The sequence below is a fragment of the Tasmannia lanceolata genome, unplaced genomic scaffold (assembly GCF_043159265.1).
Source record: "Tasmannia lanceolata isolate RefF3 unplaced genomic scaffold, GAP_Taslan_0.1 ptg000048l, whole genome shotgun sequence".
Taxonomy (NCBI): Eukaryota; Viridiplantae; Streptophyta; class Magnoliopsida; order Canellales; family Winteraceae; genus Tasmannia; species Tasmannia lanceolata.
Window position 1 is genome coordinate 2,191,124 of NW_027518725.1, and position 142,473 is coordinate 2,333,596.

The 142,473-nt window shown below is 40.0% G+C and overlaps 10 protein-coding genes and 1 non-coding gene across 14 annotated transcripts; 5 read left to right on the forward strand and 6 right to left on the reverse strand.

Moving 5' to 3' along the window:
* Positions 1–1,789: 1,789 nt before the first annotated feature.
* Positions 1,790–4,223, reverse strand: LOC143864167 (Pentatricopeptide repeat (PPR-like) superfamily protein). Its single transcript, XM_077375039.1, has one exon. The coding sequence runs from the start codon at positions 4,105–4,107 to the stop codon at positions 2,296–2,298; it is 1,812 nt and encodes a 603-aa protein (XP_077231154.1). The 5' UTR covers positions 4,108–4,223; the 3' UTR covers positions 1,790–2,295.
* Positions 4,224–20,103: 15,880 nt separating this feature from the next.
* LOC143864218 (uncharacterized) lies at positions 20,104–23,792 on the forward strand. The gene is made up of 3 exons (XM_077375110.1): positions 20,104–20,938; positions 21,223–22,017; positions 22,452–23,792. Exons 1-3 carry the CDS (start codon positions 20,393–20,395, stop codon positions 23,076–23,078), a joined length of 1,968 nt encoding a protein of 655 aa, XP_077231225.1. The 5' UTR covers positions 20,104–20,392; the 3' UTR covers positions 23,079–23,792.
* A 13,277-nt stretch (positions 23,793–37,069) lies between these two features.
* Positions 37,070–41,634, forward strand: FNR1 (ferredoxin-NADP[+]-oxidoreductase 1). Its single transcript, XM_077375030.1, has 9 exons — positions 37,070–37,256; positions 37,725–37,959; positions 39,001–39,134; positions 39,451–39,529; positions 39,759–39,850; positions 40,048–40,125; positions 40,470–40,532; positions 40,649–40,883; positions 41,323–41,634. Exons 1-9 carry the CDS (start codon positions 37,152–37,154, stop codon positions 41,388–41,390), a joined length of 1,089 nt encoding a protein of 362 aa, XP_077231145.1. The 5' UTR covers positions 37,070–37,151; the 3' UTR covers positions 41,391–41,634.
* Positions 41,635–46,008: 4,374 nt separating this feature from the next.
* Positions 46,009–52,642, reverse strand: LOC143864394 (auxin transporter-like protein 3). Its single transcript, XM_077375323.1, has 8 exons — positions 52,412–52,642; positions 52,088–52,273; positions 51,444–51,556; positions 51,157–51,340; positions 49,954–50,051; positions 48,328–48,535; positions 47,508–47,765; positions 46,009–46,501 (listed from the first exon to the last, which is right to left on the reverse strand). The coding sequence occupies exons 1-8, from the start codon at positions 52,565–52,567 to the stop codon at positions 46,220–46,222; spliced, it is 1,485 nt and encodes a 494-aa protein (XP_077231438.1). The 5' UTR covers positions 52,568–52,642; the 3' UTR covers positions 46,009–46,219.
* A 4,080-nt stretch (positions 52,643–56,722) lies between these two features.
* On the reverse strand, positions 56,723–56,795 carry TRNAF-GAA (transfer RNA phenylalanine (anticodon GAA)). Its single transcript has one exon. It is a non-coding gene; the product is annotated as a tRNA-Phe (tRNA).
* Positions 56,796–59,522: 2,727 nt separating this feature from the next.
* On the reverse strand, positions 59,523–68,697 carry SHD (Chaperone protein htpG family protein). 2 transcript variants are annotated; one of them, XM_077375351.1, is made up of 15 exons: positions 68,540–68,697; positions 67,455–67,581; positions 67,143–67,296; positions 66,964–67,044; positions 66,680–66,791; positions 66,420–66,546; positions 66,171–66,309; positions 62,653–62,770; positions 62,321–62,508; positions 61,971–62,186; positions 61,681–61,846; positions 61,413–61,554; positions 61,140–61,290; positions 60,494–60,898; positions 59,523–60,079 (listed from the first exon to the last, which is right to left on the reverse strand). In XM_077375351.1, exons 1-15 carry the CDS (start codon positions 68,604–68,606, stop codon positions 59,825–59,827), a joined length of 2,448 nt encoding a protein of 815 aa, XP_077231466.1. In that variant the 5' UTR covers positions 68,607–68,697; the 3' UTR covers positions 59,523–59,824. The 2 variants fall into 2 exon arrangements, with proteins under 2 accessions (XP_077231466.1, XP_077231465.1); XM_077375350.1 differs by having other exon boundaries at positions 61,413–61,557.
* A 5,270-nt stretch (positions 68,698–73,967) lies between these two features.
* Positions 73,968–81,129, forward strand: RMR1 (receptor homology region transmembrane domain ring H2 motif protein 1). The gene is made up of 4 exons (XM_077375230.1): positions 73,968–74,196; positions 74,703–74,933; positions 79,846–80,247; positions 80,597–81,129. Exons 1-4 carry the CDS (start codon positions 74,043–74,045, stop codon positions 80,725–80,727), a joined length of 918 nt encoding a protein of 305 aa, XP_077231345.1. The 5' UTR covers positions 73,968–74,042; the 3' UTR covers positions 80,728–81,129.
* A 2,791-nt stretch (positions 81,130–83,920) lies between these two features.
* Positions 83,921–89,665, reverse strand: LOC143864232 (uncharacterized). The gene is made up of 3 exons (XM_077375128.1): positions 89,483–89,665; positions 85,954–86,152; positions 83,921–84,408 (listed from the first exon to the last, which is right to left on the reverse strand). The coding sequence occupies exons 2-3, from the start codon at positions 86,142–86,144 to the stop codon at positions 83,937–83,939; spliced, it is 663 nt and encodes a 220-aa protein (XP_077231243.1). The 5' UTR covers positions 86,145–86,152; positions 89,483–89,665; the 3' UTR covers positions 83,921–83,936.
* Positions 89,666–96,842: 7,177 nt separating this feature from the next.
* Positions 96,843–109,432, forward strand: LOC143864294 (26S proteasome non-ATPase regulatory subunit 4 homolog). Of its 2 annotated transcripts, none has more exons than XM_077375208.1 (11): positions 96,843–96,971; positions 97,138–97,251; positions 98,052–98,157; positions 100,456–100,570; positions 100,647–100,856; positions 101,587–101,896; positions 104,282–104,417; positions 106,015–106,118; positions 106,344–106,412; positions 108,120–108,205; positions 109,149–109,432. In XM_077375208.1, the coding sequence occupies exons 1-10, from the start codon at positions 96,960–96,962 to the stop codon at positions 108,162–108,164; spliced, it is 1,221 nt and encodes a 406-aa protein (XP_077231323.1). In that variant the 5' UTR covers positions 96,843–96,959; the 3' UTR covers positions 108,165–108,205; positions 109,149–109,432. The 2 variants fall into 2 exon arrangements, with proteins under 2 accessions (XP_077231323.1, XP_077231324.1); XM_077375209.1 differs by having other exon boundaries at positions 109,154–109,432.
* Positions 109,433–116,453: 7,021 nt separating this feature from the next.
* Positions 116,454–118,299, forward strand: LOC143864230 (actin-depolymerizing factor 5-like). Its single transcript, XM_077375126.1, has 3 exons — positions 116,454–116,578; positions 117,055–117,314; positions 117,768–118,299. Exons 1-3 carry the CDS (start codon positions 116,558–116,560, stop codon positions 117,916–117,918), a joined length of 432 nt encoding a protein of 143 aa, XP_077231241.1. The 5' UTR covers positions 116,454–116,557; the 3' UTR covers positions 117,919–118,299.
* A 1,436-nt stretch (positions 118,300–119,735) lies between these two features.
* On the reverse strand, positions 119,736–129,053 carry LOC143864280 (uncharacterized). Of its 2 annotated transcripts, none has more exons than XM_077375195.1 (2): positions 128,913–129,053; positions 119,736–123,205 (listed from the first exon to the last, which is right to left on the reverse strand). In XM_077375195.1, the coding sequence occupies exon 2, from the start codon at positions 123,067–123,069 to the stop codon at positions 120,091–120,093; it is 2,979 nt and encodes a 992-aa protein (XP_077231310.1). In that variant the 5' UTR covers positions 123,070–123,205; positions 128,913–129,053; the 3' UTR covers positions 119,736–120,090. The 2 variants fall into 2 exon arrangements, with proteins under 2 accessions (XP_077231310.1, XP_077231309.1); XM_077375194.1 differs by having other exon boundaries at positions 128,865–129,044.
* Positions 129,054–142,473: the final 13,420 nt, after the last annotated feature.

A 142,473-nucleotide genomic window follows, 5' to 3' on the forward strand; every position in this document is an offset into this window, starting at 1 on the left:
CCCACATAGAATAATGGAAATTGTATGTAAAGTACCCATAAAAAAAAAACCTGGTAAAGACACGAGCAAGACAGCACATCAACCCATGAATAAGAAGAAGAATTTAAAAGAAAAATGAACTTTATGAAGTAGATAGAAAACTTCTAACATTCTCCTCACAAAGACAAGAAGAAAACTCTATCTACAAAGCAAGAGCTTTACGGCTTTACCACAGACTTTAACACTACTCACCATGACAACAAGAACTCTCCTCACAAAGACAAGAAGAAAACTCTCTCTACAAAGCAAGAGCTTTACCACCCACACAAATCCCTTTACACATCTCATCATAACTATTATAAAATATACCAACTAACAGACAAAATCAACCACCCATATACCCATCAAAACTCTTTCTTAACCTCTACCATAACAGCAACGGCTTCAATTTCATTCATTTTTTTTCTTCTTTGAATAGTAATTTCATTCGTGTTTTTTTGAATGGTTTCATTCATTAACCCCACCACCATAAAGCACCAAAAGTCGCACCTTTCTCCACACTATCAATGCTAATCTCCTCTTTTGCCGCCCCACAAATTGTCATCAACAAGTGGTCTCGTGATCACTCTAGTCCAACACATTGCGGTCTCGTGCAACCCAACAAAAAACAAAGACCGCGGTAATCATATCTGGTGGCAAAAACTCATCGGAACTGGGCAAGCTCTAGCTGCATTGGTTTACATGGGGTGGCAATTTCTTGCGTTGAACAGCCCATCAACAAAATGAGTTACTGATGTAGGATAGGGAAGAGAAATAAAATAAAGGGCCACTTATTGGCCTATTATCTGCATCAGTTACCTACAAAAAGCCCAACTTCATATTGATTTAGAGAAGGAAGAAAACTAATGAGACAGGGTGTTAAATAATGTTGTTTTAGCACCTCTGTTGTTATCATGTTGCGAAATAATGCCCCCAAGCGTTTTTTCATGTACTCACAAACATTGCACTATTTTTTGGGTTGGTACAAGGAACTACAGAAGGATACACGCATATCTGTTGCTTACTAATGGAATAGATGAGACAATCTAGACAGTAATAAAGATGGATCTGTGCTCAAAACGAAACTGAAATGAACCACTAAACAAGATTTCAGACTACTTGGATGTATTTGCACTGCGACTGAGGTGTGTGGCTCAATACGTCCATGACCCAGTTTGTGATATTACTTTTAGCAAATTTAAATTTGTGGCTTGGGAATAACTGGCCACATGTCAAGCATGTTGCCTACATTCATCAAGTATCAAGTTTCTTCAGTATGAAAATGCTAATATCATACCTTTGATATGGTACCAAAAGAATTCACTGAGGTCCGGTATACATAGGCAATCTGATAGTCATGCGTGTGTGTTTTGAGTAATAAGATTCTCTGTCAGTCCCATAGTTTCATAACTCCTCCACATCATTGTGGACTCCTCCGAGTCGACTCCTTTTTACCTTGGCCGTGTTCTTCTCTGAGTCCGTGTTTTGCCCCGCATCAACCAAGCACTTGATAGCGTCGACCAATTACTTGACCGCGTGGTGCCGAATCAACTAGGATTTGTTTTAGCCGCGTTTTGACCCACATTCGAGTAGGCCCAAAAAAGAAAGTGTAACTAAGCCACAGGAAACTACAAAATTAAATGATTGGAAGTTGGAACTCATCCACGATTGAATTTCTAAATAATGAATGCTACTTCCCAAATGCAGGAGCACAGAAAGGCAGGTTGATTTGTGTAAAATAGAAATTAGAAGCATACAAGGCAGACTGATAGAATGAATCATTCTTACCTGCTTTATTGAACAATTAGACAAAACAATGAAAAATCTCCCAAATTCCCGTTGTACATTTAAGGAACTCTAGCAAGAACTGCCTGCAAAGAAGTAGCTAGGGTCTGTTGTCTTAAAGTGTATCTATACTAAAATATGCAGGAAACCCAGAGGCATGCATATATAATTCAAAATACTTACAACAGATCCTCAAGTTGTAACATGTTAATGAGTATTTGTAGATTCTGAACTCACATTGAAAATCTGATCAGTGTCACTTGTTTGGCACGAGCAAATGCTGGTCTCCAATTACAAAGTTATTCGGTCTCCTCAAAATGTTAGGTCTGAAAATGCTACCCAATTGAGCCTTTTAGATACAAGCACCCCAAATTGTGGAGTTGTGGTAATTATCTTCCTTGAAACAATAAAACCAAGATAGGTTCCACTTGTGTAGTCTTTAGGTAAAATTGACAATACGTGCACGCAGCAAGCTTCCCCCAATTTTATAATTCATACAATGTTGGCATCATTTTCCATTTGAGCCATGAATTGCTGCAAGGCAGCATATATTTCATCCTTTGAAGGGTGAACTTGATCTGATACACTGAATACATGCACTTTACTCTTTACTTCAACCCAACTGATGGCTGGTTCTTTTCTCACTTGTCTCTTATTCATCATGTGTCTCACCTTCGCAACATCATCCCACCTCCCATCTGCAGCATATATATTTGAAAGCACCACATAGGCCGAAGGAGATTGGGGCTCCAATTCAATAAGCCGCTCAGCCGCTTTTGTTCCCAACTCTAGATTACCATGAATTCTACATGCTCCAAGCAACGCATACCAAACTCTACCATCGGGTTCACAAGGCATCTTTTCCAGCAAATCAATCACCTCATTAAAACGTCCCGATCGGCCTAGAAGGTCAACTAAGCACGCATAGTGCTCTTGTCCGGGAACAACACCATGATTCCAAGACATGGAATCAAAAATCCCAACTCCTTCATTCACAAGACCTGAATGACTACACGCAGTGAAAATGACAACAAAAGTAATGTCATTTGGATTTACCCCTACTCTTACCATTTCCTCAAACAACTGTATAGCCTCCACCCCACGACCGTGCTGCGCCAAGGCTGCAATCATTGTATTCCATGATACAACATCTTGATTCTTACCCAAACAATCAAAAACCCGCCGAGACGCTTCCAAACTCCCACATTTCGAATACATGTCTATAAGAGTGCTAACAACTATTGTATTTGGATTGAAACGAGTCCTAATCAAATGTGCATGGATTTGTTTACCATGCTTAAGTGAAGCAATGCTAGTGCAAGCAAATAGACAACTACTAAAGGTGAATTGATCTGGTTTAACACCCTCCTTCACCATCTTTGTAAATAGCTCAAGTGCTCTCGGCCCCTGACCTTTCCAAGCATAACCTCCAATCAAGGCAGTCCAAGACACAGCATTCTTCAAAGGCATCTCATCGAACAACCTATGCGCAATTTCTATATCACCACATTTAGCATACCCCGAAACCAAGGTGGTCCAAGATAGCACATCTTTCATAGGCATTTCATCAAACAACTTGTGAGCATTATCAATCCAACCACATTTCGCATAAGCATCAACAAGGGAGCTAGATAGAATCAAATTCGACATAAACCCAACAACCAAAACCTGCCCATGGACCTGCCTAGAAAGACCCAACTCTTTCAACCTCACACACGCCGTCAAAATCCCCGCAAAACTAAACTCATTATACCCAATACCCAACCGACGAAACCGCCTATACAACCCCACAGCCTCCTCACAAAAACCACTCTGCGCCAATCCAATGACCATCGTATTCCAACTCACAACATCCCTCTCAGGCATTCTATCAAACACTCTCCGCGCATAATTAATCATCCCACTCTTAGCATAACCAGCCAAAATTGCATTCCAAGAAAACACATTTCTCACAGGCATTTTATCAAACACCTTCTGGGCTTCCTTATAATCACCACATTTGAAGTACATACTAATAAGTTGGTTTGACAAGAATGTTTTTGGGTGTTTTAGGCCCGTAAGTTTCAAATGGAGGTGGACCCATTTTCCATAGTACAAAGATCTATGGGACCCACATTGTTCTAATAAAAAAGCGAGTGTGTTAGAGTCTAAACGGATCCCACGTTGGGCGAGAAGTTGTAAGGAATTGATGGCTTCTTTGAGTTTGCCCTGAGAGCAGAGATCGAAGATTGATTGAACAAGACAAAGGCGATTGGTTTTTTTGGGGTGGGTTGGGGTGAGATTTTGGGAAGAAAGCTTGGGCATTTCGGGAATAAGAAAATGTGAGGGGTCTTCATCTATGCTCTTATCCGATTCCGGCGAGTTTCTACGAGGGGAATTTCATCATCTCAACGAGGATGAAACTGGGTGCGGACAACCAGAATCGGTAGCACGCTAACAGCCTATTTTACATGGGCTACTTATATTGGCACTACCATGTTTTGATAATTGCACAAATTAAGCTTGTCTTTTTCATATTTCAATCGGCTTCTAAATTTGGAATAAGGATTTAAATGTCGGTTTCAGGTTTTAAAATTTTTCAAAACGAAATACTTTCAAAAAAATTTCCACCGAAATTTCAGTAATTTTCGTGGAAATTTTCATGAAAATTTCATTGATTTCGGTGGAAATCATAAGATTCTGTAGAAATTTTGTAAACAGGGATTTAAAAAAACCAAAATTTCAATGAAATAGCGAAATTTTGTAATTTCGGGATTACATGTTTATGATTTCCACCAAAAGGGATAAAAAAACAAGATTTCGATGAAATTACGGCCCGTTTGGATACCTCGTGCATTTGTATTTTGATTTTGGATTTGAGTTTTGGATACAAAACACATCAATCATCTTCATGATCATGTTTTAAGAGAGAGAGAGGAAAGGAGGGAGGGATGTCTCGCTGCTGCCGTAGTAACGTCGAGGAGCAGCGATGATGAAGTTAGTTGCCACAAATATTGATTTCCAGATAATGTCTCGCAGAAAAGATTTGAAAATCGAAATTTTTTGCACTGTCGTTGCTGATTTGGAAATCTAAGGATTTGATCCAATTCAAAATATAAACTAAATCCAAATCTAAATCTTGTTGGTATCCTCCAAACAGGCCCGAAATTTGAAATTTTGTAATTTCAGGATTACATGTGAATTTCATGTGTGTCCCGGCCGAAATCCAAAATTTTGGCCGTTTTGGCCGAAATTTAAAACCAATAATGTTACCTATAGGGAGATATTTTTTCACCCGTGCAGGATTTTGCGCCCCCATTTTAAAGTGAATTGTGGTAGAGTTTAACGATTTTTTATGTGAAATCAAGTTAAAAAGGGGGCACCTAATCCTACAGGGGGGGTGAAAAAATCATCTCCCTAACCTTTAATTGGCTTATGAGAGCTTTGATAGCTATTTAAATAATAAAAGACAAGGTGGGTTAGTGCAATTGTCAAACATGGTAATGCCAGTTGCTAACATCATTAGCCTCATTTGAAATTTTAGCCCTAAAAGGGATATTTTGGTCGTTAACCTTAAATTACACAGTGTCTCGTTTCGAAAGTATTTTTCTTTTGGCAAGCTTGTAATGCGAACCATCACTTTGCTTTATACCTGTTGAGGGTAAAAATCAGACCCTAATGCTGTACCTACATATGGTACGCCGGTTCAGATGAGACCACCCGGCTAAATCAAAAGACAAATGACTCCTCCGATGGACAGCCCACGGAGGAAAGACCCACATTCCTCCCCAAGTGGAAGCCTTCCAAGGTACATGACTTTACCTCCCAAAAAGACCGCATAATGTCTTGTCACTATCCAGCTCTACCACACCGTATCTCCCTCTCCCAAGTAAACACATTTCAGGTGTGTGTATCCGCCCTAACATACAGTGTTCTCTTGCCTATCGTCCATTCAATGCCACTTTCCTGTTACCTCGGTCTGACTTGAGTGTCGAAGGATTCTCCAGAGTTCCGACTTCGAGTGGTCTTAATCTTTTGTTTGTGAGCACAGGTCACAGGTCACCAACCGTCCTGCCGTCGGAATCAGATAGAAGGCGGGGCCAACACATCAGACTGTTCGCACTCACCCACAGATCTAACCATCATCAATACTTTTTAATCACTTGTCAAAAGCCATTACAATTCTCAAAAAGCTATCAACAACCATTAAATACATGTAAAACAAGCTGGTTCGTCCCCACAATCAAAACATGATTCGCACAGATATCACTGCCCTTCTATTATTATGGCATAATTTTATTTAAAAAAAACTCCAACCCATCCCCTTACATTTTGGTAGAATAACATAGGGGATTGATATATGCGCCCCTTTGTTTTTACTTGGGACAACCCCCTAGTGTATTTAATCTTTTTTTTTTGGTAGTTAAGTTGGGATTGACCCACCCGACCTACCTCAAGGTTGAAGGCCAAAAGCATTTACCGTTGAGCTAGAGGCTTGATCCGATCCTAGTGTACTTAACTATTTATGATTATGACCGATCTTTTACACTATAGGGGGCTGTCCCAAGTGAAAAAAGGGGTGTATATATCATTTCCCATACAAATGTATAATAAATTTGCCTAATGCAAAACATGTGGATGCCATTAAAAAATCATAATAAAAAATAACAAATCCTAACCAAAAAAGATTAGTGTTCACCTCCTCTCCGTCGTGAGAAATCAGCCCACTCACTTTACACCTGAGATTAAAAAAACCAATTTTCAGTTAGACTAATCTAAGAGGGATGAAATGGGGGTTATCAAGTCTCTAAGAGGGGGTTATCAACCCCCTAAATGGGGTTATCAAACTCTCAAAACGGGGTTATCGACCCTCTGTAACAATTTTTCAAAAGTGTGTCCCCCGTTGGCAATTCTTGTATTTTGACGTCCCCCCCCATTGGCAATTTTTTCCTTTTTTATATAAAATAGGCAAACACCGTATGGTACACCTTTCTTAGAAGAGCTCATTTACCGATTCATATAATGCATTTTGGGAGTTGGTAGGAAAATGGGAACCCGTTTTGCTAAAAAAAGACTGATTCATAGTTTTACAATACATGGTGATAGGGTCCGGACTCAGCACTGAGGGAATCCGGACTCAGCAATTTGGACTCAGCAATCCGGACTCGGCACTGAGGGATCCGAACTCAGCATCCAATTAGCTTCTGGCACGTGGCCCTCACAAGGACCGTTGGAAGGCCAACACCTGTCTCCCCTAGGTGTGGCACCTGGACCAATCAGGGACCTCCACCTGCCCTCCTTAGGCATGAGACCTGGTCCATACAGGGGCCACCACCTGTCTCACCACTACCACCTGTCTTAGACAGGTGGCTCAGAATCACTATAAATAGCCTTCACTTGTTCTAAGGTGAGGGTCCTGAAAATCTGAGAACCAAAACTCAAAAGCTTTTGCTCTGACATTGCTCTACACTCCTGCTCATACTGACTTGAGTGTCGAAGCACCCGTCCGGAGTATCACTCCGGGTTGGTCCTCTGACCCTTTTCTTTCTTGTCTGTACTTTGTGCAGCGCAGGACTCAACCAGCTATTCAGCCGTGGCTCGTTAGCCTGGACCACCCAGTCCTACCATAACCTGTTACCGATTTTAGGCCTAACAGATTTGGCGCCATCCGTGGGACCCCGCAACAAAAAGCTGTTCGAAAATCTCACCCAGATAAAAATGGTAGGACAGACCGGCAAGCGAGCACCTCCGACTTCTCGGGCTACCCGGGCTACGGCCCCCCGTGAAGGACGAAGTGAGCGTCTGGCCTCACAAGTGGAGGTCGGGGCGGCCGTGGAGCGGACTTCGCCCCACTCGGACCGTTCAGACCCCACCCCGACCCCGAGGGAGATGAGGGCCCTTTTTCAGGAAATGACCGCTGTAGTTGCGCAGTTCAGGAATGCGGCTCCCGCACTCCAGCAACACCCCGTCGAGGTTTCTCGACCTGTTCAGAGGGGAGAAAGCTCCCGCAGAGAACGCGCGTCTCCACCCCGCGACCAAACTCGTCACTCCACTCGAAGAAACAACCACTCGCGGGACAGGAGCGTGCGTCCTGAGCCTCGTCGACAGCATCACCGGTCACGATCTCCCTCCGTGCAGAAGCGGGGCAGCAAGAGAGACCCTATGCACGGAGAGGGATCGCGGCACCGGCGAAGGAGTCCCCTCAGTCAGTCCGGATCCGCAAGGAGCCCATCAGCCGTAAGAAGTAGACCTGCCCGTCTGGCCGAACAGAGGGATGATCCGATGTTGCTAAGAATCCAGAAGATCGATAACAGAATCGAGGAGCTGGCTAGAGATCATGGCCGCCCTGCTTCAAGGATCTTTAGTAGCAATCCCCCTTTCACAGATCGGGTACTCGGTGCGGCAGTCCCCTTGGGCTTCAAGATCCCGCAGATCCCGCAGTATGATGGGACCACCGACCCCGTGGATCATCTGCAGACCTTCAGGACCACGATGCTTCTCCACGGGGCGTCGGACGGGTTCCTTTGCAGGGCACTCCCCACCACATTAACCGGAGCCGCAAGAGATTGGTACTCACGGCTCAAGCCCAAGTCCGTTGACAATTTCGACGACTTCGGGGACGACTTGGCCCGGCATTTCATGAGCAGCAGAAGGCCTCGAAAGACGACGGCTTCACTGATGGCCCTGAGGCAGGAAGACGGTGAGGCCTTAAAAGCGTTCGTTGGCCGGTTCAACAGGGAGGCCCTTCAGGTACCCAACCTGGATCCCTCCGCGGCAACGAATGCTCTTCTGGCCGGAGCCCGGTCCACCGACTTCCGAAGAGCAGTCGCCCGGCGAAATCCGCAGTCCTTGGCAGATCTGATGACCGGGGCGGAAGAATACATCTCCGTCGAGGAGACTCTCGCTGCCCTGGATTCCGTCAGCAAGAGAAGACCAGAGGAGAAGAACCCCGCCAAGCAGCGTAGGGATGACAGACCTCAGAGGAAGGAGAGCAGTCCGTCCCGGAAGGAAAGGAGCTCCCCCCGGCCTCGAAAGGAGAGTAGCCCCCCGACGAGGGAGCGCTACACGCCCCTCACCGCGTCTAGGGCTCAAATTTTGGCAGCCATCCGGAAAGAAGACTTCATCCGGTGGCCGAAGAAGCAGACGTCGGAGGCAGGCACCCAAGACATGTCCAGGTATTGCCGGTTCCATAAGAGCCACGGCCACGACACCAACGCCTGCATTCATCTCAAGGAGGAAATCGAGCAGCTGATAAGCAGAGGGTACCTCGGGAGGTACTTAAAAAATAACGACAATAGAAGGGAGCGCCAGGACAACCCGAGACCCAGAGACAGAAGTCCTCGAGACGCCCAACCCCTGGGCGACCGCATCCAGGCTCCAGCCCCGGCCGTTCTCCCTCCTCAGGTACCTCAACCTCAACTCCAACCTCATGGTGTCATTGGTACCATTTCAGGAGGGCCGACCGCGGGAGGGACCTCTTCATCGGCCCGCAGAACCTATGCCCGGCAGGTCAACGCCGTCCATGCCTGCAGCAAGAGGGCCGAGCCAGAAAATGAGATATCCTTTTCGGAGGCAGATCTGGACGGTCTGATCCTCCCGCACGATGATGCCCTGGTCGTCACAATGCTAGTGGCGAACTGGGAAATGAAGAAGATCTTGGTCGACAACGGGAGCTCCGCCGACATCCTCTACTACCACGCCTTCGAACAGATGATGATCGGAGCTGACCGTCTGAAGCCGGCCAACTCAGATCTGTTCGGATTCTCGGGAGAAGTTGTCAAGGTCGAAGGGCAGATTGAGCTTCCAGTTCTGATCGGGGAGCCGCCCTGCCAGTCCTTTGCAATGGTGACCTTCCTGGTGGTTAAGGCCAAGTCGGCCTATAACGCCATTCTAGGACGCCCCGGCCAGAACCTCCTCCGAGCGATTCCCTCCGCTTATCACCAGAAGATGAAGTTCATTACGCCAGGAGGCGTAGGTGAAGTCAGAGGGGATCAGCCCCAATCAAGACAATGCTATGCGGCAGCACTGAGAGGGAAGAATGCGTCTGAGTCTCTTCCAATCGAGCTGTACGATCTGAGAGACGAAGCGCAGATCACAGTCAACCAGCCCGCAGAGGACCTCATCTCCATTCAATTGAACATCGATGATGAGCAGAGGGTTGTCCAGATCGGCTCTGCCCTGCCAGAGGCCGCGCAGCAGGATCTCGCTCAATTCCTCAGGGCCAATGCAGATGTCTTTGCCTGGACTCCTTCAGACATGCCCGGCATTGACCCGTCGATTAGCACCCACGAGCTCGGTGTCGATCAGACCTGCAAGCCCGTGAAGCAGAAGCGTAGACACTTTGCACCGGAGAGACGGAGAGCCATCAGAGAAGAGGTGGAGAGGCTTTTGAAGGCCGATTTCATTCGTGAGATCCAGTATCCGGACTGGCTCGCGAATGTGGTAATGGTAAAAAAGTCCAACGGGAAGTGGAGGACCTGTATAGACTTCACAGACCTGAACAAGGCCTGCCCAAAAGACAGCTACCCACTTCCAAAAATAGACCAGCTCATTGACGCTACAGCAGGTCACGAGCTGCTCAGTTTCATGGATGCTTTCTCGGGATACAATCAAATCAGAATGTACGAGTCTGACATCCCGAAGACATCATTCGTTACCGACCAGGGGACGTATTGCTATCGGGTGATGCCTTTCGGACTGAAGAATGCGGGAGCCACTTACCAGCGTCTCGTCAACAAGCTGTTCAGAAATCAGATTGGCCGGAACATGGAGGTCTACGTTGATGATATGCTAGTGAAGAGCAGAAGTGCTTCCAACCACGTCTCCGACCTCGAAGAGGCCTTCCAAGTCTTGAGGGAACACAACATGAAGCTTAATCCGACCAAATGTACATTTGGCGTCGGAGCGGGCAAGTTCCTGGGCTTCATGGTAAGCCAGAGAGGAATAGAGGCGAACCCGGAGAAGATCAAGGCGGTAATGGAGCTGACTCCTCCGAGCACTATCAGAGAAGTACAGCGGCTGACCGGGCTGGTGGCAGCTCTGGGGCGGTTTATCTCAAAATCCGCCGAGAGATGCCTCCCTTTCTTCAATGCGATCAGAGGTATAAAAACCGCGCCCTGGACTCCGGAATGTCAAGCAGCGTTCGAGGAGCTGAAGCAGTATTTGTCCTCCCCACCCTTGTTGTCCACGCCGGAGCCAGGAGAAGAGCTGATTCTGTACCTCTCAGCGGGACCCTTGGCGGTTGCAGCAGTACTGATCAAAGAAGAATCTAATCAGCAAAAGCCGATCTACTATGTTAGTAAGGTCCTCCATGATGCTGAGACCAGATATCAGAGAGTAGAGAAGCTCGTGTGCGCCCTCATTACGGCGGCCCGGAAGCTAAGGCCGTACTTCCAGGCGCACACAATCAAAGTCCTAACAGGACAGCCTCTCAGACAGATCCTCCACCGGCCAGACACTTCGGGCCGGCTTGTCAAGTGGGCCGTGGAGCTCAGTGAGTTTGATATCAAGTTCCTACCCAGGCCGGCGATCAAAGCTCAGATCCTCGCTGACTTCATAGCCGAGTGCACAGTTCCGGACCCAGACCCCGGGCTAGTAGCAGTTCCATCTCCAGAAGCAGAGCTGGCCGTGCCAGATCCCCGGGTCGTTTCCAGAGCATCACCGCCCCCCGGGCCTGAGACCGTCATCTCGCACCCAGTTTTTGATGAAGAGCCGCTTTGGGAAGTTTACGTGGACGGGTCATCGAACAAGACAGGGTGTGGTGCAGGGCTAGTTCTCACTGGACCAGAGGACTTCGTCCTGAACTATACCTTGAGGTTCGGTTTCCGTGCGTCCAATAATGAAGCAGAATACGAAGCGCTCATCGCCGGGATGAATCTTGCTGTGCAGACCCGTGCTCAGAGGCTAAAGGCGTACTGCGATTCGCAGCTCGTCGTCTGTCAGATCCAGGGAGTGTATGAAGCCCGTGAAGAGCGAATGATCAAGTACCTGGGGAGGGTTCGCAGTCTTGCCGTTCATTTCAAGAGCTTTGAGGTCGTCAGAATCCCCCGAGCAGAGAATGTAAAGGCAGATGTGCTATCAAAGCTCGCAGCCTCAGGTTACACCGCCCTCAGGGAAATTCGCATGGAGTTCCTGAAGAGGTCCAGTATCGACGCCCAGTCCGTCGTGGTGATGCAGATTGACGATGAACCGTGCTGGATGGATGAGATAATCAGGTATCTGCGCAGCGGAGAGCTCCCGGGAGAGAGAAAGGAAGCCCGTAAGGTCATGCAGAGGGCAGCGAGGTTTTCACTGGATGGCGAGACTCTATACAAGAGGTCGTATACCCTCCCGTATCTGAAGTGTCTTCGCCCCAGTGATGCCTTGTTAGCCCTGCAGGAAACCCATGAAGGAATCTGTGGAGAGCACCTCGGGGGCAAGGCCCTGGCCATTAAAATCCTCCTGAGAGGTCTGTACTGGCCTACGCTGAGGAAGGACGCGCTGAGCCTTGTGAAAAAGTGTGAGAAGTGCCAGAAGTTCTCTCCAGCCGTCCACCAGCCACCCGTTCCGATGGCCCCGATCATCAGTCCTCTTCCCTTCGCAGTATGGGGGATGGATATTCTGGGCCCCTTTCCGCCGGCCTCAGGAGGCCGTGAGTTCGTCGTTGTTGCCATTGATTATTTCACCAAGTGGGTGGAAGCAGAGCCTCTGGCCAAGATCACAGAGCAGAATGTACAGAACTTCTTCTGGAAATCGGTGGTGTGCAGGTTCGGGATCCCCCGGGTCCTCATAACGGACAATGGCAAGCAGTTCGACTCGAGGAATTTCCGAAAGTTTTGTTCTGACCTGCACATAGAGCAAAGATTCACATCTGTGGCACATCCTCAGACGAATGGGCAAACAGAGGTGACGAACAGGACCCTCTTGCAGGGGATAAAGAAGAGACTGGATGGCAAGGCCGGGCGTTGGGCAGACGAACTGTATCATGTGCTCTGGGCGTATCGGACTACTCCGCGTACGGCCACAGGCGAGTCGCCTTTTAATCTCTCCTTCGGAACAGAAGCAGTGATCCCGGTTGACATCGGCGTCCCCTCCCCAAGGATCGTCCATTTCAGTGAGCAGCTCAACGGGGACGGACTCCGTGCCAACCTTGACTTGCTTGAAGAAGTCCGTGAGGAATCTCAGATCAGGTCGGCGGCCTATAAGCAGAAAGTATCCAGATATCATGACGTCAAGATCCGACCAAGAGAATTCCGCGCTGGCCACCTAGTCCTGAGGAAAGCCTCCGTTTCCCAGCCAAGAAGCGTGGGCAAGCTCTCTCCGACCTGGGAAGGACCATACCGAGTCAAGGAAGTCATCCGCCCAGGAAGCTATCGGTTAGAGTCCCTCGACGAACAGATGCTGCCACATGCTTGGAATTCTAGAAATCTTCGGATCTACTATCAGTAATTTTGTTTGCCTTCATAGGCTTGTAAAGAACTGCTGTAATCATCCACATTCTGCAATGAATAAAATAAGTTTCCCAAATAATTGTCTCTCTTTGAGTAACTCATTTAGCCATCAGTATATAGCAGCAGTGGTGCACTCCGGCTCATCCTAGTGGCTTGGAGATCAGTTCCAGCCAGGACGCCCGCAGTGGAAACCACCTTCAAATATTTCCTAAGTGTTTGAGCACCAAGCTTCCAGCTCGGCTCTCGCAGACTTAGGACGAGCAGCAGTGGTGCACTCCGGCTCATCCTAGCGGCTTGGAGATCAGTTCCAGCCAGGACGCCCGCAGTGGAAACCACCTTCAAATATTTCCTAAGTGTTTGAGCACCAAGCTTCCAGCTCGGCTCTCGCAGACTTAGGACGAGCAGCAGTGGTGCACTCCGGCTCATCCTAGTGGCTTGGAGATCAGTTCCAGCCAGGACGCCCGCAGTGGAAACCACCTTCAAATATTTCCTAAGTGTTTGAGCACCAAGCTTCCAGCTCGGCTCTCGCAGACTTAGGACGAGCAGCAGTGGTGCACTCCGGCTCATCCTAGTGGATTGGAGATCAGTTCCAGCCAGGACGCCCGCAGTGGAAACCACCTTCAAATATTTCCTAAGTGTTTGAGCACCAAGCTTCCAGCTCGGCTCTCGCAGACTTAGGACGAGCAGCAGTGGTGCACTCCGGCTCATCCTAGTGGCTTGGAGATCAGTTCCAGCCAGGACGCCCGCAGTGGAAACCACCTTCAAATATTTCCTAAGTGTTTGAGCACCAAGCTTCCAGCTCGGCTCTCGAAGACTTAGGACGAGCAGCAGTGGTGCACTCCGGCTCATCCTAGTGGCTTGGAGATCAGTTCCAGCCAGGACGCCCGCAGTGGAAACCACCTTCAAATATTTCCTAAGTGTTTGAGTACCAAGCTTCCAGCTCGGCTCTCGCAGACTTAGGACGAGCAGCAGTGGTGCACTCCGGCTCGTCCTAGTGGCTTGGAGATCAGTTCCAGCCAGGATGCCCGTGGTGGAAACCAACTTCAAATATTCCCAGCACGGTTCTCGATGAAGCACAGAAATAATACGCGTACAAAAAAATAAGGATGCTGTACAGACAGTTTAACAAAAAATGTATTTGTATTCAGTATTCATATTTACATTACAAAATTGCTCTCTTCGCCGAGCTGGCTTACAAAGAATAGGCGTTACCAACTGTGCAAACAAAAAAGAAAGAAGGCTGCTGCTCAGGCCTCCTCGTCGGCCACCACCTCGGTGACGACCCCTTCGGGAGTGAGGGCTGCGAGCTCGCCACCCTCCGCCGAGGAGACGGCGGCCACAGTCACCCCCGCATCCACCTCAATAGGCCGGGAGGAGTCCGGTTCGTCTTCCTCCTCATCTTCCTCGTCCTCTGGAGGTGCATACGGGACGGTTAGCGCGTCCAAGGAGATGCCGGGGTGAATCCTCTTCACCTGCTCGGAGCAGAGAAGGAAACCCGCCCTGTAGGCCTGGAGGCCTAAGTCGAAGTGCTGGGCATCCTTCCTCTCCTCAGTTTCCTTCACGGCCGCCTCCACGGCCGCCTTTTCCTTCCTTCCGGCCCTCTCAGCCGCACTCAGGAGATCCTGCACGGCCTGGTTTTTGACCCTCTGCAGCTCGTCCTGTAAGCTGTTGAGCTCGGCCTCTTTGATCTGGACGGCTTCATTCAGCTCGCCGTTCTCCTTCTGGACCTGGGCCTTTTCGGACTCGATCCTTGTGATCGTCTCAGAGAAGAGATATCGCTTCTTGGCCATATCCCTTGAGTACACCTGGAGTTGATAGAGGGCGGAGCTGATTGCCGCTTCACAGGTCTCCGGCACCTCTTTTTCGACCGCTAGCCGGTCGCGGGCGAGGACACCCTTGTACATCAACTCTGCGGCCACCCGGGTATCCCCCAGGCCGGTGTCCATTTTCTGCACGGCCCAGTTCGGGCGGAAGACGTTGTCGCCTCCAACCGTTGCCGTAGCCGGCATACCCAGTACTGCCCCGCCGTGCTTTGACCCCGTCGCCGCTCCGGACTTGGAGCTCTGACCCGTGGTGTCTGCCCGGCTAGATAGGGCAAGCTTATGCGTCGCCCGGCTGCTTTTAAGAGGCTTAGCCAGCGCGACCATCGGCGGGGTCGACTCCGGCACCTTCCTCTTCTTGCCCTTTGGTTGGGGCTGCTCCTGCGCTGGAGACGCGCCCGAAGACTGCTTGATTCTGTCCAAAAGGGACATCTGCTTCACCATTTCTGCAAAAGAGAACGGAGCGCAGTCAGCAATATGAAAGTTAAAAAATACTTCAGAAAAATAAATGCTATCCTATAGTGTCTACGTACGTGCCGGCGTCGCACGGCTGACCCCGAGTGCGACCAGCTCGGCCTCCTCTTCGAACTCTGAGCAGTGAACTGGACCTCGCTTGAGCTCTTCTTTGATCAGAGCGAAGGTCATATGGTCATAGTCTTCGAGAGCTGGTTTTTTACTAAGGCGGCGAGTGTCTGGCGTTCTCCATTGTAATGAGAACGGCCACTGCGAGCCCGGCGCGGTGTCCTTTACATAGAAGAACCTGTTCTTCCATGTGTGAATGGAAGAAGGTATCCCAGTGATCATTTTCATTTCGGGCCTCTGGCTAATATAGATCCAGCCGCCGTCCTTATGCCTCTTCAGGTGCGCACACATCCTGAAGACGGGCACGGTGGGGTTCCTACGGAGCCGGACTTCAAGAAGGTACAAGAAGCCGATCAGTGTCCTCCAAGAGTTCGGGACGACCTGTGTAACTGCCAGCCCGTAGTAATTCAGTGCATCCGCAAAGAAGGGGTGGAAGGGGAGCCTAAGCCCGGCCCGGAAGGCCTCCTCATACACGCAGAGGTCTGCGCTATCGTTGCTGGCCCGATCCCCTTCGACAGCCGCCCTCAGAATGTACCGGCTAGGAATACAGTATTTGTCCCTGACGATCTGAAGCCTGTTCGGCCACAGATGGTTCACCTCGTATAGGGCCCCGATGTTATACTGCGGGTTGGCTTCCATCTGTGCCTCCGCTATCACCTCGACTGGCATGCGCGACGATTGAGGGACTGCCGCTTCGACGTCCTCATCATCGTCGCTGGTTTCTACCCGGTCCGGTCCGTCCCCACAGGCCGGGATTGTGTCTAAGTCCACACTCATTTCCTCACCGCTCTCCTCGTCTATTATGATCACTAGCTCTTCGCCCTCAACACCGGCCTCCACTATAGGTGAGGCCGGAACCGCTCTCTCTGATGCCTCGGACCCCGATGCGGTACTGGTCGAACCGGACTCCCTTGAACTGGAGTCCGTCTCCGAACTAGTGCTAGACATAAAAAGCAAAAAAAGAAAGAAAGGCTAAAAGCTAAAAAAGATTACCGAACTGGAGTGTTGGACGAGGACCTCCGGGCTCACTGATCCGAAGCGGGCAGAAAACTTGAGCAGCCGAACAGAAGAGGAGGAGAGTAAAAGATGAAAAGTAAGAAATGAAGAGTAAACTCCTGTATTTATAGAGAAGCTGGGAAGAGCGGGAAAAATCCCGCCCATTTCCGCCAGCCGGAGTGCGCCACGTCGCCTTCCGCATTAAATGCGCCGCTCGCATTAAATGCGCCGCTCGCATTAAATGCGCCGCCTGCATTAAATACAAGGCACAGGTCCCAAAGCGCCAGAAGACAAAAGACCTGTCCGGCTGTCCGGACAGGAAATGGGACATTCGAAAGACAAAGACCTGTCCGGCTCTCCGGACAGGATATGGGGCATTCGAAAGACAAAGACCTGTCCGGCTGTCCGGACTGGATATGGCGCGTTCGCTAGACGACAAAAGCGCTAGACGACAAAAGACCTGTCCGGCTGTCCGGACTGGATATGGCGCGTTCGCTAGACGACAAAAGCGCTAGACGACAAAAGACCTGTCCGGCTGTCCGGACTGGATATGGCGCGTTCGCTAGACGACAAAAGCGCTAGACGACAAAGACCTGTCCGGCTGTCCGGACTGGATATGGCGCGTTCGCTAGACGACAAAAGCGCTAGACGACAAAAGACCTGTCCGGCTGTCCGGATTGGATATGGCGCGTTCGCTAGACGACAAAAGCGCTAGACGACAAAAGCCTGTCCGGCTGTCCGGACTGGATATGGCGCGTTCGCTAGACGACAAAAGCGCTAGACGACAAAAGACCTGTCCGGCTGTCCGGACTGGATATGGCGCGTTCGCTAGACGACAAAAGCGCTAGACGACAAAGACCTGTCCGGCTGTCCGGACTGGATATGGCGCGTTCGCTAGACGACAAAAGCGCTAGACGACAAAAGCCTGTCCGGCTGTCCGGACTGGATATGGCGCGTTCGCTAGACGACAAAAGCGCTAGACGACAAAAGACCTGTCCGGCTGTCCGGACTGGATATGGCGCGTTCGCTAGACGACAAAAGCGCTAGACGACAAAAGACCTGTCCGGCTGTCCGGACTGGATATGGCGCGTTCGCTAGACGACAAAAGCGCTAGACGACAAAAGACCTGTCCGGCTGTCCGGACAGGATGATTCAAGACGACAAAAGACCTGTCCGGCTGTCCGGACAGGATGATTCAAGACGACAAAAGACCTGTCCGGCTGTCCGGACAGGATGATTCGAGAGGACAAAGACCTGTCCGGCTGTCCGGACAGGATAATTCAAAAGACAAGAGACCTGTCCGGTTGTCCGGACAGGATATGGCGCGTTCGCTAGGCGACAAAAGCGCTAGGCGACAAAAGACCTGTCCGGCTGTCCGGACAGGATGATTCCAGAGGATAAAAGACCTGTCCGGCTGTCCGGACAGGATAATTCAAAAGACAAGAGACCTGTCCGGCTGTCCGGACAGAATATGGCGCGTTCGCTAGACGACAAAAGCGCTAGACGACAAAAAGTTTCACCAGCAAAGACCTGCCCGGCTGGCCGTTCACAGCCTTAGCCGAGCAGGACCCCATGACTTCCTGAACCAAGGACGTTCAGGACCCCTGGCCGCCCAGGCCCCTGGTCAAAAATTCAGCCATGCTGGATAGTCAAATGCCTTCTGCCCGGCCGTACCCCTTCAGGCTAAACGCCAAGGCCAGGCCAGGGCGCCAGGAATCTCCTGTCCAGCCACTGTTTCTCTTAGCTGAGTCTGAGCCCGGCCTCAGCTGCCTGGAGGTTTTAAGGCTGGCCCAACGCTGTCTTTACCTTCTCTTTGCTTCTTCTAGCCACTTTCGTGGCTTGAAGAACCAGGGGGCAACTGATAGGGTCCGGACTCAGCACTGAGGGAATCCGGACTCAGCAATTTGGACTCAGCAATCCGGACTCGGCACTGAGGGATCCGAACTCAGCATCCAATTAGCTTCTGGCACGTGGCCCTCACAAGGACCGTTGGAAGGCCAACACCTGTCTCCCCTAGGTGTGGCACCTGGACCAATCAGGGACCTCCACCTGCCCTCCTTAGGCATGAGACCTGGTCCATACAGGGGCCACCACCTGTCTCACCACTACCACCTGTCTTAGACAGGTGGCTCAGAATCACTATAAATAGCCTTCACTTGTTCTAAGGTGAGGGTCCTGAAAATCTGAGAACCAAAACTCAAAAGCTTTTGCTCTGACATTGCTCTACACTCCTGCTCATACTGACTTGAGTGTCGAAGCACCCGTCCGGAGTATCACTCCGGGTTGGTCCTCTGACCCTTTTCTTTCTTGTCTGTACTTTGTGCAGCGCAGGACTCAACCAGCTATTCAGCCGTGGCTCGTTAGCCTGGACCACCCAGTCCTACCATAACCTGTTACCGATTTTAGGCCTAACACATGGGGAAGATGTTAAGAAGGAGAACCTTGTTTGGTTGGGGTGAAATATGGCTTTCATCGAAAATGACAAAAATAGCCTTAGTTTAAGGATAAATTTTCAAGGTAATACCTACAATTATCCTTTTTATTTTCAGAATGGATCTCCATTTTGAAAGTATTTTCCTAAATTTTTTTAAGATAGAGATTTTATATGGTGCTGAACTTGAAGTCAGGGGAGCACCAAATTTTTTAAGATGCTGTTGTTGGATCAAATATCAAAGGAGTAGCACTGGACTTCATGCTCGGGCACCTTATAAAATTTCTTTATGACAAACCCATAGTTGTGCGAGCACTAAGTTTCTATCGGAGGGAGTAAAGTGACTTCCCCCCTTTCGTTTCTTTTTGAATAGTGAGGATTTATTGAGCATAGTTTTAAAACTCCCTTGGGTTATTGTGGATTCTCCGGAGTCGACTTTCCTTTCTCTTGGCTGTTTTCCGTGTTTTGCCCTACACAGAGTTACTAAAAACTCTTTTGGCTCTCATGAGTTATGACTGCGTCAACCGAGTACTCAGCTATTCCAATCACGTTATTAACAAAATAAAAAAGCCTCTAATTAGCTGGTACAGGGCTACACCTAAGCAAAAGCTAAGTCAATTCAATCTTATCTATTCTTTCATGAAGCTATTTATTTGATCGCAGGCATTTTTGGAACACTTCTAACAGAGCAAGGAATAGTCGATTTTTTTTTTTTGGTAGGTAAGCTGGGGTTAGGCAGGACCCCGACCAGATATATTAAACAACTTCTAACAGAGCAAGGAATAGTCGATTTTGAAAGTCAAGTCAAGTCAAAATTTACATGAAAATGCTTTGCAGTCTACGCATGTAGAAATGATTTGACAATCCTAACCTTTGAATTGGCCACATATTTTTAACGTGGGATTTGCATTTTGTCAAATAGTTGAGTTCTCAACTGAGTCAACTCGTCAAACTGAGTCATAGAAGATTCTGCATGAATTTTTAATTTTTTTTTCTATGTTTTATCAGAACAAGTCGTGGAATAAGAGAGAAGAAAAGAAAACGCGTTTGACCTTGTAAAACACGTCGACTCTACAGAGAGAAATAAATTTTTTAAGCCTACTAAAAGCCACCTTCCCCAAGTTCCCCTTCCCGTAATCTCAGGACATAGAAACAAACAACAGGATCCATAAGAAAAATTACAGAGAGAAATTATAGAAAGGATTTCATCAAACACACCCACAATAAATTTTTCATTCTCCCAGTGTTCTTCCTCTTTTTCAGATCTAAAACATTCTTTCTTCTCTATCTCTCCTCGGGTTTTTACTTATGTGATGGCTTTTTAGTGTGTATTTGTGCTTATTCTAGTACTCATGGCGGACATTGTAAAACAGATATTAGCAAAGCCGATCCATATAGCAGATCAAGTAACAAAATTAGCGGATGAAGCCCAATCCTTCAAGCAAGAATGCGCGGAGCTCAAATCAAAAACCGAAAAACTTGGAACTCTCCTACGTCAAGCCGCCCGGGCTTCGTCCGGGCTCTACGAACGCCCGGCCCGGAGGATCATCGATGACACCGAACAAGTACTTGATAAAGCCTTAGCTCTCATCACAAAATGCCGAACCCATGGCCTCATGAAGCGCGTTTTTACTATAATTCCCGCCGCCTCCTTCAAAAAAATGTCTTACCAGTTGGAAAATTCTATTGGGGACTTCTCTTGGCTCCTCCGAGTCTCCGCCACCGGAGACGAACGAGAGGACGGGTGCCTCGGCCTCCCCCCAATTGCATCTAATGAACCCATCCTCGGCCTAATTTGGGAACAGATCGCGACCCTTCACACGGGAAATTTCGAGGAAAAATCAGATGCCGCGGCTTCTCTTGTTTCATATGCTGGCGATAATGATCGGTACGGGAAGGTAATGTAATATAACCTCTTCTTGTGTTTAGTTTATTGAATCATATGCTTATGATTTGATCACGCAATCTTATGTGATGGTTTTTTAGTGTGTATTTGTGTTTGATTTCTTGAATAGTATGCTTATGATATGATTACGCGAAGGGAATGTAATATCCTTTTCTTGTGTTTAATTTCTTGAATAGTATGTATGCTTATGATTTGATCACGCGAAGGTAATGTAATCTCTTCTTGTGCTTAATTTTTTGAATAGTATGCTTATGATTCACAATCTTGGTTTAACAGGTGATTATTGAAGAAGGAGGTGTGGGGCCTCTTCTTAGATTGGTTAAGGAAGGCAATTTGGAAGGACAGGAGAACGCCGCGCGAGCGATCGGGCTTTTGGGTCATGATCCAGAGAGCGTGGAACCGATGATTCTCGCCGGGGTCTGCTCGGTTTTTGCAAATATTCTCAAAGATGGGCCCATGAAGGTACAATCTGTTGTTGCTTGGGCTATTTCTGAACTCGCGGGGAATCACCCCAAATGCCAAGATCATTTTGCTCAGAACAATATAATTCGCCTTCTTGTGAGCCATCTCGCTTTCGAGACAATCCAAGAACATAGCAAATACGCGGTGAGTGGTAACAAAGCCTTGTCTGTTGATTCAGTTGTTCTTGCCAAGATCAACAATACCAAAACAAACAACTATCATAAGGAAGAAGAGAAGCAATTTCAGAGCAATTTCCTTCATCCAATTGACAATCACACACAAACCCAAATATATTCTGTCATCAAAACCACTATGGAGATGAAAGCCCAATCTGAAAAAAACAAACTGCCCATCAAAACTGGTAACAACTATAGCGGCGCCCACACTAACACAACCCATAATCACAAGCTACAACAAAAGACAAATTCCCAATCCGGCGCCGGAAAGGGAAGGGAATTCGAAGATCCGGCAACCAAGGCGACAATGAAGGCCATGGCGGCGAAAGCCCTTCAAAAGCTTGCGAAAGGGAATTCCTCCATATGCCGGAGCATCACCGAATCCAGAGCTCTACTCTGCTTCGCCGTCCTCCTTGAGAAAGGCGACCACGAGGTAATGTGAAACAACCCATTACTCCAAAAGCTTAAGTTGTTAAGAGTTGGTGCTATTTAGTCATTTATACTTCAACACTCTCCTTCCTCGTGCAGTCCCTCTTTTTTTGGGTTGGCCATACACGTGGCACATGTGACCCTCTTTTTAAGTTGGCCTTAAAGGAGTTATTGGGTTTTGAACCCTGGACCTGCCGTGAGGCACTAGCTTTGATACCATGTGAAACAACTAATTCCTTCAAAAGCTTAGGCGCAGTTCATTTAAGATTATGACAACTGATTGTGAGTGCTAGACCGATTGTTGGAATGGACTCAAATTTAAACGTAATTTTGAGTCCAATAATATGTTTGAGACTCACAATCGGTTGGCATAATCTTAAACGAACAAAGTTTTGAGCTGTTATAGTTGGTGTTATTTAATCATGCATAATTCAACAGGTACGGTACTATTCGGCCATGGCGTTAATGGAAATCGCCGGAGTTGCCGAGAAAGACCCTGAATTGAGACGGTCGGCATTCAAGCCCAATTCCCCAGCGGCCAAAGCTGTTGTGGATCAGTTATTGAAGATCATCGAGAACTCCGAATCCAATCTTCTCATCCCCTGCATCAAGGCAATTGGGTGCTTAGCTAGGACGTTCCGTGCCACAGAGACAAGAATCATCAGTCCTCTAGTTCGATTACTTGAGGAAAAAGATAGTGAAATTTCAGGGGAAATCTCTAGAGAGGCGGCAATTGCTCTTACAAAGTTTGCCTGTACAGATAATTATCTTCATGGTGATCATTCAAAGGCAATCATAAACGCGGGAGGTGTGAAACACCTAGTCCAACTCGTATATTTCAGCGAACAGATTACTCAGATTGCTTCATTGATTCTCCTTTGCTTCATTGCTTTACATGTACCTGACAGTGAAGCACTAGCTTATGCTGAAGTCCTTACAGTATTTCAGTGGGCTTGGAAGCAGGGATTCATGGTACAAGATCCCGACGTTGATGCATTGTTACCAGAAGCGAAAAGTAGGTTGGAGCTGTATCAATCCAGAGGTTCAAGGGGATTCCATAAATGAGTTGGAATTTTTTTTTTCTTAGTTCAAAATTCGAAATCCTTTCCTCAATTTTTCTTATTGGACTGTACATACCATAGTTTCAAAACTCCCCCACATCATCATAGAGTCTCCTGAGTCGAGTCCCTTTTACGTTGGTCACGTTCTTGTTTTAGCCCGCATTTTGCCCTACAGAGTCAATCAAAACTCTTGGGAGTCTCCCGAGTTATGACAGCATCAACCGAGTACTGAGTCATGTCAGCCTAGTGCTTGTTTGTGTCAAGTCGAGTAGGAATTGCTTGTGACACGTTCTGACTAGCATCCATGTTTTGAAACATTGGTACATAGAGTTACTGTTTGATTTTGATTGCTTACAGCGTAAGAGAGTGAAAGAGAGACCCCACCACCCATATACCTGTCTATGTATTGTCCTTTCTTTGTTTCTTCATTTTCTTTTTCCTTCGTTGAATGTGTTTCTCTCTTGTCTGTTGCTTTTTCCATTGTTTTTGTTGTGTTAGGTTAGATTAGATGGGTGCTCTGTTTAATTCAAGTGTATAAATACCATTCTTTTCTCTTTGGAGTGTCATTTCACCTGTTTGTTTTGTTGGAAAGTCGCAATCTGTGTTTTCTTTTTTGCTTTTGGAAAAAAATGATATGGGTTCTAAATGGTAGACATAAATCTTCATGTAAAAGGGTTTTGTTCAAAAGATGATGAGAACTTTGGGATGAATTTCTACAGGCAGAGAGTGTAGCCATGGGTCCAAAACCCATGGTCTTGGATGTTCATGTTCCCAAGCTTCAAAGTAATAAAAAAATGTGTGTGGGGAAAGGATGGAAGCCCCTGGAACTCACTAGGTGGGGCCAGGGATATGTGTCCCTGCCCAAATATCACATTGATCGGATGGCCAGGATTATCCTATCAATTGATAGGATGGTTGAATCGTTGCCTAATCGGTGTATAGCCTAACAAATGAGTTGTTCAAATCATGGTACAAGCACCATGTGCATGTACCAAAGCAAATCCTAGTGGACTCCTAATCATAATCAGGAATCAAAGGAGTTTTGATTGACTTTGTAGGGCAAAATGCAGATTCGGACTAGAACAACGTTACCAAGGTCTAAAAGGGAGTCAAAACCGGCGAGTCAACTCTGACACTTGGTTTTTTTTTGAAACTATGGGTCAGTATTTGATGGTCCAAAGTGCTAAATCGTAGATTCATAATCAGATTCATCTCCACCATGTACATGCATATGAGTTTGGCCATTGATCTGGAGCAGCCACCTAGTTAGGGGTGTCAATAGATCCCATTCAGATGGGATCTACCTATGTCCGGGTTATAGTCCATTTCAAATCAGACAGTACATCGGAGTGTCCTAGCTCTTACCTTTACTGTACGTAGTTAGAATTTTGTCAATTCAATTCTTTGTCTTGACTGTAACCAATCTAAACTTCTAAATAAGTAAAATAATACTTGCAAAGGAAAAATGATTTTGATTAAGGACTTTATACGATGAAAAGATAACAAATACTTTTCATGTACAATATGTAGGTTATTTTTGTACATTAGCATCCTCCAATCAGATCTATGACACCCCAACAGATTCTGTAGCTCTCTGTCTTGGGTCTGATCTAGCATGATATGTATCTGAATCGTGTCCGACGACTTAGATGTTGTGACTAAATCCTGTCCAATTAAGTTAAAAACCTTCGAATCCATAGAACTGACTGGGACCATTTACATCCCTACACGTAGTGGGCCCTACTGATTGGGTCCATTGACACCCTACACACAGATTCTCTGGTGAAGAAGGCATAGTTGTAATGTTGTTGTTAAAAGGTGTTCCAAGAGTTTTTCAGCCACAATTACTGAGAAAACAAAAAGTTATATTCTTACTGAATGACAAAAACAAGGCAAGCACTTTCATTGACGTGGTCTGATTGCATACAGACATCAACCATCTGTTGTTGCCATTGAATTCAAAGGGCAGATAAAAGAAAAACTCCACTAGGTGGGGGAAAGATTCGTCTATATATCTTACTATAGAAAATCACCACAAAAGCATTAAGAATATGTTTCTTGCTTATTTTATGCCATTCTGCTACGTGGGTGCAAGCTCAAAAGTGAAGATGAGAATAATAATAAATCGATGTAAGTAGAATGGGAAGAAATTTAAGGAATCTTTTGAAAAAAATGAGGTTTCTTTAATGAAATGGACCACCCCAGTTGGTAACTCACCCAATCTCCATGGTGCAGATGGTCTGATTATGGTGGTTGAAACTTGAAACTGTTCATCCAACTAGCCCTTCTTGGATATGCAGTACTGCAAAATTGTGCTGACCCAAACAATTTGTCAAAAGAAAATAACAAATGGTTCAGATTCAAAGCTGATAGGATCATCTAGATGGTGCAAAATTTTGCATTACAGGCCATGGATGACAGTTCACGATCGGAGTAGGGAGGCTACACGAGGGGAGGAGATTGGATCATTGTACCATTTCATATTTTAATTTGCTCAGATATATGATAAATGTAAAATAAATGGAAAATCTTAGGCAATGTTGAACGATTTATTGACCGTGTTAATCGAGTCAGGTGGAGTCAAAACCAGAATAATTCGATGATATGTGTAATTGGTGCTTCATAAGGCCAATAGTGGTTTGAAGTGTTAATAGAGAGGTGGAGATGCCAATAAGGTGGTTGCCATACATTATGGAGATTTTAGGTTTTTAAGTTTTGTTTCCACATGATTTAAGGAACAGTCTTCTCTTAGTTCAATAACGATTAGTAGGTTGGGATTTTTTATTGGTTTTTCTAATTAGACTAGGGTAGGTTTCTTAGCTTCAAGTGGTGTGGGATGGAATCCCACACCACTTGTGGGATGGACCTTTAAGTGGCCATGTGACCACCACTTGTAGTATTTAAAACTAAAACAAAACAGTTACAAGGAAAGAGAAAAGGAAGAACAAGAGGGAAAGAAAAAAAAAATACAAGGATTGTTTGCTTTTGTTTTTGTTCTTGGGACTCAAAACCTAGGGGCATGAAGCATTCTTCTTGAAAAAATTTACCATTATTTTGAATCCTCTTGATGCATGGAGATAGTGTGAGAATTTGGTTTCTCCAACTTGAAGACCATAATGTAATTTGTGATGAGAAATTGGAATTTGTTGTTCCTATGAAGGCAACTCTTGTATTCCTCAAATTTCTTGTATTCCTCAAGTTTTGGGCAAATACTGTAGAGAGACTTTGTATTACCCATTTTAATTAGTGGAGATTTCCGTCGGATTCTTCCTTCCTCTTCATTGGAGGGTTTTCCATGTATATCTTTGTGTTCCTATGTGTGATTTCTCTCTTGGTGTTTGAATAATTTGTTAGGAAATAATCCTAACGGTGGATGTGGCTTTTGCAAGATCGACGGTCAAGATCATTTGGTTAGTTAATTACTTTTGTGAAAAGTCATTAATGAAAAGACTTTATGTGAAAAGGTATAAACGTAAAGAGACGTTTGGGGAAAGGGATCGGCGCGATGAGGAGTCGCATCTCTTCCCACAAACGCTTATAAAAAGTACTCTTGGGTCCTATTTGCACACAACGAATTTGTTTCCAAACTTTGAGAATCCACGCTTGAAGAGAAAGGAAACCGGTCCCCATCACCGACTATTGTGTAGCAAAGAGAAACCTTAAGAGAAAGAAAAATAAGATTCATGGCTTCCGGTATGTCTTTTTCTCATTTCAATTTATTCCATATTGTTACATGTGATTTTCTCAATGTTGAATCGCTAAGATCCGTTGCCGGTGTTCATATTGTATCGAACACTAACATGTGGTATCAGAGCCACGGTTCCAGCGAGAAAATGGCGAGAAAATCGCATTAAAAGTAATTGAAATAGGGTTTGTGAAAACTTGTATTTTGAGTGCCGCTATCAATTTTGGAGTCGGATCGATGATTAAATGGCACTGAAACGTTGCTTGTGTTCCCATGAATCCAACGCAACAAACGGTTCGTCGATCCGATCTCTGGATTGCGTTTGGCGGCGATTTAAAGATGAAAATTTTAACTTTTGGGGAAGTTTTGGACCTTGCCGGAAAACAGTGTGCCGCCGGCGACCGGCTTGTCCGACCGGAGATTTTCCGGCGTGGTTGCGAAGTTCGTCGAGAGACGAGTCCAACGGCATATTGTGAGCCTCAATCGGACTTCAAACGAAGCCGCAATAATAAATCGAACTTTGAGTGTTTTTTCGGATTTTGCTGGAATTTTCACTATTTTAATGAAGAAGACGATGAATAGTGTTGGGCTTGGCGGGCCGTACCGGGCCGCGCGGGCCCATCAAGGATCCGCGACGGGCTTTTCAATTAAAAAGGGCCCAGTAGACCCTCTAAGCCCACCAGACCGCATGGCCCAACCTGACCTGAACCGGCCCATAGGCCTAAACGGCCCAAATCTGTGTTTGACTCGGTTTGGCCCATTTTTGTGAGATTTTTGGCCAGATTATAGTGGTTCTGGAGGTTTTGCACCATTTTGAATCCATTTTTTGGGTCAGTTTTGGCATTTGACATCTGTATCATATAGGTATAGTGTAAATTAAAAAACTTTTGATTTTTCAAGTTGGTTTTTGAGTCAAATATTTTAGGGTTTTAGCCCAAGTAAAACTGGTTCCGAACGTTTTGCAACCCTTTGAAACCATTTTTGCTATCCATTTTGCCATTTGAGCACTGTATAATACACTTATAGTGTATTTTTAACACTTTTGACTTTATAAATTTGGTTTTGAGTCAAAAGTTTTGGAGTTTTGGGCTCGGATTAGATTGGTTCCTAAGGTTACAGACCGTTCTGGACCTATTTTTGAGGTCATTTTTGGTATTTAAGCACTGTATGATATAGTTACAGTGTAAAATCAAGACTTTTGGTTTTGTAAGTTTGATTTTAAGTCAAATATTTTGGGGTTTTGGACTTGGGTTAGACCATTCCTATGGTTTTAGACCATTATGAACCCGTTTCCAAGGTCTGTTTTGGTGTTCGGAGTCTGGATTTTAAAATTCCAGTGTAATTTTATAACTTTTAGGTTTTTTAAAGTGGGCCTTGAGTTTAATTTTGATTTCAAACTCTTGAAGAATTAACTAAATGCCATGGAGACCCAGTTATGTAAAGTTTTGATGTTGTTTAATGATTAAAACTCAGTCAATGAACACTTTTGGTTTCTAATTCTTAACTTAAGCACCCCTATATGTTGTTTATATGCTTTATGTTTTGCATATAACTTAAGGGTTAAAATGATTAGTTGAAATCATATATGGGACTAAACTTTTAACTTGAATGCACATTAGTTCATGCCAGATATGCTTAAAACCCAAGCTTATGGTTATAATAAACTGATAGTGTGTATTTTCAAATCCTAAAATATTGAACTATGTTTGATCATGGAACTTGAAAGTTGGTTTTGTATACACAAGTTTATTACGTTGTTCATTATTTTTAGTTGAAATTGAACTATATCTTGTTATGATTGGTCACTAAATGAATGAACAAAGAAGTGCGATTCCAACTGGGAAACGAAATTGCTTAAGGTTACGTGGTTAATTTTGAGAACAGTGTCGCATACAATGACACATTTATGGACTATGAACCACTTTCAATTGCGACTATTTGTCCAAGAGCAACACTTAGCCCAACGGATGACTGTTGTTTTGCACAAATAGGCGGTGTGAGAGGGCTAGGCCTGGGTAACCTGGTTTGGGGTTATACTTCTGCCCAACGGTGATGTGCGCCTCAAGTATAGGGTTATCAGGCCCTAGTTGGTCTCATGGGAGAGCCAATTGTGTGCTGTGGCACGGCCCAACGGACGGCCCACGATGACACGCCTGGTGTTTCGCCAGAATCACAGTATTGTGATTTCCTGAATTGAAAATCGTTTGTGTGTTGTGGCACGGCCCAACGGACGACCCACAATGACACGTCTGATGTTTCGTCGGGGTCACATTTTTGTGTTTTTTTTTGTGATTCTGGGCAATCTAACTAATTTTCTCTTAAGATAGATTGATTGAGTATTGTATGTGAGAACCAATTGTGTGCCGTGGCACGGCCCAACGGACGACCACGGTGATACACCAGTGTCTCTTCATAATCATGGTATTGTGTTTTCTAAACTAGAAACCAATTCTGCATCATGGCACTGTCCAATGGACGACCCACGATGGCACATATGGTATCTAATTAGAAGCACACTTATGTATCATCATGATTTTATACATTTTAGTCATTCTTTTCAGTTGGATTGATTAAAATCGTGGATTGAGTTAATTAAACTCCATTTCTGGACTGAATAGGTGTTATAAGAAGTGAGCATGTTTGGAACTGCAAGTCTGTGTCTGTGACATTGAAGTTGTTGGTATCTTAGTGTCTTTTCTAGATACCGATTATGTTGAGTACTTTAGTGGGTCAGAAACCTTAGCAAGTGATGGAATAGATCTGCATAATTCAAGACTACAAAAGGCTAGACTATGTATCATTGAATGACAGGCTCACTAAACCCACATCTAAAGATGCTTATGAATAGTGGGAGTTCAATGTTAGTATCACTCTAGTAGTAATGGTAGACCTCCATTTTTATGCAATTCGAGATATTTTTAAGGCTCGAAAATGCAAAGGAGTTCTTGAATGTATTTAGTGAATATTTTAGAGGATCATTGGAAGCACTTGTAAATACCCTTATGATGTGTTTTGATAACCTTAAAGTATATTCACCAAAGTTGTAGTTTTGAGCACACTTTGAAAGGCTTTAGATTCAGAACCTTGGTTGTGCTCACTTTCGACACACCTCTTGGTTATTTTAAATGGCAGCATTAGAGTCATGAAGATATAGATTAGTCTTAGCATTATCAATTAAAGAGAGTGAACTTTGTATCAAGTGCCATTATCTTGAATAATAAATGACACATACTTAAAGTATGGATCCCTTAAGTTCGATATGGCCTGGAATTAATACCATATCTTTGTATATTATGATTTCTATTTCGTAAGTACTCCGGAAAAAGATTTGTACATTTAGAATTCTATGTGAGGTCTTGGTGCGAGTTAGGTGCTTAGTAGAGAAGAGTATACCATTATATCGGGAAATAGAATAAAGGTGGCTGTTGAATCCATTATTACTCGCCACTCTTTTCTGAAATTTTGGTTTCATATGAACTAGAAATCTTATTCTAGAAAAACTTGATTCCTTTGGCTATGAATCAAGGTTTGGAAGTATAATGGATTCTCTCTAGTTTTCCATTTCCCATTTAGTGATTTTGGTTCTCTTTAGGGCAATCCTTATTGACTTGGATTGCACTTCTCTCAAGGTCAGACTTGGCCTACCTTGCATTAGAATAAGATAATCAGTATTGTTAGAAATAAATGAAATCAAGTGAACAAGAATTTATCCAATCAGTAGGTTAAGTTTTTTAACCACATATCTGAGGATAGTTGGGTAAAAGAAGAATTCTAGATTCACTTGATTTTACCGATTTAAACAATGATACGGGGTACATTGAAGGAGAAATATACAAAGATTAATCGGTTTAGGGTGTTACCAAGAGTATTGATCTACTAAAGGTCATTCACAATGACATCTTGGATCTTTGGACTCTGACAGTTGGTGGCGGAAGGTGTTACCCTTTTGGTTAAATTTTCTAGCCATATTTAAATATGTCTCTCTAATCAGAAGTAGAGGCCCTATCTTTGTTTGTGATCTATAAGGTAAGAGTCGAGAATTAACTTGACATAAACGATCAAAACAATAAGGGTCATTTATGCAACTCTCTGTTGCCTAAGATTGTGGGTTAAAACTCTTAAAACACCCATGTATTTTGTGATCCAAGTAAGGCAGTGCCTAAGACCCTTTAAGATTTATAGGTCATAAGGAAGCTGAAATTGGGAAACATGCAACTTTGGGTTGTTTACATGAGGCAAAAGTTTATAACCCACGAATATAGTGATTAAGCTCTATGACCATAAGTTGCAATTTCATAGATTATCTTAAAGTATTTAAGGGTTTTAGGTTTTGTTGATTGACCCATAGTACGTATATTGTCGGGATTAAATGTGCCAAGACTTCTAAAGGATGGTGACCTTAGTGGGAGTGTAGTGTCTTTAGTAAAATTACCTTTAAGGAGAACCAGATTGTAGTACCGGTACTGGTGATCCAAGATAAGGTGGTACCAATGCTCATTGGAACATTAAAAGACACATATAAGTTAACAACCCACATTATAGATGTTTTGGTGGTGACAACTATCGAACAATCCTTGAGGCTAAGGAAAGAGGCACATAGTCTGTAGACTTAGAGATTCTGCTTAAGGTTTAGAGCAGACTTCTCGACAATTGTACATAAAGTCTCATCAAGTATTCTCTATGTTAAGTTTTAAGGAATTGTCACAGGATAATGGATATATCTTAAGGTCGGAGGAGTAATATTATTTTCCTCGTGTTATGTGTTGATAGTATACTACTTGCTAGTAGTACTTAGCCATGTTCAATGATATTCATACAAAAGAATTCAGGTGAAGCATCCTACATAATAGGAGTTTAGATTCACCTAGTTGGGACTCGAGGATTGCTGAGATTGCAGAAAGTCTATCTTGGTAAAGTCCTAAGTATTGAACATGGATAAATTACTCAATTTGTAGTGTTCCTATAGTTAAGGGTGATATATTCAGTCAGTTCCAAGGTCCCAGGATCGATTCATTATAGGAGTAGATAAAGAGGTTCCCTAATAGTTCCGCAATTGGGGTCTATTGAATATTTAAATCTGCATCTATCTGTGTATAACTTATATGGTGGGCAAATTTAGAAAGTACCAATGTTATTTATGTATGGATCATTGGAAATTTGCCAAAAGGTTATATATTGTCTGTAAGGGACTAAAGGTTTAATGCTCACATAAAGTAAATGAGATAACCCTAGTGTGATTGGTTAATCTAATTCCGACTGTTGTCGGAACACTTAGAGTTCTGCTCTAATATATTTTGCAGAAAGTCCTAAATCGTGGAAGAATGTCAAATTGACACTCAGTTGCTTCCACCTTGGGTACGGAGTTTATTGTGTACTTCAAGGCCTTGTACTATGCCTTGAAGTCGCGGAATTTTATCTCAGGGTTTTATCTTGTTGATAGTCGACAAGTTACTGGGAATGTATTGTGATAATTCCGCTGCGGTTTTACAATTCCAAGAATGACAAATCAAGTAATGTGGTCAATGCATTGACATATTGTCGTGAGGAAATTCAGAATCAGTGTGTATCTGAAGATTACATATGCACCGCACTTATGTTGGCAGATCCTTTGACTGAGGGCTTGTCACCAAAGCTCTTCAGAGAGCATGTAGCGCGCATAAGGTTGGTTGACACTTTTGATAGCCTATGACAGTGGGAGTCTGCATTAGGTATTGAGATACACTGTTGTGATCACATTTTATTTTATGATTCTGATATATATTATTTTCTACCGCTCCATTTTGTGCACATTACGTAAATGGATTGTGAGTAAGAGGTAGAATGTCTGTAGACTATTTTGGACCATGTTTACATCTTATGCATGTATGCTTTTACATTCATGTTAGTAAGAATTACTAATAATATAATCATGGGGTAGGCTATTGGGTAGAGTTGGTGACCCAATGGTTACATGGTTTATTGTTGGTAGTTTTTGCTAAACGGAATGTTGGGTTTATTATCTAACTAATTTAAAGTTATGATCCTTATGTTTGGCTCAAAGATCTTGCTAGCCAAGTGGGAGAATGTTAGGAAATAATCCTAACGGTGGATGTGGCTTTTGCAAGATCGACGGTCAAGATCATTTGGTTAGTTAATTACTTTTGTGAAAAGTCATTAATGAAAAGACTTTATGTGAAAAGGTATAAACGTAAAGAGACGTTTGGGGAGAGGGATCGGCGCGATGAGGAGTCACATCTCTTCCCACAAATGCTTATAAAAAGTACTCTTGGGTCCTATTTGCACACAACGAATTTGTTTCCAAACTTTGAGAATCCACGCTTGAAGAGAAAGGAAACCGGTCCCCATCACCGACTATTGTGTAGCAAAGAGAAACCTTAAGAGAAAGAAAAATAAGATTCATGGCTTCCGGTATGTCTTTTTCTCATTTCAATTTATTCCATATTGTTACATGTGATTTTCTCAATGTTGAATCGCTAAGATCCGTTGCCGGTGTTCATATTGTATCGAACACTAACATAATTATCTCAGTTAGATTTTGCCCTACTGTTATTATTATTGTTGTTGATGCTTGGTATAATCACATCGCTTGATGATTGCAAATTTTGATACTGTACCAGAGCCTTGGTTGTTTGTGAGGGTAGTTGTTGTAATTATGGACGGAAATGGAAGGCTCTACAAGAACCATGATCAAACTAAATGGGTGGAATTGATGATTTGAAAATAAAAACGGAGGATACCATTTACCATAAGGGTATAAACGATGAGGCCAAGTCGAATGACATGTCTGATAAGGATTGAAATAACTTAAACATTAATCCTACTGGACATAGTGTATTTCATCACTAGTCTAATGAATCTTCTTTCTAGTCTCATTGGAAGAAGCTACACTTTTTATGAGAGAAAGACTACGAGGAATAAAGCTTGACTAATTTAAAAGCTTATAAACATGAAGTTAGAGGGTGGTTCCATTGCAGAACATTTGAATGGGTTAAGTGTATAATGAACTGATTGTGATGAATGACCAATACCCATGGTAGAATTTTTTGACTCATAAAAGATTACACTGTCCTTACAGTGATATGCTTTGATAAGGTGAGCCCCACCAACTCAACTCAAACCTATGTATTGGGTAGGGCGTACATTTTACCTCACATTTTAATGGCGTAGGTCCCATGATCTACACCTGAGCCCATCTTTTGATGTGGTGGTGTCCATCTGTTTACACTCATGCATAGCATGGGCAAAGAAAGCTAGTATATATAGAATAATTATTCCCAAACCATTGATTCAAAAAATTTCATCGAGCGTCATGTGTACTTGGTCTTAACCCAGAAGGGTGTGGCTCTCTGGCGTAAAGTCATGGGTTTGCTCTCCAGTGACGAGCGTTCGAATCCCCCCTTGCTTACCCGATGCGCGTGGTTTCCGGGTGATTGCGCACATCCGTAGAGAAATAGTCCTACCCCCGAAGGGGGTGGGGACACCCTTCGTTACCAAAAAAAAAAAAGTGTACTTGGTCTTTTTATGAGTCAAAAATAACCACCACAGGTATTTTGACCAGAAATTGATGGCATGACCGGGTATGCAAAATTCACTCAAATGTGAAGACTATATATGTAAATTGTCAAACTAGAAGACTATTTTTGCAAATAAGGCAAAGTAGAAAACTACTTTTGCAAAAACCCCTTATAATAATTACTAGCATCACAGATTCACAGGTCATCAATTTGGTAATAAAAATTAAACCGTGAAAAAGCTTGGGAAATGATAAATGCGCCCCTTTTCATTACTTATAACACCCAGCTACAGTGTATCTATGACTGCGAAGGTGTTGATGTACTTCGCATTTGAAGGCATAAAGTGACCTGATTGCCACGTACAATGCAGCTGGGTGTCCCAAGTGATGAAAAGGGGCACATTTATCATTTCCCAAAAGCTTTGTTAACAAAACATAAATTGTTACAATCCTTCCTTTTAACAATGTGGTCCTTGCACATTTATCATTTCCCAAAAGCTTTGTTAACAAAACATAAATTGTTACAATCCTTCCTTTTAACAATGTGGTCCTTTCTATCCTAAACGTGATATTGTGTAGTGATTGAGTCCTTTCATCTAATGGGCCATTGATCATGTTTAGATGATTTTGAGCCATTGATCTATAGCAAGATCAAATCATCCAATCAACATTAGATCATACTAGCTAGCAGGGTAGCATACAAGATCAATGGACATGATTGCCATAGAGTGCGACATGGACTACAAGATCAACGGATATGATCCCCATAAAGTGCCACATAACTATGTTGCAAAAATGTTAATGTTAATACTAATACTTACCTAAAACAGCAAGAGAAGGATTATTTTTCAATCTAGGGGGGTAAAAGGCAATTTTTAGGTCCCACAATAGGTTATATATGTGAAATCAGGACGGTTTATGCGATATAATATCATGAGGTGACTCACATAGTCTTGGTCGCATTTAGAATGGACATCCCACCCTAAGTTAAAAGACTCATAAAATCAACGGTTTAGAATTTCTTGGCAAAACCTTAAACAAAGCTTGATGGATGAAGGACCTAGGATCATCCCATCAAGGTGTTCTACAGATGAAAAATAAGGGTCTCTTTGGATGTGTCTTGAGGAGAATTTATATGATGGGTGGCCGTGAAAACAAATGAAGTCTAAGAAAAGTAGGTACGGCCCACTTTTTTTTTTATGATCCAAACCGTTCATCTGTTTGGGGACAACGTAAATAGGTTGTGCCCAAAAAATCATTTCCATAGGATGATCCTAACCCTCCGATCTGTAGAAGATTCCATAAATGATTTTTGGAAATCTCCATATTCATATCCGAGGGTTAGGATCATCCTATGGATTTTTTGGGCACTACCTATTTACGTTGTGCCCAAACATATGAACGGTTTGGATCATCAAAAAAAGTGGGCCGTACCTACTTTTTTAGACTTCATGTGTTTTCACGGCCACCCATCATATAAATTCTCTGTCTTAAGATAATTTAGAAGGAAAAGAAAACATATTGATCTGAGAAGTAAGAACTTTCATGTGTAAATGGCAACAAACTAACGTTAGGAAATGGAAAATATGTCCTTTTATTTTAATTTTCTCTATTTTGGTGACACTGATGCCTTTTTTACATGGCCAAATCCGATGAGAACACCTTGATTGGATGATCCACGGCTATTGATCTGCCATACTTCGTTTAGGGTTTCACCAAGAAAATCTAAACCGTTGATTTTTGTATGAGATGCCTTTTTTACAAACATATGGATGAGATTTTTTTCCTCTTAGAAAAATATACCAATTTTATTACAAAAGAACACTTGGGTGTGTGTAAAGATTGCTCCATATTTGGCCAGACAATCAGTCAAATCTTTGGTGCTTCTAAGGATGAAAGAAGAAGAGAAACCACTATACAGAGAATTTATATGATGGATGGCCGTGAAAACACGTGAAGTCTATCTGTTTGGGCACAACGTAAATAGGGTGTGTCCCAAAAATCATTTCCATAGGATGATCCTGACCCTTCGATCTGAACTGATCTGAAAATGGAGATTTCCAAAAATCATTTATGGAATCTTCTACAGATCGGAGGGTTAGGATCATCCTATGGAAATGATTTTTGGGGCACAACCTATTTACATTGTGCCCAAATAGATGAACGGTTTGGATCATCGAAAAAAGTGGGCCGTACCTACTTTTTTCAGACTTCACGTGTTTTCACGGCCACTCATCATATAAATTCTCCCATTATACATACAAAGATATCTAATCTCATCCATGAGATTGGCCGTTTGGCCCACAATCTTATGCGTGAGATGTAATGGGATGGCCTTAGGAATTAGGATCAACCAAAAGTGGCATTCTCCAAACTCATCTTTACTTTTTGACTGCTAACTGTACACATGGCACAGTGTGAGTGGTTGTACTCACCGTGGGTTCTCTCTTAGCGTCCTGCTAGCCGTCCTCTTAACTTTATTCCAACTTTTAGTGGAGCCCACTAGATGAGGCATCTCAAACAAAACTTACATAGATTCCAGATGGATGGACTAGATTCCATCTTTGGAACACCACTCTATGTTTGATCTTTTTTTGGTAGGGCCCATAATTCTCTCCATGTTAATTTGCCAAACCTCTCTACCGTTACTGTTTAAAATAAATGAACAGGAATTTTATTTTTTATTTTTTGTGGGTGGCAAAGAAGTAGAAGTCACAGGCTTATCTCAACAAAATCCTAACCCTTCCAACCATGACCACTGCATTGCTTCTAATCTCCTCCACCCAATTTAACCCCCCAATCCTCCTTTCCCACCAAACTTCTCTCATATCTTCTTTTCCTCCCTCAAACCAACATTATACCTTCCATCACAAAAAACCATGGCTACTTCACTAACAGCCTCAGTCTCACTACCATCCTCTAAATCATCATCTCTTTCCAGTAGAAACTCCATCAACTCTTCAGAAAGAATTAACTTCTACAAGGTAAATCCCAAACCCTGATAAGAATTGAAACAAAATATCCATACTAGACCCCCAAATGTTCTTGTTTTTCTATATCTTTGACTCATTTTCATTATCAACCCAGATAAGAATAGAAAGAAAATACCCATAAAAGACCCCCCATGTTCTTGTTTTTCTATATTTAACTCATTTTCATGATCAACCCAGAGAAGAATTGGAATAAAATATCCATACAAGACCCTATGTTTTTGTTTTTCTTTAGGCAACTGATATTGGCACTACCATGTTTTTATAATTGCACTAACTCTCCTTGTCTGTTCTTTTTAATTGGTTTCGGAGTGCTTTTTGGGAATTGTAATAACCTTTGACAGCTGGTTAATAATAAGAGACAAGTTGAGTCAGTGCAATTATCAAAACATGGTAGTGCCAATATCAGTAGCCTTTCTATATCTTTGATTCATTTTCATGACCTTTAGTGGGGTTTTGCAGACATGTTTGAATAACAGGAATGTGTCTATATCTGGAAAGGGTCTTTCCATTAGAGCCCAGGTCACTACAGAGGCACCTGCTAAAGTAGTCAAGGAGTCTAAGAAGTATGAGGAAGGTGTTGTGGTGAATAAATATAAGCCCAAGCAGCCTTACATTGGCAGATGCCTGCTCAACACTAAGATCACTGGGGATGATGCCCCAGGAGAGACCTGGCATATGGTTTTCAGCACTGAGGGTATGCTTCTTTCTGATTATTTTCCTCTAGTTATGTGTTACTAATCCAATTTGGTTCGCAACGTGATTGATCTTCTTAAATGGAAGATCAGCCTCTTTGTTAAACAACCAATTACCCTAAAAGCGTATGCTGTTAGAGATGGTGTTATTTAATCAATTATACGTCAACAATTCCCCCTCACGCGTGGCCCCTCTTTTTTGGGTTTCTGTACACAGGGCACATGTGACCCCTCTTTTGGGTTGGCAATACATGTGGATTTTTAACATCAAGGAGTTGTTGGGTTGTGAACCCAGGACCTGCCGTGAGGCAATAGTTCTAATAAGATGAAAGGATTTGTGATTTGAATTGCTTGAACTCTAGGGAGCCTTTGTATTACTTATATAGACAATTTACAACACACTCTTCCATGATTATAGCCTATCATACATATTACAATCTTATCAAGATAGAAAGCATTTAAAATACAATGAATCACAATTACTCCAGTTAGAGATAGTGTTATTTAATCATTTATACGTCAACTCTCTCGACCCACTTCAAGGGAAGGGATAGTCCTATTTTGTGTGCAAAAAACACGATTTTGAGTTTGAAATTCTTCATTGATTTGAAAAAAAGACTACTTACATGTTATTTATACCAAACGGAAAACCCACTTGGCAGCCACTTGAACACTTCCTCTAAAACTCATACCCAAGCTAATCTAAAAACCCTAACCCTTATCTGCCCATATTAAACAACTAAGAATGCAGACTTCAAAAACTACAAAATCTAAGCTAATTTATTCCACCACAAGTGAGAACCATCTAGGCACATAACATTATGATGAATTTCTGATTTGATCACTATTTTCTTCTTTTTGATTACTTATTTTATTATTGTTTTATTTTCTGCCAAATTTTTGGATTGGTTGGTTGTTTGATGATTAGGATGGTCTCCTTCTATCCTTATCTTTACCTTTCTACCTTTATCCCTTTCTACTCATTGGGGTTTAATTGTAATGTATCTCAGATTGGTAAAATCCTCTTGTTTTTACAATGATAGGGGAGATTCCATACAGAGAAGGGCAGTCTGTTGGTGTTATTGCTGATGGAATTGATAAGAATGGGAAGCCCCACAAGTTGAGGTTGTATTCAATTGCCAGCAGTGCTCTTGGGGATTTTGGGGATTCAAAAACTGTAAGTTAAAGCCCAATGATTGCAATTTTCGGTTTCCTCTATGGGATTGTTTTAACTTGTTTCTTGAATACCATATAAATCATAATTGATAATCATAACTTCCCATCTGTTGATCAGTATCGTCCTGAAATTCTATGTATACATTTTTTGTTTGATCTTGTTATGGAATCCATTGATGAATTATCTTTTGTAGTTTCATTTCTCTTCTTTAATGATCAAAGGTATATGGTCTCTGCTATGTAGACGACACTCCTTCCACTGTTCTCTTTATTCATTTGTGGTGGTTGAATTGATAGTTATGGCTGTATTCCTACAGGTTTCTCTCTGCGTGAAACGGCTTGTATATACCAATGATGCAGGGGAGGTAGTTAAAGGAGTCTGCTCAAATTTCCTATGTGAGGATTTTTGTGATTTCATTTCTTTCTAATTTATGTGCCTAGGTTTCAGCATTCTGTAATTCAAACCTAACTATGAGGACAGATGTTCTGTTAGCATCAGGAATAAAAGACTACAAACCCCCACACAACAACAACAACAACAACACACACACAGGAAAAAAAAAACATTCCTATAGGTTGGAAAAATGCATAATTTATGTAGCCTTATAGCTGTAATCAATTTCAGGTGACTTGAAGCCCGGGGCCGAAGTGAAGCTTACAGGGCCTGTTGGGAAAGAAATGCTTATGCCTGTTGATCCTAATGCCACTGTCGTAATGGTAATGATTTAAGCTCAAACATTGTCATATTCATCATATAGTATATATGAATTATTATTTTTTTGAATGGTAGTATATGAATTATATACCATACCAAAAAGCTATGGAGTTGAGAAATGAATTGAAATCATTCCTCATTTATTGTTTGTCTCTTAAATGAGTTATCTAAATGGTCACTGTGGTTTTATTGATTGCAGCTCGGAACAGGAACAGGAATTGCTCCCTTCCGCGCATTCTTGTGGAAAATGTTCTTTGAGAAACATGAGGACTACAAGGTAATTATCTGTATTCTGCTATTTCTTACAATTGGAGAAACATGAGAGGAATACCATAAATTTATCACTTATAATTTAAGATTATAATTAGAGATCTTTGCTTTTAGGACCCCACATAAAAGCTAAGGAGTGAACAAAAATATTTTCTAACTGCATACTTAAGGTAATTACTATAGGGTCGTATACATGAATATAACTAAACTGCCATTAGAGGAACTATCCTACCTCTCACTTTTGTATTCCCATATTCACACCATGGCGTAGACCTTTGTTAATTGCTTTCTTTTTCCTTTTACCAAGTTGTCTTTAGATGATTGATTTGATCTGCTTGACATGGTATGTAGTTCAATGGACTGGCATGGCTCTTCTTGGGTGTTCCTACAAGTAGTTCATTGCTCTACAAGGAGGTGAGTTCAATCAAGTTATTACCAATCTCCTTTTTCTCTTTTCTTGGTCTTAATTGTTTATGTCTCTGATGAGATGTGTATAAATTGATCTTCATTTTATGTCTTTTGTTTTAAAGGAATTTGAGAAGATGAAGGAGAAGGCACCTGATAATTTCAGGTTGGATTTCGCTGTGAGCAGAGAACAAACAAATGATAAAGGGGAAAAGATGTACATTCAAACACGCATGGCCCAGTATGCGGAGGAACTATGGGAATTACTCAAGAAAGACAATACCTTTGTATATATGTGTGGATTGAAGGGAATGGAGAAGGGTATTGATGACATTATGGTGTCTTTGGCTGCTAAAGATGGTAAGATAATATATGGAATTGATGATGTCATTTTATAATGTAAGAACTCACTGGGGCAATCAACGAGTTGACTCAGATTTGGTTCCATTGAGTCAATCAAGAACTGGTTTGACCTGCCCAAGTCAGTAAGACTCACTGAGTCAATCATTCACTTGCCTCATTCAATCTAATTTTGCCTTGGGAGAGTTATTTACCTGATTGCAAGCTTCTATGTTAATGGCTATTGATATTGGCACTACAATGTTTTTATAATTGCACTAACTCACATTGTCTTTTCTTTTTTAATTGGCTTTCCAGAACTTTTTGAGAATTGCAACAACTTTTGGGAACTCATTAAATAATAAAAAACATGATGAGTTAGTGCAATTATTAAAATATGGTAGTGCCAATATCAGTAGCCTTACTAATTCCTCTTTTCTGTGTGATGTTTGTTTTGTAGGAATTGATTGGATTGAATACAAAAGGCAGTTAAAGAAGGCAGAGCAATGGAATGTGGAAGTGTATTGATGCTTGTTTGTTTAAAAAAAGGATCACTTTTAGAGGGAGCCCATTCTTCTATAACTTTCTCTATGTTCTGTATATATGTTACCTTCTCTTATGTAATTTCTGTTAGTTTTTCATAAGGCAGCCGTACCATTGTGGCCTCCTCATAAGTTTCGTTGAAGAGGGATCATACAGTGTAGATCTACTGAGTTTCAATCTCTTGTAATCATTCTCAACTTCTTTTGGCAATATTATCTCATTCTCCTCACTGAGCAAGTCTACATTTGCAAGTAATTTTGTGTCTTTGGATTGAATTTTAGATACTTTAGCCATTCAAATGTCTTATGATACTGGCTTATTAAGATTAAACCATGAGAAGCCTATATATTAAAACATTTACAAGTAATTTAGTATATATATGTTAATACTAAATTCATCATGTCTTGTCCCCTTTCTCAGATGAACTGGAAATTTTTCATGTATACTGAGTAAACTAGTCAGAATCTATATAGATGAGTTGTTAAACAGACTTGAAATGCTTGAAGATTTTCATAACTCCAGTCGATTTTTTGTGGAAAAAACAATGTAATATCACTCAGCTTGTACTGTTAGAGCACATAATCTGCTCCATTTCTCAACAGTAGCATTGAAATTTAATGGGCACATAATTCAAGTCCTTCTTTTTAGTCATCAATGGTTATACTACAATATAGTTAAGGTAAATAGCTGAAGGACTCTTAATAATCGAACTCAAAATTAGAATGTCTACCTATATCACATGAGGCAGATTGAAAAGGTAATAGAGGTTATCTTTGGAAACAAGCTGATAAAACCAAAGAAGATGTACACAAAATGCAATGAATGGATGATGCAGAAGGATGAATGGCGAGGAGATGTCACTGAGTCGGTTCTAATAACCTCTCCTTTTGGGCTACAGTTGCAGAGGATTTTGTCCTCCTCTTGAGGGGCTTTCATTGGTGTGTTTTCCGAGAAGGGCTAATAACACACCCATACTAAGAAAAACCATTACACAAGCCTGAGACAGATACTAAGAAGAACCACTAACCTCTTCATTTTTATTCATTTAGTGGTAGGTCATGCAATTTTATAGTTTAAATCTTCACCAAATTGTATTAAATAAATGAGTGAATCACAACAATGAGATGATACTATTGCTGAAAGGCAAGATTGAAACACCAAGTTAATACTGAATTGGGGAAGTGTATTATATTAGTATGATGAAATGAACAAGGGGGAGTGATATAACCAGACAAATTACTATTGAGACACTCTAAAAACGCTACTTGATTGATCATTTACAACAATCAATTACTAAAGCAGATAAAATAGTTGATATGCCAGTAGGTTGTTTTACATAAACGATCGTATGGCATCGATCGGGATGCTTTTTTTCTTAGAACAGGTAATTTGTTAATAAAATTTTATATCTTTCTAATTGAATGACATCTCAATTTCAGCTACGGTTTTATTAAATTTTGTATCTTTCTAACTGAAAGACATCTTAGTTTCAGCTACGGTTTCATTAGATATCTTACAACTAGAATTCCTTTTTTTTTTCTGATATGGACATGTCCTGCCAAACGAAAACTCTCTTCAAGTTACAGCAAATTGTTCTTTTTTCGCTTTTAGTTTTCAAAAAAAAAAAGTTACATCAAAATTTGTAATTGAATTATATCTGCAGTTTCGCAAAAAGGAACACTCTTTGAACCTGCTAACGATATCTTCTATTTCAGAGAAATATTTTCTGAATCTCCAAAGACGACTATACTCTTTCCTAAGCCATCTGATAAAGAGGCATTAAAAGATCATGTCATTCAACTGTTATTCTCCTAAGTTATATTGAATTATTTGTATATACATAAAAAAGGCGACCAGAGTTTCTTTGAATTTGGATAAAACATGACCATATGGTGAAATTTTTTATCAAAAAAAATCTGATTGTCTGTTGGCCTATTAATCATCCAGGCAAGTGTACCTATTGTTCTTCCATGAATTTCAAGATTGATTCATCTGAAATTATACATTGTCCTCTCACAAAGACATGAAAATTACCAGAAGAATCCTCAAAAATGGAGTGAAGGTAAACTTTATTATGTTAGAATTAATGAAGATTACATATACACTCTCTTACCCTTGTCTTCATGAAAAGGATTCCACAGAGGAACATCACTGAAAAAGTATCCTCACATCCTACTGTGAAAAAAACAAAAAAGAAAGAAAACCCTTTAAACTTGAGAGGGGATGATGTATGATGGCGACAGAGACAATGCATCAAGAGTTGAGATGCTTTTTACACAAAAGATGACTTGCTTTTAGGCATTACATGCTCTTTGGAGAACGGTTTTTGGCAATCAATGTTTTGATGGATTTCTACACTTTCAGGCTTTTTTTGCGTGAGATTCCCAAGCCTACTTTTTCTCATGGCACCCTATTTCTACGTCCCTATTGAACTGTACACAAGCCCTTTTGATGATGGGTCTGTTATGCCTTGGGATGCTTCTCACTTCTCAGGTATGAAATGGTTAAAAAGAAAGAGAAAAGATGCTTAGAACCTTTTGATGGGTTCTTTATCATCAACTATTGCTCACTGTATAAACATGGCAAAAAGTGAATAAATATACTCTCTAATAAATAATGCTCTATAAATTTATAATCTCTTATATCCTATTGCTTAGACCAAAAATCAACATTGTTCCAATGTTGTTAATTTTTACTTTCTTATTCCCGATACTTTATTCAAAAATTATGTGATATAAGATATAAGAGAGTACCTGCTAAGGAAACATTGTTTTAAAATATATACAAGACAAGGGAGCAATAATGTTGTTCAAAATATACAGTACATGTAAGTTCCAAAGTATGCAAGTACACAAGAAGCGTTATTCTTCAATCTCTTCAGTGGAATTCGTTGTGGCAGCATGGACTTTAGTGTGACAACAACAACGCCACCAATGACAGATGCAAGCAGGTTAGCAACATTAGACATCTACTTGGCAGTGGCAGTAAGAGGCCAATAGAAATTTTCTCGCTAGATAAACAAGTAGAAAACCTAGCGCACAAGGAACATGGCAACACAAGGCAAAGAGTTGGGTGAAGGAAGTATCATGCGGCTAGGAGTAGGAGAATGATGGTGGACAACACCTATCTTTTTTTTAAAAATTAAAATGGTGGACAACACCAATCTTATGGCTAATACTTACTAATACCTTACATAAAATGTGGCCACAAACATGTTTTAGAGTCCAAACTGTATATTCAGAGTACCATGTTTTGATATTTGATAAAGGGTCGAACTTACCTTGCCTTTTATCATTTAACCATTTTTCGAAGCCTATTATAATTCTCAAAAAGCCCTCAGCAACCAATTAAAAAAGAAAAGACAAGCTCACCCCTTTATCAAAACATGGTAGTGCGAATATCAATAGCCGACACATATAATATATATATAGGGAAATGATATAAGTACAACCATGTTTTGATAATTTCACAAACTCAGCTTGTTTTCCCTTTTTTTAATGGACTTTGTGATGACCTTTCTGCAAGTTTCAAGGGATCGTTGTAGTTCCAAAATATAACAGTGCCAAAGATGAATCAAAGCTGGAGAGAGAGAGAGAGAGAGAGAGAGAGAGAGAGCTTTTGCCATTATAGAGAAGGAGTGTGTGTGGAAAAAACCCCGCCGGACAAGAAATCCAATCCAAACAACACAATCGAAGGCCATACAAAAGCAACCACAAAGATCACAAGAGAAACAATCTACAAAGAGAACACATGAATTTACTTGGTTCGATACAATGGCCTACCTCCACGGGTGAGATCACTTCTTCCACTATTAGAGAAAAGATAACAAGGATGTCGGACAAGAAATCTGATCCACACAACACAATCAAAGGCAATACAAAAGCAACCATAAAGATCACAAGAGAAACAATCCACAAAGAGAACACACGAATTTAAGTGATTCAACGCAATGGTCTACCTCCACGGGTGAGATCACTTCTTCAACTATTAGAGAAAAGATAACAAGATTACAAAAGGGATTAACACCATCCCATAATCCCGTAACCCACTTTGCTCTTCCTTGGAGACATCCTTCTCTCTCAAACCTTTTTCTTTATACAAGAAAGAAAACTCCCTTTTACACTACAAAAGGAAACCACAAGAGTGAAAATCAAGAACTCACACCTTCTTCCTTCTTCTCTATGCAAGAAGAAAATCAAAACAACCGTGTGCTTCTTCTCGACAACACCTTTTTCAAGAGATGAGACTTATCTCTGATCTCTTTCCTTCTCTTTTAACTCAAGAGAAATAACCGAAAAAACCAAGGTGCTTCTTCCTTACCACGAGATCAACCCGAACAACACTTGTGCTTTTCTCCACCCCTTTTCAAAAGAGATCAACTTATCTCTTAAGCCTTCTCTCGGTAAGAGAACTTCCTAAGAAAAACCACGCACACCCTCTTTTTCTTCTACATGCCTCCACTCACATGTAATTCAGTTTTTAAATCCGTTTCCCAACTTCCTTTGGGAAACAAGCCACCAAACACACACACACACACACAGAGAGAGAGAGAGAGAGCCAACTTTTGCCATTAGCATCAATAATTTAGAGAGAGAGAGAGAGAGAGAGACAACTTTTGCCATTAGCATCAATAATTTAGCATACAAGTTTTAGAGAATCCTTTTACAAGTTTCAGCATAACAATTGCCTGTGTTAACCAAAGAAGAAGAAGAAAGACAGTGATGGGTCTTTCCATGTACTTCTTTTTCTTGAAGTACTCTAGAATCTAGACTATGAGTAGACTATGAGAGAATGAAAACAACAGCGAAGACTTGTCATGGGCTGTGGAGATGGTGGTGGTGGTGTTGGAAAGGAGGAGGAGATGAAAGAGGAGCAGCTGTGAAGTTGCTTAGAAGATGAGGAGTTGTAGGAGGAGGAGGACACTGGTAGCACTTGGTGAATAATCCAAAGGTGTCAATCTGATGAACAAAATTAGTCATACTTGCCCATCCTCCAAATCCAAACCCAACTATAAAAACCCAGACCACAATAAACATGTTGATCAAATAGGTCCCTGCCCATCTTCCAACAAACCATGGAGGTCTCTCCACAGCAGTCTGCAAAAAGTACAAATTATTTTTAGAGAAAAAAACACCATAGCTTATTGAATAAAGCTCTGATTTTTACATGTTCTGTTTTTATCATCTAGCTGATGCCAAAAACACCATAACTTTGTATAAAGCTCTGATTTTTTGGGTTGTTTATTATCATCTAGATGATACCAAAAAAAAATAAAAAAAATACCTTGACTTTGTATAAATCTCTGATTTTTTTGGGATCTCTTACAAGTTGTGTTTCGTTTTGGTAAGTGGAATGGAACGTTTCGTTGTTTCGGCTGTTTCTGTATTTCGTTTAGGCTCCATTTCTTTCGATGTAAAATTTGCTTTATGTTCATTTTTACAGCATAAAACAAATTTTACATCGAAAGAAATGGAGCGAGGAAAAAACGTAACGGCAGGAGAAATAGTTTTAATAGACTTTAAAAAAAAATCAAAAAAAAAAAAAAAAACAAAAAAACTTACTTGAAAAATATAAGAAACCAGAGTATAAACCAAATTAACAAACAAACACTTTTCATTACTTAAAACATTAAATTTATTGCAATACATCAATGACGGAAAGAAAATTAATAAGTTTTATATGGGTTTATATAAGGTTTAGATGGGCTCATATAGGGTTTTTTTATGGTGTGAGAGGAAAATTATCCTTCAAACGATTATAAAACGGTCAAAATTACTAAAAAAAATAAGGGTAAAACGGCAACAAACGCAAAAAATAGGATGTTTCTACTGAAACAAGACAAAATGGCCTAAACAAAGCAGAATTCTAGCCGGAACAAAACCCTTTGAAGGGTAATGAAATTTAAGACTAAGTATATAGTTTATCCAGGAAATTATATGATGAATGCGCCAACAAGCTCATATTTGTGGTATATTGCCCATGATATTTGATCCAACGGTAGCATCTTAAAAAAGTGTGCTGTTGTTGGATCAAATATCAAGGGTGGGATGACAAATACGAGTTTGTGGGGTCCTCTTTTTAGATAGCAAAAAAGAATAATACCTCTCTAGCGGTTGCAGAACGGAATGTGAGCATGTGGGCCAGGGCAGGGATGATGTAGACAGTGAAGCTAACAAGGAGAGACCCAACGGCTGAATTGATAGGCCCAAAGAAAGGGAAAATGATGGCCAAAAACCAAATGGGAATCACCACAGGGAGTCTAGCCAAAGCACGCTTACACATGCTCTTGCATTCATGCATCCCTATAGTCTTTTCCCACACGAAATACAGTGGCGTACAGGCAAACCCAAATGTAATAAACTACAACAACAAAAACAAACACATTGATTCAGAAGTAGTAGTAATACATAAAGCTTCTCAAATCCCTCTCTCTTTTCCCATTTCTATTCTTTTGTGCTGTTGGGTCATTGTCATAAGGAGACATTTAGATGTAATAAGTGAAGATCCAAAGATCTCTGGCCAGAGATCCCCACCCTAATCCATAGCTTTGGCTAGAGATGGTGGGCCCCATCCCAACATATCATGAGGTGTAAAATAGGGGGCCCACCAAATCAAAGTTTAAAATGGGGCGCCCACTAAAGAAACATTGGTTAGTATATTATTCTCTTCTTTTTGTGTCGTTGGGTCATTGTCATAAGAGAAACAGAGAATGCTTTTTACAAAAACCAAAAAAAAGGGAAGAAACCCAACAACAAAAACACACATTCATTCAGTAGATGTAATAAATAAAACTTCAAACCTCTGTTGCTTTTCCCAATTCATTTCTTTTATGTTGTTGGGTCATTGTCATAAGAGAGAGAAAGAATGTTTGTTTTAAAAAAAAAAGGGGAGGAAATTGATATTTCCACACCTTTTTTCTTACCTGATGGATGAGCATAAGAACCACTGCCATGTCTCTGAAGGGTGTTTTGGGGAGAAGAGCAAAAGCGTTGGAGTGACTTAGAAGCATGTCTCCAAATGCCCAATACACAGATGTTGCAGAAGGAAGAGTAAGAGTGAGCACATATAGAGTGGCTAGTAGGTATATGGCCTTGAATTTTTTAGGCTTCCACATAGCATGCATGATTTCCCTGCAAGCATTCAATCCCATATAAAATTTATTACATAAAAATCAAGATAATTCATAGAATAAGGAGAAAATTATCAAAAAATAAAACCCTTAAATTTTGGAATAATGGTGATTTGGTCCATTGAGATCTAGTCACATTAGTTTCACCATGATAGGGTGATTAGATTTCATTGATCTATTTCTTGATCAAATCAATTGTCACCATTGGATCAAAGGCAAAATTATTAGCAAGGTTTTAAATTTCAGTTTCGGCCACCAACGAAATCAAAATATTTCAGTTTCTGTGGAAATTTTGTAAATTTTGGTGAACAGTTTCGTTATTTCTCAAAATTTTTGTAGAAATCTCTAAAATTTTGGTGGAAATCTTGTAAATTGACGTGAAAACAAAATTTGGTAAAAAAAACGAACCCATTGTGAATTTAGTCTCGGCCCTGGTTGAAATCGAAATATTTCAGCCTAAACGAAATGTTTCTTCCGAAATTTTAAACTATGATTATAACTAGGGCTGTCAATTGACCAACCCTTCCAATGGATCCTACTTTCAAGGTTAGATACTTGTATGTAGGGTAAATTATTTCTTGTTTATATGTATTAATTTATATTTTTAGAAATCTAAATTAGCCACTGAATAAACAGTATGGACACACTAATAGTGTAGAGAACATTCTAACTTTTTCTAAAATTTTAATTGTTTACAACATAGGTGGGACAATTAAAATAGGATTGTCTTACAACATAGTGTAGAGAAATGGATTGACACACAACAATGAAAGTAGGATCTTAAGAACACACTCCAACTAGTATTTGAACGATAAGGGGCCCAAACATAGGCAGATCCAAAAGGATCATGACTCAAAAATAGGTGGATCCAAACGGATCATGACCCAAACATAGGCGGAACCAAATTGATCATGACCCAAACAGAAGTGGATCCGATCCGAAATGGGCCCACTCACATAACGTCAAAATATTTCGAACCATATAGGCGGATCCAAATGGATCATGACCCAAACATAGGTGGATCCGATCCCAATTGGACCCACTCACATAATGTCCAAATATTTTGAACCCTTCATGAGATGGGTTCATAATAATATTTTACCCTAATGAAGGGTAGTAAAATAGACAGGAAAAAAAAAATCAAAGTAATTTTTGTCAAGTAACTAAGTAAGGTAAAAATTCAGTGAATTATCCGTAAAAGGAATTTACTTTAAAATGAAGAAGACCAAAAAGTTTGTAAAATTATACTGTATACGACTATTAATACGACAAAAGGGTTGTCTTCATTATTTTGTGAGGTAAAAAAAGTGAAATGACATTTCCAGCCAACAAAAACGAATATTTGTACTTCAAAGTAGGGGTATTTTTGGAAAAGTACGAATCAGAGGCATGTCTCTCACTCATCTATCCTTGTCTTACACTGTAACAGCATGCCCGCCAAAGGTGTAGAGAATGTTTGTAGCTCCAGTGAAGTATAGAACTAGCTGTGCTGGACCTGAATGCTTGACTCCCTCCACCTGTGCATTTACAGAAGAAAGAAAATGGAATTTCATATTTAATATTTAATATATAGATTTTTTTACTCCAAAATTGACATTATGACAATAAAACAAGAGTTTTTCTCTATTTTTTGGTGATACTTTGTTGAATGTCATTATATATATATATATATATATATATATATATATATATATATATATATATATATATATATATATATGAGAGGAAAGTGTCTCTAGTCTCCTACTAGTGATCACTCTAGTCCGGCGACCAAAAACACATGGGTCTCACCTTATTTGAGTGATGCAAAGCATTCATTTGATGGGCCCTGAGATGACGGTGTCCACAAAAAACCAGCTCCATAGGATCATTCCAACCCTACGATTTGTGGGGCTTAAAATGAACGACTATAAACCGCCACAAATTTGTCCATTTTTAGCTCCCCAAATCGAAGGGTTAAGATGATCATATGAAGCCGATTTTTTTTTGACACCCTATCTATGATGGGGCCTATCAAATGAATGCTTTAGATCGCCACAAAAAGTGTGGGGCCCATGTGTTTTTGGTCGGCGAACTAGAGAATGATCTGACACTTTTTTCTTTATATATTTAGCTTTTGCTACTACAAAATTCAAATTATGAAAATAAAACAAGGGTTTTTCTTTTTTCTTTTTCTTTTTTTAGTGATATTTTGTTGAATATCATTTTTAATGTTTAGATTTTTCTCCTACAAAATTCATATTGAGAAAATAAAATATGGGTTTGTCACCATTAAAAAAAGGGCTTTTCTGTATTCTTTTTTATCTCATTTTTAATATTTAGATTTTTTACTACAAAATTCAAATTATGAAAAGAAAACATGGGTTTTTCTTCTTTTTTAGGGACGTAATTGTTGAATATTATGACAGTAAAACATGGTTTTTTCTTTTATTTTTTAAGTGACATATCTGTTAAATATCATTTTTAATATTTAAAATTTACTACTACAAAATTAAATTATGAAAAAGGATAGATGAGAGATGAAATGCTCAGATACCAAGCTGTACTTGTAGTTTATAAACAAATAAAATAAATAAATAAAAAGGACTGTATATTCTTTTTTTAAGTGATGTATTTGTTCACCTGTCCATGTAAGAGAGATGCAATGGTCAGATACCAAGCTGTATATGTAGTCATTATCAGACCCAAGAAGGACCAGATTCGGTAGTTGTGGAAGGAAGGAATGAAGACTGTTGTAGCACAGCAAGCTCCAAAAATGTAAGTCCAAGTTCTCTTGTCTAGATTGTCATTAATGTAATAAATGTTGCTGCAATATTACATAAACAAATGAATAAGAATCACTCTCTGATCCACTTTTAAGAGAGAGAAAAAAAACTGATCGAACTAAGAACTATAACAGAAGAGATTACCTTGCACAAGCAATGAGTTGGATAACAGATCCAAACAGAAGAAAAGTGCAGTTGAAAGCCAAACCCACATTTCTCCAGTGCTTCCCAAGAAGCCCATCAAGAACTTCAAACCACTTTAATATGGAAAAGAAAGAAAAATGAACAAAGCCCAAGTAAGTAAATGGTCTAAATGGTTGAATAACAAGCCTTCTCAAGAAGCCCATCAAGAACTTCACACCATTTTAATATGGAAAAGAGAGAAAAATGAGCAAAACCTAAGGAAATGGTCTAAATGATTGAATAAAAAACTAGAAATGTCATAAATGGTAGATTTATTATAAACCTGGATAACATGGTTCACTTCAATATGGAAAAGTGAGAAAAATGCACAAAACCGAAGTAAGGAAACTGGTCTAAATGTTTGGATAACAAACTAGAAATGCCATAAAAGGTAGATTATAAACCTGAATAACATCGTTCACTTAATCTGAAAGGAGAGAAAAAATGTACAGAGTAGTAAGAAAATGGACTAAATAATTGAATAACAAGCTACAAATCTCATTAAAGGTATGCAAAAGAGAGAGAAATGAACAAAAATCAAGCAAATAGTCTAAATGATTGAATAACAAACAAGAAATGTCATAAAAGGTAGATTAACTACAAACCTGGATAACATGGTTTCTGAAATCTACTTTCTCCCTCTCTTTCCTTGTTCTATATTCTACATATAAGATACTAATGAGATAAGCAGTCCAACTTCCCAACAAGCCATAGAAAAGCTGGAAAAGAATTCCAGATACCATCCCCAGCTGAGAAAATGAGTATGGCAAGGTGAGCAAAACTTGTGCAACCTGAAAACCAACAAACCAATTTTTTACCATGAGTTTATTTTTTTGTTTCCATGCAAAGAGAAGGGAAACCCAAAACACAAAAGAAAAAAAATAAGAGAACCCATTAGTGATTTCTGTCTAAGAATGCAAAAAGTAGACCTGATTTGAAGCACAACTGAACCAAGCATCATAGACTGAACCACCATGCCAAAAGAACTTAGACAGTTTAGTTTTTGTGCTCTTTGGCTTGCCTTCTGTCTCCATCTCTACATAGCTCCCGCCGATCACCGTCTCCGGCAACTTTTCCGACGTCATCTCTCTCTCTCTCTCTCTCTCTCTCTCTCTCTCTCTCTCTCTCTCTCTCTCTCCTTCTTTCACTGGTTGGGGTTTGAAAGGAATGAAAGGGCTTTAGTTATTATTTATACAAGAGAGTGAAGAGTTATAAAGAGCTGTTTTTTAAAAGAGGCGTGGTTTTGGAGAGGACTCAAAAACTGGTTTTGGGCAAAATGAGTGGGTTTGATAAAACTGCTGGTTTTGAGGGATTTAGCTTTGAAAAACTTGTAAGAGCGTGGGTGGACTGTGTGCACGAGCGGGTTTTCCCAGTTCCCGAGCTAGATTAATTGCCAAAAATGCATTTGTGAGTTTTGTTTTCCCATTCTGCCCAGCTAATGTTTTGTAATTACAAAATCGGAGACTACTTGAATTGGTGGTCTGCCCTAATTCCCACAACATGGATGCAGTGTTGAACGTGGCCGAAGAAAATCCCAATCGACTGGCACGACACGATCAAGTACTTGGTTGACACGGTTGAGTACACAGTTGACGCAGTCATAGTTCGAGAGAGTCAAAGGACACGGCCAAGGTAAAAAAAGAATCAACTCGGTTAGTAAAATGTGATTCGATGAAAAAAGGGACCACGTTTGATACACTAGAGGGGGTGGCCCGGTGAAGAAAAGGTGGCGAATATATCACTTCTAGAGGTGGGTAGTTGGTGAGGAAAAGGGGGTGAATATATCACTTCCCTTTGATAAATTTTGATTCCAACCAATTTTGTGGTTCAATTAAATTGTTTTTCAACCCAAGAAGCATGCCCCTAATGAATGGGTTCATGTGAAACTTATAAATTATGAACTCAAATTAGAATCAAGCAAACCAACGAATCGATGACCATATCTTTGACTACCATACCTATATATGTTCCTTAAGTTCAGTATTATACTCCCACATAGGGGACTTCCATACCTATGTCCCTTAAGTTGGGTATGATAGTCCACGCAGGGGCTACCCTACGTCCCTAACTACGTTCCTCAAGTCGGGTATGACAGCCCCACATAGGGGACTACCATACCTATGTTACTTAAGTTGGGAATGAATAGTCCCACACAGGGGACTACTAATACGTATGTTACTTAAGTTGGGTATAATAGTCCTGCATGTGGGGCTACCATACCTACATTGGGTATGGTACCACTATTTTTTATTGTGTAATTTTTCTCAATATAAAGCACTTTTTTGGAACCAAGCCCATTTTTTAAACCGTTGAAGTCTGGGTATTATAAAAAGAGGAGAGGGTTTGAGGAGGGAAATTATTTTATGTAGACCGCATGATTGCTTCCAAACGGGCGTGTTGGCTTTACAAGAAATACAAAGTGGCTTTTTCACATGGGCTTTGTGCACTCAAGACACTAAGAACAGGCCTTCTCCCCTTTCACATGCCCCCTTTGTCTTGTAAGATCATGTGCCCTTGGGAAACGGCAATGTTATTAATACATTCTTCTCTTGTTTCCCTTTCTCCTCCAAAGCTCTGCATCTCTTTTGCAGGCATATTCTCCTTGACTTTTGAAAAATCCATGCTAGGGGAAAATCATAGTCATGTGATAATCCCGTGGGTTTTAGAGTTTAGTCCTAATTGAAATACTTTGGAGGGATATTCATCCTCACCTTAATTTTAAAAATGCATGACAGTTAAAAAAATGATCATCTTCATGTGCTAATCCATGTGGGTTTTAGAGTAGACCTAATTGAACAACTTTTCAAGAATATTCTCCCCCGTTTTTTTTGTTTTTTTTTAAATCATGCTAGGAAAAAAAATATTTCCAGTGCCAATCTATATGGGTTTTTAATGCAGGCAAAAACCATTAAGAATGTGTAGTTCGTCGTTAACTACGAAGTGTGGAACTATTCTTCAAAATTTATTTTCCTCATTTTAGTTTTAGGCTACATTTCAAGCATCAAATCTTGTTCATTTGACTTGGTATCATTAGAAAGGTTTTTCGTTGACCTATCTAATGACCCCAAGATCACATGATTTGAGGAAGTTATGTGTAGTTTCAGACGTGATATATGTCTATTACGGGATTTCTAATTTATGATTGTCTTAGACAAGTTCTTTCCTTTTATTCAAGTTACTTTAGATGGACAGAAGAAATTAATTGCTTAGATCTTAAGTTAGCATTTAGGGTTTCTTTTTCTTACAAATAGAAGTTATAAAAGTGTTGTAATTGGCTACGTTGAATAATTGAATGAAACATTGTCTTTAGACTTTCGAGTTCTTTAAGAACTTTTGGGTTGCTAGGATCAGCCCCTGGAGGAGTATTTTTCAGTTTTGCTCTGAAAACTCGACTTCGTCGAGATTGAAGAAAATATCATCCCCTTGCACGGTGATTAAAAGTATTCTATTCCCGACGATGGGGTTCAAAGGACCACTTTCCTTCTTTAATTTATCTTGAACCTTTGGGTTTTGGGGACTATTAGTTTTAGAGTTTGGCATTCTTGAGAAACCCATAATAAGTGCCTTAGATTAGAGCAGCTGCGCATTCTTATTTTGATAGATAAGTGTGATGATTGAACCCATGAACTCAATCTTTTACACTTCTAATCATCGCCATTAGGGCAAAGGCTCTACTTCAAGTCGCTTGCAATGGGAGTAGAGAGGAAGTCTCTGTTAAAATTGCCATTAGAATTGGAAGGTCACTAAAGGGGTTTAGAAATATTTCACATTTTCTTCAGTCTTCTATTTGAAAGTGTTATATGTTGAAATCCTAATTATAATCCAGAGGTTAGAAAGGACAAAAGGATTGCATGGACATGATTCGTCGTCGAATCTTCTTCACTTAAATATGACCACTCATTTGATTTATTGGTTTGTTTCGATCCGCTCCCAATGATATGTGAATGGAGATCGGAACAGCGCGCTAAGTTTAATTGCTTTGCCCTCTAATCGATTGCTTACCGCATTCTCACTTATTGATATGATTTGTTATCTAAAGTTAATCCAATATTAGGTTTGATATTTTTGAAGCTATTGGACTTGGTGGACTCAAAGTTCAAACTTAATCACTAGCAATTATTGATGCTCCATAATGCCTATGCATTTTATATTTTTTTTTCATCTTCTCTTTGCAGTTTGGATACATGTTTATGGCTCTTTGTGAGTTAACAAAGGGCACATGTGCTTTTTATCATGACCCCAAAGCAATGAATTGGAGACTTATATTGACTTGGGTAGCAATTTCTTGATGGGAGGCTTTTTGCCTCCCATATCAACTCAATGATGGTTAACTCCACACCAAAGAACACTTGCCTCTATATTTTAACACTATCATTGAATTTGCAAGCCAACACACATCATGTCATGGGACATCCTTTTATAAGTGTGTTCATGCTCTTTGGATAGGTGTAGCCCTATACAACCCCACTCAAAGGTTGACTCTCATCTTCAATTTTGTCACTAACACCATTAATTTCATGCATAATTTCATTAGTTACATAAGACTGTGTTTAGGAGAGTTTGATTTGCAGATAAAAGATCAAGAATGAGTTTCATCCCGACCTTTAACAGCGCCTTCGTGTACACTTTAGGTAAAGGTATGTTGATAGAACCCTAATCAAGGTTAAATCCCATGTTCAATTATGTAATTACATGCATGAAAGTGAGTTTCATATCATTTAGTTTTGACTTTTATTTCATGGGATTTCATCACAACTCAAGCCTTTAGAAGCATGGAACTCAATTTCTAGAATCTCTTGATTTTCCATTGTTTGATTACACATGAAAAAGGAACTTGAACCAGTGTTGTTGGAGTTTTATTGATGGCAATATCCCTCTAAATAAGTGATAACCATATCATTTCCTTCTAAATTGTGGAAAAGGAAAATAGTTTCCTTGGAAAACTTTTCTCTCCAAAAATGTTTTTCTAGCAATCCAAACATGGCCTTAGGAAAAATATAAGAAGAAAAATATTTCTAGAATCTCTTGATTTTCCATTGTTTGATTACACATGAAAAAGGAACTTGAACCAGTGTTGTTTGGAGTTTTATTGATGACAATATCCCTCTAAATAAGTGATAACCATATCATTTCCTTCTAAATTGTGGAAAAGGAAAATAGTTTCCTTGGAAAACTTTTCTCTCCAAAAATGTTTTTCTAGCAATCCAAACATGGCCTTAGGAAAAATATAAGAAGAAAAATGCGGTGAGCGTGGATCGAACACGCGACCTTCAGATCTTCAGTCTGACGCTCTCCCAACTGAGCTATCCCCGCTATTGTTCTGTACAGTTTCCATGATAAGATAAACTTATTCTCACCATACCCATATATTTATCTAACTCACTACAGTTCTCAAAAGGCTGCCACAGGCCATTTAAAATGGAAAAGACAAGCTGAGTTTGTGCAATTATTAAAACATTGTTGTGCTAATATCATTTACCTTCGTTAATTGATTTCTTTTATCTCTTGCTTGATATCATGGACCCCATATTTGTATGCCCAAAGTTATTTTGTCATGCGTGGGTCCCATCTCTTGGGCCAATCAAGTAGATCAGGATAATCATGGACCCCATATTTAAGTATTTAACCCATAATCATATCATTTCCCTTTAAATTGGGATCATTAATATTTCTTGGTCATGTGTGTTCTGGTTGCTTTAATGAACAATTATCACTTAGGCCTGTTTGGATTGCAAGAAAAAACATGAATTTTTTCTTTCTTCCTACAATTTAGAGGGAAAACATATGATTATGATTAAATTAGAGGGATATTATCTTAAATTGAAGGTCCCATTAAGTGAAAATTGATTTGGGTTGGTTCATTTTAACTTTTTTAGTGAGTAATGAAAGTAAGAAATGTTAGAAATATTTTTCCTTTCCAAACTTTTCAAGAAAATTTCTGCTGACAAACTAGGCCTTAGGGGAACATGACTAGAAGATCATTGGCCACCCCATGGTTGAGTCCTACTATGCTTGTATGGTCCTAATTTTGTCGCCTTGGCATATCTTCTAGCAAATGACCACATTTTTTATAGGGGTGCAACTCGGGTCGGGTTGGGTCGGGTTGGCATTTTTATAGGGGTGCAACTCGGGTCGGGTTGGGTCGGGTTGAGGCCAACCCGACCCAACCCGAGGAACCCATTTAGCCAACCCGACCCAATTTCTAACCCGGCTAGACCCAACCCGACCCAACCCAATTTGCAATTTATGCACATGTTTTTTGTAGGCCCCACTTTTTTTTTTTTTGCTCACATTCCCACACAGGCATCCACCATATAAAAACTCTGTAACTGAACTGAAGGATAAATTTATGTTGAAATTTAAGCACATTTCTAGCTTCAATGGGAAATGTGTTCAGTTGAAATCGGGTTTTAAGCACATATCGGAATTGGAAATCAGGTTTCGGGTCGGGTCGGATTGTCCGACACCCCAACCCCACCCAACCCAATTTCCAATTCGGGTTTCGGGTCGGGTCGGGTTGTCCGACACCCCAACCCGATTTCCAATTCGGGTTGATTTTTCCCAACCCAACCCAAATTCAGGTTCAACCCGACCCAAGTTGCACCCCTAATTTTTTAGCATGAACAAAGACAAATTTTATATTTTTCCTTGAAAATTTTTCAAACCTTTGAAACTATGAATTGAAATCAACCCTAAGCCGACCCGACCCGATTTTATGGTAAAAGCTCAACCTGAATTCCCAAAAAAGCCCCAAGTTGCAACCCTGCTAGTTCGCCCTATGTCCTATTGCAAACTGGTGCGAGTGCATACCAGATTAGTGAAGTAACATAGATCAAAGTAATAAAAGAATCCTAACCGAGCAAACCAATGAACCAGGTAACATAGGTCAAAGTATGTAATGTAAAATACACAATCTATTGCTAAAGGTAGAAGTATTCTGGTAAGGAAATCTATTTTCTTTCCGTGATTAGAAGGAAATTATATGATTATCATAAATTGAAGGTCGGTCAAACTACATAGGTTGAAACCCAAAACTCATTTCCATAGGGTAATACTAACACTCTGATCTATTGAGGTTTCATAATGTGCAGTCTGGAGGGTTAGGATCATCGTATGGAAATGAGTTTTGGGGGCCAGTTTTATCTCTGAAACAAGTTTCATAAGATCTTGTCAAAAATAAGAAATCGAAGTACGAATGATATGCTTCGTTCTTGCATGAAATATTGGGTTGTAAGCCAAATGCGTCACACCCTGGAGGCAATGTCAACTTTGGCAATGTAAAAACTATCAAGAGCAGGGAAGTCCGGGGTGAGCCCCGGACGACCACTTCGACACCCAAGTCAGATTCTGGACCAACGATATAAAGAACAACAAGAAATGGCGGACCGGAACAGAATATATGGTCATTTCGAAATCTGTCGAAGCTAACCCACAGGGCCGATGGATCATCCCAATCTAAACTTAAACACACCGGATACACGTTACCAGGAACCATGGATATATCTCGGATCATAGGATCTGAAATTATTCCCAATCAGATCCAGACAACTAACAAAAGCTCGTGGGATAGTCCTAAATCCGATATTGTTATACTATTTTACAAAAATAAAATCCGAATCTGATGGACAGTTCGACTTGAAATGGAATGTGATCAAGACTCATGAAGCAGGATCCGAAGACCACTGAGTCCGATATGACCTATTAAGGATTTAAATGGATTGTAAATCTGGTGGATCATATCCTGAGTGGATCTGTCATCAAACAAAAAATTGGAGACGACGAGATCCTTGGCGCATTTGTATTGAGATAAGAAAAATCCATGAGTTACAGGTGGCTTCAATGGCAAAGAAATAGTATAAATTTTTTAGATCCTTCTTAGCAAACTTTGGGTTCATGGAGTGATTGAAAGATGCTAAAAGAGGTTCGATCGTTCCTTGCTAGAACAAACATAGGGGATTCAGATTTGCTGTAATTGAAGCCCTCTTTGAAAACGAATTTGCTCGATCTTGTTGCCTTTATGACTGACAAAACACACTCCTCTTGTAACTGATTCGACTTCTACAAGTTATTTCCATTCAACATGAAAAGAGTAGCACATTAGACAAATGAGAAACTAAACTCAGCTCTGCATGATAGATTTAAACGCTGCTTGATCCGTAATCTTTTAACTACAACCGAGTTCTAAAAAATCCGGCGACTAGACTTCGTTTACAGTGATAGAAGTCATCCATTATCTGTTTTATCACAAACTGAACAGAAAGGTGAGCAGCATTTTCTGGGTTCTCTACTAAGGAGACACTATCAAAATCTTTGAAAAGAGAAAAGCTAACCTTTCAGAAAAACTACAATTCGTCCTTCACCTCATACTCTGTTTCTACTTCATCAGCATTGTCTTCTTTTGGAGTTGCTGCTTCCTTTGCATCCTCTTCCTCAACTTCAACTTCCTCTTCCACCTCTGCATCAGGGCTGATTTTTAGACTTGCCTTCACCGAATTATAAATGCTAGAGGCAAAATCTTTTGGATCATTAAGAATGAAACCGCTCTCCATCAGCGCTGTTTGATAGACAAGCCGTGCTGTCTGCTTTACACTCTCGTCCTGCAGTCCATAATTGCATCAAGAGTTTTGGAGAAAAAAAACAGAATTTATTAGGTGTGCAAACTGTAATTCAAGACCATTTTTGGGAATTCATGTAGAGCTTTTAACATAAATTTGGGTTGGGTTCGGATTGATTCCAATTCTTGTTCAGTAAAAGACCCAAGTAGCAACCCTAGAAATTATAAGAAAATGATAACAGCACAACCATGTTATAATAATTGCACTAACTCATCTTGTCTTTTAATTATTAAAAGAGCTGTCACAGATTAATACGGTTCCCAAAAAATTATCACAGGCCAATTTGAAAAGAAAAGACAAGCTGAGTTAGTGCAATTATTAAAACACGGTTGTGCTGATATCATTTCCCAAATTATATTCTCAAATAGTGATTCATATTTCAGAGGAAATCTATACCTGTGGGTCGTTAACAACTCTCTCACGGAGCTCCTTCATGATTGGATGTCTCGGGTTGATCTCAAGCACCCTCTTGCCTCGCATGTAAGCCTGTTTGTTGGCGTCCGAAAGTGTCTGGGACTGCATGATCTTCTCCATATTTGCACTCCATCCGTATTTCGATGTCACCACAACACAGGGGGTGTTGTCTAGACGGTTGCTTATCTTCACAGAATCCACATTCTCACTTGCAAGCACATCTTTCCACCAGTTGGTCAGCTCCTTGAAGGACTCTTTGATTTCCTTGATCTTTGATTCCTTTCCAAGTTTTAGGCCCTCTTTGGACACATTTTGGAACTTCTTGTCTTCATAGTCCATTAAGTATTGCATCAGATACTCATCCACTGGATCTGTAAAGAAAATGACCTGCAATAATGATAAAGATTAAAAAGAAAAGGACTATCAGTGAGATGTCAAGAAAGAAATATGTCCAGAAATAAAGCAGCCAATGGAACAGAGATTTAAAAATTAGTAGTTCAGCAAAATCAGCAGTTACATGCAAAGTAATCTTGCATATTTTGAAGACTCCAACTTGAAGAAAAGAATTACATCTGAGCACAAATGTTTGAACAGATAGGAGAAAGTTATTATATGGCCAACTTTATACCTCATAGTTCTTCTTGGTGAGCCTCTCAAGGAATGGGGATTTTTCCAATTGTTCCTTGCTCGTCCCAGTAATGTAGAATATGTCCTTCTGCCCTGGTTTCATTCTCGAGATGTACTGGTCCAATGAGGCTAGCTTACCATCAGACTTTGTACTGAGAAAACAATGAAGATATTCTGTAAATCATCCTTCTAGAAAGCATACACCATCAGGATAGCAGCTCTGAATACTTTGTTACAACATGCTATCATGTGAATAAACAAACCAAGAAGTTACCTTTCAAATCTGAGAAGCTTTGCGAGACGATTTCTGTTAGTTGCATCCTCGATAATACCAAGTTTTACAGACTTGCCAAACTCGTTCCAAAACTTGGCATATTGCCCCTTCTTTTCATCATCCTCAGAGGATTTCTCAGCGTCTACTGTCCCAACAATATATAAATAAGAGAGGGAAAAGAAATTCGACTAAAGTGATATTTATAGTTAAAAAAAGAGCGTATAAAAATCTGTATAACTATCTCAAATTCTCAACAGTAGTATTGTACCTGTCTTATCTGTGTCACTAGACTCATCAGGATCCTCTTCAGCAATCCGACGAATCATATCAAGTGCCTTGCGGATGAGTTTCTTCTTTATTGTCTTCAGGCTGCTGTGCTGTTGAAGCATTTCTCGTGATACATTAAGTGGCAATGTGTCGGAGTCAATAAGACCCTGCATAAACCAGAAAAACACAAGCTTAAGGTTCCAAAATTCATCACATTGGGAACCAAACCCCTATATGTATCTTGTTTAACTGAACCGAATTCTAAAATTCTGATGAAGAGCCTCTGATTACCGTCAAAAAGCTAAGGTACTTAGGTAGAAGCTCGTCAAACTCGTCTGAGATGAAGACCCGTCTCACATATAACTTCAAGTTGGACTTCTTGTTGTTGTAATAACTTTCATACAGATCTTGAGGAGCCTTAGGAGGCACGAACAGAACAGCCTTGAACTCTACATCACCTTCAGCAGTAAAATGGCTCCAAGCTAATGGCTTTTCTTCACTAAAGTCCTGATGAAACAAAGCAAAATAATGTGCTGAGAAACATTAATCTGGAAGCTATTAAAAGACATTTTCTCCTCAAATATAATCAAACGGTTTCTGTGCCTATTATTTTTTTATAAGCATGGATTCTAGCAATTCACCTTTGCAATAGAGTGGTAGAATTTTGTGTACTCTTCATCAGTCACCTCCTTTGGACTGCGTAGCCATATGGCCTTCACATCATTCAAAACCTCCCAGTCATAAGTTGTTTCCTTCACTTTCTTTGTCTTTGGCTTTTTCTCAGCATCTTCCTCGTCCACTTCTTCGTCCTCGGAAGGACTGCTTTCAGCTGTTCGCAGTAAGCATAAAGTGTGAGCAGAAGGTAAAGCAACGTACGAAAAAAACTATTCAGTGGTTAAAAATATCAAAAAAAGTATGATGATTTTAGAAATGAAAAATCTTCTAAATTTGTGAATATTAATATAAATTATACATGTTTCCTCGTCTTCAGTAGAATCCTCTTCATCTGCAGGAACCTCTACATCCGCTTCTTTGCTTGCCCAGAGAGAGATGGGGAAGTTGATAAATTCAGAGTATTTCTTCACCAGCTCCTACAACCAGAGAGAACATTTGTAACAAAACCTAAATAATAACATGTAAAAACTTAGCGCAATAAATGACAGCGCTATAGCACTATTTTCAAGTTAGTTAAACACTACAAATAAGATAATAAGATCTAATCACTCAGAACATGCACCATATCCAATATTTTGCCAGCAACTGGGGGCAGGTATAATTTACAATCCTTGATCCAAGGTCAAACCAACTGCTGATTCTATAACAAGAACTACCATTGTGGAGTAACAAAAGTAGGGAATGGATGTTACCAAGTGGGAAAGACAATTTTGAGAAATCACAATTATTCTAATAAGTGAGCAGAGGTTACCAAGGGTTTTTCATGGGCCCCTGCAAGCTAGCTGTAAATAATCATAGTTGGAGGAAGTTCATAAAATATACATCAGAATCAACCAGGGGAAGGAAAAAGCAAAATAATCATCACTGTGCAAGTCCCTGGTTCCGACAGTCAAATCAAACCAGCCTTCAAGATCGATAAAACAGAGACATAGGGTCCCCCAATAACGCTGTTAAACATATTTAGAGAAGCTACCCTAGTTACTATTTACTAATAAGCTTCTCTTCCCAATTTGTAGAGGGTGCGTGGGATCTACCCTACAAATCACAGCTAGGATACCCCCGATCTTTGCTCACCAGCATAAGCATTATAGCCATAGCTCAGTCTTGGGAGAAAAGAAGTTCTCAAAAACTTCCTAGCAAGATAAAACAAGGTTTTCAAACATTCAGATGTATGTGGTTGGAAGTAGATGTTTGGAAAATGGAAATTTTGATTGAAACTACTGCAGCGCTGCCATTTTTTCTCATTTTTCTCTTAAATGAGAAAAAATGTAAGAATAACATAAGAATCTGAATGCAAACACTTGCATTTTCTGCGCTACGAGACTGCGGTCTTTGATGCAATCCAGCAAATAGTGGTTGAATTCAAGAATTTCTACACACGAAACTTCACAAGCTATATATCCGCAAACCGAATCGTTATCGTGAATAGGGAGCTATCATGATTCTTTCTCACGACAAACAACTCCTAAATAATAGGAATAGGAGTTTAAGAGCCCTTTTTTTCTTTGGCTTATTTTATCTAGTAAGACTTTGTTTTTATCTTTTAACAAGAGCCTCGTTTATTAAGGCTCTTCTGGTTTATAAGAGTCTATCTACCCATTATCACTCCTAGTTTCTCGGGAAGATATGTCTAGTCTCTAGGAAAGAGTTGTAGCTAGGAGCTTTTTACTCTATTCTTTTAGGAAAAGTTAATATGAATTATAAGAGTTAAACAGTGAAGAAAGTTGTTGTTATTATGCTATTGTTTTATTTTGCTTGAAATCAAGAAACTTCTTATTCCTTCGCTACATGAAAATGAAAAGTTGAATTTTTATCTTGTGCTTGCGTATATTATTTTCTCGCTTCGGACACAGCCAGTATATTGCATCGTGGTATCAGAACCATTGTTCTTGTCTAATGGTAATCCGATCATGCCACCAAGAAAGAGAAGCGCTCACGTCATTCGGATGGCAGGGGTTGAAGAACTGACCACGCTTCGTAGACAGGTCGAAGACTTGCCACCCCAGATTCTCTTCTTGGAAATGTAAGCCTAAGAAGAGGAAGCGGAGGAAGATAAACCCATGTGAACCCTTTCCATGATAGGATGTGAGCTAATGCTCCACTGAACATAAGTGAAAGAGATAATATCACTGGAAATACGGACTGAGAAGAGAGATGCCCAAGCTCCATGTTAGTTTGTTTGTAGAAGAGTTCTTGGACTGGTACCAACAGAATCTATCAGCTGGTTGAAAGTGGAGCAAATGGTGGCGAGCTATATTAGCGGCTTGAAGTCATATATGCAGAATGTTTGAAATCTGCATACCTTTTGGTCAGTTTCTGAAGGATACTGGAAGGCATTGATTCTTGAGAAGCAACCAGGAATAGACATTGTGAGGGCTGCTCTCAATCCAAGCTCTAGCGCTATTGTACTTGTTTTCACGGTCGACCACCATATAAATTCTCTAAAATAATAACCCCAACTCTCATCTAACTCTTATAACCCATATTGACTTTTCCATTTGCATTTCTCTTTCTTCATATGCAAGGCTAAAATCAAGAGGAAATTAACAGGTACAAACAAGAACTATTGTATCCCAATCCCAAATAAAAGATAATTACGATCCAAAAAATTTTGAAAATTTAATATAAGTGTGAATGAGTTTTCCGTAAGGGAGCCTTTTAGTAGTTTAAGGCAGCCAATGTCCTTCGGTCCTTCCTACGAAGATGACAAGAATCATGGGACAAAAATAATTAAAACTATTATTAGAATGTAGGGCTCAAAAGAAATTTTTAGCAATTGCATGTTGTAACCTTGGCAAGACTACTTTAGCATGATGCCATTAAAAGTTTTAAGAAAAATAACAATCAAAACAGCAAATTTGTTAAAGAAAATGTTAGGTTTTGAAGAGAATCCCCTTTTTAAATTTTCCTACTTTCTTAGGATATTTTTTATTAAAAAAAAGATTTTATCCCTCTAGGTTTTGCCATTACAAATTAGGATATAGAGGGAGGGAAGAGGTGGCAAGGTCACTTTGGTCATTTAAAGAGGCATTTTCATCGTTTCAATTTAACATTTTAAGTTATCTTAAGCATTCTATTAAGTAGGGCAATTACAATAGTTTCGTCAATAAATTATAGATATAGGTAGTATAAATGTTAAAGATAGATGGTATATATCGGATGAGTGCAATATAAGGGACAGGAGCAATTTGGTACATAAAATAGATTGCAGATTTCCTTACTTCAATAGAAAATATGACCAAGTGTTCTATTGACTAGTAAAATGCAGATAGATCAGAAATGGATAGCATGTACAACGAATGTTATTAAAAGTCCATTTGAAGTACATAACCATTTGGTCAGTTATGTAGAATAACAAAGATAATGTCTTAGTGTTAAGTAATACAATATTGAATTCTGCTTTAGAAAGTCAATGATCCCATCTTTACCAACTTATAGCCCATTTGGTCAGTTATGTAGAATAGCAAAGATAATGTCTTAGTGTTAAGTAATACGATATTGAACTCTGTTTTAGAAAGTCAATGATCCCATCTTTACCAACTTATAGCTCCCCACTTTCCTTTCTATGGAAAAAACAGAGCTAAAAAGAAACAACTCCCAGTCTAAGTACCAAACTAATTCAGGGAACTTTCATGAAGTAGTCAGGACCAATTCATAATATGTGAATTCCTGTCATGGAAGTAAATGAAGTGTTATTCTGAGTTGAATAACCTGGCCGACAAGGTCTCCACTGAGCTAGTGACTAAGAGTATAAAAATCATAATTAATAAATTGATAAAATGAAAAGCCTCTTAATCAAAAGTCTAAGATACTCACTTTTAATTTATCTTCCTGCAAGTATTCCTCAGCTTCCTGCCTGAGATGCAGCCTGATCTCAGTACCGCGTCCTAGAGGTTCATTCCATGTATCCTCAGAAACAGCGAAGGCTCCATCAGCCTTTGACTCCCACACATACCTGGAAGACCAAAAAAAAATCCAAATGGATATCAATAATGATAAACTTCCCACAACACCGAGAAGCAAAAAACAAATTTCTTGAAAAAATGAAAGCCTTCCATGACTTACTGTTTGTCATCGTTGTGTTTGCTAATAACTTCAACATAGTCGGCAACCAGATAGACAGAGTAAAACCCAACTCCGAATTGACCAATGAGGTTAAGATCACCTCCTTTCTGCATTTTCTCCAGAAAAGCTGTTTAAAAAGCAAGTGTTTGTTAAAATTAAATATTTTTCTCTGCAGTAAATTTAAAATAATACAACAAACACTTCATATCTAAGTATAGATTCTACTCTTTTTTTTTTGAGCTTAACAACAGCCACAATACCTGAAGTTCCAGATTTAGCTATGGTTCCTAAGTTCTTGATCAAATCCTCCTTCGTCATTCCTATACCTCGGTCACGAAGAGAAATCACTTTATTCTCCTTGTCTAATTTAAGCTGCATTATATCACAATATCACAAACTCAGAGATAAGATCCAAACAACACTCCTTTTTTTTTTTTTTTTAAAAGATCCATACAACATTTTCTTTCCATATCTTTCAAACAATAAACATTGAAAGAAAGAATTTTCATTTTTTTCTTTTAACTATACCAAAGCTATCACTAACCATGATCTCGAGCTTCGCATTATCTCCATCCCCCAAAATCTCCTTATCTGTAAGCGAAAGGAACCTGATCTTGTCCAAAGCCTAATAAAACAAGGAAACCAACTTCACTAGAATCAATCTCATTCAAATAAATAAAGGTAAAAGAAGAAACAAAGAAAAAGGTAGTAAAATATGCTTACATCAGAAGCATTTGAGATCAATTCCCTGAGGAAAATGTCTTTGTTGCTATAAAGAGAGTTGATGAGGATGTCCATCAAGCGAGAAACCTCCGCCTGGAACTCGAATTTCTCGGCGTTGCTGCGAAGAGACTTCCGAGATATCGACTCTGCCTCCCTGAACCAAACCCTAACTTTTCAGATAAAAGAAGAAAACCAAAAGGCAAAGGAAAGTCTCCATTTCACCAGCATTACAACACTAGTACTACCAAATATCCTTAGAACCAACAGAACAGTCTCAATCCACAGAAAAAACACACAAAAAGATTCACACACCTCTTAGCGACATCTGAATCGGTCGATAATCCACCAGGAACGGCACCGAGTTTCTCTTCAACCTTGGGCGGATCCACCAGATCTTCCGAATCGCTATCTTCCTCAGCATTTGCATGTAATTTACGACCTAAAAATCACAAAATAAAAATCCGGAACGAGACAAAGAGTGTCAGATCTGAGAGATCCAAAACATGAAACAAGAAATATAAAAAATAACAAACACTCAAGCAAATAGTTCTTATCTAGGAATTCAGGGATACAGAAACTAACACAGATCTAATATAAACTTAAAAGGGGGAAATCTTAAGAAAAAACTAAACAAGATGTAAAAAATAAAAACATACACTCAAGCAAATCGTTCTGATTTAGTAATTCATGGATGCAGAAGCTAACAGAGATCTATTCTAAAAAGAGTAAAATCATCCGGAAGTTTCAGAGCTCGATCGAAGCTTTGCTGTTGAAAAAAGAACAACTAAAAAAATTCTCAAAGCAAATCGTTCTGATCTACTTATTAATGGATGCCGAAACTAACACAGATCTAAACTTAAAAAGGTACAATCTTTCCAAAACACTAAAATGCAAACACTCAAGCAAATCGTTCTGATCTAGGAATTCATTGATGCAGAAACTAACACGGATCTAAAACTTAAAAAAGAAAAAATATTTCCGAGGCTTCAGAGCTCGATCGAAGCGTTGCTGGTTGAAAAATAGAGCATCTAAAAAACACTCAAACAAATCGTTCTGATCTAGTAATTCATGGATACCGAAACTAACACAGATCTAAACTTAAAAAGGTAAAAACTTTCCAAAACACTAAAAAGCAAACACTCAAGCAAATCGTTCTGTTCTAGTAATTCATAGATGCAGAAACTAAGACAGATCTAAACTTAAAAAAGTAAAATCTTTCCAAAACAATAAAAAAACAAACACTCAACCAAATCGTTCTGATCTAGGAAATCATTAATGCAGAAACTAACACGGATCTAAAACTTTAAAAATGAAAAATCTTTCCGAGCTTTCAGAGCTCGATCGAAGCTTTGCTGGTTTAAAAAAGAGGAAAATAGCATCTAAAAAACCTAGCTTACCTTGATCCGGAAGAAGAGAGAGGAGAATCAAGAGAAGGAGAGCGGCAAAAACCGTCCATTTCCTCATCTTTTTATCTTCACAGTCTCACTACAATGCAGAGATGGAGAGTGATTTTATTATATTTTCTTCGGTTTATCTTTCCTTCTTCATTTCTCCATTTATATACCAAAGTTTCTCAAGACGGAGAAAGGAGAGAGGTCTTCGCAAAAGACCTTGACTAACCTTTAGATTGAAATCTAGGGTTGAGATTTACTTAAGATTCCCAACGTGGACGATCTGACGGACGGCTGAAAAACCCGTGAAGAAACGTGGCATGTTGTTATTGGATCTCTATTTTGCTAAGACGTAACAAAGTACACGTGGCAAGTTACTACTGGATGTTTCTCTGGCTGTGACGTGGAGAAAGCTTTGGGTATTGGCCGGCCATACATCATTAGAACTTAAAATATACGGCATGTGTAATGACATAAAAGTCCCTGGGTGTTCTTCTTAATGACTTACCAGTACAAACACTACCATCTGGACCTAACTCAAGGAAATTATACCATGGAGGCCTTGCTTAGAAGTGCAGCCCAAAAATGCAGTGGGGCCCATATTATTTGGGTGATCGAAACCATTCATTTGTTGAGGCCCTGATATAGATAGGGTGTGTCATAGATATGGTGTGCCCAGGAAATCTTCTCTATAGGATGATCATAACCCTCCAGTCCAAAAGAAGATAACATTATCACTAGTTTGGATTATTTTGAACCAGGGTTACCAGAGCGGGAATCGAAGGCTCCCAGGGAAGAATCCTGCTTCCTTGTTTTGAACCAGTAAGCTCGGAAGATGAGGAACTCACAACTTTGATAGAGGATGAGGTTGTGGAGGTTGCAAAAGAAAAATGGTCTCATTGTTTAGTTAGTTATCTTATGGGGAAAAAACCGTATTTCTTGGCCTTCATAAGCGAGCCTGAAAGGAGATTTTCAAATGTTCACATTGGCAAATGGGTTCTTCCTGTTTAAATTTACGAATGAGGAAGATTGTGTTCATGTCCTCGAATCTAATACAAACTCTTATGGGGGTAGATCCCTTATCCTGCAAAAATGGACTCCTGAATGTGGACTAGAACGTTTGAAGCTCTCTACCATTCCAATTACCTAAACTTTTGAACCACCAGATGCATTAGCAAGGTAGCTATGCCAGAGCCTGTGCTGAATGCTGAAAAAGAATTCCCAAGCAATATCCGTATCCAAACTTCAGCCAAGATTGTTTACCAAGCAGTGGAAAATGTAGGATTGAGCTTATAAAATCTAGTTTTAGCTTGTAAAATGGAGGATTTTACAATCCTGGATTATAAAATCCATTTATCCAAAAGGCCTCGCATGGTCTCATCCCTCCAAATATTAAAGGGTTAGAATCATCCAATCGAGATGATTTTTGGTGAACAGCCTATTTACTTTGGGCCCAACAAATGAATGGTGAACATCCTTGAATAAGATGGGCCCAATTGTTTCTTGCCAAAAAGGCACATCTACCTGCCGCGCCATATAAAAAATCCTAAGAATATATACTCGAGGAATGATAGATGCAAGGGCCCTCTTTTTGCAAGGGCTAGAGAAGGCCCCATGAATAGTGTTAAACAAACTAGTTTCTCCAATAGCTAAAGCTTCTGGAGAAAGACGTTATTTGGGCCGATCATTGCATGTTGATTTTTGCTATCCGAGAGGTTTGAACTCGAGACCTTTGGCTCTAATACCACATGTGAAACAACCAGTTAAGCTTTTGGAGTAATTGGTCGTTTCACATGGTATTAGAGCTAATGCCTAGGTTCAAACCTCCTTGATAGAAAATAAAAATCCACATGCGATGGCCAACTCAAAAGTGGGGCCACATGTGCCACGTGTAGGCCAACCCAAAGAAAGAGGGGCCACACGTGACATGAAGTGTTAAGCTGTTGGAGTTGCTGGTAGCAGTGTTTTAAAACTCGGCCGAGTCGACGCACATTTGCAATGGCCGCGTTTTGGTGTCCCAGACTCGGTGAGTCTTGGCCATTTCGAACTCCCACCATTTGCTGCTGAAAAACCCTGTATATCCTAACTTGCGAAGAAGAAGAAGATGGAGTAAACGATATATCCGGCCTTCTTTTTTACTTGGGACAGCCCCTCTAATGTTAAATAATAGTAAAAAAATATAACAAAAAGTGGTGTCGAAGTAAGACATGAGGGCAAATACATCACTTACGCAAAAGCAATGCGCTATTTAATTATTATTTTTTTAGGCAGTGTAATGGCAGCCCCTCTATTGCTTCTGTCTTATCCTCTCTTTCCCATCACTAAAAGTGCCTCGTTTTTGCTACCAGTATAGTCATTTGACTCATCTTGTCGTTTAGTAATTTAAATTAAATAGGTATCAAATTTTATTGCAACTCCCAATTTTTCAAAAGAAAAGAAAAGACATGTTGGATTTGTGCAATTATTTAAGGGCAGTCATAAATTCACCCCCATTTATTACCATATTCACCCCCTATTTTTCAAAATGGATTGTCCAGCTCACACTAGAATGATCAAAACCATCCATCTGATGGCCACAATCTATTAGGTTGTGCCCCAAAAATCATTTACATAGGATGATCCCAGCCGTCTGATCTATAGAGGCTTGATTATATGGAGTTTCTCTATTGATCTGAGAGCTAGGATCATCCTATGGAAAAGATTTTTGGGGCACAACCTAATTAGATTGTGGCCCATCAAATGGACAATTTGGATCATCCTATGGTGTGGGCTGGACAGCCCATTTTAAAAAATAGGGGGTGAATACTGTAATAGAAGGGGGTGAATTTATGACCGCCCTTATTAAATCATGGTGTTGCTGATATCACTCCCCTAAATCTAAAGCCCCGTGCTCCCACACGGTTGGATGATCTAAACCATTCATTTGTTGGGCCCTACATAATTGGGTTTGGATTTTTGTATTTTTTCTTTTATTTTTTAATAAAAAATAACGAGTCATCTGACTTGACTGTGTCAACCGCGTTCTTGCCCGCGTCAACCGTGTCCGCGCCGAGTCAACAAGGATTTTCTTCGGCCGCGTTAGGCGGGCATTCTAACGGTCCGCCGGTAGCCATCGCTTCCGTAATTACCGCTTCCCATTACCACCCTTTCCTCTTCATCTCCCTATATGTCTAGATCAGCAGTCATCCTGGCATCAATTTTTTTTCTACTTGCCGTGGGTAACTCCACTCGACTAGAGGAGGCCGATGGAGCCACTTTTCCGTTCCGCAAATCCTCAGTGTTTGCCCGTCTCCAACGGCAAGGTTTTTCTCGTATGGCCATATGATTTTCACACAAAGAAAGATAGCGGTGGTATTGCAACGCTTCTGCTTTGCCCATGGATATGTGGCATGAAGTCTCATGAAGCAAGTTTCACTTGGCAAGGGTTATTAAAATAAACAGAGATCGAAAACAAAAAAGGTAAAGACAGATGCTTGCAGTTGGAACATGATATTAGACGGGAAGGAAAGCCGTAAGAAATAGCACCCTACTTTCCAAAGACACCTCCTTTCCATTCTTATTTCCACCTTTGTCTCTTGCCTCTATTGACCTGTCACTTTCAATCCTCATCTAAAGCAAAAAAATCCAACCCCCGCTTACGCATCTAGGGGTGTAAACGAGCTGAGCCGAGCCGAGCCCAACCCCGCTTACCCATCTAGGGGTGTAAACGAGCTGAGCCGAGCCGAGCTTGGCCAGGCTCGGCTCGGCTTGTTAAGCTCAAAAGCTCGGCTCGGGCTCGAACCAGGCTCGGGCTCGAACCAGGCTCGGGCTCGGCTCGGCTCAGTTAGGCTCGCGAGCCTTACCAAGCTTGGGTTATAATAAGTTCACACCCCTCATCTTCCCTAGACAGCCCTATATAGTGTAATTTAACTACTTTTTTTACACTATGGGGGGTGGTCCAAGTAACAAATGGGGTTCCTAAAATGAAGTGACATATTTTGCCTCCCCCTCTCACTCCCTGGACAACCCTTTTAGTGTATATATTAATATATAATATATATATTTAAATATATTAAATTCTTAACGAGCCGAGCCTGGCCTAAATCGGGCTCGGCTCGTTAAGCTTAACGAGCTTGGCTCGCTGAGGATTCGAGCCGAGCTTCCGAGCCTGAGCCAAAATTGACACCCTTATACCCATCCCTCCTATCTTAGCCAAAAGAGCACCCCTTATCTTTTGATGCATAAGTCTTTTCTTGTCCTCATCCAACTATCCTCCTCGAAATTGATATAAACACCCTTTTTCATCCTAATTTTAATTGAATCCTTTTATTGCGAAACCCCCATATGTGAAATCCCCAAATTGATATCAACTCAAAAAAAAAAGGTCTTACACTCCCAAAATTCTTAAAATTTTCTTTCCCAATCTATATGTTGTTGCCCTATCATTGCCGCCCATCTCTTTGTTTTTTTCTTCTCTTATCTGTTGCTTATTCCGTCATTGGTCCATTGTTGCCCATTTCTTTCCAATTTCAGCATTGGTACATAATGACCCAGTTCATGCTCATTCCAGCATTGGTCAGTAGTGACCCAATTCTTGCTCATTTCGGTATTGGTTCATATTGACCCAATTCTTGCATATTACGGCATTGGTCCATATGTCCAATTTCTACTCGCCCATCAAGACTTAAGTATCATATAGCCTCATGGAAGCTTTGATCTATTGGCTTGGAAGCCCTCTTCGTGACATATCAACAAGTGGCATCTTCTCCTGCAACCATCATCAATGATCATTGGCAGCAACATCAATCTTCATCAAAGGATCTGCGTCATTGACTTTTGGAAGTGTGCATTGAATAGGTTGATTTTGATTACATTTGTAATTTGGCGAATTCTATTGTATTGGGATTTTTTATTTATTTTCAAAAGTATATCGATTTTCAATTCATATACGCTTGAGGGGACATGTTAGAATACGTAGGATCTAACGGTTGGATTGGGTTAAGATCTCACCGTTGGATCATCTTGGAGGTAGATTGGGTAAGTTGGCTAACTGAAGCAACTAGATAAATAAAGTAATAAATAGAAGAGGCAAGCAAGAGGGATTAGAAAGTAGATTTGATTATGATTCTTTCCCCTCGATAACTATCTTGTTTTGAGTCTATTTTTATCATGTAAGTGCTCTATATAAGCACACAGTGATCCTCTTGTAATATCATCCAAGAATTAGTGAAATCCTAAATTTATCAAATAGATCAAGTCATTAAGTACGACCGAATTCAGTTTCTCAACTGACTTTGAAAATGACAAGGATCTATTCAAGAAGGGCCCTTCTCCGGCCCTTGCATAAAGAGGGCCCTTGCAACCTTCATTGCTCATATTTAAGGAGTTTTTACGATGGACGGTCTAGATTAACCAAAGCTAGGCCCCACTCGTTGCTCTAACTCAAATACATGCAAGATTGTGTCATCTTCAAACAGAGACCGAAACATTTCCCATTTTGTCAGCTTCCGAGACAGAGAAAAAAGCCGACATGTGGAGAGATTTGTTTTCCCATCTCCCTTACCAAAAAACCCTAATCTTCTTTTTCATTTTCCTTTTTTCTTTCCTTCCATTGTCTTCTGCAATCGTTCAATTGAAAGGAAAATCATTCTCCTTTTCCTTCATAGACGCTCCCGCTACATTCGGTAACTCTCTCTCTCTCTCTCTCTCTCTCTCTCTCTATGATCCAATTTTCATATTCTTCGTTGCTTCTAGGGTTTTGTTTCTAGGGTTTTGTTTATTGGGTTTTGTTTTTTGTTAAGGAAAAGTAAAAGAAAAGAAATTGTAGCTGAAACATCATTTAATTTTCTTAATCTCTTCAATTAGGCCATGTTTGAATTGCAAGGAAAACAATTCTGACTTTTTTTTTGTTAGGAACATTTTTTCTCTCTCTCTACAATTAAGAGGAGAATGATATGATTATGGTTAATTTAGAATGATATTATCATAGATTGAAGGTCCAACTAATTAGAAATTAAATAAGGTTAGTTTAATTCATCTTTTACTGTGTGTAAAAAAGTAGGAAATTTTAGAAATGTTTTTTCTTTTCAAACTTTTCTAGAAAATTCTTGCAAATCCAAACTGGGCCTTGAGAGGAACACAAAGTGGAAATCTAAGAAAGGCTTTTCTTTTTTCTTTTGTTATTTTCAAGCTGTGGCTGTTAATAGTTCTGGAATCTGTGGAGCTTTGTATGTATCGGATCCTCTAGACGCTTGTTCTTCGCTACAAAATGCCCCGATTCCGGGAGACCCGGATCGTGTGCGGTTCGCTTTGATCGAAAGGGGTAATTGTACTTTTGAGGTGAAAGTCAGGAATGCCCAAGAGGCCGGATTTCGTGCTGCTGTTGTGTATGATGATCAAGAGAACAGTAATTTGATTTCTAGTAAGTTTCTAACTCTATCTGTTTGTAGTTATAGATCATATTTGAGATATAGCTTTTGTTTCATTTTAGAAAAAAATACGTATTTTAGGGCCATTTTTGGATCGTATTTGAACACAATATGATGGTTGATTTGAGTGAGTAGTTGTGGGTTTTGTGGTATTGTGTATGATGATCAAGTGAACAGTATTTTAATTTCTAGCAAGTTTCTAACCCTAGCTGTTGTCCCTAGGGTTTCTGTTTTAGCTTTGATTGTAGCGTGTTTTGTTCTGCATATATATGGAAATGGAATGGAAGTATCGTAGTATGGTAAATAGTTTTCTTTCATTTTGTCTTCTCAATTTTGACTTGGATTGGCTGAGAAAAGGGTCTCATAGTTTGTAGTTATAGCTGCTATTTGAGATATAAAATTTGTTTCATTTTAGGAAAAAAGGGTATTTTAGGGCCGCCTGGATCAGATTTAAACCTATGATTTGTGGACATGGACACGGGTGTCGCGTGTCGACACGAACACGGAGTGTTGGACTTGGCAAACCCCCAGACTTTAGAAACAGGGACACGGCTAAAATAGAAAGTATATGTTATCATGATTTGTGGATATGGATTTGTATGTCCAGTTTCGACGTGGATACGAGTTGTCTAAATGAGTGTCGACATGTGTGGACACGGGTGTCGTGTCAGACACAGCAGGGCACGTGAGTCGACAATAAATTCTAAGAGTTAAACACAATATGATGGTTGATTTGAATGAGTAGTTGTGGACCATGTGGTATGGCTTGCTTACATATAGTTTTTGTTTGGCTATCACTACTTAATATGTCAGAAAAGAAGCTGAAATATGTTATGGATTTCGTGGTTAAGCATTCTATGACATGAATTCTAGGCCATAAGACTGATGTATAAAATTTGATTGTCTCGCAACTCGAACCCAAGAACCTAATTCTCAATATTGCAATAAGAACATCAAACCAAAAGTTCATGGGAGTAGAAGGATATTAATTCACCTCTGCTTCATAAAATCGTAAGAACCCTTTGTTCACAAAGTACCATAGTAAGGCAATGTTACGGTGTGTAAATTAAATCTAATGATACATTCAGTACCTATCCGACCTAAGTTACTCATAGTCGACTCATGAACACTTTTTTGTATATTTTCTCAGTGAGGAATTTCTCAAAGAGTTGCTCTTGTGAAATGTTTCAACGTTAATTTTTTTCAATATGAGTTTGTCTACCATAAGAACCTTATCCTGCATCGCTAATCATAAAAAGGCAAGTGCTTACGAAGAGGGTTTCGGATCCTGTATTAAAGGAATATTAAGAACTGCTCTACACATGGAGAAGTAGCGGACTCGCTTCACGGAGAATAGTCCCGAGTTGTCAGGAGCCCAAGTAACCTCCTCCTAGAGGCTTTTAGATGAAAGCTAGACCATTTGAAGTCTTTCGAATGATCCAAGAATTAATTACACTTGTTCTTTTGATAAGAAGTCTTTCTTCCACCCATGGGTACCACCAACATACGCGCCTGCCTTGAGAGATATGCCTTCCCTCAGAATATGCGTGGTGACAGCTTGAGACCCTCTTTAGTCTATGTAAGGGTTTTTTTTTTGGTACAGGTAGCTTAGAATTTTGTCAGTTTAATTGTAATGCCCAACACCTAGGAACCTGTTACAGTCCTGTGTGGGGGCCTGCCTAGGTATGGGACTAGGTGGGACCCAGCCTGGTATGAGACAGATTTAAAGGGCCTAGCCTAACGTGTTCCATCAAGATCACAGAAGGGGCAACCTGTGGAGAGGACTACTTGGAAAGGGCGACATGCGGAAAGGGCTACCTGGAAAAAAAATGCCAAAGTGAAAGCTGTCATAGAGTGGGCCGTCATGGTCGGAGGATGCAAAAGCGTGGTAGAATGTTATGGTCTTGAGTGGGGGCCTTCCTAGGTATGGGACTTGGTGGGGGGGGGGGGGGGGCAGCTTGGTATGGGATAGGTTTAAAGGGCCTAGCTTAACACATTCCCTCAGCTCTGAAGTTTTGGCATATTGGTTAGGTTCCTAACATAACCCTTTTGAAAAAAAAACGGTTGGTCAATAGAGGAGGGTGGGAAATCCTCCAACTTGATGATTGACTGGGCTGATTTGACCATTGACTTGCTGATTGATTATAAACTCACCCAACCTATCACTGCCACAAACCAAAAGTAAAAATTTATTACAAGTTTATTTTTGCTGCTGAATTTTTGGTAATAAAAAATTCTTATACGACACAGTCCAAGCCAAAAGAAAAAGGTCCTTTTATATAAGAGAAGTTCTGGCATGACACCACAGGAGGACCCCAGAGCCGGGATGGCCACCACCTACACGGCTACACATGCAGGCCACAGTGGCAGTCTTTATTCCAGCCCGGCTGTTGTCTCATGTCAAGGTCTCTAGCAATTTTGGGCGTGTTCGGCTACCATCTTTAAAATGTTTTTTTTACTGATTGTGTAGGTGAGAAAATGAGGAAAGCAAAAAAAAAAAAAAAAAAAAACCGAGAGACTCTAATTCAAAAGACACAACCCACGTAGTGTGTTTCTACTCTTTCTTGGTTTTGCATGGCTAAGTAATGATATTCTCATGAACCCGATTCTATATGTGAGAATGAGAAGCCTCACCGAACACTCCCTTTGTTTTTTATTTTTATATTTTTCATCTCTTCTGATTTTTTCATCATTTTTAACCATTTCCCATTAATTTTTTCACCATGCATTAGTTACGTAATGACTGGAGTAGATTCCCTTATGACTTGGCAAGTTATTGAGCACTGTGTATAATAACTTTACGAGCATGGTGCGTATCCCTTTAGCCGTCATTCAACTCAAGAGACTGCCATGTGGTCTATGAGGACCGGCATGGCTGGAATGCCTATTACAGTAGCTAATTTAATTGTAGTTACCATTACAGTGAGGTGCTTGCATTGGCTGTAATCTGGTTGCCAGATAAGGCTGCTTCTAGCCTAGATGCTTTATGATTCAGGAGAACCTTACTGGCAAAAGGTGGTCCGCTGGACTACAGCGAAAAGGGCCTCTGGCATACGTGGCCAAATTGACCGAAAGAAAAATCGATCTACAGCTTAAAAACATCTCTTTGAGTGGTTGGGTGAAGAAGATAATTGTTGGAGGGTAGGGTGCTGAATAATTTAAGCAGACCTGCAAAGTGAAGTTGCTTTTGTCATTATGTCAGTATTTAAAGTCGTATACTTGAGCAATGAAACCAGACAGATCAATTGCTTGCACTTAATATGGTCAGTTTTTTTTTTTTTTTTTGTAATGGCAATGATAGATCTTATAGATAGAAATATAGAATAGAAGTACAAAGCTCAAGATAGAGATGGTTCTAGAGCCCCAACAGAAACAAGCACAAGAAAGAAACGAGAATTAAACCTATCAATAAAGGAGAAACTCAATCCTAGTGAGGAAGGAAATAAAAAAGTTCCATGCTCATCCTAGCCACTCCAAAGCACGCTAACTGGTCAGCATTACGATTGGCCGATTTCCACACATGCTTGAATCGTATATATGACCTTTAATTCATTCTTAATCTTCCTCTATCCTATTGGAAAATCTCCAAGGGTAGGATTTGTTAGATAATCATCTAATACCATTTAAAGAATCTCCCTCTACAACATCATCTTTGTAGACATCGAAATCTAATTCCTTGCACCTCCACTTCCGCTTCATTAGAATCCTTTTCTCCTATTGGGCCTGAAAAGGCCCACTTGATGGCATCAGCACCATCTCTAAGAATCATTCCCCTCCCCCCCCCCCCCCCCCCCCCCCCCCCCCCAAGAAACACACAGGGCCCGGGTTGCCCAAGCTAGAACCATCAAAGTTGAATTTGAGGGGTCTTCTTCTCCTCGATGTGGCAATTCTCTTTCCAAAACTGGCATAACTCATAAGATGTGATACCGCTAAATTGAGGGCTCACATTCGCCCAAGCTTGAGCCTTGGTGAAAATGTGATGAGCTGCTTTAACTTTGTTGTTGAAGATGGGATTGTTCCCTTCTTTCCAAATCCCCTAAATGTTTGCCAAAAATATTAAGCTCCACAATATTCAACCCCTCTGAGGCCAAGGGGAAAAATTACCCACAAAATGCCAAAGCGAGACAAGGTGTGGCTTCATATCTCCCTAGCAAACCTGCAATAAATAAAAGTATGGTCAACTAATTCCCCCGCTTCTCTGCATATTGCATCGTGATCCACAATGAGAACCTCTATACTATGAAGATGATCCACTGTCAGAATGTTGTTAAGGATTGCGATCCAACCAAAACCACAAACTCTAGGCAGAGTGGCAATCCTCCATATCCTGTTCACTGGCAAAGCATGCAAAGCCAGAAGTAGCTTGTGGTAGAACGATTTCACAATAAAGGCCCTAGTGGAATTCCATTTCCAAGTTCATTTGTCCTCCCCTACATGTCTTTCTCCCAGTCAAAAAATTGCGGCAGAAACATAAGTCCCAAGAGATCTTCTCGTCATGAACCAAAGCATCAATGATGAAAGCATGATACACCTGAAATACCTTCATGCACTTTTTTACGAACAGTAAAAGTTCCTCTTCTGGACATTATATTGCAGCAGAATCCTAAAGCTTTTGCTCATTCTTGCTGGTAATTTGAAGATGTGAAACATTCTTTTGTTTTGTAGTCCATTAACTCTCTGGCTTCACAAAGACACAAATTAAAATATGGATGTTTGCTTGTAATAATGGGTGCCTCAAGCATAAACACATTCATCTGTGCATGTGAGTGCCAATGGGATGGAACTATTTGGCTCTTTCGTCAAGTTGTAGAAAGTGTTTTATCATTCTGACTGATAGCTAATGAACTTTGTGCTGTGATATCCCCATTTTCTATTGCACTAACTTTGTTACCTTCTTCAATTTAGTGATTGGCGACTCCGAGGGCATATTGGTACATGCAGTTTTTATTTCAAAGGCAGCAGGGGAGATACTACGTAAGCTTGCTAGAGGCGAAGAAGGTGAATGCTGTATCAACTATTTATCAGACGAAACAGCTTGGACCGTGTTGGTCATTTCCCTAATCTCTCTTATCATCATAATGTCCATTTTGGCTATCTTTTTCTTTGCTCGAAACCGAAGGGCACGCCAGCAAGCAACCTCCCCCCATCATTTTCCTCCAACTATAAATAGTCAGATAGTTGATGTTCTCCCCTGCTTCACATTCAACACCTCTTGCTCAGATTGCAAGCCCACAGCAGAAACGTGTTCCATTTGTCTAGAAGACTACAAAAATGGAGAAACTCTGAAAGTCCTCCCCTGCCAACATGGTAAGCAGCCCCAATCATGGTTTTATATTTTGGTCGAAGTACCGAAATTTCAGATTTCCAGTTTTTGCCAAAATTTCAGTTTGGTAAAATTCGATTTTTTTTTACCGAAATTCGGCCGAAACACGAAAAAATTCAGTTTCGGTTGTGGCCAAAACCAACATCGAAACCGAAATATCAAACCATGGGCTTGATATTCATTCCTTACATGAACTTGTTTATGCACTTTTATTAATCTTGGGCATATTTTGCATCCCAGAAGCTGAATTTTCTAATTTTGTAACACTTTTATTCGCCTATTCGATATTATAATATAGATTCATTTGATACACTTCATGGAACTTCCTTGCAGAATTTCACTCAGTCTGTGTAGACGCATGGCTGAAAAAGTGGGGGACATTTTGCCCTCTGTGCAAGCGCGACATTATGGCTGACGCAATAACTGATCCAGTATGCGAGCGAACTCCATTGTTATCATGTTGAATATTGTTGGATGGTCAACTCGCTTTGTTGGATGGTCAACTCGCATCTCTGATGTCGCAATTTTACGAATCTTTGCCTGTTCATATACCTTCCTACTCCAGTTCAGCTTAGCTCCTTTGTGCCAGTGGATGTTTTTCTCTAACCCGCACCTTTGGTTATGGATGGAAAATTGGATGAAGGTATATATCCAAACCAGTCACATCATCTCTACTGAAACTTGTATATGAGTGAGAGGCATATAGTAGAAAAAAGTGACCTTCTCTAGGATTCTCACTTTCTTATCTGTTCTATGTGCTTCCTTTTGGTAGTATTTTATGTAAGCCTGTGGGAGATTGATTGATGGTTGCCCCATTTTCCTGTGCTGTCTATCCAACCATTTGTGTATATATTGTTTGGTGTGCAGATTATGGGGAATTTATTTTGCTTACAGTTCACTAGTGTTTACTATGAACATTAGACTTGCAGCATGTACCCTAGGCAACCATTCAAAAAAAGCATGCACCCAAGTCTCTGTGTGGCTGTTGCCCATTTGTTGGGTCTCAATTTATGGGCAAAGTGGTAAAATTTGAGTTTTTTGTATGTTCCATTTGTCCCATCACATTTACCCAGATTGATCTTATTATCCATTTTATGGCCCTGATGTGTCGACCAGGATCTACTGTCCTGTGGCTTTTGCCGTATGGCCCATCAACAGTGTGGGCCCACTAGTGAACGGGTCAGCCGGTCCACCATCGATGGGGCTAAAGTCATTCAGATCGCCATAATCACGAGGGAAATGCTACCATTGGGATAATATGATCCTAACCGTCATGATCAATGGTGATGATCAATTCTAGTGTCAGGCAGGGACATGTGTGTGCAATCAGGACTGTTGATTTTGTAGAACATCGTGAGGCAAACGGAGATCCCATGCTTGTGCTAAAGAATCATCGGATCAAGGTGTTCTTAATGGTGTTGTCTTTCGGACTCATGGCCCTGACAGTGCCCTTTAACTGTTTTTTCTTCTTCTGTATCTTCCATTATCTATGTAACAAGAACAACCAAATGTATTATGCATGTGGCAGGCATGTTTGGTGATTGGAATTCCGAATCAGGTTTTTCTTGGAATTTTCTTCTGTAAGGGTTTTGTAAAGAGAATTTTCATTAATTTCATGGATTCCCTCTCCTTTTCTTTTACAAAAAGATGGTTGATGGTTATTTTAATAAATTTGGAATATTGGTTTTTTAAAACATAACAGAAGAGTTCTTGTTTATTACACCACGAGGCAATAGAGTCTCCCTCTCTCTCTTATGTGGGTTTTCTTGCTCTCATGGAAACCATTTAGGAATCAAGGTGCTACATTTATAACCTTACAATGCCAGAGTACTACCTCTTTTACTTGGTAAATGCAGGGTTAAAAGTCTGCGTGTATGAATGAATTCATGCGAAATCTCAACACACCCATCTTACTTTAAGAAATCAAATGAACATTAGCAGAAGCAATCACCTTCAATAAGAAGTCAGATGACAAATTATCCATGTCTACTTGTTTGAGTCATTGTTTAGAGGAATCACCCAGCGTGAAATGCATACAGAGCTACAGTCTAAGGGCATTTAATAGGTGGGAAATGTTCTTTATTTTAGATAATGAAAGCATTCCAGTGAGTGGTACTATTGGACTGATCCTTTGGTGGGAACTGTTCTTAATGAAAGCATTACAGCTACAGCTTCAGAGCCCTTTATCACATAAGGGCATTTAAAAGGTTTCTCAGCATACTAACCATAGGACCTCCGACCCCAAAGCGAAGAAAGAGCAGGAAAAACAGGTCCTCTCTAGGCCCAGTATTCATGAAACCAACTATTTTCCAAAATAATAGTGAATCATAGAAATATATATGGGATCGTAGTTTTAAGTTTCCACTGAAAGTTTGAAACCAACATGAAATGATTGAAATGTGTCTGTTTCCATCCCATCTATATATAAATATAACACAAGCCTAATTGTAGGCTCTTCTCTTGGTTTGTCTACCAGTTCCCATAACATCTTGCTTTTTAAGCCATGCTTATCTGTGAAAGCTTCGAACCAAGAAATCGAAATCCAGAGTATGAAACACTGAATTGCCTGTGGACATTGAAAATAGAAAATGGGTCCAGTGCAATCAGTCACACTGTGATCTGATTACGTTGCCTACTATAATACACACATATTACACTTATGTAATCATGCTAATAGGAGAACAATGAAACTGACATTCTGAGGATCAAACAATAGGAAGCTTTATTGGTATAAACAAAACATAACAACTTTAAGACAGGATCAACACCCAAATACAGAACTAGAAATGCTTCACACATTGCCAATCCATGTCATTAGCTCACAAGTAGGCTTAATAATATGTGAGAACTACAGTATGCACAATGTATAAAAAATAACAACAACCTCATATCAAGAATGTCTGAAGGATCTCCAACTCATTGAATAACAATGAGAGTTTCCCTTAGTTATTCCACCCCTATGCAATAGGGCGTCCTATTACGTAAAGGGGCAATCCATTGAAGAAAGGAATCCACTCTCAACCCTTATAGGCCAGCGTCTTTCTCTAATAGAGGAAACTAATGATCTGCTGCTCCAATCTCTCGAGGAAAAAGTGATGCAACAAAGTTCCAATATAACAAGACGTAAGCACCAAAGATGATGTAACAACACCTCAACTGTAGGAACAACCTGAATAAGCCTCCTCAACAGGCCTACAACTCAAAGAACAGTAATTCCTTCCCCTAAGCATATTCGGTGATATCATTGAAGCTCATATGAGGTTAATCTAATGTTAAGCTTAGTCAACCAATCCTGGTGTAAAGCTTAGACAGCTCTAGCCCTCAGGAACCATCAGGCCAAAGTGCGTAAGATGACCCAAGTGTAACTAGTGGAAAAGAGTGCACTTTCCCCCCACGTCCCAAATAATGTATAAAAACAGAAGGCACCTCTGAAAAATAAGCTGTCAAGATAATGTATGTGACTCTTAAACTAGATGCCCTTGACGACAATGTAACAAAAGAAGTGAAAATTTGTTTTTCGCTTATCAGCTTAAAGGGTACAAATTGTGATGAGGAAAGTCAATCACAAGATGTTCCAAATGGACCCTTCGTGTGTTCCCGCAGAGACTCCACTATTAGTACTGCCCACAAGGCTAAGAAACACATGCTTTCAACAGCTATCAAGTAACAGGTCTTACCAGAATATAGTGAACAAATCTATTTCAAAATTGAAGGGGTTACATAAACCAAGAATCATATCCATTTCATATTTAAATGCATCCAGAAAAAGTCCCAAAGAAAGCCCAGCCTTCCAATAATTAAACATGGTGATCAGAGTCCTAAGCTTGTCAACCAGAGGAAAAGAAGCCCTATACATGAGGGCACCAATCATCTCCACCACAATCACAGCCAAACCAGCAGATAAAATGTCCCAGTCACCTGTTTGTCCTATGCCAGTGGCAAAGGCAGTTGCACAGTAAAATCCCACCAAGAAAAAGAGTAATTTCATAGGAAAGCCCTTTTTCATCTCCTTGAGTCTTGCATTCAACTTAATTTGGAAAGCTTGAATAGCTCTAACCAGGCGAGTTCCTCCACTGGTGCTACTGCTACTCTCTGAAGGGTCAGATCCACTGTCCACACTACTCTTAACAGACCAGCCCACCTTTCTAAACAAATTCAAAAAAGATTATCCGATTATGCAAATGGAGAAATTACAACAAGCTGGGTTCTAAAAACAAAAATTATAGCCATACTTAGTTCTGGAACTTTGAGGTTACCCCTGTTTTAAATAATGGCAAAAGTGTACCCTATGTTCATACACAAGAATAAAATTTATTAAAATAAAGAAGAATTATAAGCCTAAAAATAAAAAGAAATATATGGATAAGAACTCTGCTAAATCTCAAAATAATATCAGACATATATTACAAAATTTTGATAATTCTTGAAATTGTTTGTTCACAAAATTGATGAGCCCGGTAACAGTGTGATATGGATATGCTAGCATTTTAGCTCACAAGCTACAGTATACAGTATATATGATCAGAGATGCAAGTTTAAATCATAACATTCAGAAAAAAAGATACAATGTTAAATCATATTAGATATCAATGTGTTTCCTATGATCTGTTGTCATCTCTAAGAGCGTCACCAATCCCTAGCGGTCCAGGATTACCAAAGCTAGACCCATTGAAGTTAAGTTTCAACTGGCCAGGACCGAGCAGAAGCCACTCAGATCTAAACAGAAATTTTCATTCATTAAAAAAAAGTCACAGTGAAGAAGTCTTTATGTATGTAAAAGCCTTAGGGCTCTCAAACATGTTATGATGCTTATGCTATGAATAAATTTCTTGTTTTACTAACACGTGAAGAACTTCTCTTCGACGATTTTAGTATGATGCCGTGAGCAACCAGAGGTATGATGCCCTATGATCCAGAGGTATGATGCCCATAAACTTCTATCCTTTCTTCTCTTCTTCAAAAAGGTATTCTTCATCTTTTCTCTACTTGTTGGAAACTTGAACTCTCTTCTGTTTTTGTGATTTTAAGATTCAAAATTTCCCCTGGGATATTATTTTACACTTCGAACGTGCAAGAGAATCAAGTGATCAAACCTGATTTTATTGATATACTTGATCTTAAATCCAACGAACAGATTTGAGTAATTTTTGTTTTGGACTCCAATGCTTGATATTATCTTTGAGTTCAAAGCTAGATTCGATTATATTTGTGGAATACATCTAAAATCCTAAATCTATTGAATATTATTGGATATTCACCTAGTAGAACTGCTTAGATATTTATTTTCTCCCTATTTTTACATCATAAATGCAAATGCCCAAGATTTCTAGCCACTGCAATGAAAAGTTGGGGTTCTTTACGTATGCATATGAGATGAACCAAAAGACACTAACATTTTCTCAGCTAGATGAAAAACATCGGAACATAATTCTAAGATATAATCTCTGTTATAATGAATGTAACAAGGAAAACAAATAAAAAAACTTAACATTCAATTATGAGCAGTAGATAATGCCATATTAATCAACTTCACAAACTCATCAAGAAAATCATAAAATTTTGAGTACTACTCATACATCATACATTATCACCATAAAGTTGTATCTCATAGATCCTCTAAGAGTTGTGAGTTAACCCATAGAATAATGAATGTAGAATTTCCAAGAAGTTTTAAAGATTGAAAAATATACCTGGAAGAGTAGAGTGAAGGCAGAACTGCATGATAAAAGCAAAGGTCAGGATAGAGCCTCAAACTACAAGTACATGCAGTCTTCTGAAGGCAACCCACAACAAGAAATCTTGATCTTAAAAATTTAGAGCATGGAAGCATTGTACTTTTCGGATAATTAGGTAAAGTTGACATTTTTGTTGTCGCTGCCATACATGTACCTGCAAGTGGAAATCCAACTTTGTAATAAAAGGAAGATCAACCATAGCAAGTGTAATAATACAAAATAACCTAACCTATGAGATGATGAGAAGGAACTCAGCTTGTCACATGACAAAGGTGCGAATAAAATTACATATGAATCAAGATATAGTATAAAAATAACAAACCATGAACATTTCTTTTATGGAGAAAAGGAAGTAAAACATGTACATGCATCCTTAGTGCCATGATTGCAGTTAAGTCATCTCACCTTTCTTTCAGCCTCAGGGCATTCTATTTCATGCATTATTGAAGTTATTTTTGCCCGACGAGAATGTGTTTTTCTATAAGAATATCTTGAGATACTTAAATAATTAGATATTGTTAAGGTACAGTACCACATTTTGGATGTATGGTCAGCGACAAAAGTGTTATAGAGAAGAGAACTGCCAACAGGAAGCTTTATAATCCTGTTTAGCAAGCATATATTGATGGTTCTTGTCTTAAGTAGGTGCCCAAAATGATGTGCCAACTGAGAAATGGTTTTTGAGTGTAAAGGGTCTCTTGTGTTATGTGGGAAACATTAGGATAAGGTTCTTATGACTTTCACAAATGGGCTCCGACTAGATAGTGCTTGGACTAAACAGGATTCTTACAAGGCTCTGGCAGTGGATCATATCTTTCAATTTATAATTATCTGGTACTCATAAACATGCGTAATAAGTCAAGAGACTCATAGTTAGTGTAGGGAATTTAATCGGGTAGAACTCGCCCCTAAAAGCTAGCCGTTAGAGGGAGGGTGCCCATTCCCTTATAACCCATCGCCATCCATTTCACTTATCCGATGTGGGACTATTTGCTTTTCCGTAGAACCCCAACAATCTCCCCCTTCACGTGGAAGCAACATGGACAATCTCGCCCCTCCACGCGGCGACAACGTGGGGACCATGAGATACTACACTGGGGTTTCCGAGATCTTCCTCGAGGGACATTCCCGCCCTCGAATGCAAACCGGCGTTACCACGCCCTGAGCTCTGATACCATTTGTAGGGAATTTAACCGGTAGAACTCACCCCTAAAAGCTAGCCGTTAGAGGGAGGGTGCCCATTCCCTTAGAACCCATCCCCATCCATTTCACTTATTCAATGTGGGACTATTTGCTTTTGCATGGAACCACAACAATCTTTTTTTACGTTGTTCACCACAATGGGCTACTCCACGGCCAAGGCTAGGGCAAAATCGATTATGCATCAAGGTGGAGATTGTTGAGTTGGTGATACAAAATCACCGGTTCTATTTCATTCTTAAAGTGGTTCCCACTTGGCCCTTTAAGTGGGATGTGTTTTCTCTCTATATATGGGGTTTGTATATGAAAGAGAGGGTTTGAAGAAGAGAGAAAAATGTAGAGAGGAGAGAAGAAAAGGCTTGGTCAAGGCAAGAGGGTTTTCTCTTGGGGGGGCCTGGAGGGCTTCTGTGGTGGAGCAAAAGCAAGGTTCTTCTTGAGGAGAAGGCTAGGGCAAGGCAAGAGGGGTTTTCTCTTGAGGGCTCTAGGTGGGCTTTTGTGGTGAACCAAAAGCAAGGTTCTTCTTGAGGAGAAGGTTTAGAGCAAAAAGATGGGGAATTCTCTTAGGCTCTTGGAAGGCTTTTTTGTGGTGAAGCAAAAAGGGTTTTTCCTCCTATTGTTTATCAAGGATTATTCTTCTTCTTCTTCCACTGTTCTTCTTCATTGGATTTTGTCTATTGTAGCACAAGCATTGTGTTGGGGGATTTTCGAACTACTTCTCAAAGGAGGGCTTTTCCATGTACTCGGTGTAGAGACTTGGAGGTTATTTTGTGGCTACATAGAAGGTTGAAGAAGATGGGAAAATGTAGGGAGGAGAGGATAAAAGGCTAGGGTAAAGCAAGAGAGATTTTCCCTTGGGGGCCTAGAAGGAGGGCTTTTGTGGTAGAGCAAAAGAAAGGTTCTTCTTGAGGAGAAAGCTAATGCAAGGCAAGAGGGGTTTTCTCTTGAGGGCTCTAGGAGGGCTTTTGTGGTAAAGCAAGAGGAGTTTTCTCTTGGGGGCCTAGGAGGAGGGCTTTTGTGGTGGAGCAAAAGCAAGGTTTTTCTTGAGGAGAAAGCTAGTGTAAGGCAAGATGGGTTTTCTATTGGGGGCTCTAGGAGGGCTTTTGTGGTGAAGCAAAAGCAAGGTTCTTCTTGAAGAAAATGTTTAGAGCAAAAAGAGGGGGATTCTCTATGCTCTGTTCTCTCGTTGGGAAAGGAAATGAAAGGGAATTGAAGGGAAGGAAACTGATGTGGCAGAAAGGAAAGGGAAGGGAAAGAAACCTGACAGAAAACCTGTCAAATGAGCGTTTTGTTGCACAGAAACCTGACAGAAAGTGCACAGAAACTAACAGAAACCACAGAACTATGTGTTTCGTTGCAGGGAAACTCAATAGAAACTTGTTAAACAGAAACTGTGAGAAACTAACGTGCAGAATGATGCCAACATAGAACCTAGTCTAAAATAAGTGGGTCCAACCCTCTGAAGTCAATCAAAATCAGAAAACTATGACAAACAGAAGCTGAACAATAACAATGCCAATCAAATTGTCGCAAATATACAGTTGCCAAGATAGAATTGCCAAGATATAAATCAGGCAATCAACATAGACTTGACATAAAAACTACATATGTATGCCAAATCATGTTGCCGTGAGAATAAATAATCCTAACCCCTAAACCCTATTCCTAACCCTTAAACCCTTTCTCCCAGTACAAGAGAATAAATACCAAGCAAAACAAAAATACCCAGCACAAGAGAATAAATACCAAACAAATACCAAGCAAAACATGTTGATTTGCAAAAAAATAATACGAACAGGTACGAACGAATACCCAAAATATTGTACCAAATACAAAGAAATGAGGAACAAATACCAACCCTAGATCTATCCAAAATATGAAGAAATGAGGAACAAATACCAAATTGTAACAAAACCTCTTGATTTGCAACCAAAAAAAAAAAAAAAAACGAAAAAAATATTGTAACAGATCTACCCAAATACAAAAAAATATCGTGACAGAAGATCTATAAACCTTATCTCTAGAACCCTAAATCCATATAAATCATAAACCCTAACCCAAATATGTAAACCCTAACCTAAATGCATAAATCATCAACCCTAAATCCAAAATCCGAAACCCTAATTACCAAAATAGAATGAAAAAATTAACAGAAAACCAAACATTAACCAGTAAATCTGACTCCCTGCGCTCAAACCCCTTATCCGAAACCCTATATCCAGCAAAAAAATTCAGAGAGAGAGAGAGGGGTGGAGAGAGAGAGAGAGAGAGAGAACAGGAGGCTTGCCGGACGGAGGTCTTGCGAGAGAGAACGAGAAGAGGGAGAGCTTCCTCGTCGACAATGGTGTTGCGAGAGAGAGAGAGTCTCGAACGACTCGGGTAAAGTCGGGGAAAGGTAAGCTTTCCGATGATGAGGTGGGGAAAGGGCTTTCCGTGAAATCGCGGAAACCCCTTTTCCAAGTAATTTTTTTTACAATTTCCACGTAAGTTTAAAAACCTTAGGGCCTGTTCAGTTGCCCAGTTTTTGCATAAAGGAAACGGATTTTAACCCCAAATCCACGGAAAATAGCTTAAAATTACCGTTTTGTTGCACGGAGACGGAAAGCACGAATGTGACGTGGTTTCCGACTTATCCGACGTGGGTTATCCGTTTCCGTCATTTGAAATCCGAGTGTATTAGTCGGATTTGAGCCTCGGAAAAACAGAGGAAAAAGAGGAGCGCTGTTTTAAGAAAACCCACGGAGAAAACCTCCCAACTTCGTCTTCTTCGTTGCAACTCCTCAAAAATCGACAGGTAAGTCGCCTCCCTCTATCCTCTTTCCCTCTCTTTCTATTTTTTTTTTAATTTTTTGGTCGTATAAATGTGTCTTTTCTTCTTCTATCTTATAAACCCTCATTTTTTCATTTTTTTGTTGGAAACCTTAGTTTTATGGCTTGATCAGTGTTGTAAACCATATATTTGACCATTTTTTTTTGTTCGACAGCCTCTTTTTTGCTGGAAACCCTCTTTCTTGCCATTTGTTTTTCATATTTGTGTTGGAAACCCTCGTTTTTGGGTTGGATCTATGATCTAAACCATTTTTTGGCATTTTCTTTGTTGGAAACCCTCTTTATTGCCATTTCTTTTACCATTTCTTTTACTGATGATGGATCTATATTTGAAGCCCTTATTCTGTGTTCCAATAGTGTAGGAAACCCTCTTTTTTTATTTTCCCCATTTCAGTTCATTGGCTTGGATTTAAGGGTTCGGATTTAGGTATTTGAGTTTATTGGATCTGATTTATTGTCTGTGAGCAAAATGTTTGTGATGCAATAAACAGAGATTCTCATACTGGTTGATTGTTTGTCTGTGATGCCCAATAGTGCTGTTTAATCTCTGGTTTGCTTTCCTTCGTTTTGCAGGTGGTCACCCTCTCATTTCATTTTCATTTCCAAGAACCATTCCATCATTTTCAAGGTAATCAACACTCCCAGTTATTTTATTTTTCCTATTTAGGTAGATGTGCTTATATTGTTTGGATGTGCTTGGATGGATGGATGGTTTATGGAGGGGTTGTTTATGGATGGATGGTTTATGGAGGGGTTGTTTATGGATGAATGGGTTATTGATGGTTGGTTTATGGAATTGTTGTTTAAGGATGGATGGTTTGTGGAGGGATAGTATATGCATGGTTGGATGGTTTATGGAGGGAGTGTGTATGGGTGGATTGATGGTTTATGGATGGAAGTGTTTATTCTGATTGTGTTGTTTGTGATTATGTTGATTGTTTTTTTTTTTTTGTTTAAGATGCTTTATTTGTGATTGTGTTGTATTTTTCATTGAGTTATTGAGTTCTTTTTTAGAGTAAGATGCTCCGTCATCCTACAAGGAGGAGGAAGAAAGAGTTGATGCGAAGAGATGAGTTGAAGCGTAGGAATGAGCTAGTTGGGCAAGCAGTCGCACTACTAATGACTGATGACAAACAACCATTGCACATAGTGGACAGAATGGACCAGGTAGAAGATTATGTCATGTAATGTGTAGTTTTAGTTGATCAGTTGTGTTGTATGTGTGTATTTGCATAATTTCAGCAAGTTCCATATGGCTTTGACCTAGCTTACAAGTGGGCAATATCTGGAAAGGTTTGTGGGTCCTATAAATAGGAGAAGAAGACCACACTTGGGCATTTTTTGATGTTCTAAAAAGAGGACTTGTTGGAACTTGGTATGGTTTTTTTTCCAGGGTTGTGCCTCCACTTTTCCATCTTACCTTCACTGTAATCAGTCCCTATATTCCAATAAACTTTAGATTCACTTTGTATTATATCAATTTTTTTTTTTTGAATTTCTTGTTATTAATTCTCTGTACTACTTAGTCCTTGTGAGTGTATTTCGTTTTCTGCCACTAAAATGGCATTTCAAACGACCAAGGAAAGATTACAGTCAAGTCATAATTGACCTCTAAACTCATGTGTATCTTATTGCAAAGTGCCAATGTTGTCTGACAGCAAGATCACTATGGACTGAACTTGCTGCCTTTCCTGCTGGACCCTCTTGTGCTGAATTCACAACATATCTACTTCACTGCCATTCTACTGAGTTTCACTATGCATAGATCTTCAAGATCCATGATTATCTTGCAAAGATCTGCCCGTATTCGACTGTTCACGAATTGCTTACTTGTTGGTAGTATATACCTCTCGGTTTGGATAAGTTCACCCCTTTGATTGAAATTTTTATCAGTCTTTGGGTTCTCCTAAATTTCAGTGTTGTTGTACAATTCTAGTACTAAAGAACCATCACTAGGTCTCTTTGATCTGACCAAGAATCATAACCTACCAGTCTGCTCCAACAGCCGTGCATTTCAGGAGTTTCTGCTGTGAAATATAGCTCAATTAGAGCTAGAATTATGAATTTTAACTTCTTTCCAGCAGTCCACTTTGGTATTTTTCCTTTCTGTCAGTGCTTTATGGTTATTTTTGCTGAAGTTCTATCAAAAGAATACCAGAAGTGAAGCAAGGAATTATCAGATGCGCGAAACTAGTTTCATAAGTTGTTGATTACATTTTTACCGAACGTCTTTCTTTTCAATTGGAGTTCAGCATGATCTTTCTCTGCATTCGTTTCTTAGTTCTCTCACTTTCATTCACTTTCTGATTTTTGTTTGGAATTCACCAGTTCGTAGGTGGTACCAAAATCTTGTAGTAACTGCCTTGAGTATTGGAGGGAGCAGGACAAGTGAGATCTGATCAAATTTTCTCAGGTTCTTGTAGTAGTCCTTTTTAAACCAGTTCCCGTAGCTCGCTTGTAGCTCATCTGTTTACCCGAGCTTGCTTATGGGAAGGTAGCGCTAGCTACTAGCGTACCCTTGTGAACAAAGGGGAATCACCTCCATTTCAAATAAAGCTTCAGCCATCCGAGGTCTGCGTCAAAAGAGAACAGTGGATATCAATTTTCTTTAATTAGCTCTGTTGAGAGATTTTCTAATCAAAATAAATGCTACTTTAGAGTACTTTTGAGGTGAGGTAGTTTTGTGTCGTCTGTTGCTAAAATAAATGAGCAATGTTTTGGTCATTAAATTAAATGAGTATAATTTCAGTCAAAACCGGCCAACCCAAGATATAAATTCATCTAAGATGGGTCCCAAAAATAAAATAAATTTAGAAAGAACATTTTCACTAGAGCCATCCCAGTAGTTGAGTTCGCTTGGAAGACAGATACTTCCATTTTTGTCATCTAGACAAAACAATGTTCAAGCACTCTATTGGTAGTAGATGTCTAAAAGCCTACTATTCAAGTTGAGGCTATTGAAAGTCTCCCTTGACAAACTTGGTGTTACTATTTGGTACATGGCCCATTCTCTTGAGTGCCTAAAGCTTATGTAGTTATGCTCTAATATGTCCTATAAAGAACCATGCTCAGGTTTCTTGTAATTTTTTTGGAGGTTACCGAAAATGCTCCTGGAAGGTGTAAAACATGTTTTCTAATTTTGAGAAGAGTTCTCATTTATGGGAAGTGTTGTAAAACATCTTTCTACATTCATATTCTTCCTAGTCTTGTGTTTAACCGTTGAGATAAATCAGTTCAATGACTGATTTCAGAAGACGTACTTAGTTGCGAATGGAGGTTTTCCTTGCTCTATTTAAAAAATATTAAGAGTTATCGTTTGCCCAATTTGAAATAAAAAATGTTTTGGTAATATTTCCCTTTATATAAAAAAAGATGTTTATTTTCTGCATATTTTTTAAAATACTGATATTTCTTGTGAAACATGGCCTTTTTGTTCCCAATAAGTACCTTGATTTCTTAATTATTAATGTTTGCTTGCCCATATTTTTACCTGAAAAAATACAAATTAACTCCGTATAATTTCTCATAGAAAATGATATTTCCACCACTTCTGTGATGTTTCTTTTCCGTTTCCCTAGCAACTGAATGCACATTTCTGTTGTTTCTTTACTGTTTCTTTTCCGTTTCCTGGCAACTGAACGGGCACTCTTACTGCTTTCTTAGCAGTTTATTTTCCTTTCCGTTTCCTTCTGCCATGTCATTTCTTTTCCTTTCCGTTTCCTGCTCGCAACTGAACAGGCCCTTGCGGGGAAACTAAAGAAAGACGCTTTTTGGGGTTTTCCACGGAAAAAAGTAGACTTTCCACGGAAACGAGGGGGAAAGGAAACTAAAAGAACACATCATTAGGCTCTTGGAAGGCTTTTTTGTGATGGAGCAAAAAGGGTTTTTTCTCATCTTGTTTATCAAGGTTTATTCTTCTTCTTCTTCCACTGTTCTTCTTCATTGGATTTTGTTTATTGTTGCACAAGCATTGTGTTGGATGATTTTCAACTACTTCTCGAAGGAAGGCTTCTCCATGTACTCAGTGTAGATATTTGGGAGGTTATTTTGTGGCTACATAGAAGGTTGAAGAAGAAGGAAAAATGTAGGGAGGAGAGGAGAAAAGGCCAGGGCAAAGCAAGATGGGTTGTTCTCTTGGGGCCCCCTAGGAGGAGGGCTTTTGTGTTGGAGTAAAAGCTAGATTCTTCTTGAGGAAAAGGGTAGGACAAGGCAAGAGGGGTTCTCTCTTGGGGGCTCTAGGAGGGCTTTTGTGGTGAAGCAAAAACAAGGTTCTTCTACTCAAGGTTGAAGATAAAGTTAAGAACAAGAAGTAGGTTTTCTCTTGGGCTCTTGAAAGGCCTTTTTGTGGTGAAGCAAAAAAGGGTTTTTGCTCCTCTTGTTTATCAATGTGTATTCTTTTTCTTCCATTTGTTCTTCTTCTCCAAAGAGTTTTCTTTATGCAAGAGAAGCATTGTAGTGGAGGGTTTTCCAATGGAGTTTTTTCCACATACTCGATGTAGAGACTTGAGGGTTTCTTCGGAGTTGCATAGAAGGTTGGAAAGAAGAGTTTTACCGGTGGATTTTACATTGTACTATTTTTGTTCTAAATAGTGGATTGTGTTGCCTTGTCCGTGAAGTAGCCCATTGTGGTGGACCACTTATATTTTTGTCTTCTTGTGGTTGTGTGTGATTTGCTCCCTTTTTTGTGATGGTTTGTTGGCATTATTTTCTCCATCTTGTAGTGCAAGATCTTGGGTATTTCCGTGTGTTCGCCGGTGGTAGATTGGCGGATGTTATTGGCGGTAGGTCTTAGCCCCCTACAGTTGGCACCAAAATGATTAACATCCCATCAAGCACTTCAAGGTGTATTGATAGCTATTAAGTTGTCTTGTCGCCCTAGGAAATGACAAGAAAACAGCCGTCAAAAGTCTTTCATCAACTAAGGGCCTGTTTGGATGCCATCAAAATTGGTCCTTGTTTGCATATGAGATTGTTTTTCGGGAGATGATTTTTTCAACCCCCCCCCCCCGGGCAAAGCAAGTAGTTTAGTTATTTTTATCTTTCTGTAAAAAAGATTGATTTATCATCTGTGACATCTACCAATGTCGGGATTTCAAATCAACAGATTCATTGAGCAACTCGTGAGCTGGTTGACCCCCCCCCCGGTATCTTATTAGCAAATGGGACATTAAGGCATCTTTGGAAGCCATTACCTATATCAACTTTAAACTATCTTGACCATATGTATAATTAATCATATTTAACTTCAAAACCATTTGCATATAAAATTATATGTAGCGTATCAAAACCCGGATCCAGGTCAAAATGTGGCCAAAGCAAATCCTAGTTGACTAGGCAGGATGAGGTCATAACTCAGGAGAGTCAAAGGAGTATTGATTTATTTTGTAGGGTAAAATGTAGACTCAGACAAGAACACGGCCAAGGTAAAAGCGAGTTGACTTGGGGGAGGCCATGATGATCGGGGTGGGGGTGTGTGTGTGTGTGTGTTTTGAAACTATGATTATATGCAAAGGGAGATATTTTTTAAAGGTATCCAAGGAGGCCCTAACTTTCAAAGACCAACTACATATGGGTTTCTGAATGCTATAAGCAAGTTGTAGAAATCCATGGAAAATGTTTTCCTTTTCCAAACAATTCCAGAAAATTTCTGCAATCCAATCAAGGTATCCATTGTGCTTGGACGGTGGAGATGACGTATCTTTTCATAAGCTTTTCCTGTGCCCTACCTGATTTGAGCTGGTCTAAGTAGTCCGATGAGGGTGGGCCCACTAGTAATTTTCTCCGAAAAGCAAGGGTTTTTCCGTAAATGGAGATTTTCTATTATGTGTGGCCCCATAAACCCGTATTTTTTCGGCCCGCTCATGATGATCCAAAATTGTCCATTTGTTGGCCACAAGGTAAATTGGTTGTGCCCCAAAAATCATCTCCACAGGATGATCCTAATTAACCCTCTTTAGATCGGAGGGTTAAGATCATCCTATGGAGATGAGTTTTGGGACTCAACCAATTTACGTTGCGGCCCAACAAATGGACTGCTTGGATTATTTACATTACTTTTTGAAAAATATGGGTTTATACAGCTATACACGCAACGTTGAAAGGCTACCCTTGATAGAGTAAGATCCAAAGAAATTAGGCACTGTTCGGATTGTAGGAATTTTCTAAAAATATTTGCATAGGAAAGTGATAAATGAGCCTCTATTGATTACTTGTGACACTCAGATTCGTTGTATCTATGACTGTAGAGGGGTTAATGTACTTCGCATGGGAAGGATTCAACCGACCTGATTGCCACATACACTGCTGGGTGTCCGAAGTAACGAAAAGGGATGCATATTTCCCTTTATTTCTGAGGAATGCGAGATTCACATGTGCCCTTGCAAAAAGCCGGGGAAGGGCACCCCCATCGGACAAATCCCATTTAAGATGGCACAGACAAATAAGATCATAACCGTCTTAAATGGGATTAGATAGGGCGCCCTTTCCCCCTTTTTTGCAAGGACGCTTGTGAGTCTAGCATTCCTCTTTATTTACACTTGAAAAAGTATAACTTGAACCAATCCAATTCAAATTTTACTCAATGGGAGCTTCAATTTATGATGTTATCCCTCTAAAATAACCATAATCACATTATTTCCCTCTAAGTGGTGGAAATAAAAAAATTTACTTGAGAAAATATTTTCCGTCAAAAATGTGTTTTTCTTGCAATCCAAACAAGGCCTAAGGAAAGTTATATTTTCATTTGCGCTTTTTGTTACTTAGTACACCCCCTCGAGTATATTTTTGACTGCTCTTTTACACTAGAGGGGCTGTCCCAACTAAAAAGGGGAGCAATTATATCATATCCCATAAATTATATAACCTACCTTCCTCCCTTTCTCTTTCAATTTCACTTATTTCTGGTTTCTTCCTCTCCACTCTTAACACTTTCCGCCATGGTTCTCGAGGTAGTGCCAATATCAAATTGCATAACCCATCTCTTTTTTTTTTTCAGCTTCTTTTTAGCCTATTCCATCTCACACGTTTTCAAGAGTTGGATTTTTACTGAAACGTTCTTTTTTTTAGAATTGGATTTTTACTAAAGATGTTTTTTTTTTTTTTGTTGGAAATCAGGCTACCATGATCTGTATCGATAATTCGGAATGGATGAGGAACGGAGATTACTCCCCTTCGCGATTCCAAGCGCAATCCGATGCTGTCAATATCATTTGCGGGGCTAAGACACAGGCAATAAATCTTTGAACTAGGGTTTTTCTATCTAATTTACATTTCTAGGGTTTCATTTTGTTTATCTTTTTTATGCACTTTAGGCCTTTTACTTTAGTCCCTGTTTGGATTGCTAGAAAAACGTTTCCTGAATAAAAAATTTTCCTAGTTTTTTTTAGGCAAATGATAATGTTTAGGAATTAGGGTTTTGCTATCGAAGTTACATTTCTAGGGTTTCCTTTTGTTTGTTTTCTGGGTGCACTTTAGGTTTTTTCTTTTAGGCCCTGTTTGAATTGCAAGAGAAACGTTTACTGAATAAAATTTTTTCCTAGGGTTTTTTTTTGGTTTTGACAATCTATAGGCAAATGATAAATTTTAGGAATATCATTACAAATTCAAGGTCCTTGGTAAATAAAACCTGAATTGAGGTGATTCAAGTTACTTTTTTTTTCATGTTTAATCAAACAATAGAAAAGCATGAAAGTTTGGGGAAATTTTTTTCTTTGATCAGAAAGTTTGGATTGCATGAATTTTTTGGAAGAGTTTGGAAAGGAAAATATTTCTAAAATTTCTTACATTTTTATACTTACGAAAAAAGATAACTTGAGCCAACCCTAATCAAATTTTACTAGGAGGAACTTTTAATTTATGATAATGTTCCTCTAAATTAACCATAATCATATCATTTCCCTCTAAGTTGTGGAGAGAAATGTTTTTCCCAAGAAAATATTTTTCGTCGGAAATGTTTTTCTTGCAATTCAAACAGGGCCTTAAAGTTTTCCTTCTGATGGTAAGTTGAGAATGCATTGGATGTTATGCAGTCTAATCCAGAGAATACAGTCGGTGTGCTAACGATGGCGGGGAAAGGCGTTCGTGTTTTGGTCACTCCAACCAGTGATCTCGGAAAGATTCTTGCTTGTATGCACGGTGAGTTTTTTTTTTTTTTTTTTCGTTTTTTGTTCTTTTTCTAGTGGTTGATTTTCAGGTTTTGTAGCTGATTAAATTCTCGGTTACTGCCAAATTTAGTGGCCATTGTTTATAGTTTCTTGTTACATTATACGAATTCAATGAGCATTCAAGTATAATCGATTAGTTCCAGACATTCTATTTAGGTGTTTGTTTCCATGTGATCTTCTATTTGGAAATGTTTGTTTTTTATGATCTTGGACTGTACTTCTCGTATTCGACATCTAAAGAATTTATTTAAAAAATAATAAGGGAAAGAATACATCAATTTGAGCCGGGTAGACTCTTTCACCTTCTTCATGAAAATTTTCTAAAGGATTCATTAGCCGACCCCAACTAGTTTGGGACAAAGGCTTAGTTGAGTTTAGTAGAAGGGAAAGAATAAAATTAGATGCTATTAAGAATACAATTAGATGCTATTATTCTTATTCTAGTTCTTTTTGAGAGGTGGGTCGTTAAAAGACTTGACTACAGATGTGCCTAGTCGCCCTTGTGTAATTTGGATAAGAAAAATGTTATCATTATGCTAACAGCATGCACTTGAAGTGAACAGTATTCTTATTCTGCATATTGTGCATAACTGTTATTCTTAAAAATAGTCAAACCCCACAATGTTTAAGACCTGGAAGTAGTTAGACATACAACTGACTCTGACGTCTGCAAGAGTCCTTGGGGAACTCTTTATTTCTCAACAACTAGGTCAGTTATGTTGATCGGAATAGTCTTCACTTCATTTTGGCATCTGTATACTCTATGGCTGCTCTCAAACAAGTGAGAATTGGGCGATCTAAACTGTTGGATTGATCTCTCATCTTTAAAGATTCCCCCGCCTCAAGGCAAAGGATTCAGTGATCAACGATGAGAAACTAAGACCCGGTTTACTATAAACAATTGGAACCACATCCCATCAGTTTTGGGTGTCTTGTGTTTTTTCCCTCCCAGATTGCGTAGTTGCTCGACAATTGGCATTCGCTCCGTGCCCTAAAACGGAGAATATTGTGGAAAGTGATTCTTTTAACTACTACTTGAGTTATTTGGAAGGAACATAATGGTCGCATATTTAAAAATTCGCCCAAAGGTCCCCTCTATTTTTATTTGAAGATGGTATCCTTAGTTGTTGTATGGGTCAAGATCTTGTATTGCTTCAGTATCGTTTCCAGCTATAATCTAAAATATCTTTGAAGGGATATTTGCTCTAGCAAGGATATTCTCTCTCCTACGAGGTCCCCTCTAGAACCCTGCTTGATCTAGTTGAACTTCGACGGTTCTAGGGTTGAAAATCCTGGTCCACGCGGGAAGAGGTGGGGTTGGTTGGCTGTTGTTCTTAGAGATGAGATTAGTACTACTAAATAGGCCTTCTCCGGCCCTATTGGAGTAAGACTCTAACAAGGCAGGAGTTATGATCGCTCTGCAAGGGATACTATATTGATTCCAGGGATTTGGGCCATTTGATTGTGAAGGCTGCTCCCTTAATATTAAGGAACCTCCACCCGTGGAGATTTTGAGATGCCTTTGAAGAAATACATGATTGTATTGAGGGGTACGATGTTCATTTTTGTCATGTGAGGCGATCCGCTAATACTGAGGCTTACCGTCTGGATTGCTCGGGGGTTGTCAGGACTCCACACTGTTTGGCTCTCTTGGGGGTTGACAGGACTCCTTACCGTTTGGTCTGCTCAGGGGCTGACAGGACTCGCTCAGAGTTTTTCGACTTTTTGCCTTCTTGATACTGTAATTTTTGTATTTTGTGTATTGCTTTGATCTTTGTATCCTTTCCTTTTGACCATCTTGGTCTAGGGCTTCTTTTTCTTAGTGACGGATTCCATAACATTAAAAAAACCTCATCTTTTACATGTTGCAACACCAAAATGACCCCGAATAATATCTCTCTTCGAAGCTAGAAAATGACAATTTCATTTTCTTGTGTTTTGGTTTTGGTCTGAGTGCTTGCCCAGTACCTAATATTAAAGCATTCATAACCATTCGGATTTTTCTTTCTGCTCAATTAGATAGTAGATATCTCAAGTTAGGAAATCTAAGACGAGGGACTAAAAAAAGAAGAGAAGAAGATGTCCCTGTCATTTAGATGAAAACAGTCAAAGAAGAGACTTTCTTTGCTGCTGTTTTGTCTTTTTATTAATATGTCCCTCTCATTTAGAAGAAAATATTTGAGATCGATTGTCCTCTACTTCTTTCTCCTTTTAGAAACCTTTCTATGTGTTGATTAAATTCTGAAGGTCTATTGCTTTCTTTATACAGGTTTAGAAATAGGTGGTGAGATGAACATGGCTGCTGGGATCCAGGTAGCTCAGTTGGCTCTTAAGCATCGCCAAAATAAAAAGCAGCAGCAAAGGATTATAGTTTTTGCTGGAAGGTTGATAGTGTTGCTTCCTGATGTTCTTTTGTGTTCTTTAAATTTTCTACTTTTTAATTACTCTTCCATGTATCAGTCCCATCACATACGACAAGAAAGTACTGGAGACAATTGGAAGAAAGTTAAAAAAGAACAGTGTAGCTCTTGATATTGTTGATTTTGGTGAAGAAGATGATGCGAAGCCTGAAAAGCTGGAGGCCCTTCTATCTGCCGTAAACAATAATGAAAGCAGTCACATTGTTCATGTTCCTGCTGGTCCCAATGCTCTTTCTGATGTGCTCATCAGGTAAGCCTTGATATATATATATATATATATAGAGGAAAAGGGAATCTAAGAGTTTGCATAGGGAGCTTACCCATGCAAACTTCCCAAAAATAGGGTACTGGAAACAGCATAGGATGATCCAAACCGTCCATTTGGATCGCCACAACGTAATTAGGTTGTGCCCCAAAAATCATTTCCATAAGATGATCCTAACCCTGTGATCTATCCATTTTTTATGACGATTTTTTTTGAGATTTTATATGATGTGTGGCCATGTAAATCCTTTTTTTTCTTCAAAAAGTAAGGTACCCCCCACACAGTAGGATGATCCAAACCGTCCATTTGACGGGCCACAACGTAATTAGGTTGTGCCCCAAAAATCACTTCCATAGGATGATCCCAACCCTCTGATCTATGTAAGTTTAAATAATGTGCAGTCACCCTATAGATCTCTATAGATCAGAGGGTCAGGATCATCCTATGGAAATGATTTTTGGGGAACCACCAACTTACACTGCCGATCCAAATGGACGGTTTGGATCATCCTATGGTGTTGACGGTACCATATTTTTGGGGAGTTTGCATAGGTAAGCTTCCTATACAAACTCTTAGATTCCCTTTTCCCCACACACACACACACACACACATATATATATATATATATATATATATATATATATATATATTATAATTTTCATAATAATTCAGATTTAATCTGTTGCTAAATTTTTAACCTTGTGAGTTATTGCAGCACACCCGTAGTCACGGGGGATGGGGAAGGAGGAAGTGGTTTTGCAGCAGCTGCAGCTGCGGCAGCGGCGGGTGGTGTGTCTGGTTATGATTTTGGTGTAGATCCCAACTTGGATCCTGAGCTGGCTCTTGCTCTTCGAGTTTCAATGGAAGAGGAGAGGGCAAGGCAAGAGGCTGCTGCGAAGAAGGCCGCTGATGATGCTGCTAAACAAGAAAAAGGAGGCGAGCTGGCATCAACCTCTCATGATGCAACTATGGCTGAACCTGTTAGTTCAGGTCCTGTTGTTGACACCAAAAGAAATGAACTAACGGTGGGTGCCAGCCTTTAGTTTTTTTCGTTTTTTTCCTGAAAGTATCTTTATACATGAATTCATTTTGTTCATTATATGGTCTAGAAGCTTTCGACACTGACACTCCATTCATAAAAAAAATAAAAATCAACACTGATACATGTACTCACTCTTTAGAATTCTGAACTTGGATGTGGTATGTAGTACTGATTTTTTTTGTTTGAAAATATATATAAGGAAAAGCTAAACTTTCAGTCACGTGTGTGTGTGTGTGTGCGTGCGTGCGTGCGTGTGTGTGTGTGTGTGTGTGATTGAAAGCTATTTATTTAGGGCGTTTTGCACGTCTTAAATGGGAAGCCATATCATATTAATGTATATAACGAGATGATGACCCTGTGAGGCTTTCATGGATATAATTTGTAGAATTAGTTAAAAAAAGGAAAAAAAAACAATTCAGTTCAATTTTTTTTTGGTGATTGACGTGAGTAATCTTGTCTCCATAATACATCAATTATCTGTCTTTAGTTAAAGGACATTCTTGTAGTTTTAGAATTTTATAGTTTGTTCATTATTGTATTAAATTTCTAGTATTTTTTTTTTTTTGAAAGGTAAAATTTCTAGTAATTATAGCCCCATAAACTTTCAATGGATATAATTTGTGATTGGCTTACTTTTGCTTGTTTTAATGCTAGCCTGTAATATCTGCCTCCAGTTCACAATGCCTCTTTTTTGCTTTGATAGAAGTCCAATTCAAGTTCTAGAAGCCCAATTCATAGAAACCCACCCCAAAGTTCAAGTACTCCAGTTACTTGACTAGCTGTTTTGATATCAATTGTTAGGTATTTTTCCCTATTGAGCAATGTCATTAAGCGTTATGGGGTGATATCTGGCCCCTTCTCTTATCCAGCAAGTATCATTACAGAACTTGAATCATTTGGATCTGTTTCAGTGCGTTTTCAAGCTGCCACCAGTTCAAATGATTTCATCCTTGTGCATATTTCTCTATTTTACGTTCCATTCTTTGTTCATATTTTCAAGCTACCGCTTGTTCAAATTCCTTCGTCTGTATGTGAGCCTTAGTATTTATCTATTTGCGTTGCATTCTTTGTTTTCGTAAGAGATTCTTGTAGTTTTGGTAAGAGATTCTTGTACCTTTCTCTTTGACTAGTCTACTTGTTTTTTCTTCACGGCTCGTTCAAGCAGCGCGCTTTAATGCGTCGTTGTTTTTTTCAATGCTAAAGGCTAAAGTTTTTTTTTTTGAATGGTGTGGTTAAAGATGTTGACATTATTCCTGGTACAACTAATTGAAGCCTGACATGAAATCTTCGGGTACAACTAATATACAGTGCTACATTATTCTAGTTTGAATATTACATGAGTAGTGTCCCAGATCTCCTTATCCATAAAAAGATCTACATGCTTTGGGCTACTTGGGGTTCCATGGAGTTCAATAACCAAGATATTACTGACATCTTATGTGACTGCCAAGTCACATCAGTTTGAAAATGTATGTTTCATTTCTATGTAATGATTTCATCTTGGATATTAAATTGTAAAAATCTCAATTTCCTTTTGTTTTAAATAAAAAATAAATGTCCCATTGATATTGTCCTACCATACAATTTTTTGGACATGATGCATTGGATACATGGGTGTAATATACTGGTAATAAATCTCACAAATTCTACTCAATCCTTGGGGTTTCTTTTTCCAGTGCTGTCGCATAGGGGTGGACATGGTTCGGTTCGGTTCTCGGGTAAACCCAGAACCGAACGGCGAACCGAACCATATATAATCGGTTCCCAGAAATTGGAACCAGAACCAAACCATTTATCTTTGGAACCGAACCGAACCGAACCGAACCAGAACCGAACTTGATCAGTTTGGTTCGGTTATGGATTTACTCAACCTTTGACCAAATGGAGATATTTTGCTTAATCTTATATTTTTCCTAATCTTATCAATAGAGAAAATTTTCGTGTGGTTTTCTGCTCCATGAACTACAAACAGTTATATTGGTTTTCTATCAAATATTCATCATTGCGTCTACATCAAATTGGCGTAAGAGCCTTTACAATCAAATTTTAGCAGGGGGGTGATTTTATCCATTAGGGGGTGCGTCACGCTTTGGTTCTCGGTTCTCGGTTCCAGGAACCCAAACCCAGAACCAAACCATATATAATCGGTTCCCAAAAATCTGAACCGGAATCGAACCATTTAAAATTGGAACCGAACCGAACCAAAGTGACCGGTTCGGTTCCTCGGGTTGGACCCAAACCATGTCCAGTGTCGCATGCCATTGATTGTCTAACATCACACTCGACGAAGGATTGATTCGTTTTTTTTTTTTTTGGGAATGGTAAACAAAGGATTGATTATAATAGAATTGTATTGAAATGTTGACAGGATGATGAGACTGCCTTACTTGAGCAGGCCGTTGCAATGTCAATGGATGACCCTAGGTCCACTCAATCTGGTGGTTTATCAGTGGGAGACACAGATATGCCAGAGGTGACTACAGAGGACCAAGAATTAGCTTATGGTGAGTTTGTACTTTGCATTTCATGCAATCTGTGCCTTGTCAATGTTATGCTAGTCAACAAGTCTTATTTATTTAGAGGATATTATCTATTTATTTAGTGGGCGTACATTGTGGGTTCGTTTCTGTATCTGGTATGTTTGTTGTGGAATTCGTTCCAAATCCTGTTTTTATAAGGGAAATGATAAATGCGCCCCTTTTCATTACTTCGGACACCCGGCTGCAGTGTACGTGGCAATCAAGTCGGTTGAATCCTTCACATGTGAAGTACATCAGCCCCTCTGCCGTTATAGATACACTGCAGCTCGGTGTCCCAAGTAATGAAAAGGGGCGCATTTATCACGTCCCTTTTATGAATGTGGAGTTACAACAATTGTCAACTCGAAGCTTTGATATGCAGGTTGACCGCAGACTATATTTTTGATAAAATACCTCCTTGACTCGACAAGGAACTCCCCCGAGTCGACTCCTTTTTCCCTTGGCCGCGTTCCGCATTGCACCACATCCGCATTCCGCGTTTTGCCCTACATAGTCATTAAACTCCTTCGACTCTCCCAAGTTATGACCGCGTCAACCTCGTCAACCGCATTGAGTCGACAAGGATTTTTCCTGGCCGCGTCCGCATTGAGTCGACAAGGATTTTTCCTGGCCGCGTTCCGCGTCAAATCCGCGTTTTTAAACACTGGTCAGGATAACAATTCAGGTAAGGAAAAATACAACATAGAAACCAAAAGTTGAAAATCCTCAAGGTAGGAGATCATCCAATCACAAGACAGACTCTCTGTCAACCCCTGAACAAGCAACATGGTCACTGTCAGAGCTGGTAAAATGCCAAAGGTGCCGGATCAGTGTGCCGTGGCCTTGATCGATGTCGAGAATCTCCTCAAAACCGTCGACAGATCTCCAAGGGTATCTGACACTGTCTCTAACTCATCTGACTGCATTGAGAGAATCACCCTCAATTATGAGATGGTTTAATTGTGTGTGATCCACAAGCCAAATTTTGCGAAGTACCTAAATCTCTGCCTCACTAGAGTCCTTGCTAATAGGCTATGTGAAAGCCCAAAGTGGCTCTTTGTCCGCATTACTGAGAAGACCCCTGATATCTTCTGTGCCTAGGTTGCCAAGACTCGAACCTCGAAGTTCAGCTTCAAAATCTTAAGAGGAGGGTCCCACCCCTGGGACGAGGTCCCTCCTTGGTAAATCTGCTCAGGCTTAGGAAGAAAATTCGTTGCCCACTGTGCGACCACGAAGAAAATTTACCTTTAAATGATCGCACACCTTTAGAGACACCCTTGAACCATAGTTTCAGAACTCCCTTGCTTCATCGTAACACACCCCCCCCCGAGTTGACTCTCTTTTACGTTGGTCGCCTTTTGCCCTGTAAAGTCAATGAACGCACCAACTCTAACAGCTTAATCTTTTGGAGTAATTGGTTGTTTGACATGTGTCACTCTAGTTTTCCATAGGTACTTTCATTTAGATTTTTGACTGCGTGTGTATGTCTCCATTCATGTATGACATAACTATTCTGCCAGATAATCGTTGCTGCTTATGGCCAGTTCCTTTTTTCAAATATTTATTTCGTTGTTGTACGCAGCCCTGCGGATGTCTGTGCAGGATAAGACGGAAGATCTATCAACCCAGTCTGAGATGAACAAAGTATTGGGAGACCAATCGTTTTTGTCTTCCATTCTTGCTTCGGTATAATCTTTGCTAACCAGCTTGAGTAATGCCCTGTTCGTTTGGGATTATGACAACCGATTGCTACCCCCCAATCCGATTATTGGACTCAAAATTACATTAATTTTGGGTCTGATAATCGTATTGGGGGTGACAATCGGTTGCCACAATCTCATAAGAACCAGGCATAAGTGATCATTTCTTGTTTGGATTTCTGGTCTTACTGAGACAGTATTATCCTTGCAGCTACCTGGAGTTGACCCTAATGACCCGTCAGTGAAGGATCTGCTTGCATCTTTGCAAGCCCAATCAGAGGTGAGTTGATGGATATTTAGCACTGGGGATCGAACCATGTGCTAAATATATTTAGGTCTCATAGTCATTTTTTTAATTAATCCACTTGGTTTTTGTTATCAACTATGACATTCATATCCTATTTTGCTCTATTTCTGGTGTTCTTTCTTTTGCAATTTGTAACCTAGTGTACAAACATTTTGCTTCTCTTTCTTACAACAAAATGTGCAAATGGTAGCGCCAGAAGTTTGTTAAAGTGTGGCTAAATTTGATTCACTGCCTTGCCACTTCATATGTTTTTTTTCTTATCCTGCATATTCAAGTACTTTGATTTTTCTGAATGAATTTTCAATCTTAATCACCATTATCATGTTCCATTTGATGGCTTCTTGTTCTTACTGGACTTGATATGCCCGAGCTTATTAGCCCGCAATTAGCTACTTTAGTTCTCACGCTTCTGCCATCGGTTCATCAAGGTTGCACTTTTTTTTTTTGTTGAAAGATGACAATTTATTATAATCGGGGTGGGACAAGATGTCCCCCCAAGATTACAAGATAATATAAGACATATAATCCTTGTAGGATTTACAGATTTGAAATAACTAGCATTTCGTCCCTTTGCGCTCCCGCTTTAGCTAGTTCACCAGCCATCTCATTGGCCGATCTTCTATGATGTTCAATCCTAGGATTCAGAAGTCTCACTAAGTCAAGTACTTCTGCAATTAAATTTTGCAATTTCCACTGTCCCTTAGAATCTTCGGAGGCCCAAGCCACTGCATTTGTTGAATCCCCTTCAACAATTGGCGGTCGCTGGTTATTCTCGTGAGCCCATCTCAGGCCAAAAAGAAGTGCCCTAATTTCTGCCTCATTTGCATCACATATTCTAGTTGGGCCCGAGAACGTCATATTGATATTGTCTCTGTTTTTCCTTATGACTCCACCAATTCCTGCTCTCCCAGGGTTACCTAAAGAGCTCCCATCAAAGTTGAATTTTAACTAGCCATCCGGCGGGTCTTTCCGTTTCGGCTTCGGCTTGGTTCTGATCGTTCTATCCCATATGATTGACCACCAATTCCTTATCAGTTTATCCACCCCATGTGGGACTCCTTTTTACCTTGGCCCATGAAAGTATTTCCACCTTGATTTCAGTCGTTAATCTGCCAGATGTCTTACTTTTGCCGTCAAAGATCCATCTGTTCCGTTCTTTCCATATGTTCCAAACTATGGCATAGGAAAAGGTGGACCAAAGAATCCGACCAATATCGCCGAAAGGTCCCCTCTGCCAGGTGATCAAAAGTGAGCTAATTGATCGAGGACAAACTCAGCACATACCAAATGCACCAATTGCTTTCGACCACAAACGGTAGGAGTAAGGGCAATGTAGCAGTAGGTGATCCAACGATTTCTCCTCTTGTTGATAGAGAACACATATGCTTGCCAAGCTAATGTCTTTTTTTGAGGCGGTCACAAGTATTGATTCGTCTGTGCACCAACGTCCACCCAAAAGCCACCACCCTTGGAGACATATACCACCTGTGTGTTTTTGCATATACCACATGTACTATCTTGTTACTTGAGGACTTGGTGATTTTCTATTAATGGTATCAATCACCTGCTTGATTCGCTATGATTTTGCCTATACCACATGTACTATTTTGTTCCTTGAGAACTTGGTGATTTGCTACTAATTGTATCAATCACTGTCTTTGCTTGTGTTTTCTAATACAGCAAAAGAAAGATGAAGATGAGTCACCCAAAGAGGATGACAAGTGATTATATTAACACGGCTGCCGGTGCCTGCTCCTGTTTCTCCGGTGAGTTGATACTAGAACCTACACTCAATGATTTCATTGGTTTTTTTTTTTTTTTTGAGAATTTAATATGACCTGCCGTGGAAGCCAACAATACCCGGTCCCCACATGGCCAAGAGAAACAGTAAACCAGTTTTCCCCCGTCAGGTAAACAGAGAAACTGCTTGATTCAGTTCCCAACTTTGCCGAAAATGAACAAAATACCCTTGAAATTGTGGAAATGATCATAATACACTTAAAGTCATTGTTTTCATAAAGTGAAATTATTTGTGAACTAATATCACCCAGCGGGGAAACCAACGATGCACTGCCCCCACATGGCCAAGAGAAGTAGGAAACCAGTTCTCCTTGTCAGATAAACAAGGAAATTGCTTGATCCGCTTCCCATCGTTGCTGCAAAATGGCCAAAATACCCTTGAATTTGTGGAAATAATCATACTATACCTTTAGCCCCTTGTTTTCTCCTGTCGAACCCCTATCACCATCTCCCTGTTGCCATCACCCTGGATGTAGTCAAGAAGGGTATTTGTAGTACTATGGGCAATTGCCTAGTTTTTCCTGTGGCATCAAATGTCATTTCCTGGTAGGGTACCCTTGTGGTTGCTCACGGCATTCCTCTAGCAGTACTTTTTTATTTGATAAAGGTACCAGATTCATTGCATGAAAACAGAAGCCAAAACACAATTTACAAGGGGGCAAGGCGTCCTACAATACAATGTAAGCTTTACTGGTCCCATCCTAAAAACGTAACTTCTCTACGCACCTGCCCAAACATTTCCAAACCAACAGATAAATGGTTTCCTTCTCATTCTTTACGCACTGTCTTTTGCCAATCTGTCTGCTAGCATTACTTCACAAATTCAGAAGTTTGAAATTAGTTTCATCTCATTTGTGCCTTTTCATCAATTTTTTAAATTCGGGTTTTCATGTTTTTTTTTTTTTGCAGGACAGGTCTCAACTGTCTTCTGATTTAAAGGCAGGCTCCTAAATGTCTTTGACGAGAAACAAACATTATAATCGTGAATGAAGCCAAGTAGTGAATTCATGCAGTTCATTGTTTCTATAGACTTCAACAAGCCCCTTCTTGTTGATGTAATCCTTGTTCTGGTCGGAGTTCCATGGGTAGCCATTGGGGCTCATGAATGCATTGGATTGAAGCTTGGGTAAACTCATTGAAGTTTGGACATAATCAACTCCTTATAAGTTTTATTCAATGGCCTGTTTAAAATACATGTGACATAGTGTTTGGTTGCACAAAAGCTGGGATGGCTTAGGGGTTTTGCTTGGCATTTGGGTGCCACATCAGCAAAACCCCTTGTTTGGTTGCCAATATAGCATTGCAGTCCCAGGAGACTCCCAGGGATAGAGACTCCCAGGGATGGCTAATAATTGCATGTCCGTGATATGTCTCCACAAAAAAAAGTTGACTTTTGCTTGGATTTCTTGGTAATGATGCTTTTTCTCTCTTTCCTATCTTTCCTTTCTCTATATTTGTAATGACATCCTCTACTACTACTCTACTTACCTCTATTCTCCGAGGTAAGTTCCAGGAAAACCCAATGCTGGTCTCCGCCCTGTTTAATTATTCCTACTCTCCGAGTCTATGCCATTCAACCATGTGGTCACTTACTAATATGTTGATGCTTAACACAACTTCATGATTGATAACAGTAATCTACTAATCTTTATGACTTAAACACTCTTCTTTTATACTTCTACCATCCGACGTTGACAATCAAAAACTGTATTTTTCTTGAAAAGGTACGACGGAACAATAGGCCTCAAATCCTTAAGAGTTCGAACGGATCTTTGTATCTCACTTTGAAAACTTGAGCACAGATTTCTCTCTTCCTGCTATATCTACCTTCCAACTCTGTTGGTCAAAGCAGCTAATTATTGAGTCTTATTACCGATGTGGAAGGCATAATGGATATAGTTCTGCATTCTATTGAGCTACTTGGAAACTAGTCGGCCCATCTATTTGTTCAATGATAAGAGCAGCCTTTGATAGAAGGAATATTCTTTCTTAAATGAATCACACCCTCATTGCCTTCATTGCCAAAGAAACGGTATCATTTTCTAGGGAGGTTCCCTCAGATCAGTCTGTAGTTTTTCTTTCCAATGAGGTAACTAACAATTTCAGTATTGCAATGGTAATAGTAATAGATGAATAAAATGAGGTAGTTGGAGATGTTCTCACAATCTCCATAGTTAGTGGCATTACTCTTCATGATGAATGGTTATTATATTCATGATGTCTTATTCATCTACGCTCCAAGGGATAATACGTTGCAAGAGAGAAGGGCGTGTGTAGTGTTCTTGGGTACCGGGTCTACTTATGACGTCACAAGATTTGATAAAAATATCTCATGGAGTGAATCTTAAATTGGAGATAATCTTAAATTGTCTTCGCTCCAAGGGATAATATGTTGCAAGAGAGAAGGGTGTGTGTAGTGTTCTTGGGTACCGTGTCTACTTATGATGTCACAAGATTTGATAAAATTATCTCATGGAGTGAATCTTAAATTGGAGATAATCTTAAATTATCTACGCTCCAAGGGATAATATGCTGCAAGAGAGAAGGGCGTGTGTAGTGTTCTTGGGTACCGGGTCTACTTATGACGTCACAAGATTTGATAAAAATATCTGATGGAGTGAATCTTAAATTGGGGACATGGCCTAGCTATGACCCTTTAATGTGAAAAATCATATATACCTTAGCAGTTTGTACTTGCAGGGTTGCGGGTAAAGCCATTAAAATCACACAAGGTTGGATCATCCTGCTGAAGGAAGAGTTGCGACAGATTTTATCATTCGATGGGGTATAAGATTTCTAATAGAATTCCAGTAATCTCGACGGTTGACAGAAGTGTAGCACATAAAATTACAAAAGCCTTTTGTAGTATCTCTTTCACAGCTGGGGCAGAGACATGCGACCAGTTTTCAAGTGATATGTGATGGTGAGGCGTTAGTTCTTGTGATGTGAGAGGACAGGTCGAGGTCCCTCTCCAGAGTTTGCTAGACCATTTGACTCAGGGCAGTTACACAGACCATTCGACTCTGGGCAGTTACACATGTGCATTAGCCGTGTTGATAGAGCCAAGTGTAGGTAGGACTGAGTGGATTCAGTGGGGTGTGTAGTGTGTAGTGTGTAGCTATTACTTCTTAAGGCCAATGTGTATTTGTGATGGTAGCAAGCACGCAAAAGAAGGTATTTTGATATTAGATATTGGGAAATGATATTCCTCCCCCGCCTAAATAGATAAAATTCCCCCCTTTAACGGTTTTTGTGAGAATGGTTCACTGCTTGAGGATAAATTCACCCCTTGTAACATTTTTCTTTGCCTTTAAAACTTAACGGATAACGTTAAAGGGGGGATTTTATCCGTCCTGGGGGGGTGTATATCACTTCCCTAGATATTTTCTACGTTTGGGTGAAACTTTTTTCTTGAATCAGAGACGGGATATAATATAAGGTCTTGGTTGTAGACCATATGACTTATTTTGTAATATTCTTCTCATGGTGGAAGCTCTTTGATTGCCTTCCCCTCTATATGTGTATATATTTCTTAATAGCCCCAATGCATTTTGGGTGCAAGTCACCGGAGGATTTTTTTACTTTTACCACAGGTCTTTACCGCAGGTGAAAATTAACTTTCTTGTAGTGTAAATTGGTCACAACCTGACAAACCAAGTAAACCTTTTGTGTTCTTGATTTCTGTGCTTCATTAATCTCTTCATAATTTGCATCTCTATCGATCCCAAGATAATAAATCCATGGTAATTAAATTAAGAAATGGAAAGAGAGTACATCGAGATGTATAGGTGGAAGCCTATAAAAGAGCCTTTTATTGGGTTAGTCTAATAAATGATGCATCACAATGAGCCTATATTTGGGAAATCTTCCACTATAGGCAAGCCATAATAGGCTCACCTGATGACTAATCAAGATTGCAGGCTCGACCATGCATGTGTTTGGTACAGATCATTCTCACCAGCCATGTGTTTAGATTTTCTCTCTTATCCTTCTTTTCTTGTTCCTCTACAATGCTGCCTACTTTTCTAACGATTATTTAAAACCAAAAGACAATCTCAAGAGAATTTAATCAAATCCCAAGAACTGCTTTACCATGTACATGAATGAATGTCTTGCTTTCATGCAAAGCTATTTGTTTAGGACACCCAAGAAAATGATGCCACACTATGTAGCAGAAAATCCAACCATATACGACTTAGTCGATTTGACTATCCAACAGAGGAAAGGAAGCGACACTGTCGTTGTAGACAGAGAGATTTCGGATTTTTGCATCCTAAAGATAGAACATGAGAGAGAGAGAGAGAAAGTACGGCCAGTCCTGGGGATGTGCTCATTGTGGCTTCACAACCGGTAAAGGGGAGTAAACCCCTATATATTAACCAAATTTCAAGGGGCGAGGTTTCAAGTTTTCAACTCAATATGGAGGGATGAATTCAAGGGGTGAAAATTCTTAAAAAAAGAAGACGAATTACAATAGAAAGAAACATGATTAGTATATGGTTTGGGGAGATGATATTTTCAACCCCCCTGCATTAACCTGCATTACGTGCACACACTCTTATAACCTGATTTGATGTGAAAAGTGGGCAACTTTATGTCAAATCACATTATAAGGGGGGTGTGCAAGTACTGCAGGTCAAGGTGGCAAACGCACAGTACGGCAAGCACGAGGTTAGGCACGGCACGGCCGTGGCCAGTGTCGTGCCGTGCTGGCACGAGAAAACAGCCACATAAACTTCCTTTTACACTGATTTTTGTCGTGCCGTGCCGGTTCGTGATGCGTGCCTAAACCCTCAGCCCGGCACGGCCTATGGCGTGCTGTGCCGGGCGTGCCGCAGGCCCAGTTGCCACCTTGAACTGCAGGGGGTGAAAATATCACCACCCTATGGTTTATTTGGGGGTTTTTAGGCTATTTAGCAGAAATCTATTTTGAGTCTCATTTTTGCAGGAGAGAACTGCCACACAGGCTCACTTTTTAGCAAATTTTGTCTTATTCATTTAATTCACTCAGGTGCGTTGTTCTCTCCGAAAAAATCAACTTAATTTGGAAAAAAAGAGGGAACTCTCCTCTATAGAGAGAGAGAGAGAGAGAGAGAGAGAGAGAGAGAGAGAGAGAGAGAGAGCATTTGTGACCAACTTAATTTGGAAAAGAAGAGTAAACCCAGGTGAGATTCTAGTCTAAGAAAAAGAAGTTATAAACATCTTTTCATTTTATCTTTGGATTCTTTTTGGGTGCGGTGTTACGTCATGATGGCCATGTGATTTGCTAGTTCCCACATCAGTCTTTAGATTTAGTATTTGTAAACTCTCTGCTACGTGTTGATTCTCCCATCCATTATCTCTTCTCTATCACCATATCTTAATAATTCATCTCTCTCTCTCTCTCTCTCTCTCACACACACACACTCTCTCTCTCTCTCTCTCACACACACACACTGACACACACACACACCATAGATAGCCCACACCTTAAAATAAGAGACACCATAGACACCGTATATGCATCTATAATTGCCATCCACATTCACTACAATGACCCATTGGTACTTGGGCTACAAGATTGAACACCCATTTTTCCACCATGTCTGTTTGTCTTATCTGATTTGGTTTTACAATTTTCCATATACGACAAACTTGCATAGGTGTCCTACTCGTACCTAACGTTTAGGGAACTTATCCACAATTTTGCACAATCTTGTTTTAGAAAAGTGGTAAATATCATCAACAGTATTATAAGTAAACGATTCCTTCTGGGCAATTTTATGGATCATGGTAAAAGCTCAACTTTAATTAACTCGGTATCTTGAGTACATTTTGTCTTGTTAGTTGTAACCATGGTTTAAAATTTCGGTTTCGGTAACCGTTTCGGACCTTCGGAATACCGAAATTTGGTTTTAATTAAAAAATAATATTTAATTCATTTTGAAATTTCGGGCCGAAATTTTGTAACATATTTTTTTTAAACAAATAAAAAATTACAATTAACAGAAATTTCAGCCGGTTTCGTTCTCCACTTAAATCCAAAATCCGAAATTTCTTCGGTCGAAATTTAAAACCATGGTTGTAACAAGCTATCCTACATTACAGTAGAACAGTCCACTTAGCTTACTAGTTACTAGTAGGATTTCTTAAAACGTTTCTTTTTACTAGGGGAGCTTGAATTCATCTTCTTGTAAAGCTCTTTTCCTTCCCTCAGAGAATGTAAAACAAAGTGAGTTCGTCCCATTATCAAAACACGGTGGTTTGGATATCAATAGCCTCTCTCAATTATTTTCATAATGATATCGGGACTCCTTTTTTTAATAATTACACACCTCACTTTATTAAACTTCTCATTAGCTATTGATACTAGGGGTGCAACTCGGTCAGGTTGGGTCAGGTTGAGGCCAACCCGACCTGAGAAACCTTTTTTCCGATCTGAACCTGACCCGACCTGAGTTCAACTCGACCAATCCCGACCAATCCCGACCAGACCCGAGTTTTTAAAGCTTACAAAAGAAAAATTGATAAAAAAATGTCGGGTTTCACTGGGGTCGGGTTGCCCAAATCCTCAACCTGAACCCGACCCGACCTCAACCCGCGTTGGGCAAACTCAACCCGATCCAAACCCGACATTTTTTAGGGTTGAACCCGACCCAAGTTGCATTCCTAAAATTTGATAGCTGATTGTGAACCGTAATGGCTTTTAATAGCTAATAGAATAGTGTAAAAGCTAAAAAGGAGTGAGGAGGAGTGCCATTATCAAAATCAATACATTGGCAAGGGAGTGTGAATATCATTTACTTTCTTATATATGTATAAGGTGACCAATCTAATGTAAAGGGTTTCTATATCTCTAGCGTGGCTTTTAAGCAAAGGTTTGATAAACTCTAAGAGAAGCGGGCGAGAGGGGGCCCACATGAAATATAAAGTAAATGGAAATGATATATTCGTCCCCTTAACTTCCAGGGGCACCCCTTGAAAGTGCAAGAGAGTAATCATAAATACGGTATATGAGGTGGCCCAGGGAAGAAAAGGGCTAAATATATCACTTCCTCCAAAAAATATTACTAGTGTTATCATTTGCCATTTCTGGGAAATGATTTATTCACACCTTTTTTATTACTTGGGACAGACCCACTCTCGTTTATTTACGACCATTCTTTTACAGAAATGGGGCTGTCCCAGGTAAAAAAAAAATCATTTCCCATTTAATTACTACAAAGGAAAGGATAGCTCTTAAAGGATATTTCCAAAGCCCCCTTGCTTTTCAATGATATTACGACCATACCAATAATAAACTTAGAGGACTAATAATCTAAGGAAATGATATTTACACCCCTCATCAGTACTAGGGCTGCAACTCGGGTCGGGCGGGTCGGGTTTTGGAGAACCCAACCCTACCCGAGAAATATCTCGGGTTGGGTCGGGTTTTTTTTTCGGAAAACCCACGATTCCCAAACCCGGCCCTACCCATGATAAATCTCGGGTCGGGTCGGGTCAGGTTTTTCCACGTTGACGCAATTTTTTAAGGAAAATTCTTGTTTGGCAAGGCAACTCAACTCATAAAAGCAGAAATTGCACTCACATTACACTTGAATCAAACAATGATGTAATTACACTCACATTACACTTGAATCAAACAATGCTGTAATCAAACAATGTTGTAATTACAATCAAACAATGCTGAATCAAATACTTGAATCAACTCAACTCATAGAAGCAGAAATTACACTCACATACAATAACAGTGGGTCCGTGGGTTTTCACTTTTAACTTTTAACTAACAATAGAAAAAAATGTACATACAATAACTTATGTAACTCGGGTCGGGTCGGGTCGGGCCCCTTCAAACCCGGTTCGACCCGAGATTCATGCGGGCTTTTGACTGCTCAACCCGGCTCGACCCGAAACCCATGAAACCTGAACCCAACCCAGGCTATTTTCGGGTCGGGTCGATGCAGGTCGGGTAAAACCCGGCTCAAGTTGCAGCCCTACTTTTGAGGGCTTTTACAATTCCTAACGTTGCAGACTTGCAGTATGCCAGATGTCACGTGACAGTTTACATCATTAAATGCTTTTAACTCTTCTGATTATGTGGCCATTAAAGGACTAATCATTTGATTAATGGGATGTCTAATTGATTCGAATCCACGAGATTTTCTATTGCCATTAGGACAATGTAGTCATTTTAAGTAAACTTCAATCATACAAAACTCTGTAATTTTCACAAACATCAGTGGCATTTATGGAATCATATCCATATATAAAGTGCTCACTAAATCTTTCCCTCTCTACAAAGAACCAGAGAAAGAAAAAAATCAAACAACTTCTCAACTATGGCGATGGCTTTTAAGATGGTAAAGACATATTCATTTGATTAAATTTCTATCAAAATTGAATTTTGACACTTGGGTTTTCATTTTTTTGATTGATTTATTGTTCTTTAAATGTTGATGTATTGATCTTTGAATGTTTATGTTTTAGTTTTTAAGATGGTAAGATCATATTCACTTGATTGAATCTCTATCAAAATGGAATTTTGACACTTGGGTTTTAATTCTTTTGATTGATTTATTGATCTTTGAATGTTGATGTTTTAGTTCTTAAGATGGTATGATCACATTGATTTTGATTGAATTTCTATCAAAATGGAATTTTGACACTTGGGTTTTATTTTTATTTTTATTTTTTGATTCATGTATTGATCTTTGAATGTTTATGTTTTAGTTTTTAAGATGAATTTCTATCAAAATGTAATTTTGACACTTGGGTTTTAATTTTTTGATTGATTAATTATTGATCTTTGAATGTTAATTTTTTTTTTTTTTTTAAGGCGACTTTGGGAATGATTGTGTCTGACGAGTGCCGGAATTATTTTATGGAGATGAAGAGAAAGAAGGTGCACAGGTATATTGTGTTTAAGATTGATGAGAGATCAAAGGTGGTGATGGTAGATAAGGTGGGTGGGCCCGCCGAGGGATATGACGATCTCACCGCCGCCTTGCCGGACGATGATTGCCGATATGCCGTCTTTGATTTTGATTTTGTCACCGTTGATAAGTGCCAGAAGAGCAAGATCTTCTTCATTGCCTGGTTAGTATCTCTCTCAAATGATGTGCGCCTGAGAATTCCAATATTTTCTAAGAAAGTACGGTGGGTCCCAGTTCTTAGGATGATCCAAACCGTTCAGTTGATGGGCTACAATGTAAAGTGGCTGCATCGCGTAAATCATCTCCACAGGATGATCCTAAACCCCTGATCTAAAGTCCAGTATTTTTTTCAAAAAGTACAGTGGGGTCCACTTATTAGGATGGTCCAAACCGTTCATTTGATGGGCCACAACTTAAATAGGTTGCATCCCGCAGATCTCCGATCAGTAGAGGTTTCTAAGTGCAATCCCTCTTCAGATTGGAGGGTTAGGATCATCCTAATAGGATCCACGGCCTAAGCATGACCAAAATTTATCTTGTCATATAATTAATTTGCATTAATGAAGGGTATTACTGTAAGGTTAATTGATGTTAGGAATGTGTATTTGATTATTAGGGCTCCAGCTGCGTCAAGAATAAGAGCTAAGATGCTGCATGCGACCTCAAAGGATGGTTTAAGGAGAGTATTGGAGGGTGTTCACTATGAGGTGCAAGCAACAGACCCCACTGAAATGGGATTTGAAGTCATTAAAGACAGGGCCAAATAGACCACTCTAAGTATGTAATAATTATATTTGTTACACCATAGAGGATAGTGCAAGGCTCAACCTAGGGTTTCTTTCACTTACTATTTAATAACTATATTTGCTACATCACATAGAATAGTGCAAGGCTCAAGCTAGGGGTTTCTCCCTCTCTTTAGTATTTAATAACTACATTTGCTACAGCATAGAGAAAAATGCAAGGCTAAAGATAGGGTGTCCCCCCCCCCCCCCCCTCTCTCTCTCTCTCTGTTGGTATTTAATAACTTTACAATTTCTACATGTAAAGTTCAAGCTAGTTAGGGTTTTAATCTCTCTTCTTCTTTTTTTCTGTTTTTTTACTAGTGTAATGCATGGGTTCATGTAATAAAAATTGACTTCAGATGACATCTACTCGTATGATTTGCTATAATTTAGGAATCATACTTTCATCAGTTCAGTTGTTCGTTGTCATTTCATTGAGTGAGAGGAGTGATTTGGGTTCTCTTAATAGTTCAAGTGAGGGAGGGATTCTGGTTAGTAATTCTCAATTTTAGGCCCCGTTTGTTTTGGACTTTGAGAACATTTTGTAAACGTAAATTTGAGTCTAATAATCAGTTTTGGACTCACAATCTGTTCTCAAAATCCAATACAAACAGGGTCTTAAAATTTCTCCACTTTTAGAGACATGTAGATGGAGTCGCCTTTTGTTCTTTTATTATTGAGATATCTACTTGGGGAAGATTGGAAATGGAGTATACTTTTGTTCTTGAAATGGGGTTGCTAAGGCCATTAGAAACTTAGAAATGAACATTTGTTTTAAGGCCAATCCATAATCTGTAAAATGTTTCCTAAATAGTCATTAACAAATTGCCCAAAAACGTCCAACTTCTTGAGAAGTCCCTAATTGCTACATGAAACTTTTTTTGACAAATTACTTTTACCCTACCAAATCATGATTAGTTTCCTAAAAAAAGTTGGCCTAAGATGTTTCCTCATTGTAAAAATGATTGCAGTTTCATTAAGATACAAAAGCAAACAAATTTGGCCACAATTCATGGTTCTTGGGTATTTGCAAGCAGGGATGAAATTTTCCAAAAAATTAGTCAATTTATTTTCTTTGGATTTTTCCTAATATATTTAGAAAACAAGAGGAGAGTCCCCAGTTACGTGGAAAAAAGACATCAATCCCACCAATCTCAACCTTGGCTTGTTTTCTAACCACCCTGAAAATTTTCGTTTGCTTTGCAACCTGTTTGTCATCACTGAAAATAGACATCGGACTTCTGAAAAACACCAGCTACACACCATCGAATCAACTCACGTCTAACATCACCTAACTCGAACAATACTTGTAATATCTTACCGAGTTAACTCGCTTTGTTGGGCTAAAGGTCGATATACATATTTAGCTTATCAATTTTCTTCCTCTTTATAATTTATGTAATAACTGAAACTATGATCCAAAATGGTGGTTTGGATGGTGTATAATCTAGTGGCTCTGATACCACTTGATCTAAGATTAAACGGATCGGACCTGATCTTGCATAGGGTGACATTTGCATCACCTCTTCTATGTATGGTCTATTTTGGACCGTAACCCATATGCAGTCACAAAATCCTATGGATGTCTTAGATCCTAATGACGGATGCCAAGGTAGGAAAAAGGCCTTCATATTTTTGTTTATTTATGCATTCATAATGGGCATTTTAGTAACATGTGAAAGCCTACTCAAAACAAGAAACAACATTTCATTTTCCTGCTTTCCATTTAGATTGGCTACAACTTTGTTTTCTGGGTTCAACTCATATCATCTCTTACCCATAACCAAAACAAACAATCCTTAGTGTAAAGACCCAATTCATTCATTTCTGTTAGAAATATTCAATGAGATATACAAATATATGAACCCAGATTTCACTGGCTGCAATGGCCCCTATGAAACATAAAAAGAAAAGAAAAGAGAAACAATTAAACCTACATTTCCTGGCAATAAATCTAATCATATATCCATCCAGCCTTATTCAATCTGGTTTAACCAAGTTCTTCTCACAATACTAATGGGGCCCATCCCACTTGTGGGCCAATTTACTCAGCACAAATTCTTCTGATCACCAAGGCAACACCAGAAACCAAAGACTGCCTTGGGGTTAAAAAAACCTAAACGCCTCCTTGCCTCAAAACTAATTCCATGGTGTCTAATGTTTGTAACCAACCATGTTCAATTCCCATCCACATTCTGGTTCTTTTCGTTTTAGAGACTTCTTCTGCTCCTCTGTTAAACTGCTTTGTCCTTCAACAAACAGCTGCCTCAAGCTCCCCATTTCCCTACTCTCACCCTCCATTGATGGAATGTTTGAATTCAAATCAAAGCCAAACCTTGAAAACCCAACCCCATTCAAACCCGATGGTGCGCCCGTTACACTCGTAAGAAAAGAAGGCCTTGAGAAGGACAGAGGAACAGTTGTCTGTGGTATAACAGCGTTTCCTCTGGAATCTACCATGTAAGAGACTGAGCTGGGTCCATACAACTGCAGTGGTAGAGATGTGGTGGGCCCAATTATGAGGCCATTGTAGCCATATGGCCCATATCCCGTGGGTGGCGCAGGGGGCCCGCTGCCTAATCTTACCAAATTGGTACTCATGGCAGAGTCCACGCTCTGTCCGTTTGGCAGGAAGGACCGAGTTTGGTTGATAAAATCCTTTCTGTCAACGTTCATTCTTGAACCCATGATCGAAACAACGGGGTCATCTTGTTGAAAGCTTTCAAATGTGCTCCTGTCTTGGGACCAAAATTTATCGGGGTTAGACCGTTGATCATGAGAAACATGGGTATCAAAATAAGATGGGTTGTCATTCAAATCAAAGTATTTCAAGGAAGGATGATGCCTTGATGATGAGGATGAAGTGGGAGAAGGACAAAAGTTTCCATTTTGAAGGTGATGAAATTGTCCCTCCACCCTTTGATCTAAAAATGGAAATGGGCAAGCATCCTCATTTTCACTGAGGCGGTTGAGGTCCAACTTAAGCCGTTCAGCTCTTCTTGAACTGACCTCTAGAGAGGAGTCCCCTGAAGGACCAGATGATAGTGGGACCTGTTCTGCTGATACTAGATCAATGACTGTGTCATTGTCACCATCAGCCACATTCAGATCAAATTTGAGGAAGTTTTGACTCTGTTTTGAACTGTGGCTGCTCGCCTCTGCCAAATACGACTTTTCACCATCCGGGGTTCTTCGAGATGATGTCGGGCGAAAGGCACTTGTTCTTGCAGAACCCCTCCAACCTAATTCCCCTCCAAAGTGCAAAGGTGTAGTAGTCAATCCAGGAGCTCCTTTAGAAGCAGCAACAACAGGGATGGGTGCAGACAAGGTGATTTGTTGATTAAGGGTGGGAATTGGGAATGGGCATTGTATTTCTTCGGTATAAACATCCTCATTTAGATCAAAATCGCAAATTCCTTTCTTAATATTCCCAGCTGGTTCTTGAGCAACTGTCGTGAGCTCAGATGAGTCTACATCCTGTGTACCATCTTGAGATTCAATCTCAATGTTTGAAATTCTCAAGCGCTTCACTTTAGAAGAAGAACCACCATTAGGAATATCTTGTTCTGTTGGGAATTCACTCTCATTGGAATGTTCAATCATGGACTCACCCTGCTTGTCTCCGACAGAATTAGGGCTATTGGACTGCATCATTTTGCCCTCCGAAGTTTTATCAGACGAAGAGCTACAGATAGGTTCTCTATAGCCCACAACTTCTCGCTCCACTTCTCTAGCGACTTGCCGAGCAACTTCCAATGCATCATATACCCCATAATCCATATCCATTTCTGAGCTCTTATCCCTCAATGTTTCTAAAGCTTCCTTCCTGTGAAGAGGTTCCGGGTGCTCTGGTTTTCCAAGGATAGACATGTTAGATATATCCTGTGATGCCTTAGGATAGCAATCATCAGTTTGGATAACATGTTTGAGCTCCAATGCATCACTCAAATATTTCGGCATCTCACAATCAACTGCTGCACTCTTTAGTTGGGGCTCCACTATACTGCTTTCGCTAAGACCAGTAGACACTGTCCTCATGGGGCAAGATTCGCTCTCTTTGGCAGCAATATCACATGACACAGCAGGTTCCATCACAGACTTTTGAGCATTATCAGAATAACCAGACAAAGGAACAATGCAATGTTCTTTCTCACCGTGTTTACATAGGCTACCCTCATTCATATCCATCTCTGTCTCTATCTCATTCGTTTCCATAGTGACGTCTTTTAACTTGGAAACATCAGATAATCTGTTATCAACATTTCTATCTCTTGCAATTAGAGAACCATGTGTCCCTTTGGAGGTTGTTCCTTCTCCTCCAAGACATTGCGAGGCTTCTTCATTAACAGGCAAGCTTTCTTGAGCAGTGTTTGACACGAGAGAGGAGCAGAGTGAACTCCCACCAATCCCATTTGCATCTGCCTGGTTTGAAGTGGCCAGGGGCACATCCTGGATAGGTGTAGAGCTTTTTACATCATTTATTTCCAACTGGGAAACATCTGAACCTCTTGTATTTAAATGCTGCACTTCAGAACCAGACGACTCCACATGATTGGCTTCATCACAACTTGCTTTGGAAGGTGATATATCAAGACCACCCTCTGTGGTTTCTTTGATATCCGCTGACTTAGGGTCTTTGTCATGGAAAGACCCTCCTTTCTCTACATCCAAACAATTTGCATCTTTATCCCTCACCAGATTCCAACTATCATACAGGGTTCTTGCCCTTTCCTGAACTTTTAAGCTCTTATGACCAAGGAGGTGCTTGACAGTTACCCCAATTCCATGAGCGATTGACTGCTCGTAATCTACAGGCAGTTTAGCAAGTGCTCTTAGTAGCACATTGATTGATTCTTCCATAAAATTGTCATTTGTATCATCACACCACTTTTGGGCTTCCTGAAGCCACTGATTGACAAACCAAAGTCCTTCTAACAGAATAAAATGTGTAAGACAATCCTTGTTTTCTGTGGCCACTAAGATACCTGCAACACTTGACCACTGTCTGGCTGCATCACCCACATTCTTAATAGCATTATCCTTTTCTTTCTGCATACCAGCAACCAACTCTTCAACTCTTGCAAGGGTTGTGAGCCCATCTTTCATGTCAGCGAAGATAGAGAAGTCCGTCATATTGCTATCATACACTAGCAGCGAAATCTTTGGAACATTGTAATACTCTCAATCTCTGTTCATTCGAGTTGAAATGAAATGAAACTCCAAAGACAATTGCCGTCAAAATTCAGGATCAAGCTTATATAGCTCTTTTCTGCAACATGTGAGATAAACTTGAAAAGTTAGTTACATGTATGGGTGTTAACTTATAACCTACTCTGACTGAAGGTAGTGTTAAAGCAAGAATAAGTCAAGCAAGAATGCAATGAACGCGATGAGGTATGTGTCGAGATTGGTGTGTGTGTGTGTGTGTGAGAGAGAGAGAGAGAGAGAGAGAGAGAGAGAGAGAGAGAGAGAGAGAGAGAGAGGGATAAAATACAAGAAATATGTGTGTGTGTGTGTGTGTGCGCGCGCATTGGTTATTAGGGTTCCAGCTACACGTTTTGACCACATGGCAGCACGTTTTTATTAGAAACTGTCAATCAAGCTCACATAGCAGCACTTTTTTTTTTTTTAAAGTTTTGAATATGCTCGGGAAGTTTCTGAAATTGATGATCCAGCTTTGGGAGTTTTCTTTCCAATACTTGTGTTGAAAGAATATTTGGTTATCGTGTAGGCTCTTGTCTGAGCAATTAAAATGTCACTTTAGGAAAATCAGAGCCAATGTGATTCAAGACAAGTATGAGAATTATAATTCGTGAGGGATAGACGTGGCCATTACTGTTCAGTAAATATTCTGCTTGAGTCCTCATGTAACCGGAGTTTACATTTCCTGAATCCAATTGTTTAACAAATGTCCTGAGAACCATATATTCCTTCTACTTTCAATTGTACAATTAGAACTACTGGGGATGAGGGCTCGAAGTCGCAGATGTTGTGATGCAGAAGCGTGCAACCTAAGAGGAATTTGTCACAAGTAGTCCTTAAGATCAAAGTTCTCGTGTCCTAGCAAGCTCCTGAGCATTATAAGGTTCAACCTAGAGGATTTCTTAGGATGTGTTTGGTTGCACAAAAGCTCCGCAGCTGTCGGAATTTGGCTTTGATTTAACATGCCATTCCACGTTTGGTTGCCAAAATAGCATTGGACTCCCCTTTGACGGCCTGGGATGTCTCACATGTAATAATTGCTTGTTTACTAACGTGAATTCCTTGTCCCCTCTTTATGCCTTTTAAACCAAATTCTTCCAAAAGCAAGGAATTTTGGTTAAATTTTATAGGGAATGATGCTCTCTCTCTCTCTCTCTCTATATATATATATATATATATATATATATATATATATATATATATATATATATATATATATATATATATATATATATATTGGTAAGGACACCCCCTACTCATTCTCCTACTCTCAGAGTATATGCCGCGCAACCAAACACTGCTTACACTATTCTCCGAGGTAATTCCAGACAAATCAAATGCTTGCCTCCTCCCTTTTGACTTCTTATTCAACTACTCTCCGAGCCACTCCCGACCAAACGTACCTTTACAATTTCCCACGACTGAACTAAGATTGCTATCTACATACGTGTTTGTGCATTTGTTCCTTGTCTTCGATGAGGCATAAATAAATGTTAAAACACAGAAGATTTGAGCTCTTAATTGGAAATCTCACCCCCACGACATTTACCCCGCATCAATTGGTATTAGAGTAGGTTAGTGAAGGTTCTCAGATTTACTAATCCTGGAGGAGAGAATTTTGGAGGGCAGTTGGGTAGCGGGATTCAGTTTATGACCTCCGGTGGATGTAAGTATTTAAGTGGCACTTATGTGGGCTGTTAGTGGTTGCTATGTTTTGACCGATGGTGCTTTCAGCTTGTGGTTTATTTCTTCTTGTGGATTGAGTGCTTAGCTACTGTAATTGCTTTGTGTTGTTTTGGATTGGTCGACATTGGTCTCTCCTTGTTACTGATTGTTTGAGCCATACATTGCTCCCATTTCATGTCTACCGTTTGTTCGTGTACATCGGCTAGTGTTGACTTTGGTTTGAGATGGCTCCACCATTTGTGCCAGACTTTGAGGGGCGTGAGCAGAGCGGTGACTACAGGACGACATGTATGGAGTGGATCGACGCACTAGATGCATACCACACATACAATGCTTATGATCACAGAGGTATTGTTCGCTGATTCAAAGAGACTGTGGTACGAGATCCCAGTTCCATGGGTAGATTTATGTTGGGTGAGCAGGGTGTCGCAGGCGAGCCTTCTTTTATTCGTTGGGAGGAGATACAAGTTATGTTCGTGGGTCTATGCTTTAGTAGCGTATTATCGGAGTACCGACGACGGTTGATGCATTAGGAGGCAGCTCTTCGTGACTTGGCTTCCGACCTTAGAGCCATGACGAAGAAGCTAGAGTTTATGATGAGTCAGCTAGCTTCTCAGCAGCGTCGATTAGCTACTTCTTCTCCTCTACCACTAGAGGATGAGGATAGCTCTCAAGAAGGGGAGGAAGAAGTCTCGACAGTTGTTAAGGTATCCACTTTAGAGCCAGGCATTGTCATTGCTAGTGGAGAGCCAGATGCCATTGATGATAATGCAGAGGAGGTGATGACAGGGGGTGTTGAGACAGAGCCTCTCACAGAGAATATTCCAGAGAATACAGAGGCAGGTTAAGTCAAAGCCTCTGCTCAGTTCTATTGTTAGTGTGTGTCTTGACTTAAGTATCGAAGTTCCCCCCTCCCCCCCCAACCACACACACACACACACATGAATCAAAACTCCGCCGGGTCCTCTCTTGGGCTGCAGGTCGACCGAAGGAGTCGAGCTCACCGTGGGACATCTCCAGCCCGAGAGCCGGTTCGAATTTTGACACCAACAACTACCACAATGTCATTCAGAATCTTCCATAAATACGTTAACCAGCAACATCATGAATAGTTCTCATAAACTGACCATTAAACAGACCCACAAATGCCTTCTCCCATAGAAAATGGGGGGGGGGGGTACCTTTCACCAGTTTTTTTTTTTCTATGTACAATTTAGAAAAATGCCTTGGTATGGGCTAGGAAACTATTAGATCACTCCGATGATGTCTTAAGATTTTCTCTGGAGTCTGGACGAATTCCTTGGACAACATTCTTCACCAAGAATATCTTCCATCAATACTTATAACTTTAGGAAAGAACATAAATCTTTCAAAATAGCACATTACCATAAATTAAACAATCATGCACATCAAACTAATAGACATCAAACTCATTAATTATCTGCCTCTCACAGCCCCCATAATATCATTCTAAAAGACTACATCACAACTAGGATTACTCACGTCAGCGTGTAAGACCCACTTCATAAACCCTAACACATGTGTACGTATTTGACTCAAAGACACCGCTAACCCTAAAATATCTCTACCCAAGCTCTCAAGATCCTATAAAGATGGAGATGATGAATAGGATTGTTGAATCCCTCGTCTATTTTTGCAAAACAATAAATAAATAGAAGTATAGAACTAAAAGGCACGAGTGAGACAAATCAGGTCAAAATTAGGTTTTCCTGAAACGAATCCAAATTACTATATAATGACATTTAGACCAGACCGTGTCTGTCGAAAACAAGTGCATTCTCAACTTTCCCATGCTCCACTCTAGACGAACGATATCTTGTATAAAGTATAATAACTCCAGAAAACAAAAGACAAACACTTAAAAAGTGGACGCCATTAATAGATGTGATGATAATGGACAAATAAACCCAACCAAAACCAGCTTATAAACACGTTTAACCAAACATTCACATCTTCCTACATGAAGCAAAGCAAACACAATAACACCATTGAAAAAAATAAAAAACGAAGCAAACACAATAAGAATCAGCCCAGTTATGTCAAAGATACAGCTAGGCACTTCCTTTAGGCAGACTGAGGCAGCTGGTCCAGAGATGTTTATATTAAAATTTTCTAAAATTTTCTCTATTGTAGATTATCTCCAAACCAAGCTTGTTCTAATTTTACAAACAATGAGCATGAAACTTAGGAGCCTGACACACTGCAATCTTTTTGCAAAAGGAATATCAGCCAAAGTTTAAGTTCAAATGACTTAATAACTGAAAATATCCCTAGACGTCGGCAGAAAAAAAGCAGCTATATGCAGTCTTATTTTAGTAACAAGAATTCAGACCCATCAAATAAACCGACTCACTGCTATGAATTCATGGATTCACTGAATTAAAAAGTAACCTAAATGCCTAATATGAAACTAACATGCTAACAATAGATGCATTCACTGTGGAATTTTACTTTCACAATTGACCAGTATATTTCTAAGATAGCAGTATCAAATTGAATACGCATCTAATCAACAACATAAAAAGATTAGCTAAATTCTCCAAAGTAATTTTGCTTGCAAATATCTTTCGCAGATGAAAATCAAAGTAGGTCAATAAAGGCAAATTAAATATCACCTGCTTAAAACCAAATCACTAAACAAGTAATGAGCAAACCTTACCAGAACCTTTTCTATGCCTAATTTATCACCAAAGCAAACAAATCAACAAGTAGCAACACAAAATTGGAATCCAAAACTACGCCACCAAATACCTATGAATATGAAAATATGAACATACCACCATCATCCACGAAACGCCATAAAAAATCAAGAGAACAAGACAAATAACAAAACCCTAACTAAAACTACCCGTTGGATTAAAAACTTAACGATCTGAGAAGAAATTGCAGAGTGATTCAACATCAACCAATGTAATTGAACAATTTTTTTTTAAAAAAAAGAAAAAAAGAATCTCTTAGAAACAAACAACAATTGAGCCTGTAATCCACGAAACGCCATAAAAATCAAGAGAAAAAAACAAAACCCTAATTAAAACTACTCGTTGGATTAAAAATATAAAGAACTGAGATGAACAAATTGCAGAGTGATTCAACATCAACAAACGCAATTGAACAAATTTAAAAAAAAAAGAATCTCTTAAAAACAAAAAACAATTGAGCCTATAATCTATGAAATGCCATAAAAATCAAGAGAATAAGAGAAACAGCAGAATCCTAACTAAAACTACTTGTTGTATTAAAAAAATAACAACCTGAGATGAAACTGCAGAGTGATTCGACATCAACCAACGCAATTGCACAAATTAAAAAGAAAAAAAAGAGAAAAAGAATCTCCTGAAAAGAAACAAAAATTGAGCAAATAAAAATATCCGTCGAAAGAAAATAAAAATCCACAGATTCCTTAAAAAACCCTAAAAAAGAACGAAACGAGAAATTGAGCCGTGAATTTCCATAAACCCTAGAGAATTCCTGACTGCAAAACCCTAACTCATTAAAAATCAAGAGAATAAGACAAATAACAAAACCCTAACTACAACTACTTGTTGAATTAAAAAAAAATAACGATGTGAGATGAAATTACAGAGTGATTCAACATCAACCAACGCAATTTCACAAATTAAAAAAAAAAACCCAATCTCTTAAAAGAAACAAAAATTGAGCAAATAAAAAATCTCTAAAAAAAAAAATCCGCAGATTTCTAAAAAAAAAAAACCCTAAAAACAGAAAAAGAACGAGAAAACCACGCAACAATCAACGGCTGAGAGAAATGAAGGAACGAGAAATTGAGCAGTGGGTTTCCATAAACCCTAATTTTATAATCAAGAATTGTAAAATCCTCGATTTGACAAGCTAAAACCAGCTTGTAAAATCGAGGATTTTACAGTCCTCGATTATAAAATACTTGTATCCAAATGGGTCTGACTGCAAAAAAAAAAAAAAAAACCCTAGGAATAGGAAAATCAAACAAAAAGGCAATAACAATTTTCCACATAGAATAAGAAAAAAATTTAAAGACTCACGTTAGCGAGGGTTCTGATGAAACCCTAGTATGTGCTTAACCTACGCACCTTCGATGTCTTATCCTTCACCCCCTCTAAAACTCTCTCTGTCTCTCTCTACAAAACCCTCGTTTTCTATTGCGAGCTTCGAACCAGAGAGCAAAGTTCCTTTCTTCTTCTGATGTCTCTTTTTTTGTTCTTCTGTTTTTGGGAAGGTTCTTTTTAAAATTGTGGTATCCTGGAGAAATTACTTTGGGTTGCACCATTATGATAATTTACGGCTGTCTTGTGTTTTACGATAAAAAGACCAAAATGCCCTCTTCTTTAATTGTTTTTTTTTCTTTTTTTTCATCTTCCCGTTGGGTGTAACTTGGGTCAGGATCTACCCCGACAGGTTCAACCTGATTTTGGCTCGGGTTGGGTTGGCATTTCCCTGCGTTGGGTTGGGAAAAGCCAATCCAATTTAATTTCGGGTTGGATTAGGCTTTAGGCCTTGGCAACCTGACCTCCGTCTTCTAATTTTATCGTGATTTTCTTAGGGTTATGTTTTTTTTTTCTTGTATTTTCTGTTTGGCCATAGGTGAACCCAAACCCAACCAGACTCAACCTGACCCGAGTTAGATGGGTTGGGTTAGAACTGGGAGAGGTATCTATACTTTTATGAGTAGAAATCCAATCCCGTTTTGTCTTTTTTGCATAGAGGAAGGTTGGATTAGGGTTGACCATCCTCGGCCCGAGGCTCAGGTTGGATCGGGTTAGGGTTGATGGAATGTTATCTTGGGTTGGGCTAGAGTTGGCCTTCAACCCAACCTGAGTTGCACTCCTAATTGTCGACAACCATTGCTGCAACTCGATATACAAGGAAGAAGAAAAAATGAAGAGTGAAAAGAAAAAGAGGAAGAAAAGGAAGGAGAAGAAGAAAAGATGAGGAAGATAAAGAAGAATGGCAAAAAAGAATCGACGCCGGCAAAAGAGAATCGACACCAAACAGATAGATGATACAGAAAATAAGGAAAAGAAGAGGAAGGAGGAGGAAAACAAAAGATGTTGAAAAAATGGATGAAAAAAAAGAGGAAAAAGAAAAAGGGAAAGTTCAGTCATGTCGGCGAGATTTGAAGTAGATGCAAGATTTGAGTTCGAGTCAGTTAGATTCGGGATCGACCAGATTTAGGTTCAATTCGGTCAGATGTGAGATCGAACCCAACTTTCCCTTCTTCCTCCTTTTGTTTTTTTGTTTTTTTCCAAAATCAATTTTTTTCTATTCTTCTTGCTCCTCATTTCTTTTCTACCCGTTCCGTCGCTTCTTTTTTCTTCCTCATCCCCTCTTCGTCGTCGAAGAGAGAAGAGACAAACAAGAAGAAGAGGGCATTTTGGTCTTTTTAACCGTAAGCGGACGTAAAATATCATAATATTGACACTTCAAAGTAATTTCTCCAAGATAAAACAATTTTCGAAGAACTTTCTTTTAATTTATCTCTGTCATTATAATTTGTATAAAATTACTCACGTGCCCCGCGCATGGTAGCTGTGGGGGTGTGGCGCTACTAAACTAGAGGATGAAGGTTTTGTCTTTTTGCTGGTCACTTTCCTCCCAATGCCGGTTTATCAATGCAGTGACACTTCAACTACAATACGGGATTTGTGGAAAGTGAATGATGGTGACCATGATGCTCTTCTCTGTTTTCCTCTCATCTCTCTACTCCCAAAAGAAAAGTCGGCTACTGATATTGACACTACCATGTTTTACGAATTGCAAAAACTCAGCTTCTCTTTTTTGTTTTAATTAGCTTCTAAGAGCATTTGGGGAGCTGTAATAACCTTTGACAACTGTTTAAATAATAACAGACAAGATGACTTAGTGCAATTATTAAAACATGGTGTGTGGAAAGGGAATGATGGTGACCATGATGCTCTTCTTTGTTTTTCTCTCATGTTTCTACTTCTAAAATAAAGGTAGACTGCTGATATTGGCACTACCGTGTTTTAATAAGTGCACAAACTCGGCTTGTCATTTTGGTTCTAATCAGCTTCTGAGAGCTTTCGAGGAGCTGTAATAACATTCGACAACTATTTAGATAATAAAAGACAAGATGACTTAGTGCAATTGTTTTTGTTTTAATTGACTAATCAGCTTCTGAGAGCTTTTGGGGAATTGTAATAACCTTTGACAGATATTTAAATAATAAAAGACAAGCTGAGTTTGTGCAATTATTAAAACATGGTAGTGCCAATATCAAAGGCCCAAAAGTAATAATAAGAAGAAAAAAGGTTCCAAAGAAGATTGTCTTTTACTCTAAGTTATTTTTAGATTATAAAAATTAGGAGATGGAATGGGCATTCTATTTCGATTGGCTTCCATGAGGTGCAGGAATCAGATTCTTATTTCGATTCCGCCCTATTTTGGCTTGTGGTTCAAAGAAAAATAAATATAATCAACGGCGGAAATGACGTCGGTCGGAATTAAAGGAGAAAAAATGATGTAATTTGTTTCCCACCCCAAGAGCTGGTATTCTAATTTCAACCCAGTTGAAAAATTAAACTTTTATTAAAATTTTCTTGAATTAAATTTTTTTATTTTAATTTTTCATCATCTTAAGAAGAGAACTATAATAGGAATCAAAATAGGATGCTAAATCTAATTCCTTATTCATCAAATGATGCTAACTCTTTGATAAAGAGTGAAAGAAGAATGTACTCCTTACATTGCCCAATCTTGGGTATGCAGTCTTTGTTTGACGTGAAATTTGGACTTGGATCCATTGGATCGCCCTGTCATGACCCATCTCAGCAACCTTCAAATGATTTAACTTGTCACATGAATGATGCATTATGGTCGCTTTCGTCTACGAAGGCAATATCTTCTTGGTACTCGATATCTAATAATTAGCAAAAGGTAGGCAACTGTGCATGAGAGAGAGAGAGAGAGAGATTTTAAAATTTTATTAGGGGGTGAAAGGGTTGGTTGATCCACCTAAAGTTATGAAATTGATTTTAATTAACCTCTTAAAAAATTGGAGGGATCTTCACTTCATATATATTAAACACTACTACTCCAGGTAGGGCTGCAACTCGAGCCGGGTAAAACCCGACCCGCATCGACCCGACCCGAAAATAGCCTGGGTCGGGTTCAGGTTTCATGGGTTTCGGGTCGAGCCGGGTTCAGCATTCAAAAGCCCGCATGAATCTCGGGTCGAGCCGGGTTTGAAGGGGCCCGACCCGACCCGACTCGAGTTACATAAGTTATAGTATGTACATTTTTTTCTATTGTTAGTTAAAAGTTAAAGGGATAATTACATTTACACCCCCTCTAGTTTGTGACACATCCACTTCCACCCCTATAGTTTAAAACGTGACAAATACACCCTTGTAGTTTCAATTTGTTTAAGTAGGCCCCCTCAGCTGAAGGTTCGTCCATAGATTGAAGGGTTAGGATGATCCGATTGTAGACACCCACATTTTGCTTTACTTTAACCAACAATAACCTAATATATGTTTTAGGTCATTGATATCTTGATCTGACTTTACGGATCATCAATCGGGACAAAATAAGATAGGGTCACTTCATAGCCCTAACCCTGATTCCATTCCGAGACCCGATTTCCGTAAATCGTTAGATCAATGGCAGATCTTGACCTGGGTCTAACCATCCAAAACCACCTAACCTCTCCTCTCATCCTAACCATCCAAACCTCACCTAACCTCACCTAACCTCTCCTCTCATCCTAACCATCCAAACCTCACCTAACCTCACCTAACCTCACCTAACCACCTAACCTCACCTAACCTTACCTAACCTCACCTAACCTCACCTAACCTCCTATCCCATTCTCCTATAAATACCCTCTCATCCCACCATCCAACAAGGAGAAGAAAAAAAGAACCCCTCTCTTAGAAAATTCATCCCTCTCCCTCATCTCTTCAAGGGTTCGGCCATCCTTGCCGGATCGGGTGATTTTATACGTTGGGTGATATATATCAAAAGCAGTCATTATCAAGCAAGGAATCATCTTCAAGGAATTAACATCAAAGAAAAATCAAACACAAAGTGGGTTTCCAAAGAGGTAGGCATTTATTTCAATTCTATGTAGGGTCTGTTTTCATGCATATCTTTTACTTTAAAAGAAAAACCATGTTAGGAAGCATGTAGGGTCCGTTTTCCCCCTGGTTAGCCTCTGGTTAGACCCTGGTTGCACCCAGGTTCGCTGCTGGTTGCACCCAGGTTCGATGCTGGTTGCACCCTGGTTCCCTACTGATTCGCACCCTGGTTCCCCTGCTGGTTGCACCCTGGTTCCCTACTGGTTGCACCCTGGTTCCCTGCTGGTTGCACCCTGGTTCCCTACTGGTTCGCACCCTGGTTCGATATTGGTTCGCACCCTGGTTCCCTGCTGGTTCGCACTCTGGTTAGACCCTGGTTGCACCCAGGTTCGCTGCTGGTTGCACCCAGGTTCCCTCCTGGTTGCACCCTGGTTCCCCTGCTGGTTCGCACCCTGGTTCCCTGCTGGTTCGCACCCAGGTTCGCTGCTGGTTGCACCCAGGTTCCCTGCTGGTTGCACCCTGGTTCCCCTGCTGGTTCGCACCCTGGTTCCCTGCTGGTTCGCACCCTGGTGCACCCTGGTCCGCACCCTGGTTTGTACCCTGCTTCCTCCTAGTTAGACCATGGCTAGTCTCGGGTTTGCTCCTAACTTAGACCCGACTCACTTGACCCTAACCATTAACCCAATCCAACCAAGTAATATCCCAACACAATCCGAGTCGCATGTCTGAATCCATTTGGCCGAATCTCATAAGCCCGCCCACTTTGAATTCCGAAAATTCAAACCCTTGATGATTCCTATATGCTCAATTCTTTGATGCAAATTCCCAATTCCAAAATCCCATTGCTAGATCAATGTTTCTGAATCTCAAGTCCAATGCTCAAATGCAAACCCGATTCCAGATACAAATACCAATTCTGTCTTCCAAAATCCAAGCAACCTCGCCAGTGGAACTACGTGTGGCTTGATCCCCATCACGGGGTACGTAGGCAATTTGGCACTCCCAAGTTCAGTCGCACCTTTCTCTATCTTTCCCATTCCCTCACAATATTCATCATCTCGATTCATCTCGTGTCTCTCGGAACCATTGGATTATGGTTTCCGTCGTAAGGACCCTTAGAGCCCAATTTAGGAACACCGGTGTCGTGTCGTGTCCTAAGTTTTAGGGAGTCTTAGGTTTTAGGGAGTCCTAGAGTTAGGAGTCCAGCCTCATCACGGACGTTTGCTATGTATAGCAACCGTGCCATAGGTCTAGTTACACTAGTCACCCAATCTTTCCCTAGGACAAGCCTAGTAAACTAGGATGTAGGCAAACCTGCATTAGTCTAAGGGACCATTTGCATTTAGATGAGAATCATATAGCATCTTAGATGAAATCCTAAGATAATAAAATCCTCAACTTGAATTAAATAACTTCTCCTAAAACTGTTGAAACAGTCAATCCCGTCTAGGTCGGTGTCCTAGTTGAGTTAGGCATAAGTAGCTTAGCTTAGGTGCACCGAACTACGTCGACTCTGATCCCAGTGAGGCTTGGGTACGTAGGCAGCCTGGATGTCTGATGGCATACCACCCGCGAGTCGGCACCACAAACAAATTGTGGTGTTTTGTATATTAATTTTCTTGTAAATGCTTAATCAAATCACTTAGGATTTTCCATGAAATTAGAATTCTAGGAGAACTTTCACTTAGATTGAATCCAGACAAATTAATAAATCAAGATACACATCTAGGATTCACATTGAAATTAGATCATAGGATGCATGCCACTTAGTTCGCACATTAACATAGAGTTGAATGAGCCATTTAAAATAAATTTAAAAGAGTTAGCTTTTGGAATCGAAGACCGATTATCGGGCAGGAATGGTGCATGTGGTGGATAACTCCCCATACCTTCCATTCTCGTAACCAGGTAGCGAGTCTAGATTTCTGGTTAATTTCGGGTCCTAGATCCCACATCTAGGTGGCGACTCTGTCAGTCTCTTTCGTGTGGAATTCGGATTGCCTTAGTGATCCCAAGTTCACATGAAAGACGAATTCAAATCAATAATTAAATGCACACGCCAATCGCGTGGGTACGGGAGACCAAGAGAGAGAGCGCGGCGGCTCGCGCCCCACCCCTCTCGCGGGATCAGGTACCACAGTCTGGCGACTCTGCTGGGGACCACCTAACTTCATTAAAATTTCAAAAGATAATTCATTTGAATTTAATTTAACTGGCTCATAAAAACTCTATACTTGTTAGATTAGTTTGTCTTGTTTTATTTTCTCATCACATTTTACTCGAACTTAACCTAACAAAACCTGAGGGCATCATAGATTGCGCAAACATATTGCACACACTTACATCACTTGCATCTAAACTCTTGCATCTCACGTGCACACACGTCCTATTTTAGGAACCCGGAGTGTTATCTAGCATGGTTGACTGGGATTTCATCACCTGGTGCCTCTGTGCTAGAGAAGCATTCCACCCTTAGCCTGGTACCTTTATGGTACGTAAACGGATCTCTTGTTCACGTACTGATACGCCGGACACTGGTACAGTATATCGAGCAGGGATTCGCGCTAAGGGAACTCTTGGCCTTACCCCTAGATTAACCCACACATGCATGTAGTATACGAACACATGTGCATCACGTGTGTGAGCCTAGTTTAGGATATCCTACCCATTGGTGTCTAGATTAGGCCGTGGTCCATCTTCCAATGGTCACGATCGGTCCTTATATACACGAACAAAGTCATGAGTCGAGATTCTCTCTCCACTCCGATAGATTAGGATTAGGGTTGATGCCTTCAGGTAACACTGATAAAATGTGAAAAAAAAATAAAAAAATTTCCCTTTGGGTTAGGATATAAATCCCATAATTTTCAAAGATCTCATAGGATTAGTCATTCATGATCTATCCGTTGAAAGCAATCTTATGCTATCTCATCTAATCTTTTGATCGTGCGTCTTTCGTTCTTCTGTCATACGATTCGATCGTATCTTCATGCCATCCCCTAACTGGCAGATGCAGAATCTCACAATCTTTCGATTATGCGTTCTCATGATCTGATCATGCCTGGTCCAGATAATCCAATCTTGCTTGTACCTGTGGGACATGATCCCGCGAGAGGGGCGTGGGGCGCGAGCCGCCGCGCGCTCTCCTTTGGTCTCTCGTTCCCACGCGATTGGCGTGTGCATTTTATTTGTTGATTTGAATCCATCTTTCCTGTGAACTTGGGATCACTAAGGCAATCCGAATTCCACACGAAAGAGACTGACAGAGTCGCCACCTAGATGTGGGATCTAGGACCCATAATTAACCAGAAATCTAGACTCGCTACCTGGTTACGAGAATGGAAGGTATGGGGAGTTATCCGCCACATGCACCATTCCTGCCCGATAATCGGTCTTCGATTCCAAAAGCTAACTCCTTTAAATTTATTTTAAATGGCTCATTCAACTCTATGTTAATGTGCGAACTAAGTGACATGCATCCTATGATCTAATTTCAATGTGAATCCTAGATGTGTATCTTGATTTATTAATTTGTCTGGATTCATTCTAAGTGAAAGTTCTCCTAGAATTCTAATTTCATGGAAAGTCCTAAGTGATTTGATTAAGCATTTACAAGAAAATTAATATACAAAACACCACAATTTGTTGTGGTGCCGACTCGCGGGTGGTATGCCGTCAGACATCCAAGCTGCCTACGTACCCAAGCCTCACTGGGATCAGAGTCGACGTAGTTCGGTGCACCTAAGCTAAGCTACTTATGCCTAACTCAACTAGGACACCGACTTAGACGGATTTGACTGTTTCAACAGTTTTGAAAGTAATTATTTAATTCAAGTTGATGATTTTATTATCCTAGGATTTCATCTAAGATGCTGTATGATTCTTATCTAAATGCAAGTTGTCCCTTAGACTAATGCAGGTTAGCCTACATCCTAGTTTACTAGGCTTGTCCTATGGAAAAGATCGGGTGACTAGTGTAACTAAACCTATGGCACGGTTGCTATACATAGCAAACGTCCGTGATGAGGCTGGACTCCTGACTCTAGGACTCCCTAAAACCTAAGACTCCCTAAAACTTCGGACACGACACGACACGACACCAGTGTTCCTAAATTGGGCTCTAAGGGTTCCTAAAGGAATTTTGAATCCACCGGCTCTTGGGAATCTCGAATTCTTTTGGGTTTGTGGAAACTTTTAGAGTTTTCTTGAAGCTTTTATTATCTGAAGGTATTTAGTGTGTTTGGTAGCTTTTAAAGTTGTTTATTTAGAAGGTTTTAGTTTCATTTGAAATTTTTAGTGGTCTTTTGGTTAATGGCTTTTAACGGATTTTTATCAGTGGATTTTAAATGGGTGAATTTTAGTTTTGTTAATTTTAGGTTGGATGTACTTTAGATTAATGTCTTTCGATTTTGGTTTGGAAAATGACGTTAACACAACCAAGTTTTGACAATTGCACAAATTCGACAAACCATTGACCATTAAAAGATCTGACAAATGCAGCCCACTAAAACTGTCGTAACTCTTTAACCGCTTGGCCAAATTCAACGTACAAACATGCGTTGGAAAGATCTTTTATAGGGCTACAACTTTGTAGTTCTCCATTGTTTGTAAATCTGTGATTTAGAGGTTCGAATTTGTGTTGCAAACAAAAGGACAGCAACATTAAACTGGAAATGCCTAAAGGTGTGCCGCAACCATTTTGGACTTAACTTTTTAACCGCTCGCTGTCTGATCTAGCACGAATACTCGTTGGAAACGGCACGAAAATATCTACGACTTTGTAGTTAACCATTTCCCACGATTCTGTTGTTTAGAGGTCGAAAAATCTGTTTAAAGTCTAACAGCTAGCACTATGACGGGAATGATATTGGCACCCCCATGTTTTCTTTTGATAGTTCTTATTTTTTTAGTGATTAAAAGACGGTGAATATGAAAAATGGCTTGAATGGGCCTGAGATTAGATTCAAATGGGATGTTTGAAAAAGGGGTTGTTTTTATCTACTTGGCAAGATGGGGTATGGATATTGGGTTCTTGAGATTGAGTGGGGGCTGTTGTTATCAAATTGGAGTGGGGGCTGTTGTTATCAATTGAAAGATGGAGGTTTTGTAAGCCAAATTAAATGGGTTTTGATAATTCATGTAAAATTCAAGTTTTCTTTCTTGTAAATGTTCAAAATTTTTAATGAATTGTTTTCCCAAAAGAAATCTAAATTCCCTAACAAGCCAATGATTTCAACATCCCATTGCAAATAGGTTCTAATGACCCTAACACATTAATTATATTTAGCATAAGTGAGAACATGACCAAGGCCAAACTAGTACAAAATTAAACATGACATCAACCAAAATATACGCAAAACAACACTCAATCCTACAAATATAGAAAAGAAAATAAAATTCCAAAAGACATACCTTTTTGTAGACGATATTCCATGCAAACTTATGGAGAAGAGGGATTTGGTCTAGAGAGAGGGCTTGAATTTTCTAAGAGAGGGGTTCTCTCCTCTTTTCTTTTTTTTCCTTTTCTTTGGTGAGATAAGAGGGTATTTATAGGAGAATGGGATAGGAGGTTAGGTGAGGTTAGGTGAGGTTAGGTAAGGTTAGGTGAGGTTAGGTGATGTTAGGTGAGGTTAGGTGAGGTTAGGTGAGGTTTGGATGGTTATGATGGGAGGAGAGGTTAGGTGAGGTTAGGTGAGGTTTGAATGGTTAGGATGAGAGGAGAGGTTAGGTGGTTTTGGATGGTTAGACCCAGGTCATGATCTGCCATTGATCTAACGATTTACGGAAATCGGGTCTCGGAATGGAATCAGGGTCCGGGCTATGAAGTGACCCTAGCTTATTTTGTCCCGATTGATGATCCGTAAAGTCAGATCAAGATATTAATGACCTAAAACATATAAATCAATGATAGAGGGGGTTCTCACATGGATTTAACACACTAATTTATTTGTTGATTAAAACAAAACAAAATGGGGTGTCTACAGATGCCCCTCTTTGGTAGAGATGACGTAGTCATTGAATACCAAAGTTAAAAATGACAGAACCATTTTGCGTAGTTTTAATCGACAAAGGACTCTCTAGACACAACGCTCCTTAACATAATGCAAAACCTTAGATGAAACCCTAGAACTTGAATAATAATAAAAACTCGATGCGGCGCCGTTCACAAACGGGCAATTAGAGAATGAGATATCATTTTCGAATGGATTCTGAAGGGAAAGGACAAAGATCGCTCTCAAACAGTTTTTAGAAGGAGATGAGACGCCGCTCACAAGCGGGTTCAACGAGGATAAGAAGCATTCCCAAATGGACTTGGATAATGAGGCACCGTTCACAAACGGCCTCAAGGAGGATAGAAAACCATTCACAAATGGACTCGAGAAAAGAGGCACCGTTCACAAACGGGCTCAAGGAGAAGACAAGACCATTCACAAATGGACTCGAGAAATGAGGCACCGTTCACAAACGGGCTCAAGGAGGACGATACCATTCACAAATGGATTCGAGAAAAGAGGCACCGTTCACAAACGGGCTCAAGGAGAAGACAAGACCATTCACAAATGGACTCGAGAAATGAGGCACCGTTCACAAACGGGCTCAAGGAGGACGATACCATTCACAAATGGATTCGAGAAAAGAGGCACCATTCACAAACGGGCTCAAGGATAAGACAAGACCATTCACAAATGGACTCGAGAAATGAGGCACCATTCACAAACAGGCTCAAGGAGAAGACGAGACCATTCACAAATGGATTCGAGAAATGAGGCACCGTTCACAAACGGGCTCAAGGAGAAGACAAGACCATTCACAAATGGACTCGAGAAATGAGGCACCGTTCACAAACGGGCTCAAAGAGGACACGAGACCATTCACAAATGGACTCAGAAAATGAGGCACCGTTCACAAACGGGCTCAAGGAGAAGATGAGACCATTCACAAATGGACTCAGAGAATGAGACACCTGTTCACAAACGGGTTCGAAGAGAAGACGAGACCATTCACAAATGGACTCGAGAAATGAGGCACCGTTCACAAACGGGCTCGAAGAATTTAGGGATTTTTTTATGAACTTGAATTTGACGTAGGAATGGATTTTTATTTTTATTTTTTAATTAAGGATTTGGATTTGATAAATTTTTTTATTTTTGGAAAATGAGGTACCGTCCGCAAACGGGCTCAAGGAGAAGATGAGACCATTCACAAATGGCCTCGAGAAAAGAGGCACCGTTCACAAACGGGCTCAAAGAGGACATGAGACCATTCACAAATGGACTCAGAGAATGAGAAACATGTTCACAAACGGGTTCAAGGAGAAGACGAGACCATCCCCAAATGGCCTCGAGAAAAGAGGCACCGTTCACAAACGGGCTCAAAGAGGGCATGAGATTTTTCATGAACTTGAATTTGACGTAAGATTGGGTTTGTTTGAATCGGGGATTGGTTTTGATGAATTTTTTATTTTTGGGAAATGAGGTACCGTCCGCAAACGGGCTCAAGGAGAAGACGAGACCATTCACAAATGGACTCGAGAAATGAGGCACCTTTCACAAGAGGGCTCAAAGAGGACATGAGACCATTCACAAATGGACTCAGAAAATGAGACACCGTTCACAAACGGGTTCAAGGAGAAGACGAGACCATTCACAAATGGACTCGAGAAATGAGACCCTGTTCACAAACGGGCTCGAAGAATTTAGAGATTTTTTATGAACTTGAATTTGACGTAGGATTGGATTTTTTATTTTTTTTTTTTAATTAAGGATTTGGATTTGATAAATTTTTTTATTTTTGGAAAATGAGGTACCGTCCGCAAACGGGCTCAAGGAGAAGATGAGACCATTCACAAATGGCCTTGAGAACAGAGGCACCGTTCACAAACGGGCTCAAAGAGGACATGAGAGCATTCACAAATGGACTCAGAGAATGAGACACCGTTCACAAACGGGTTCAAGGAGAAGACGAGATCATTCACAAATGGACTCAAGAAATGAGGCACCTTTCACAAAAGGGCTCAAAGAGGACATGAGATTTTTCATGAACTTGAATTTGACGTAAGATTGGATTTGTTTGAATCGGGGATTGGATTTGATGAATTTTTTATTTTTGGGAAATGATGTACCGTCCGCAAACGGGCTCAAGGGGAAGACGAGACCATTCACAAATGGCCTCGAGAAAAGAGGCACCGTTCACAAACGGGCTCGAAGAATTTAGAGGTTTTCATGAATTTGAATTTGACGTAGAAATGGATTTGATGAATTTTGGATTTTTTTTTTTTTTTTGTTTTTTTTTTTTTTGAACTCAATGAAATCGGGGACATTATAGATCGTGCCCAGTAAAGATATTGGAAACCAAGACTTTGACGAATGATGAGACGACCAACCTTATGAACGAAGAACCATTAGTAACAAGAATGGATTAGGAACACTTTTATGAAACTTCAACAAGATTTTTCTCAATGAGACTGTTGGTCTTGTCTTCTGGGGATTTTGATAACTGAAACCTTGAACAAGACATTTGAGATTGGTAATTTAGAACAATGGCTCTCTTGGATATAATCATGGAAAAGTGGGATTTGCCTCTTGACAGGTGTTTAGATAAACATTTCTTGACCAGGATAGTGTTTAACAAACTGGAAGGAGATTCCGAATTTTAATGGTTCATCTTTCTGAGAAATTGGCTCAACCACCATTGCATCTGGGGCTCTTCCAAGCTTAAGGTGCCTTCCTGAGGTATGATCTTTTTACGGAAGCTGGGCTTTCTGATGTTTCTACTTCTGAACTCTTCTGAGTTGATCTTCTTTGAAATGTAGCTGTTTGACTAGATTCTTGAACCCTTTCAGGTATAATTGCAGGGAGCTGCCTAGGCCGGGCCTCCTTCACCAAGACAGTTACATCATTTGGACATAGGAACGACGATTGACTCTTTCTAAAGAGAAAACTTAGATGAAAGGCACTACTCAAAGGATTGAGCAGCCCTGAAGGAGTGAACTTAGAATGACAAAGATTGACTAACTACACTGACAGACACAGTAATGCTTCTGACTTAGTTAACGTTTTATTTGGTAAGTCTATCCTTTCGAGGAATGCTTTTTTTTTTTTTTGAAATAATAAACACTGGACTTCTTCCTTGAAACAGTAATGCCTCAAGAATTTAATTACGACCCCTAAGATTGCTTAGCTTCAATGCCCCCAGTTTTGAGGATATCACTTGAATTTGCTTGAACTTCAGTTGATCTTCAGTCTTGATACCGGCTGTAGCCTTCTTGTAATGATTCTCTTACCGTGACCAAGTCACCTCTTCGGGGTTTTTAACTTGGCGGACCGCGCTAACCTTAACTTTTGCCTGAACCACCTTTCTAGGTTTTCGATCCAGCAGGCTATCCCCTTAGCTTTTGCCTAAGCCTCCCTTTTGGGTTTTCAACTTAGCAGGGGAATGATCTTAAATTTTGCCTAGACCGCCCTTTCAGGTTTTCAGTCTAGCAGATCTTCAAACTCCGTTCTTTTTCTTATTCATCATTTTTTTTTATTGTGTCTCGGGATCTAGCTCATTAGTTCTGAACACCGGAAGGACTTTATAGGTAGGATAGGGTTTT

Excerpts from the sequence above, each read along its gene's own strand:
- LOC143864167 (XM_077375039.1), bottom strand. The coding sequence starts at position 4,107 with ATGCCCAAGCTTTCTTCCCAAAATCTCACCCCAACCCACCCCAAAAAA.
- LOC143864218 (XM_077375110.1), top strand. The coding sequence starts at position 20,393 with ATGGCGGACATTGTAAAACAGATATTAGCAAAGCCGATCCATATAGCA. Across the intron at positions 20,939-21,222 it reads ATAATGATCGGTACGGGAAG|GTGATTATTGAAGAAGGAGG; the intron begins GTAATGTAATAT and ends TTGGTTTAACAG. Across the intron at positions 22,018-22,451 it reads TTGAGAAAGGCGACCACGAG|GTACGGTACTATTCGGCCAT; the intron begins GTAATGTGAAAC and ends ATAATTCAACAG.
- FNR1 (XM_077375030.1), top strand. The coding sequence starts at position 37,152 with ATGGCTACTTCACTAACAGCCTCAGTCTCACTACCATCCTCTAAATCA. Across the intron at positions 37,960-39,000 it reads TATGGTTTTCAGCACTGAGG|GGGAGATTCCATACAGAGAA; the intron begins GTATGCTTCTTT and ends TTACAATGATAG. Across the intron at positions 39,851-40,047 it reads CTAATGCCACTGTCGTAATG|CTCGGAACAGGAACAGGAAT; the intron begins GTAATGATTTAA and ends TATTGATTGCAG.
- LOC143864394 (XM_077375323.1), bottom strand. The coding sequence starts at position 52,567 with ATGACGTCGGAAAAGTTGCCGGAGACGGTGATCGGCGGGAGCTATGTA. Across the intron at positions 50,052-51,156 it reads CATCTCTCTTACATGGACAG|GTGGAGGGAGTCAAGCATTC; the intron begins GTGAACAAATAC and ends GTAAATGCACAG. Across the intron at positions 47,766-48,327 it reads TTCTTATGCTCATCCATCAG|TTTATTACATTTGGGTTTGC; the intron begins GTAAGAAAAAAG and ends TTGTTGTTGTAG.
- SHD (XM_077375350.1), bottom strand. The coding sequence starts at position 68,606 with ATGAGGAAATGGACGGTTTTTGCCGCTCTCCTTCTCTTGATTCTCCTC. Across the intron at positions 67,582-68,539 it reads CTCTCTTCTTCCGGATCAAG|GTCGTAAATTACATGCAAAT; the intron begins GTAAGCTAGGTT and ends TGTGATTTTTAG. Across the intron at positions 66,547-66,679 it reads AGCTAAATCTGGAACTTCAG|CTTTTCTGGAGAAAATGCAG; the intron begins GTATTGTGGCTG and ends CTTTTTAAACAG.
- RMR1 (XM_077375230.1), top strand. The coding sequence starts at position 74,043 with ATGTGGAGAGATTTGTTTTCCCATCTCCCTTACCAAAAAACCCTAATC. Across the intron at positions 74,934-79,845 it reads GAACAGTAATTTGATTTCTA|TGATTGGCGACTCCGAGGGC; the intron begins GTAAGTTTCTAA and ends TCTTCAATTTAG. Across the intron at positions 80,248-80,596 it reads AGTCCTCCCCTGCCAACATG|AATTTCACTCAGTCTGTGTA; the intron begins GTAAGCAGCCCC and ends ACTTCCTTGCAG.
- LOC143864232 (XM_077375128.1), bottom strand. The coding sequence starts at position 86,144 with ATGGCAGCGACAACAAAAATGTCAACTTTACCTAATTATCCGAAAAGT. Across the intron at positions 84,409-85,953 it reads CCTTCACTCTACTCTTCCAG|AAAGGTGGGCTGGTCTGTTA; the intron begins GTATATTTTTCA and ends GAATTTGTTTAG.
- LOC143864294 (XM_077375208.1), top strand. Across the intron at positions 100,571-100,646 it reads ATTATAGTTTTTGCTGGAAG|TCCCATCACATACGACAAGA; the intron begins GTTGATAGTGTT and ends TCCATGTATCAG. Across the intron at positions 104,418-106,014 it reads GGACCAAGAATTAGCTTATG|CCCTGCGGATGTCTGTGCAG; the intron begins GTGAGTTTGTAC and ends TGTTGTACGCAG.
- LOC143864230 (XM_077375126.1), top strand. The coding sequence starts at position 116,558 with ATGGCGATGGCTTTTAAGATG. Across the intron at positions 116,579-117,054 it reads TGGCGATGGCTTTTAAGATG|GCGACTTTGGGAATGATTGT; the intron begins GTAAAGACATAT and ends TTTTTTTTTAAG. Across the intron at positions 117,315-117,767 it reads AAGATCTTCTTCATTGCCTG|GGCTCCAGCTGCGTCAAGAA; the intron begins GTTAGTATCTCT and ends TTTGATTATTAG.
- LOC143864280 (XM_077375195.1), bottom strand. The coding sequence starts at position 123,069 with ATGACGGACTTCTCTATCTTCGCTGACATGAAAGATGGGCTCACAACC.